The 144,179-nt window shown below is 36.4% G+C and overlaps 7 protein-coding genes, 2 long non-coding RNA genes and 1 pseudogene across 14 annotated transcripts; 7 read left to right on the top strand and 3 right to left on the bottom strand.

The window, feature by feature from the left end:
• Positions 1-3,279: 3,279 nt before the first annotated feature.
• Positions 3,280-4,014, bottom strand: LOC147510369 (uncharacterized). Its single transcript, XM_086598114.1, has one exon. The coding sequence runs from the start codon at positions 4,012-4,014 to the stop codon at positions 3,280-3,282; it is 735 nt and encodes a 244-aa protein (XP_086454240.1).
• A 24,111-nt stretch (positions 4,015-28,125) lies between these two features.
• On the top strand, positions 28,126-29,730 carry LOC147510368 (uncharacterized). The gene is made up of 3 exons (XM_086598112.1): positions 28,126-28,368; positions 28,417-28,746; positions 28,834-29,730. Exons 1-3 carry the CDS (start codon positions 28,126-28,128, stop codon positions 29,728-29,730), a joined length of 1,470 nt encoding a protein of 489 aa, XP_086454238.1.
• A 4,602-nt stretch (positions 29,731-34,332) lies between these two features.
• On the bottom strand, positions 34,333-35,935 carry LOC147510367 (dihydrolipoyl dehydrogenase, mitochondrial pseudogene; annotated as a pseudogene).
• Positions 35,936-40,964: 5,029 nt separating this feature from the next.
• On the top strand, positions 40,965-42,374 carry LOC147510366 (uncharacterized). The gene is made up of 4 exons (XM_086598111.1): positions 40,965-41,838; positions 41,914-41,990; positions 42,104-42,179; positions 42,271-42,374. The coding sequence occupies exons 1-4, from the start codon at positions 40,965-40,967 to the stop codon at positions 42,372-42,374; spliced, it is 1,131 nt and encodes a 376-aa protein (XP_086454237.1).
• Positions 42,375-55,527: 13,153 nt separating this feature from the next.
• Positions 55,528-56,225, top strand: LOC147510365 (uncharacterized). The gene is made up of 2 exons (XM_086598110.1): positions 55,528-55,896; positions 56,166-56,225. Exons 1-2 carry the CDS (start codon positions 55,528-55,530, stop codon positions 56,223-56,225), a joined length of 429 nt encoding a protein of 142 aa, XP_086454236.1.
• Positions 56,226-58,807: 2,582 nt separating this feature from the next.
• Positions 58,808-76,926, top strand: BRCC36A (Mov34/MPN/PAD-1 family protein). Of its 4 annotated transcripts, XM_086602351.1 has the most exons (10): positions 58,823-59,037; positions 60,775-60,901; positions 61,035-61,121; positions 64,013-64,098; positions 64,179-64,397; positions 65,171-65,355; positions 75,957-76,115; positions 76,240-76,320; positions 76,416-76,470; positions 76,571-76,926. In XM_086602351.1, the coding sequence occupies exons 1-10, from the start codon at positions 58,927-58,929 to the stop codon at positions 76,763-76,765; spliced, it is 1,305 nt and encodes a 434-aa protein (XP_086458477.1). In that variant the 5' UTR covers positions 58,823-58,926; the 3' UTR covers positions 76,766-76,926. The 4 variants fall into 4 exon arrangements, 3 of the variants coding, with proteins under 3 accessions (XP_086458476.1, XP_086458477.1, XP_086458478.1); XM_086602350.1 differs by lacking the exons at positions 75,957-76,115; positions 76,240-76,320; positions 76,416-76,470; positions 76,571-76,926 and adding exons at positions 69,549-69,855; positions 69,946-70,207; positions 70,289-74,286 and having other exon boundaries at positions 58,808-59,037; XM_086602352.1 differs by lacking the exons at positions 58,823-59,037; positions 60,775-60,901; positions 75,957-76,115; ... (1 more) ...; positions 76,416-76,470; positions 76,571-76,926 and adding exons at positions 63,559-63,640; positions 69,549-69,855; positions 69,946-70,207; positions 70,289-74,286 and having other exon boundaries at positions 61,106-61,121.
• Positions 76,927-96,528: 19,602 nt separating this feature from the next.
• Positions 96,529-97,558, top strand: LOC147510363 (uncharacterized). The gene is made up of 3 exons (XR_015216768.1): positions 96,529-96,752; positions 96,981-97,174; positions 97,317-97,558. It is a non-coding gene; the product is annotated as an uncharacterized LOC147510363 (long non-coding RNA).
• Positions 97,559-98,005: 447 nt separating this feature from the next.
• LOC147510362 (uncharacterized) lies at positions 98,006-99,264 on the top strand. 2 transcript variants are annotated; one of them, XR_015216767.1, is made up of 6 exons: positions 98,006-98,103; positions 98,234-98,398; positions 98,479-98,559; positions 98,663-98,761; positions 98,857-98,930; positions 99,046-99,264. It is a non-coding gene; the product is annotated as an uncharacterized LOC147510362 (long non-coding RNA). The 2 variants fall into 2 exon arrangements; XR_015216766.1 differs by having other exon boundaries at positions 98,479-98,761.
• A 4,189-nt stretch (positions 99,265-103,453) lies between these two features.
• LOC147510361 (uncharacterized) lies at positions 103,454-104,815 on the top strand. The gene is made up of 2 exons (XM_086598109.1): positions 103,454-103,774; positions 103,898-104,815. The coding sequence occupies exons 1-2, from the start codon at positions 103,454-103,456 to the stop codon at positions 104,813-104,815; spliced, it is 1,239 nt and encodes a 412-aa protein (XP_086454235.1).
• Positions 104,816-132,609: 27,794 nt separating this feature from the next.
• Positions 132,610-139,677, bottom strand: POLA3 (DNA primase POLA3). 2 transcript variants are annotated; one of them, XM_086602349.1, is made up of 17 exons: positions 139,454-139,677; positions 139,332-139,382; positions 139,073-139,248; positions 138,918-138,995; positions 138,727-138,838; positions 138,087-138,171; positions 137,942-137,993; positions 137,792-137,853; positions 137,583-137,698; positions 137,383-137,504; positions 136,629-136,697; positions 136,496-136,553; positions 134,350-134,423; positions 134,064-134,112; positions 133,444-133,523; positions 133,304-133,371; positions 132,610-132,880 (listed from the first exon to the last, which is right to left on the bottom strand). In XM_086602349.1, the coding sequence occupies exons 1-16, from the start codon at positions 139,575-139,577 to the stop codon at positions 133,330-133,332; spliced, it is 1,350 nt and encodes a 449-aa protein (XP_086458475.1). In that variant the 5' UTR covers positions 139,578-139,677; the 3' UTR covers positions 132,610-132,880; positions 133,304-133,329. The 2 variants fall into 2 exon arrangements, with proteins under 2 accessions (XP_086458475.1, XP_086458474.1); XM_086602348.1 differs by lacking the exon at positions 133,304-133,371.
• Between the last annotated feature and the right edge of the window lie 4,502 nt (positions 139,678-144,179).

Genomic DNA, 144,179 nt, shown 5'->3' with positions numbered 1-144,179 from the left:
CTGATACTTAATATATATTTTGAATTTTAAAATCAAGTTTCGATACCACTCCAACTAAAAGTAGTATCGATACTCAATATATATTTTGAATTTTAAAATCGAGTTTCGATATCACTCCAATTAAACGCAGTATCAATACTTAATATATATTTTGAATTTTAAAATCGAGTTTCGATACCACTACAACTAAAAGCAGTATCGATACTTAATATATATTTTGAATTTTAAAATCGAGTTTCGATACCACTCCAACTAAACGCAGTATTGATACTTAATATATATTTTGAATTTTAAAATTGAGTTTCGATACCACTCCAACTAAAAGCAGTATCGATACTTAATATATGTTTAACATCGATATACCTCCATATATACCTTTGCTTTTGAATCATACTTTTCTGACCTGGTATCAAGATTAGAATCTACAGATCACCAACCTTTTTTGCTTACCTTTGCACCTTTTGCCATGCTTTAGATAAAAGAAATAAATATTTACATTTTGACAAACGATAACCCTACCCAACTGGCTCAAAAACCAACATTCGTTGAATTAAACCATGTCATTAAGGCTTATTTAATTATCATTCAAACTTTAACTATTCTGCGCACAAACAGCGAAGAGTTACTTTTTCATTATTGTTCCTCATTTTTATGCTCACTTACCATTAATATTCCTCATTTTCTTGCTAATCACCATTAAATTCTCTCGTTTGTATAAACTTTTTCCACTATAATAGCCTTTTAAATACTTGATTTTGAATCATCTCTTACAAATTTCCTACCGATCAATTCCCATTAGTTTAACTGACAAGAAACCATGTCTCTCATCTCCCTTTTCCTTATTATCTTAGCCATTTTTATGGTTCTGTCCGATTGGCCTCCTCACTGGTCAGACTACCCCACTATAGATTACTCTGATGGCGAGGAAAAAATAGAAGAATAATTAGAATAAGAAAAAACCAATGAAGAAGAAGAAGAAAAAGAAGAAGAAGAATGTGATAATGAATGGTTGAGAGATCCATAGTGCTTTGATTATGTTAAATATGGCAATGGGTTTTCCACCACTTGTGATGATAAAGATGATGATGAAGATGGTGATGATGAAGATGAAGATGAGGACGAGGATGATGATGATAACGATGAAGATGATGATTAGTCTTGTTATCTATATTTTAAGTTTTTATTTCAACTTGTAATAGGCTGTTTAGCCTACGCTTTTCCCCCTTTTAATGAAATATTATTGCACTATCTCGTCCACTGGGATCCTTAATTATTAATACATGTTTTGACCTTTAACATTGTATCCATAATTAAAAATCAACGTCGACATTCGACACTGACATCGACATCATATTAAGACATCACTTATAAATACATACCTTACTAGTTCGCATCGCTGCCTAGAGATGGATTTTTTAGCTGAACTCACCTTGCTGCCAAGAACATGATATTTTGAACCGAACTCGACATTGCTGCTAAGAACTAGATTTTATTGACCTGAACTCGCATTACTGCCAAGAACAGGATTTTATTGACCTGAACTCGACATTGCTGCCAAGAACTGGATTTTATTGACCTGAACTCACATTGCTGCCAAGAACATGATTTTTTTACCCGAACTCGACATTGCTACTGAGAACTGGATTTTATTGACCTGAACTCGCATTACTGCCAAGAATAGGATTTTTTTATCCGAACTCGACATTGCTGTCGAGAACTGGATTTTATTGACCTGAACTCGCATTGCTGCCAAGAACATGATTTTTTTTACCCGAACTCGACATTGCTGCCGAGAACTGGATTTTATTGACCCGAACTCGACATTGCTACCAAGAACTAGATTTTATTGACCTGAACTCGCATTGTTACCAAGAACATGATTTTTATTTGACCTGGTATCGAGATGAGGATCTACAGATCACCAGGATTTTTGTTTGACCTGGCATTGAGATGAGGATCTACAAATCACCAGAATTTTTATTTGACCTGGTATCGAGATGAGGATCTATAAATCACTAGGATTTTGTTTGACTTGGTATCGAGATGAGGATCTACAGATCACTAGGATTTTGTTTGACCTGTCATCAATCATATAATTCTAGAGATACAGAGATCTGCTATATATGTATAAATATTGATTTTGAAAATGACAATATCTTTATTGAATGTATAGCCTTGATTCAGAAAAAATACATCATGAAACTTGAAATATTCTTTATTGATAAAATGCTTTCAAATTGCTTACATTTTGGGGCTTTGGTAATATTACACCTTCAGCCGTTTTTAAGTAGTAAGCTCCATTGATTCCGACCTTGTGAATGATGTAAGGCCCATCCTAGCTTGTTGTTAGTTTTCCAGCCCCTTTTTCTTTAGTAGCTTGAGTTAACACTTTCAAGACCAAATCCCCTTCCTGAAAATGCCTTCCTCTTACTTTCTTGTTGAAAGCTTTTATGAGTTGCCTATGATAGGTGTCGAGCCTTACCCTTGCTTGATCTCTTATTTCCTCGAGATTGAGAACTTTTGAAGCCATTCCTTCATCATTTTGACCATTTAATAAGATTTTTGCTCTGGATGTCAACACCACCATTTTAGATAGACTTACTACTTCTATGCCATAAACCAAAGTAAAAGGTGATTTGCATGTGGCCGTTCGAGGTGTAGTTCTATAAGCCCATAAAACATTGTTTAGCTCATCCACCCAAAGACCTTTCTTGTCTTCTAACTTTTCTTGATATTATCCATAATGGTTTTATTTGTTGCCTCGGCTTGCCCGTTACCCTGAGCATAGTATGGCACAGATGTGAAATGCTTTACCTTGTAAGATTCCAAGAAAGCTTTCACCTTTCCTCCCTCGAACTGCATGCCATTATCTGATATAATGGCATACGACAACCCATATCAACATATGACCCATTCAAAAAGGAAGTTTATGACATCATGCTCTTTGATGTGCTGCAAAGCGATGGCTTCTACCCACTTTGTGAAATAGTCTGTGACAGCCAACATGAACCTTCTTTTGCCTCTCCCTGGTGTTAGTGGACCTACAATATCCATACCCCATAGAGCAAAATGTCATGGTTTTGAGACACAATGTAACTCTTTAGCTGGAACATGTATAGCTTTCCCATGAATTTGGCACTGTACATATTTTTTCGCATATCGAAGACAGTCTCCTCGTATTTGAGGCCAAAAATATCCCTGTCTCGTGATTTTATTAGCTAACGATCTACCTGTTGAATGGTTTCCACATTCACCTTTGTGAAGCTCGGCAATGATTAGCTACGCTTCCTCAGGCGATATGCATTTCAAATGTAGACCTCTAGGATTCTTTTGATATAACTCATTATCAATCAATACATACCTTTGAGCGATAGACTTAATCCTTCTAGCCTCATTTTTGTCCTCTATTACTTTGCCCTTAGATAAGTATGAGATATATGCTTCCATCCATGACGCCCCCAATGTGTCAATCTCCATAATTTCTGAGTCATCGATGTCGATGCTTGGCCTCTGTTGAACTCTGATGTGTAGAGTGCGATCCTCTATGTTTTCAAGCATCGCTGTAACATATTCCAGGGCATTAGCATGCCTGTTCTCATTTCTGTTGAGATGCTGAAGTTTTATCCTATTGAAATTCCTCAGTTTGGATTTTATGAAGTTCAAGTAATCCACCATGTTTTCACATTTTGCCAAATATCCTCCATTGATCTGGCTGACCACGAGCATCGAGTCACTGAAGATTGACAACTCTTTTATATTGAGAGATCTAGCCATTTCGAGACCAGCTATTAAGGCTTCATACTCAGTCTCATTATTAGTTGCATGGAACCCCAATGTTATTGCCATTTTGAGTCTTTGATTTTTAGGAGTAACTAACACCACTCCGATGCCACACCCCTTACCTCCAGATGATCCATTGATAAATAACCTCCAACCATTAGTTCCCGTCCATGGATTGTCTGTATCGATAACATCTTCAGGCTCTTGCAGCATTGAGAATTCCTCTTCTTCCATTCCCCAACTAGCATCCTAAGATGGAAAATCTGCCAGAAAGTTGGCCAACACCTGACTTTTCTCTGAAACTCGGTTTTGATACTCTACTCCGAACTCGTTTATTAATACCGACCACTTAGACATCCTACCTGACTTAGCAGTTTTTGCTAGAGTTTGCTTTAACGGTAGATTCATCATCACTATCATATAATGTGCTTGAAAATATGGCTTTAGTCTCTGGGATGAAAATAAAAGTGCCAACGCATATTTCTCCAAAATGGAGTACTGAGTCTCCACCTCAAACATCGTTTTTCTATGAAAATACACCGGTCTTTCCAACCCATTTTCTACTTTCACAAGGACAGAACTTATAGCAAAATCTGATCCAGCCAAATAAAGGAGCAAACTTTCTCCCTCATCTGGTTTTGTAAGTGCTGGCATTTCTTGCAGATATTTCTCTAATTCAGAAAATGCTTCTTCACATTCCTCATTCCAACAGAATTTAACATTCTTTTTAAGCAATTTAAAAAGCGGCTTACATCGATCCGAAGTTCTGGAGATGAATCTATTGAGCACAGCTATTCTTCTCGTCAATCTTTGTATCTGCTTTTTGGTTGTAGGAGATGGCATTTGCTGAAGTGCTCATATTTGATCAGGATTAGCATCGATACCCCGCTTCGTAATGATGTACCCCAAAAACTTGCCCGAACTGACCCCGAAAGTACATTTTTCAGGATTAAGCTTCATATTAAACTCTCGCAAAATTTTGAATACGGTGTCGAGGTCCTTTACATGATCTACAACTTTCATGGACTTGATGACCATATCATCTATATAGAACTCAACAACTCGTTTGATGAGTTTTTTAAACATCTTCTCTACTAGTTTTTGATAAGTGGCTCCTGCATTCTTCAACCCAGATGACATTCTGATAAAATAGTATATCCCTCCATTTACGACGAACGCCGTTTTTAGCTGGTCCACAATAGCCATTAGAATCTGAAAATAACTCGAATACCCATCACAAAAACTGATCAACTCAAAACCAGCAGTTCGATCAACCAAGTCATTATTCCTAGGCATGGGATAATGATCCTTTAGACATTTTTTATTTACATCGATAAAGTCGACTCAAATTCAAACTCTGCCATCTTTCTTCGGTACTACCATGATGTTTGCTACCCATTGAGAATGTTCTACCTCTCTGATTATATATGCCATTTTTTAACATCTTCTGTATCTCGACTTACACCACTTCTTCATACATCGGTCTCACCTTCCGATAGTTTTGGTGCACATGAATTGCATTTTCTTCCATATTCTGCTTGTGTGAACACACATATGGATTGATACCTGTGAGGTCTGACATCGACCATGCAAAAACATCCTGATTCTCTTTCAAAAATACCATCAACTCATTTCTTATGTTTTCCTCCATCTCTGTACCAATGAACGTATGACACTCACTTTCTCTTTGTACTAATATTAACTTTCTCCACCATTTCTATGGTCTTTCTTTCCCATAGGGATTCTTCATTTTGCTTGAGCTCTTGAGTGAACTTTACCTACTCATGTATCTGCACATTGGTGTCGACAGGCAAAGCTTGCTGTAACTGCTAGTTAGAATTTTCCAAGACGCCCCCAGTGTCTTGGCTTTTCCCTTTCATCATTCCCTTTACTGTGACAAAATTACATTTTTCTAATTCGGACTGATCGCCCCTAATTTCATGAAATCCATATACAGTTGGGAATCGGATGACTTTATAGAATGTGCTAGGCACAGCCCGCATTTTGTGTATCCACTTCCTTCCCAATATGGCATTGTGATCAGAATGGTGCTTGATGACCACGAATGTCGTCATCACTGTTTGAGGCCCAGCTCGAACTGGCAATTTTATATCTCCAGCGGACTTGGTACAAGTTCCATTAATACCATATAAACTGAACTTCAGTGGCTTTAAATGAGACTCATCGAGACCAATTCCTTTGAATGCTCTCCAAAATAAAATATTAACTGAACTACCGCAGTCTACTAATATCTTCTGTACATTATAGCCCGCAATATGCAAAGTGATTAACAAAGTATTGTCATGTGGTAACATTACCTTGGATATATCCTCTGGTACAAACATAATTGCCCCAGGAAGGAATGCTAGCCGACACTAGCTGCTGATTCACCGAACTTGGCTCGACATTGACCTACAACACCTCTTTCACAGTCAATATCTTTCTTATCTTATCTCGAAGGATTTTTTTTTCTGGGGAGTTTCTCCTTTGTTAATCATGTTTATTACCCCCAGTGGCTTCTCCCGTATAGTCGACGTTTCTTTAGGTCTAGCATCAGCCCGAAATTCTCTCAGTTTTCCATCCTTCATGAGCCTGTCAATCTCTTTTACCAGCTGCAGACACCTATTAGTTTCCTGGTTCTCCACCTTATGAAATTGACAGTAAGGTCTACTTTTTATCTCTGTGAGAGTATATTTCGTCCAGATCACGAATTCTTCTTTCGCTATCCTCCTCAATATATCTTCTGGCGTAGAATTGAGAGCTATGAAATTACTAGGATCTAATTCCTCATTCAGTGTTTTCTCAAACTTTCTTCTTTGCTGCGACTGATTATCTCTATTTGCGTACTGCTCCTGAGGTCTTTTATGATCTGACCTCGAAGAATCTCGACTTTCATATCGATCAGTACTATCTTTATCTCTTCTTCCTGCATTAGTGACTTACAACAATGCTTGAGCGATTGCCGTCTTTAATCCTTCCTCGATGCTGATATCTCTATCAGCTTTATCATACAATTCCTGCAGAGTTTTAGCCTCTTTTCTTAACAAATGCTTGTGCATAAAAGATCATGGTATTACACCTGCTTGAAAAGCTATGACAGCTGTCATTTCTTATTCATCCAACCTTTCTACCGACTGGGTTTTGGCCTTGAACCTTGCCAAGAAATCTTTCAATGACTCCTTCTTTGCTTGCTTTAATTGAAATAAGGCCAACACCTGCTTTGGCTTCACCCTTTGGTGACCGTAATTAGTGAGGAACCTTTCTTCAATTTCACGAAAGCATGAAATGGATCCTTCTGGAATCGTGCAAAACCATTTTAGTGTTTTTCCTTTCAAGCTTGATGAAAACGATCGATATAGTACAAAATCCCAATACTCGATACCCTGATATATCGAGAATTGATGTCGATAACTAAAAAGATGGTCCATGGGATCAGTGGCCCCCTCATACTGACTAAATTTTGGATTCTTGAACTTTGGAGGTAAAACAGCCCTTTCTATCTGTTGATCTGCCACATTGTCTGCCAGCTTTCGTATCGATGCTGGGACCTTTTCCAATAACTGATCTCCTAACTGCTTCTGCATCATTTCTTGCACCATTTCCTTCGTGATTGGTACTTTAACTTCTTCTTCTTGCACCACTTTTGGTGTCGTTCTCGCTACAGATTGTACCTCTTCAGGATGGCTTCTTCTCACCTCCTCGAGGTGACTTTTTCGTACCACTGGTGTACCCAAACTTGACTCATCGTCATCCTTCTCATACATAGCATCTTCAGCACGCTTATCCTTTTCTTCCCTTACCGCTTTATTTTCAGCCATTAACATCTGATTTTGTTTTTCTAATTTAGCTATCCTTCTCAATAAATCTTTCAGAGATACTTCTTCCTCTTGTATCTCCTCCACTACTTCCACCAGTCTACTAATTGACCGTCTAGTTCTTTGATCTGCATTCTTAGATGCTACTTGCGATGTGCTTGCTTCATCAACCATTAATGATTTACTTGTTGTTGCTCGTTTGGGAGGCATCTTGACAAGAAACCAAATATTTCTTTAAACCAATTCACTATTCATTGATCCTATCGAAACTCTTTCAACCTTCTTAACAATAGATTCAAAACTCCAAAGAAAACAAGAAAGGAGTGTTCTTTCTTAATCTTTGAACCACAGACGGTGCCAATGTAGTTTGCAAAGAAGTTACACTAAGATCAGCACTCAAGAATCTAAACAAGAAATAATAACAAAGATCAAAATGAAATGTCTTTTTATTGATTGATAACAATGGTTACAAGTTTTCTCTCTTTCTCTGCTCTGGTTTTCTTGGTTTTCTTTTCTAATCAATTCCGAATGAATCTTTCTTCCTCCTTCTAGTCTTTATATAGTGTTGTGATAATAGCTTTATCTAGTCATTAAATGCCACATGTCCATTCTCTTCTCCTTCCTCCTTTTCCCGCCTTAGACCTGCAACATACAAATTATAGAGCGAAATATCGACAGTCACATTGATATTTCTTATTAACAACGATATTTGAGCTAAAATATTGGGGTGACGATACTTGCCCACGACAATAACCTCATGAGAGTTTTCTAGAGGTGGTACTCACAAATTTCATTTATACTACAACGACTAAGAAATAAAAGTAATTGTTCCCTAATTTTATCTCAGAATCTATACATCTCACTAGTATTTAAACAATGATGATCATTCTAAAACTTAAACTAATACATGCATAATAATCAAATCATCTTAAGATAAACAACTATACAATGAACTATGATATGAAATGCAATGGCAGGTCTGTTTCTTAAACTTTTGGGTAGCGTGCCTAAGTAGGTTCTCACAAGGAATGTGTCAAAACATATAACACTTTGATTTTTCCACTCAAGTTTGTTAACTCCAGTGTGCAGTAGGCACACGTTTCCTCACAATCTCAATGACAATCCAAGAAAGTCGAGGTCGATCAAACCCATCTACCACTTACTATCACACCAACCTATTCCTAATTAAGCTAGAGGTCTTTAATTTGTTAGGTGATATGGGGCGTAGGTGTTGGTTAAAGAAGGAAGAAAATGGATATTCAAAAAGACAAGTCTGAGAAAATAGGGTCTTCATATTATGTAACTTAGAGAAAACCTTGTTCTTTTGCTTCTACACTTTTTACTCCATACTTAGCCCTTATTTTGGCTTTTGACTCATTTTGATTATATTTTTGGAGTTCTAACTTTTATTTTTCTTTTCTTTTGGAAGCTTTCTTTTCTTTTCTTTTTCTTTTGAAGCAACTAACTAATTTTTGTTTACACAGGTTTTTCTCTTCTCTTTTCTTCACTCATCCTATTTCTCAGACTTATCCAGATAGGTAGGCTGGTTTTTTATTTTTTATTTTGTTTTATTTGGTAAAAAGATTTGTGGCTTGTGAAAAGGCTAATGAAAGGCTCAGTGGGGCGACTAGCAGATAATAAATTTCATATAGGTGTGAATTTCTAGCTATATCGATCCAAAGAGGGCCTAAATTCTCACTTAGGATATTGTGTGGTGATCAAGCAAGTCGATGTGTGATTTTTCTACTAGGATTTGACTTCTCCCTTGTGTCATCACTCAGATATTAATTCATATGGGCTTTTTGGCTAGATGCTCACAAGATATGTATTAAGTACAATAACCTAGGTCTTAGAAAAATAATGCCAAGTACAATCATAGATGCTCATGCAAGTTGTTCATGAAAAGATGTAATGACTATTACTTACATATTATTCTAAGTTTCAAAAATTAAATCCTAATTCAAGTACTACGTGATATTTCTAAACTAATATCATCATGGAGAAAGGAACAATACCATTATCACTAAGTGTCTAGTATAAACAATATTTATGATTTTTAATATTTATAAAGAAAAGTGCGTAATTTACATCCCAAAAGTGCCTAATTTTTGCAAATATTTATATCCCACCCCCAAACAATCGAACTCTTTGTCTTCAAAGTGTAAAGAGATAAGGAAAGAATTTACCATAAAAATGTGGCAAAAATTGGCAGTACCTGTAGTAGAAATATTGTCAAGATGATATGATAATATGAAGCATAATTAAATTGTTCCATACTAACTAACACAAACTCTATTGGAGTAGACATGACAGGCAAAGGGTGGCAAAAAGTTTTGAAATGAAAGACCAAAATACGCCACCCCCAAACAAAATTGGAAAACTTTTTTTAAGTTTGAAAATTTTTGTTTGGCCTATACTCCAGAAAGGTGGTATTGTACAAAAACTTGGGTATTTTAAAGTCAGATTCCCTAGACTTACTAATACATGTTTATGTTTTTAATTTTTTAAAATTTTATATGTTTGATTTTTTGGAAAAAAACAAAATTATGGAGAAGAAATAAAAATGAAACTCACTCCATAGAGAAACACTACACAAACAAAGAGAAAAAAAATGCAAGAGATGAATGTGTGAGTTACATGAAACGTGGACTAAGGATCCGACACTTACAACCACGCACTCCAAAAGGAGGGTGGGGGTGCGATTACCTTAATGATGTACTCTCATAACATAAGATTGGAATGGATTACACCAAAAAATAAAATGAGTCTTTTATAGTCAGATACTCAAGACTTATTTAATATGTACATGCCGCGTACCATATATCAACAACCAAAAAAGTTGTGGGTCTTTCCATAAATAATTAACATAGAATGCACCACCAAATAGAATCAAGCACCAAGACTTTCTACGATGCAACTTAGTTGAATGAGAGGGTTTCCAAGTGAATGATCGTGAGAAAATGAATGGTTATGGAAAATACTTGGAATGTGGATAAGTGTTGGGAGAAAAGGGTAGGAAGAATGATTGGATTTTATGAGGGATTAGCTCAGGTGGATGGTGGTCAGATGGTGCTCTAGGCAGTTTTTGAGAGGGTGGATCTTCACAAGCTCTTAGAAACTCATAGAATTCTTCATCTAGCTTGGTCGCATCCACATAATTATGGTATTTATCTGCATCTTTAAGAAAGTCATCAATCTCGTCCAAGGAGTCGAAATTGTGATCTTTGTCTTCTTCCATAAGAGGAGTATCTACTAGTGTGGGGATGAAAACGTAGGCCACACTAATGTGAGATACAAAACTCTCAATGGACTTCACTTCTCCTTCTACAGGCAAACCTAGTTGTCCCTGCTTAAGTCTAAACATGTTAACCTCCACAAAAAGATTTCCAAAAGAAAGAGTCATTGAGCCATTCTGACAATTGATTTGGGCATTGGCGGTTGCCAAGAAAGGACGCCCTAAGATGATGGGAATAGAATCATGAGCTGTTTCTGTGTTGAGAATAATGAAGTCAACTGGATAGTAAAAATCCTGAACTTTAACGAGAATATTTTCAATAACACCTTCGGGGTACTTAATAGAACGATCGGCTAACTACAAAGTTATTTTGGTCGGTTGAAGTTTTGTTAGACCTAGTTATTTATATAAATAAAAAAAGTAAGTTAACACTCAACCCCAGGTCTAATAAAGCAGTTGTTATGAAAGTATCACCTAAGGTGCATTATACAATGGGACGACCAGGGTCCTTGTACTTAACGATTCCATTATGATCAGATAAGGAAGGATACTGTTCAGTTAAGAAGGTTTCGTTGGGTATGTTGGTTTTCCTCTTCTTGGTGCACAACTCTTTTAGAATCTTAGCGTGTCTAGGTAGACTTTTTATAGTATCTAGAAAAGGTAGGTTTATAGTCAGATTTTTAAACACTTCCTTAATATCATCAAAATTCTTGTCCTTTTTAGACACAATTAGTCTCTAAGGATACGGTGGTTTATCTCTATATTTAGCATAAGGGTCAAAAGTATTATTAGTCTTAGCTTTATCTAGCCATTTTCCATCTAGGTGTCCAAAGTTAAAACCTCTACAGATGTAGTATCATTAGTTTCTATGGCAGTATTTGGTATGGTTTCATTTTCAGCTTCTGTTTGCGGGTGATCTTCAGGCATAGTTACTTTGTTATCAACTACTCTCCCTGAACGAAGGGTAGTGACTGCCTGTAGGTCCCTTGGGGTTATATTACCATTATACTAAATACTATTTATTTCAAAGGCAGTGTTTGTTGACTTAGGATTAGGCACTGCTTGACCTGGAAACACGCCTGTTTGGTTATTATTTTGGTTAGGAGACATGTCAATAACCTTTTGGCACAAAGACGGCATCATTTGCATCATTTATTACATCCTCTTAGAGTTTTGATCATGCTGATCTTTCATCAAGTTGGAGTTTTGTTGCATAATTTTATTTTGTTTTTCTAACAAGGTAACTACTGCTTCGTCTGTAGATGGTTGAATTGGAATTAAGGCTTGTTGAGCGTTCATGTCTTGATATTGATAGTTCTGGGTTATGGGCACTAAACCTCTATTCTGGTCACCTAAGTTTCCTTGTCCTTGAGGTTGAAGTTTGATGGTTGTGGTGGTGGTTGTGCATAGACAAGAGGACAATAGAAGTCGGAATGCTTAAGACTAAAATAGACATTACAACGAGTAGAGTTAATGTTCATGACTGGAGTGGGTTGTTGTTGAACAGAGAGGGCATCTACCTTTGTAGTGAGGGCATCGATAAGAGTTTTAAGCTCGGGATCAGGTTTAACCTCAAAAGAAGAAGGAGTGGAGTGGGAAGAGTCGTTACCTCCCCAATTGTTATTTCTCTTAGATTGATCTTCTAAGAATTTATAAGCCTCCAAAGCTCCTTTACTAAGAAAACTACCCCCAGTCATGATATCTAGAACCTCCTTATGATGATGTGAAAGCCCCTTGAAAAAGGCACGAACAAGCGTGTCTTTCACAAGGTTATGATGCAGACATTCTATGAGAAGATTAGTGAAATGGTTAAGGCCTCTGAAAAGGATTCATGAGGGTTCTGGTGGAAGAAATAAATCTTTTGAAGCATTTCATCAGTCTTCAGTGGTAGGTAAAACTGTTCCATGAATAATTGAACAAGTTTAGCCCATGAGTCCACAGAGTTTGGCGTTTGGGTAGTTAACCAAGATGCCGCCTTATCGACTAGGGTGAATGGAAACACCCTAAGTTTAACTTGATCCGGACTTATGCTAGGATGATGGAATGTAGTGAGAACTTGTTCTATCCTACGCATATGTTGATAAGGCTTCTCGTGGTCTAAACCATGGAAAACTGGTAACAAGTTAAATATATTTGGGGGAATTTGAAAATCTCCCACTAAGTCTACAAGAATGATGCACGACTTAGGCCCATCGTTTAGGGGTTTATAAAAATTAGAGAGAGGAGTCTCTGGTTCTTTAGCCATTGATGCAGGTGTAGTGTGTGAAATTCTAGATAGGCGTGTGGTATTGCATCTACGAAAAACAAGCCCGATTATACTAGAATTAAACTCCTCTGATAGAATAAACGAGGAGTGAAAGAAGGTGAACCTGAATGCCTCCTTCCTACGCTTATGAATAACGTCTTTAACACGAATCTCAGTGTCATGTAGAAGTTTGGAACACTGAACCAACAAATATTTCAAACTAAAATATGACCTGTAACTAACCTGGAAATCGAGCTTACTTCAGAGGGGCGCAGGTGCGCTCCGAAATAGAGTAAACAGGGGCGCGGGCGCGCTCCAAGTACTGTTTCATTTTTTTATTTTTTATTTTTTTTTGGCTTCCAGGCACGGGCGCGCTCAGAAATAAAGTAATCAGGGGTGCGTGCACCCTCCAAAAAATTTGAAATGTTTACAATAGTTTGCTAAGATGTCTAGTAAGTAGCCAGTAAAATTTCAGAACAATCCGAGTTATAAAGTCCTTCTACTGCCCTGCAAAGTTTGTGAAACAGTGTTCGGACATAATACAAATAACTAAATGGTTAACCAATCAAAACAGAGCCAAAAATCACCAAACGTTTACTGGAGACTTCTGACAAATCATGCGTGTTGCTGTAAAACATTTAGAGCAATTGGAGTTCTAAAAATCCTCCTTATCGGCTGTTGTTTCAGAAATTAAGTGATGCAAAACTGTAGAAACACATTGGAAACAATCCACTAGTTAAGTGGTCAAAGCAAATAAAAAACTCTTCAAATCTTTATGGAAAACTCCTGACTTATGATAGATACTCCTGTACAAATCTTAGAATTTTTGGAATTGCCTAAGTAACCTTAGTCGTCAGTGTTTCCCGAAACTTAAGGTGTGAAAGCTGAAATACAACAGTGCAAATATGGTAATAGTTAACTAGGAAAAATCTAAAACATTCCAGTAAATCAACAACACCTAATAGATTATGCATGAAAAATTTCAGAATTTTTGAAAATTTAAAAATACCTTTACTACAGTATTCGTCACTGTGAGTCCGCAGTCTTAAGGTAGCGCGGGAGCGCTCTTAGTTTAAAACAGTGAATATCAAGCTTGAACAGTAACGAAAATATGAGAAACAAGAATAAAAAATTAAAAGGGTGGGTGGGCAGAGAATGGGGGATTGCCCCTTGGATTCAAGCAATTGAATTCTTGTCTTGAATTAGTTTAAGATTGCAGCGACGCCATTTGATAACCCGTAAAAACTCTACTAGATTTCTCTAACCAATTCTTACGTTATCAATAATTTATTTTCTACTCTCACATATATATTCATGCAATATATAGAGTATGGAATTGTTCCACTCTTAACTCTTTAGACTTAACGAATTCAACTAATCAAACATAATGAAACAATAGTGAGAGCAATAATCATGGATGTGAATTTATACTACGAGATAATACTATCAATTGATCTTATACAAATATTAACTAAAATAATTATTTATAGATGAATCAAATATGGAGAAAACTAGAGAGAGATTGAAATTCACTTTTAATTTCTTAACATGCTAGCATAGATTTGTATAGAAAACCCTAGTCTAGATATTCTCACATAAGGTTAAAATATAAATACTAAACCTTTAATGATCCCTAATTACTTTATACTATCTCTAGTCATAAACTAATTAGCATGAGAGAAAGTTTGGTCCCATTCTCATGGAAAACTCACTATTTTCTAGTTTAGGTTAAACTCTTCTTATCTCTAAGTCAAGAAAAACATAAACTTAAAACCCTAAACAACAAATCTATACTAACAAATCAAGTCCTCTCAAAGCTTCATTCAAACTCCCACTAATGGGAGTTTAGCTTTGATTCATGGGACTATCATGAACAAAAGAATGAAAAGAAGACATAATAAAAAGAGAAGCAATTGAATTGAATAATAATAATAACTTGAAGGTATTTTAATGGAGGTTTTATGGAGGCTACAATTATAAACCCTAATTACTTAAACTATACTAAACTAAAGAAAAGGGAGAGAGAGAGTTAAATTATTCTAACTAATGGGAAGGAGAGAGGAATAGAGTTTTTTCTTAATCCTCTTTATATAAGAGAGGGTTAGGTTTACAATTTCATGAATGGGCTTTGGAGCTGTGTTTTGGGCCACTAAATCAAGCCCAAAACATAAATACTTATGTCTAAAAAGGGTTTTCTAGTTAGAATTTACTGCAAGACCCTTTTTGTCCACTTTTACTACTCTGATTAGATTGATGTCTAGACCATTACAAAGCTCTTTCCGAGCCAGTCGTTTTGACATATAATAGGTCCAATTCCGAGGTCTAAGTCCAAAGATACGGCCTACATAAATTATATTGACTTTTCTTTTCTTTTTCTACCCGCATTGACTTTGACTTTTCAGCTTTAACTAGACTTTAAAAAAGCTTTTTCTCCTTGAAACTTCGGCTTTAATCATATAATTTCTCTAGCATGCAATTTAACTCTTTTTTCTGGCAAAAGTGACGTATTTCTTCACATAATTGATTCCAAGACTTGAAATACACAAAAACATACTAACTCTTATTTATTATAAACATAATTAGCCTAGATGTAATATTATTAAGGGGTTAAAACTACAGCTTTGGGCTCTTATAGCCTAGGTCATACCAAGAGGCTTTGTCATCACTTGCTTGAAAGCAATGGTTAGATGTTATGCAAGATGAGATACGTTCCATGAAAAAGAACCAAGTTTGGGAACTTATTGATCTTCCTCATGGACACAAAATTATTAAGAACAAGTGGGTTTTGAAAGTTAAGCAAACTACAGATGGAACTATTGATAAGTATAGAGCCCGATTGGTAATGAAATGTTTTACCCAAATAGAGGGTATAAACTACGAGGAGACTTCCTCGCCAGTGCTGAGATTTACCTCAATTCACTTTATTTTAGCACTTGTCACACATTTTGACTTGGAACTCTATCAGATGGATGTTAAAATGAAGTGAATTGAGGTAGAAGGACAAGAGTGCAAAGTATGCAAGCTCAAAAAATTTATCCATGGATTAAAGCAGTCATCCAGACAATGGTACCTTAAGTTTCATCAAGTCATTACTTTGTATGGGCTTGAGATGATTGAGGAAGATCATTGTGTGTATGCCAAATGATCTAATAGGAGTTTTCTTGTACTGTCATTATATATTGACAACATTTTGTTGGTTGGAAATGATAAGGATCAGAGTTGATCATTGCCACTCAGAAGTGGTTGTCCTCAAATTTCGATATGAAGGACATAGTATCATTTTCCTCTTATCTAACACAAAGTTTTTCTTTGTTCACCATCAACATTTATTCTTCCATGTCTTTCTTAAATTTCATCTTTTCTTGTTACATATTTTTCTTCAATTGAATTGAAGTTTTCTATTTTTTACGCTCATCTTTAATTTTTTGCGACTTTCAGTAAAAAAAGAAATGAACACATCAAGATTTTTAGCAGTAAAGGCAACATTAGCTTCGATATACTAGAAGTCACTTTTTTATTTTTCTTGATTTCCTTGCTTTGCTTTCTTCCAACTGACCTCTCTATATATGGAGCCTTTGGTACTACTAATGTCGTACTTAGAATAAAGTAAAGGTGTTGATTTAGTAGGTGGAAAACAGGCCGTTGAAGGGCTTTTTAGACTATTAACTAACAAGTCAAGGCTAATGAAGGACTAACCAGCACATTACCTAGTTAAATTACGAATATGCCAATTGACTATGTAATTACCAGTTCTGAATTTCAAACTTCAAACTAACACGTGTTAAGATCCTATCAACTTAATCAACAGCTAGTGTGCTCTACTCTATGGGACATGTGTCATCATCATAGAAGATAAAATCAACGATCATAAAGTAGATTTAATTTCATGTTGGACACATGTCATCATCGTAGGAGATAAAATTGATGGTTGATATTAGTCAAGCAGACAACGTCCTATAAAAAAGATGGAGTATGGCGCCGATCATTTTTAGCTGGAAAAATAGCTCTGCAAGTCTACAACCCTTATTAAGAGAGTTGGTCGATCGATTTTCCAGTTTGGGTTTGTTTAAAAGCTTTAGTTTTTCTTCATTCTCAAGTGTTCGCTACTAATTTATCAAGTGTTTGAAGGTGTGGAGTGTCTGATTGTGATATAGTGCCGAAATCAGATGACTTACAAGCTTGTTCATTCTCAAATCCGAATGTAAGGTAATAAGAGTCCAACATTTTAGTTTTAAACAGTATGTAAACTTGATTGTGAGTTAAAAAGTCATACTCCAGTAAAGAAAATGTTATAAATATGTTTTTTTAAGAAGATAACCTAGGTTTTTAAGGATTCATTTGTGAGTTTTTTAACTTTTTATTACCAATTTTGATATGATTAATGTTTGAGAAGTTATGTATGAAAAAATATCATGAGAAAACATAGACTTATCTATTTTCATGGAAGTCGATGCATGTCTCAATATATGTTTTTGCTGTTGTTAGTTATTTATATATGTTTTAATATTTCTATATCCATTGATAGTATGTTATAATATTTTTGACACATCGAAATAGCCATTGACGAAAAAACCTTATTGGTTCACTATAACCTTCAAGGGTATGTCGTACTCAATATTTAACTACAATGGTGGGAAAGCCATATCGATGAGGAATGTCGGTGGTTATGATGGATTTCATAGAAGATTTAGAGGGGAATTACCTTAGTGATTCAGATAATAAAATGTTCGAGTTGTTTTATCTACATCGTGGTTGGAAGGTATATTGTAAGTTGGATGTTATGATCTTCTAGCGATGTGGGGATTATTAAAGAAAGATACATTTGGGCTTTTCCATGTTTTTTTGGAGTTTGATAGGGAGCTTAATGATGATATAGTGGAGGTCCATAACTTTGTTGCTGATGATATTGTAGTGCCTACACCTGAGTTACAATAAAGGCCACCTAGGAAAGGTAAAGACAAAGTGGAAGTTGCAAAGAAAAATTCATCTAAGAATGATAAAAGAAAGACAAAAGTAGTTTGGATATATGAAAGTGACGATGATGACTTTCATGGTGAGGACTTTCAGGGTGATTTGTATATAGTGGTTATTGTGAACCTCCCGATGATGATTTAGGTTATGACTTGGCTGCACTAGTCTTGCTCAATCAGTTGTTAAACCACCTGCTGCATTAGTATTTGACCCACCTGTTGTACCAGAAATTCACTTACATGATATACAACCATATGATATGATAAACATCCAAAATTGTAGTTTAAACCCTTTAATAACATTTCATTTAGGGCAATTATGTTTATAATAAAGTGAATTTATCACTATTTACTTGTTTTTGGTATTTCAGGCCAAGACCCAAATTTTCCATTTCGACCAATATATCGACCCCCCCCCGGAAAAACCGAAATATATCGGTCTATATCGATATATCGGGATACATCAGTGATTTCAATTTTTTAGTGAAAAAATAAAAATATTGATATATATATCGAAAATATCTTCAATATATATTAGAAATATCAGTCAATAGTAAACAAATCGGTCAAAAAGTCCAGCCAAGTCAAACAATATATATTGGATATATCAGTCTGAAAATATGTCAATAGATCTAATTGATATTTCAGATTATTTCCATATCGGGTACCTTAAAAACCGAAATATATCGGCAAAATATTGATATTTTAACCGATATTTTGGGCCTTGTTTAACGGTTTTGGAGTTGAATAAGTGTTGAAATGATGTCAATTGTGCATAAAAATAAGCTAAATTGATTGCTTGGTGAAAACCATGAAGAAAGGCCAAGATCTATGAAAATAAAGCCAAAGTCAAAGAAGTCGAGCGAAAGTCAACTCAAATGGAAAATTGTTGAAACATCAATAGAACTTCAAACGGGCATTATCTTTGAACTCAGAGCTCTAATTGAGGCCTATTCTATATAAAAATAACCAACTCAAAAATATCTTTTTAACCGTCTAGTCCTTGACCCATTTGGAGTAGTACAAGTCGACGAAAAATATGCAATAGTAAAACACTACAGATTTAGATTTTGATTATTGGGCCTTAGTAAAATATTTTAGCCCATGAGCTCAAACTATAATGGAATTTCGATCAAGCTATGTAAAACCCTACTTGTTCTATATATAAGTAGTGGTTAACTTCATCTCTAAGTATATATTGTATTATCCAACTTTAGTTTAGTTTTTAGGGTTAGAAAATTAGGGTTTTATAGCTATGCATCATTATTCCACCATTAATAAAGCTTCCACCTTTCTTCTTCCATATAGCATAATGCCTTCTTTTAATAATATTTTTGTGGTTATTCCAATGACATTAGGCTAATCCTCCCATAGAGGGAATGACTATGAAGCTTAATGAGGAACAAATTGTTAAAGTAGAATTATTCATTGTGTGTTTTAGTAGGTTTAATTTCTTATGCAGGTTTAGAGATAAACTGTATATTGAATTGAACCAAGGATTATTATGATTAGAATAGAAATGTTTAGATTTAATTATCTTACATGCTAGTAATAATAACTATAGGTATGTAGGCTGTTGATATGAATGATAAAGTTCAAGGCTTTAGGTTGGAACATTGCGGAAAAATCTAAGAGTGATTATGAAGCCTAATGAGGAATAAATTCTTAAAGTAGAATTATTCATTGTGTGTTTTAATAGGTTTAGTTTCTGATGCAAATTTAGAGATAAACTGTATATTGAATTAAACCAAGGATTATTATGATTAGAATAGAAATGTTTAGATTTAATTATCTTAAATGCTAGTAATAATAACTATAAGTATGTAGGTTGTTGATATGAATAATAAAGTTCGAGGCTTTAGGTTGGAACATTGCGAGAAAATCTAAAGAAAATTACTTTTCAATGAATAATTTGATATTTGGCATGAAATAAATCATTCGGTGGATTATCATTCTCTCTACTTTATTTTCTTTTCTTTTTATCCTCATATCATATTTTAATTGCTTAGTTAAATTAGATTAAGAATATAATCGTATCTTTAGTATAATTGTAGAATAGAAATATTTCAAATAATTATTAATCTCACCATTGTTTCTCTTGATTTAATTAGTTGAATTCTATTTAGTCTTGGTAGTTTAAGAGTGAATTCGAACCTTTACTAGATCTATATTACTTTATAGTATAGAGAGAAAGAGATAGAGTAGAGTATTGATTTAAATACGTGTTTGTTAGATTAGCTAAGTATTAGTGTGTATTTATTAATATTTAGTTTATTAAATTTGTGTTTATCATGATACATTGGATGAAATTGAAGGATATGAGAATGAGGAGTATTTAAGTCACCACGCATCTGATGAAGAAAATAATGACATGCCAAATGAGTTTGGAGTGTTTATTAATAAAACTGATGACGTTTATGATTATATCGTGCATCTCTTTTCATTCAATGTTTGTTTCTTATATTTTGTTTTGATTCAATGTCCTATATTACCCATATTTTATGCCTAACTTAACTTTTAGATGAAACAAAATGTAAATGCAAACTGAAATTGAATATATACATGAAATTGATACCAAACTACAACATTGAAACTACAATATTCTAAAAAAAAAACCCTTCAATATTGAAACCACCCTCCGCTTTCACCACAACTTTAGCCTCAAACCCCTTACAAAAGTTATCTATGGTTGACTTCAATGATCATTTTACCCTTCTCCTTCTGTTTGCTCCTTCATTCGATCTTCTTGTCCTTCATCTTCAAACATCAACTTCCTTGCATCCTTCCTTGCTGTCATTGCCACTGCATCCTTAAACCATTCAAAGAAATTACAAGTTCGACACTTTTGAAACATGCTATGGTGACAACACAACTCTCTTTGAACAACACCTTCAGCAAGGTATTTTGATAAGGCATTGATCAATCTAGTGTTCCAACAAACTACAACAAAAACAACCTTTGTTTTTAGTCGATTTTGTTTCACTTAACTTTGCCTGAAACATAGTTAAAATATCATAACTTTAGTAAATAATTAATATATACCCCACAAAACCCAAAAACAAAATAACCTACATTGCCATAACTTCGACTTGAAGAACTCCCAACAAGCCCACCTCCCATTGTTATTGTGACTTCTCACGACAAGATTGTTATTGTGGCTTCTCTCTTCAATTTATAGATGCCTCAATTGTAAACGGCTAGTTTTCGACATAAATTGTTCATGTCATAGATTTTATACATGAATAATATCAACTGCCGATTTTATCTCTTATGATGATGACACATATCCAACAGATATATACTTTATGGTCATTGATTTTATCTCCTACGATGATGACACGTGTCCCATCTAGTTGAGCACGCTAGCCGTTGATTGAGTTGATAGGATCTTGACACATGTCAGTTTGAAGTTTGAAATTCAAAACTAGTCATTGTACAGTCAAGTGGCATATTCATAATTCAATTGGAAGAAAAAAAAAATTAAACAATATCATGTACTATATAGAGAGCATAAAAAGAGAATGAAATTAAAATCGTCAACCAAAATTCTTTGTAAAATCTTACAATTTTCTCTTGTCCCCACCCACTTAGAAGATTTTCTTGAATCTTTCTTAATATGCCATAGTATTAGTTTATTAACAGTAAAAACAAATATCCCAACGTTGTGATACTCATTTCCACTTATGTTAGGTCATTACACCTACATTATGATAAAATTTGACCATAACCCGCTCCCAAAATTATTGCCACGTTTAGTCGCTCTCAACAATAGGATCTTCTCCAATTTCTACTTTGTTGCTCATGCTTTACTAAGAGCAACATCTTCTACATTAGTCCAACTTGCCTTGATGTTTTAGTGCCATTACAAATTGAGTGATTTGTTCTTGAATGTGTTTGTAGTTTGTTTTGAGAGTTGAATGTGTATAATGAAGTAGGAAATATATAAGGGTGGATTTGTGATCTTTTTTACTGTTTTTTTTTTTTTGTTGTAGTACGCACCAGGTAGAGTGGCACGCAGGCTGTTGGAAAAGTAAAAAAAAGTCAAGCACCAAGAGCAGTTGGTTGTTTGTGACAAGGCCCAAAATATCGCCGATATATCTCGTTTTTTTGGTACACCGATATGGAAATATTCGATATATCTCAACCGAATATTGAATCCTTTTTTTCCCGATATATATCGCAATTTTTGATATAAATCTTTATATCGCTGATATATTCGATATTTACGATATATATCGTTTGATTTTTTTACCAATATTTAATATAAATATTTTCGATATATCCGATATATATCGGCGAGATATCCTATATATAGCCGATATTTGAATAATGCAATTGAAATTTAATTAGGTGCAAAGTGTGGTGTGATGTGAGTTTATATTCTCTAAAGAGTGACGTGACATTATTTTCGGTGCAAAAGCACAAAAGCATTTGTTGAGTACTCAGTACTGAAGGTGCATGTGACTTGGAATCTTGGTGAGTGAAAAAGTCTATTGACTTGATGAGTGCATGTGCCTAGCTAGCTATCTAATATGCTACTTATATTCTGACTCACGACTTATAATATCACGACTTATAATATGCTTTTATACTACTTATAGTCTTATACTACCCCATATTTAAGAAATTCTACTCCATTCTTTTCGTTATGGTCTAGACTCCAGTGAGTTTTCCTTCCTTGGTCGAACTCTTAACTCATATTAAGTTATTAACTATACTATTTATCCGAAAGTCGAAACTCAAGTAAAGAAGTCATCACTTCATGCGCTTTCACCCTCGTTCATTCTCTGTCTTTAAGTCTTGGTTTGAGGACAATCGTATCTCCTACATTCCATGTAGCAGCAATCAATGTTTGACGACAATCGGCACAACTCAGCGCATCTTCTTCTTATAGTTTTTTAGACTTTAGTGAGTTTTCCTTCACCAATTTATGTACTTAATTATTTGTTAACAACTTAACATTGATGTTATAATATCTTGTTTTTCTTAGAGTATGTTCACTGTCTATTAGATATGTTGTTTCTTTTTGGAATGTATTCATTTTGTACTTTCACTAATTTTATACTGTCTTTCTTTATTCGTAATATTGTAGTGTTTTATATTTACTCTATTCGTAATATTGTTTTTCCTTTTTTCTAGCTGTCTTATACACTATGCATAAATGTCAGTTGGGAATCCATTAAATGTATATTGTTTCTGCACAAGACCTATTGGAAACATGGGATTTGTTTACCTGCATTTGCATGGGCATGCGTTGGACTTCCAGCTGTTTGGGTTTTATAGGCACTCCTACTTTAGAGTATCAGTTTCTCATGTGGGTAATATAAGGCTTGTGCTTGGTCTTTGGTCTATGAATGAAATTTTACCCAACAAGCTAGTCTATTTCACATTTGTAGTTTATAGTTTATATCGAGGTCTCATCCTCTTGAAAGGTATATGTTGCATACTTACAATTTTGTCGGATAAGGAATTGAGCCGATTCTTGTTTTTTCTAAAAAAAAATATATCCCACTACACCTCCACCTAAGAGATTGAGTGATTCATAAATGTAGTTATGTATATAAATATATATCAGATACCACATGTTAAGTTATTATTAGTCAAGTAATACTTTACTATAAGTTATTATGTACTATCAAAATGCACGTGCTCTGCACATGAACGATACACAAAACTTATTGAAGAGAATATGAACATAATTATCAAGAGGAGAGTTAAGCTGCTCCATATTTAACCATAGTGTCTTCTGTGAAATTTTCATAGCTCGTGTCTTTTTGCATCTCAACGCCCAAAGTTTGTATAGCTAGGGAGTGGATTCATATTCAATCCATATTTTAAGAGATCCTTGCTCCGCACATGAATAACAAATGAAAGAAGCATGTAAACCATATCCTCAGTTTCTGAAATTCTTTTATGAACTTATGTAAGTGTACTTATGTTCATAGCAGCCTCTGAAATTGGCTCTATAAGCAAAATAGAAAATAATAAAAAAAAATATTTTTTGAAAATGCAACAGTGATATTTCTTTCGATAGTATTTAGATCCCATTGTATATCAATATAAATGTGTTCAACTTTCAATGCAAAACCAAAGAAATAGTTACATATGCTATTTCATCCCTGGGACATCCCATATGAGTGATGCAATATATGACATTCGAACACCCACTCAGTTAATCACATATATAAAGCATCCCTTCTACATTTCTTTTTGCATAAAAGTAGCACATCATCAAGTTGAACGCCAATCATGCATAACATAATTATCATAAACTACAGTTCATTATATACACTTATCTTCCTTTATATAAAGCATTGTTAAGTATGTAAAATCTCATTATAAGTTCAACGGTAAAGAATCAGATAAGCTAATTAAATGGTGAGTCATCTTAAACATGCTAACTCACTGGATGTAGCATTGGACATAAAACATAACCGAGTGATCTATATAGGACATATTGATGACATGTGGAGTCATAGGTAGCAAAGGGGTCGTATGCAGAGTAGCGAAAAGGAGACATGATGCAGCGGATCAGGTCCGCGGTAACCTAACTGCCGAGAACTGCCATATAGGGAGTGGGACAGGTGGAGAGCTGAGGAGCGCGAGATGGAGTGGAGATGAACGAACTTGATGAAAAGAGAAGCTATGAAAAAAGAGACAGTATATAAAGATAGAGGGGGAAAAAGAGAAAGAGGAGGAGATAAGGAAATCCATTAGGTTGTAATATTTTGAGTATACATTTTGGCGCCGTCTGTAGGGAGAGCGAAATAAAATGGCCACCATAACAAAAAAGGGAGTAGGAAGACCTAGGAAAGAAACTGTTTGAGAGGTAGTAGAGGAGGTTGTGAGCGAAGAAAGAGAGGTGGGTGGAGAGGAAGAGATATCTGATGTGGCGGCAGACGCCACCAGACTTATGTAAGAAGAAATAGTTAGGTTGAGGAACGAGAACGCCGAGTTGAGAAAGGAAAGAGAAACCGCACAGGAGGACATGGAACGTGGGGATCATCGGGGCAGTGAGATGGAAGGGGAAAATGAGGAATACCAGCCCCGGGGAGTAGATCCAGTAGAGGGCATCACACTGGAGGTAGTACAGGCGATGATTGAGAAAGATAGGGAAGTGAACCGTGCGGCTGAAAAAGTGAACCAAAGTGCCGCTCAAAAAGAAGTTGCTAACCTCAATAAGAATCCACTGGCGGATTTGATCTAGAATTCGGAGGTGCCTAAGAGATTCAGTCAACCAAGATTTGAAAGGTATGATGGAAAGGGCGACCCAACTGATCATTTGCATCACTTTAGACAATAGATGCCATTGTGGCAGGAAAGTAAGTATGATGGACTGCACTGCATGAGTCCATGAGTCGGTGTCCAAAATAGAAATCACCACTCTGCATGCTCTGTACCCAAAGGTAGAAAAATATATTCGGTACGAAGATATAATGCAAAGAAATGCGAGGGAACAAAAGAGATCTGGGAAGGCAGTGCAGGCGGTGGATAAGGATGATCGAAAAGATAAGGGCAAGAGAGAAGAGAGAGAAGGGGGATCCTACAAAGGGGAAATCGTGGACCCAAAAGAACTGGAGATCGGAATAGGAGAGATATTCGCGAAAGAAAGCCATACCGTGAGATAGAACAGACACCTCTTAACAGGCCATTAGAGGAAATCTTGCCACTCATCAAGGGATTGCAGCATTATGAAGGACCGCGGAATACACCTGGAGAGATAGAGGGGAAACCTTTTTGTGCCTATCATCAAATTAGGAACCATGCCACTAACGAGTGTTATGCTTTGAAGTGGCTGGTGGAAAGAATGATTGTGAAGGGGATGCTCAGAGAATTTGTCGTGGAGGTTCATCATGCGGAGAGAGTGCAGGCTCCGGCTAGGATCTTGGGAACAATAAATGTCATTTATAGTGGAGAGACACTCGGAAGAAATGCCCACCGAGACAAGATAAGAAAGACAGCGAGCTTACAGCAGGTAAATGAGGTGGCAAGCACGCTGCGGTTAGTGTTGGGAACCGCGATGGGTGAAGGAAACATAATGTTCACACCGAAAGACTTGGAATTAGTGATTTTGCCGCATGAGAATGCTTTGGTGATTACCATAGCAATGGGTAATTATCTAGTGAAGCGGGTGTTGATAGACTGTGGAAGTTCGGTAGATCTATTATTTAAAGGGGCCATGGAAGAGATGAACATAGATAGAGATCAGTTAAAGACTCCTCAGACTAATTTGTATGGCTTCAATAGTAGCATGACAGAGCCTATGGGGGAGTTAACATTACCAGTAATAGTAGGTCCGACGACGGTATTCACCAGGTTTATGGTGCACCTGGTAGATACTAGGTCCCAATATAATGCCATTCTGAGGAGAAGATGGATTCATGAAATGAAGGCCATTCCGTCGACCTATTATCAGATGAACCGCTTCCCCGGGAAGAGGGGGATGTACAAAATAAGGGGGGATCAAGTAGCCGCGCAGAATATACATCAGGTGACGGTAAAAAATATGGTCCACGGAACAGGAGGGGAAAAGTCAACATGCGAGAAAGGAGAAGCATAGCAATTATAAGAGGCAGACTCGACTGAAGGATACGAGCCTCCTCAGGGACCGAAAACTTTGGATGAGATTAAGATCGTGAACCTGGGGGTGGGAGAGGAAGAGAAGTTTACTTCGGTCAGGTCGGACTTGCTAGAGGAATGGAAAATCAAGCTGGTACAATTATTGACAGAGAATGCTGATATATTTGCATGGGCGGTTGAAGATATCATAAGGATAGATCCAGAGTTTGCTTGTCATCACTTGCATATGAAGGAAGATGTGAAGCCTGTAAGACAAAAGATGAGAAGCGTAAGACCCAAATACGCGGAGGGGATTCGCGAGGAGGTTATAGGGCTTAAGGGCGCGGGGATAATCAGGGATGTGGAATGTACGGAATGGTTGTCCAACGTTGTCGCTATTCCAAAAAAAAATGGCAAGGTCAGAATGTGTGTTGACTTTACAGACGTGAATAAAGAGTGCCCAAAAGACTGTTATCCTATGCCGCGAGTGGATGAGTTAGTGGATAGAACTGCTGGTTTCAAGGTGTTTTCTTTCATGGATGCGTCCATGGGATATAACCAAGTCGCGATGTTCGGCCCAGATCAGGAGAAGACAACCTTCATGGTGGAAGGAGGTACTTACTGTTATACAAGAATGCCTTTTGGTTTAAAGAATGCGGGGGCTACATTTCAGCGGTTAGGGGAAAAAATGTTTGAAGACAAGATTAGGAAGGGCATGGAAATATATATTGATGATATGGTGGAAAAAAGCATGTCAGAGGAGGAACACTTGAGGGGTCTCCAAGAAACTTTTCACATACTCCGGAGGCATAGGCTGAAACTCAACCCCGAGAAATGCACATTCGGGGTAACTTCAGGAAAGTTCTTGGGTTACATAGTCACGTACCATGGAATAGAGGCGAATCATGAGCAGATCAGATCATTGGTTGAGATGTCGTCCCCTCAGAATGTGAAAGAGGTGCAATGGTTGGCAGGAAGAGTCGCGGCATTGAACAGATTTATATCTAAATCATCGGACAAATGCAGACCATTGTATTGGTTGCTGAGGAAAACGCCAGATTTCCGATGGACCACTAAGTGTGAAGAAGCCTTTCAGGAGTTGAAGGTTTAGTTAGGACAAGCACCTTTACTATCGTGACCGGATCAGGGAGAGAAATTGTATCTTTATTTGGGGGTTTCATAGTACGCGATAGGCTCAGTCCTAGTGCGTGTTGTAGAAAAAGTAGAGAAGCCAGTTTACTTTCAGAGACGCGATACAGTAGAATTGAGAAGTATGTCTTGGCGTTGATATTCTCTGCATTGAAGTTGAAGCCCTATTTCGAGACTCACTCAGTGGTGGTGATAACATATCTGCCCCTCAAGCAAGCGTTGAAGGCAGAAAAGTCAGGCAGAATGCTAAAATGGGCAGTGATGCTTAGTTGTTACGAAATCCAATATCAGATTAGAACGGCGGAAAAAGCGCAAGCCATGGCGGAGTTCCTAGCATAATTTCCGGTCGAGGATCCCACTTGGGGAGAGGAAATGGTCATGGACCAGGAGGGAGAATCTAAATGTTATCCCTTGGATCCTTGGGATATGCGCAATGGATGGAGAGTATTTGCGGATGGATCAGCTACAGATACCGGGAATGGAATTGGCGTTGTTTTGGTGACTCCTGAGAACACAAGGCTGGAGTTGTCAATGAAACTGGGATTCGCGACTTCTAATAATGAGTCTAAATATGAAGCAGTGATAGTAGGTTTAGATTTGGCACAAGATCTGGGAGTAAGCGAGTTATCGATGTTCTCTAACTCTAACTTGGTTATTTGTCAGATGAGTAGGGGGTTTGTGGCGCGTTGCCCAAGGATGGCTCGATATCTAGAGGTTCTACAACGAAAAGCCAACAAGTTCAAAAAGATTCAGTTCGCCCATTTGGGCCGCGGTGAAAACAGACATGCTGATGCTTTAGCATATGTGGCTGCTGTGTTTCCAGGAACAGAGGGTCGTTCTATTGAAGTGAGGGTGTTGAGCAGGCCAAGTACATCAGAAAAAGAGAGCGTATGGCTCACCATTAAGAGGGAGGCAGGTTGGATGACGCCCATAAAAACTTTTCTGATGGGAGTAGAGATAGAGAATAAAAAGGAGAGACGAAGGATGGAGCAAGTAAGTCAGAGATACGTTCTGTTAGATGGGGATTTATATAGGAAGAGTTTCAGTGGGCCACTGTTGAGATGCATAGGGCCACAGTAGGTGCAAGAAGTCTTAGCCGAGGTACATGAAGGTGATTGTGGAAGTCACTCAGCTGGACGAACAACAGCCCATAGATTGATATCTCAGGGGTATTTTTGGCCCCATATGAAGAGGGATGCGACAGAGTATGCAACAACTTGTGAGAAATGCCAGAGGTTTGCACAACTCATACATTCCCCAGCTGAGCCGCTGCATAATGTGTTTAGTCCGTGGCCATTCACCATGTGGGCACTGGATATAGTGGGGCCCTTGCCCATGGCAAGTGGCAAAAGAAGATTTATGCTGGCCGCCACTGATTATTTCACCAAGTGGGTGGAGGGAGTGGCACTACAGCAAGTCAAAGAAGAGAATGTGAAGAAGTTCCTTTGGGAGAACATCATATGCATATTCGGATTGCCGTATACAATCATTGCAGATAATGGAACACAATTTATTAGGGGAAAGGTGCGCCAATTCCTTCAAGCCTACAAAGTGAAACAAGGGTTCTCAGCGTCATACAATCCGGAGGGGAATGGTCAAGCGGAAGCATCAAACAAAATCATCATGGACAATTTAAAGAGAAATTTGGAGGACAGAAAGGGAGCGTGGGCTGATGAATTGAATCATGTTTTATGGGCTTATCATACCACACCGCGAACCTCCACGAATGAATCACCATTCGCAATGGCATATAGATTAGAGGCTGTCATACCTATGGAAATGATAGAGAAAACGACAAGAACCAGGGCTGTGGAAATGGGACTAAATGAGAAGATATTAGCCATTGAGTTGAATGTCATTGAGGAAAAAAGAGATATAGCTTGCATGCGACTGGAGGAGTACCATCGAAGGCTACAGAGACAGTATGATAGACGAGTAAAGCCGCGTGCATTCATGATTGGGGATTTGGTGCTGTGAAGGGTTACCCCAGCCACTAAGAAGGAGAATGACGGCAAACTAGGACCCAACTAGGAAGGATTGTATGTCGTGACAGAGAAGGGAACTTCTGGGACCTACAAGATTGAGACGCCAGCAGGGGCAACGATTGAGAAACAATGGAATATCAGAATGTTGAAGAAATTCCATGAAAGAAGCAGTGTTTAGCTTTCCAGTGGGACAAGAAAAGTTTTTATATATATAGAGCGATCAGAAAATGTATTGTGTTTCGAATTCTAAGTTAATGAAATAAAGAATGCATTTCTTTCACACATAGCATGAATACTGGTTGATCAAAGACAGCAGGAGGGATGAGCCCTTCGCGGACGCAATGTCCAAAACAAACTAGGGCCAAAATGAGCTGCCCCCATCAGGCTTAACATCCGTTCCAAGACAGCGGGGGGGATCCCTTCACGGACTGCACGTCCGAATCAAACTGGGGGCAAAATGAGTTGCCCCATCAAGCTTCACAGCCTTCCAAAGACAATGGGGGATTTTCGATCTAAACGTCCGAATCAACACGGGGGCAAAATGAGTTGCCCTTATCAGGCTTCACAGCCGTCCAAAGAGAGCGAGGGGCGGGGGGGACGAGCCCTTCGCGGACGCGCGTCCGAATCAATCTGGGGGCAAAATGAGCTGCCTTACATTAGGCTTCACAGCCGTTCAAAGACAACGGGGGGGATGAGCCCTTCGCGGACTACACGTCCGAATCAAACTAGGGGCAAAATGAGCTGCCCCATCAAGCTTCACAGCCTTCCAAAGACAGCAGGGGGGAGGAGCCCTTCGCGGACGAAATGTCCGAATCAAACTGGGGGCAAAATGAAGCTGCCCCCATCAGGCTTCACAGCCTTTCCAAGACAGCGGGGGGGATGATCCCTTCGCAGACTACACGTCTGAATCAAACTGGGGGTAAAATGAGTTGCCCCATCAGGCTTCACAGCCTTCCAAAGACAGCAGGGGGGGGAGGAACCCTTCGCGGATGAAACATCCGAATCAACACGGGGGCAAAATGAGTTGCCCTTATCAGGCTTCACAGCCATCCAAAGATAGCGGGGGGGACGAGACCTTCGCAGACTACACGTCCGAATCAAACTGGGGTCAAAATAAGCTGACCCCATCAGGCTTCACAGCTGATCAAAGACAGTGGGGGGATGAGCCTTCGCGGACTAAATGTCTAAATCAACTATGAAGCAAAATTAGGTGAGACAGAAACAAACTCCAACGCTAAAGATGGATATCAAAAATACATTCAATGGGAATTAGGTTTGCTAACAAAGAACTCTGGAATGCAAAACAATTGACATTAAAAACCTGCTGGGGATACCCAGAAAACCAGGCAAAAGATATAATACAAAAAGTGCAATAAGTCAAAGTATATGGATTACAAAAACACAAGTTTCACTTAGACAAAGACATAAATTCCAATGAGTTACTGCTGCCCTTCGGTAGCAACCTTCTGAGTGGACGCCAAATCCCCTTCACCAGAGGAAGGAGGATCGTTATCCAAGTCAATGGGAGAGGCAACCACACTGGATGTGGGTAGAGGCATCACTTGAGTAGCAGCATCAGTTGGGGAGGTGATCGGAGAGGGAGCGAACATGGGAGCAGAGGTTGGAATATCCGCTACTGGAGGGGGAACGGGAAGAAGACGACCAGACGCAGCAAGTTCTTCGAGCTGTTGTTTAAGTTCACAGCTAATCTTCTTCTCAGCTAGACTACGAAAACGTTCCGCAGCCTCCTTCACGGCCTTGTCTACAGTGGCTTGAGTGGCTATCTTACCCGCCGCTTTTTGGCCCTCAAGTTTGGATGTCACACCGGCCACATAGTCGCGATGCTTGTCTTCAGCCAGCTGGAGCGCCTTTTGAGCCTTCACGGCTATATTCGAAGATCATCACGATCCTTCTCCAACTTGGCATATTTAGCCTTCCAGCCATCAGGGCCTTCAATCTCTTGCTTCATGGTCTCCAGCAATTCCAGCGTGTTGGTTAAGCCGCGCACCACATAGTCAATGTCCAAACTCAGCTGAAAAGAATGATTGGTTACCAAACTATCCAAATGAAAAGATAGGATACAAGGGGAAAAATTTAAACCTTTTCCCAGCCGTGGTAGATGGATGCTCTATGCGAAGCGAACGTGCCAGAGTCTCTATATGCTTGATCTTTGGGAAGATGTGAGCTGAAGAAAAGAGAGGCCGCAACAGCGGTGTTATCTAAGGCCGAGTCGCGAATTGTTATATCCCGATCCCTGGCCCTGAATTGAGGGCGCCATATGTCAATGGCACCAGAGGGCAAAGGCCCAGATGGGTAAGGGTCTTTACCACGACAGCACGCAGGAGCAATAGGCTGCGACTATACAGACACTGTTTCAGTGAAAGCTGGAGCAGCAGTCCTAGCCTTTTTGGCTGGGGGACTCTTGGCCGCAACTTCGGTGGGCTCCTCCCCATCCGAGTCACTTTCCCAAAGTTTGAGCTTATTAGTGGCCATGGCAGCTTTAGTTACAATGGATGAGGGTTGAGCAAAGTCATCTTCCTAATCCGCCACGGCAGAGTAGGAAGAGGGGGCGGTATTAGGAGTAGCGGTATGAGATTAGGCGGCAGCTCGTTGGGCAACGACTTTGGAGTGGTATATCTTGTTGGTGTACTTGAAGGACTTGTAGGCCTTTCTTTTAGGGCGAGGGGAGGATTTGGGAAGTCTTTCTTTGGGTGGTGTTGGGCGGTAGAGCAGACCTTGATATTTACCAATGCTTTTCAAGAAAGGATCAAGGAGAAGAGGGTTGCCCTTTTCTGGATCTATGCCAAGAACTTCACACTGGGCACTTCCCAAATCACGGAGTCTTTGGAAAGTTGCTGATGAGACGCCGGTGTAAATTTTAGATCGCGAATCAGGGCTCCAACCGTCCGCGTCAAAAAGACAAGTTAAAAGCAAGTTAGGAAAGGGCACTGTGAACCAAAAGATGTTACGTACCACTAGTAAGGAAACTGAGATGCCTTAGAGAAACTTCAGATGAAAGATCCGCGGATAGAAAACTACCGGACACATATAACGGATAATAATGCCACACTTTGTCAGAGGTAGTAATGTGGAGGACAAAAGACTTCTTCTGCGAACGTGTACAGAAAGATTGGTATCGTACACTACCAAATTTGGTGCTTTTCTTTATATAATAATGAGCTATTATATCGCAGAGTTGGATTTTGGGTGAATTGGTTTCGTTGTAGTGATTCGCGGCATATAGGATGCGCCAAAAGTTACCAATGCCTTGGCATGGGGGGATGTTGAAATGGTTACATACCTCGACATCCAGAGGAGTTAAGGGAAACCGCAAGCCTGCGGCTATCTGACCTACGGTAGTGATGAGATAACCGGGCCGCAGTTTGACTAGATGTGGAAAATGGGTGACGCCAGGCACATGCTCAAGGATCACATTGGCTAGGATGTCGTAAGCAGCTTTAACTGCATCTAAGTTGGGTCTAAAGGGTATGAAGGAGGGGAGGAAGAGTGACTTTCCTTCCCCGTGGAAGGTTCTGCGACAGGGCTAGAAGTGTCAGAAGCCGTTGACTCAGATCGTTCCGCGGTATGACCGCTAGATCTAGAGGTGGAGGACGCCGATCCATCGAATCGAGTACCTAAGGTACTCATCGATTCGGATTCCAACATGATAGAATCAAACAAATTGGAGATCCCCAACTGAGTTAACAAGGGGGAAAATAAACCATGAAGGGAAAGGAAGGAACAGTAACGCGAATAAGAATAATCGGGTACAAATGACAGGAACAAAGGGGATGAAGACAAACCTGAGGTAATAAGCAGCAAAGAGCAACGAAAACGAAGAACAGTGAGGAAAACTCGAACCTTGAGCGACCAAAGATCCACCGAAAACAAAGAACAGTGAGAAGGATTGAGCAGAGTGAGAAAAGTGAGAGGGTTTAGATGCAAAAGTGGGGCTTTGAAGAAAGAGAGATGTTTAAGCGGGATACTAAGCGACAGGGGTAAAAACATAATTTCAGAAGAAAAAAGGACCAGGGGAAAAAGGACACGTGGGTCCTCGAAAATCGAAAAGGCAGGTTCGATGTCGTGCGCCGAAAAGACAGGTTCCATGCACGTGCGCCTTGGACACATGGATGTAATGATGGCGCACGTGCAAAGGAGGTATGTGCCACAGATGGAATATTTTGAGGGGGAGGTTTGGGTGGATTCTCGGAACCATAGACTGTCCGCGGACCATAAATGATACCGCGGAATGTCAACGGGACCGAGAAGGGCATCTGTATAGGACATATTGATGACATGTGGAGTCATAGGTAGCAAAGGGGTCGTACGCAGAGTAGCGAAGAGGAGACATAATGCAGCGGATCAGGTCTGCGGTAACCTAACTACTGAGAACTGCCATATAGGGAGTGGGACAGGTGGAGAGCTGAGGAGCACGAGATGAAGTGGAGATGAACGAACCTGATGAAAAGAGAAGTTAGGAAAAAAAGAGATAGTATATAAAGATAGAGGGGGAAAAAGAGAAAGAGGAGGAGATAAGGAAATCCATTAGGTTGTAATATTTTGAGTATACATGATCCTTCTCCAAGAAGGTGATACTCACTGAAACTGCTTGTAGTTGATTGTAGCTCTGCGACAGTGTAAGTTTTAGCAGACACTGTGTTTCTGGCTCTCCTTGTAGAACTTATTCTTTTTTTAATAAAGTTAACAATTGTGCAATGGTGAACAGAGGGTGGACTCCTTGGAGGAAGCATGGGAGGAGACATATTAGGCAAGCTCCGAAATATCGTATGGAATGTGAAAGCATAATCTGTCATAAACCGAAGAAGGTCAAATAGCCCTTGTCGAGAACACAACTATTATTTACAAAAGACAAACATATCATATAAAATTTTCTTTTCAAACAAATTGGGGTTATAACAGAAGGAAGTCCGCTCATAATTCTATTTTAAGTAGAAAAGATGGCATAGAACAATATGAACAGAGTATCAATCGTCAATTGCTTCCCCACTTACAGTAAATCAGGAAAGAAATTATTCTCTTACAATTTCACTCGCGCATTGACAAACGCAAAAATAAATATTAGTATGTAATAACATGAACAATTGATTTCAATGTGCAAAAACAACTAAGTGTCGTGCAAAGAAACTTATCCGAAATCATTCCCAAGAGCTATATAAAATTTAGACAAAACCCAGTATTAGATATGAATGGCCTTGTCGTAAGTGGCCATTGTAGCTTCTTTCAAGGGTTCACTCATTGTTGGATGTGCATGGCATGTCCTAGCAAAGTATCCTAAACTTGAAGCTCCATCTTGCATGGCCAAGACTACCTCTCATGAATGAGCTCCCCAGCATTAGGAGACATGATGTGGACCCCCAATATCTTGTCAGACTCTTTCTCAACAATTATTTTCACCAACCCTTTTGCATCATCAATAGCTTTGGCCCTACTATTTGCCAGGAAAGGGAACTTGCCCACACTGTACTCAACGCCAAGAGTCTTCACCTGTTCCTCAGTCTTTCCAACAGATGCCACCTCAAGGTGAGTGTATACAACCCAGGTACCATGTCATAATCAACATGACCCTCCTTTCCTGCTATAAACTCCACACAAGTAACACCATCTTTTTCTGCCTTGTGAGCTAGCATGGGACCAGAAATGTCATCACCAATAGCATGTACACCGGTTTGTGGCAAAGCGCTCATTCACCGGGATACGACTAACATTATCGGTGTTTACACCAATCTTGTCAAGATCAAGCCCGGCTGTGAATGGAGTCCTTCCAGCTGAGATAAAAACAACATCAACTTCTAGTATAGTCTGCTCACCACCAGCTGATGGTTCTAAAGTCAGCTTGACACTTCACCAGAGGAGTCTACTCCAACTACTTTAGTGTTTAGCATGAAATTCATATTTTGCTTCTCAAGGGTACTCTGAAATTGCTTACAAATTTCGCTGTCCATAGTTAGGACAAGGTCTGGCCCAAACTCAACAATAGTTACCTCTGATCCAAGCCATCCCCACACTAGACCCATCTCCAAGCGAATGTAACATAATTTGTATGAGATCAAGATCTGTTATGAGCCCATATTGCTTCCCCTTTCTCTTTCTCGATTCCGCTGGTTTTGTTGTTGTTGTTGCCGCACATCACAATCACTTACGAAACTCAAACATGGGTGGTCCTCGTGCGCATCCATATCTCAATGGTTGCAAATGGAAAATATGTTGGCTTCAGACACCACTTTTCCAAGATAGCATAAGATATGATATCTAGGGAATTATTCAGAAAAATCCAACAATAAAAAAGATATATGAAACCAGCACAAACAACATAAATTTATAAATTTATAAAACAAAAAAAAATATATAATAGTCTACACTTGAATAGAAGACACAAATAAGTTAAACATACCTTCAAGCACCTTAGGCTTATAAGCAAACAGAATTATATATATAGCTGCTAATGCTCCAGACAATTAAAATAACATCATCATATTTGGTCAGGCACTAAAGTAATATTTAAATTACAGAGAAGTTGCAGAATGTAGTTATAGTATAGGTTGAAGTGCATGCTGACAAATTTGTTATCCAAATTAATCAAATTCGATGCATGAAAAGTTAGTAAATACGAAAGTGTATTTAATTTGACTGAAGAGAGCAACATAATCAAAAGCAGGTCGAAAATATCCCAATAGACAAATTTTATTCGAATAATACCGGTTTCGAGAAAGAGGAGACGTTCAAGAGTGAAACCATCTCACCTAAATTTCAAACTTGACAAAAATAAACTTATCCTTATAGCAATGCACACAACTTGAAAGATCGACAGAGTGCTTCTGAACCGTTTTGAATGCAAACAACAAAGGACAACAGGTTGAAAAACTTGTGGAAACATACAAAAGGCTCCATACCCCTTTTCTAATGGGAAAAGTTGGTTTTCGATGTTGTAGAAACATTTGCTATGACGGCTGCTTCACTTATGTAACAGTAATTTAGTCATTTCATGTGTTAGATAAAAGTACTTTTCTAATGGTATATATAGCATACCAACTTCATTTTAGATCAAAGAGCAGAGAAAATGGGGAGACCACAACTTCTGCCATTGCTCCCAATCAGTATACCATTAAGCACATATAGTTATGTTATTTCATCCCTATCTAATGTAGAGTCTCAAAATATGGTGCTAAATTTAAAAACATGCCTGATTTTGATATGAAATATTCTTCTAGAGATGATCAAACAACCAATTGGGCATTCAGAGTATATGTAGAATCATAAAAAAGTAAATTAAAGTACATATAAACAATAAAACCAAATACCAAGGTGGATTAATGGCCTTAAAAATATGAAGATTATATGCCTTTTACTTACCTACAACGCCTTTGGCACCCTTGCAAATAAATCACACCATCGAACTCCTTGATCACTATATACGGAGTAGTATTTATTCTGGAAGATTCATATGCCGCTGAGGAGCTATTGACCCTGTAAATGGAAGGCATTGAGATTCAATGCATTCTCGTGAAACACTTTTATAAAAAGGCTCACAATATTGAGAACAAAACAGATATGAAAATAAAGATCGGTTAAACAAATATATGAATAATCAAAGCTACAATCTAACCTGCCGACATAGAAATCCAACAAATGTAGATTTCAACATATAAAAAGAAAATGACAAACGGTGAATGGTTCCCAACTAATAAACCGAAATAAAGATAATAGACAACAAAGTCTTCATCAATTACCTAAGCTATGGGATCAAAACGGTTTTAAACCAAGTCGGTGCTTATAAACCCATGAGTAAAACTCATTTGCTCTCCTTCAATCACTGACTAGAGATGGAAAACTCATGCTAATCTAACCCTTATAGGATTTCAAACAGGAACTATTTCTGAGAAACAGTATATGATTGCACATTAATATACGCTTGGAGACAGGGTACTGTCAAACACACATATTCATGAATGAAGTGACTAATTGATTTCACATGTGTGGACGAAGACTTACCAAAAGCGAGAAGAACTCATCTAATTCATGCAACAGTCAATCATTTCTTCCACCCAATAGAGAATCCTTCTAACTCGTAAGCACGAATTTAGTAAATGCTCGCATAGATACCATCAAGAAACTTCCTTATATCCTTGTTCTACATGGCATTTATGTTTCATCAAAGCAATCCAGACCTCAATTTCAGTGTTTAGAAAAAAAAACACTACAAAAAAAAACACATAATCAAGCAACTGTAACTTAAAATGAGCAAGTAACACACACATAACTTCATCCGAAACAAATATGAAATCTATGAGAACATATTAAATGGGATAAGACGTGCTTCAACTTAAATAACGTACAGTAAGACAACAAAGTATATAGTCCTCCAATTCATGCCAATGAAACATTAAAACTTTACCGAGTCCATTGAGAAAAAAGATAAAAATAATCTTAAAGTTAGTGGTTTAGTAACTATGCAAAGGTTTATAATGGACGTTTAGAATTTTTTTCTCCTTGATAATGTGCTTTTTAAGCTAACACTATAAACTCATTCCCAATTCACAAGGTCCTAAAGTCACAAATTAGTTGAATGTCACATTGTATATCCTCTGTTGGGTAGGTTGTGTTAGACCCGATAGTATTTTTGTAAGCATTCTAAGTTGTGTGGTTGTTGACTGTTGTACTACGTACTATATAACAGAGAGATACGTCATTCAAATGCAATGAACACAACTAATGCACTATGCTTAGGGATGATACATAAAGCAAATAATAATATAACACTATCAGAATGCACACTTGATCATGCATTATCTTATCTATCATACGTTGTTCAACAGCGATTAATGCGCACATTAAGAACGAACCAACCTTTGGATATCAAGAAATTCAGTAAAATCTCATTCATACTTAATCAAATTCGAAGGATGACACCCACTGACCAAAACATGCAAAAACCAAATTTCACAAAATTCAAAAGTCATTAACACTAAACTGATGAATATGGAATTGGTACAAACAGGACACTCGAGCAATTCATGAACGCCAGTACGTAGCATGAGGAATAGTTGTTGTTGGTGTTGAAGCAGTTTTAAGATGTTGTGAAAAAAAAAAAAAAAAAAAAAAAAAAAAAAAAAAAAAAAAAAAAAAAAAAACTGATGGTTGCAACGATGAGATAAAGATGGAAAGAAAACTTTGTTGGTTAATTTCGAGACTTTTCAGTTTTCGGCAAAGCAGCACACCTATTAGAAATACTTTTTATTCTAATAGTAAAGAAAGCCTTGGAGAAGAATGATCTTGACCAAGTGAAGAGAGGGTTTAATGATTTAATGGTGTTGCAAACATTGAGAGTGAATGAGGGGAGATTTGAGAGAGAGAGAAAAACGTCTGGTTTTCTAGCAATTAAATTCAGTATAAATGGTAATAAATTTGCAATTAATGTGAAAGCTAAGTCGCGAACAATTGAATAGTGGTGTGTAGTTGATTTCTGACTTGAATTTACACATACATCCTTAAGTTACTATGTAATCTTAAGGGTATAAATGGTAGTAAATTTTGAAATAATGAAATAATCCTTCTTAAAGGCATTGAATAATTTGTTTGAATATTTTATCAAGGGTATTTAGTGGTAGAAAAAAGTCTGGTCCAATTTAAATGTCCATGTTAATTATGGTGTACTCTACTAATTGAGATTATTACAAGATTAGTTAACCTTATATATACTTATATAGAGGTACTTAGTAATATTAACTCTTGTGATACTTCTTAACATTCTCTAATAATAAAGTGCTAATTAGATTTTATATGTATATATATATATATATATATATATATATATATATATATATATTAAGACCTCTGCTATTATCGTTGTGAATAATGTACCAACTTTTATTAAGAGTTAAAGATCAAGTTGTAAACCTGTAATATGAAAATTAAAGAGTGAAAGCCTAAGTCAAACAACTAGATTTCAATCACACACTTCAATTATGGAGAGTTCATTTTACCAAACCTTTACCTTCGCAGAACACCCTGATATTGATGGCAAAAAGTGCATGGAAACCAATGTTGACATTTCCTTGGTACCTAATTTCAAGGAAATATTTAACTTTTAACTATATAACATGTCCTTTTTAATTTCAAGACACTATATCACATGTCCTTTTAACTTTTTAAGAGAAAGCCTGTCAATACTATATGACTTTCAAAACCATATAATTTTAACAATCTAAATGATCCCACTACATTAGGACCCTTTCGATGTTGCAAAAAATTCACTACTTTGGAATTAGTATTAGACGTGTTTTAGTGTTCAAGTTCTACTTTTATGTCGTACATTCTTTTTTAAATGTATGTCTTACATTTTGATTAATTAGTTATATTTGTCTACGTACAATATTTCAACGTGTTCGGAAAAACTGTTTCGTAGTTACATATTTGTCTAAGAGAAAAATGGTTAGGAAACCGGATATTGGTTGGTCTCATGGCGTACCGTTGGATAACAACAAGGCAAAGTTTAAATGTAATTACTGCCAACTAGAATTTCATAGTGGTGGGGTCAGTCGCCTAAAACAGCACTTATCTAGGGTTGGTAACCAAGTGACAGGGTGTAAGGAAGTCCCTGGACATGTAAGAATCGCAATGCGAGATCTACTACAGGATGGCACAAATAAAACACTTAAAAGACGGCAGCGTGAAACTTGAGTCGAGGAGACAATGTGCGTGAATTTGGACGATGATTCCAATAATTCTAATGCAGAAGAAGAAGCAAGAGCATACGAAGGGAGGGGTGAGGAGTTTCAGGGCATGCAACATGCACGAAGAAACTCTGTAGCTGACTAATGGGAAGAAAGACAACTAGAAAGGGAAGGAGAACATGCAATAAATTTTTGGCATCGTACTACTTTTGTGTCAGGAAGTGGCTCTGGATCAAGCAACAAAGGAAAGGGATTCATGGGTTTCCGGAGGTCCAAAACCATGACACAACAAACAATTGATCCATACACTATTAGACAGCTAGGACACGACCAACCTAGTGTCAAAGACGTGGGTAAAATGAAGACATCTAGGCAGAAGTTGGGTAGACAGATCAGTTCATAGTTCAATTTTGTCGGAGTACCTCCACATGCATTAACAACAAACTACTAGATTTCATCTATTGATTTCATCACGGAATGTCCTACTAGAGTGAAAGGACCAATTGATGAAGAGGTACTGGGAAAATATTTAAAGATGGAAAATGATGATATCGACAAACTCGAAATGGAAGTGGCAGAAAAGTATCCAACTTATGGATGCACCATCATGTGTAATGGTTGGTCTAGGACAAGAAAGATATCCCTAGTTAACTTTATGGTCTATTGTGACGGGGAAACAATTTTCAAGAAGTCTTTTGATATCACCATTGAGCCAAAAGATCACAAAACCGTATTTAAGTTAATGAAAGAGGTTGTTGATGAGATAGGTGCACCAAATGTGGTGCATATAGTAAGTGATCAAGGTTCTGCCTACAAAAAGGCTGGAAAATTGCTGATGAAGACACCAAGATATAATTTATTTTGGACACCGTGTGCTTGTCATTGCATAGACTTGATGTTAAAAGATATTGCCAAGTATCATTGGGTGGTGGGGTGTATTAGCAAAGCTCATGCAGTTACAAAGTTCATTTACAATGTATCCAGGGTCTTAGCATTAATGAGGGAGACATGTGGTGGTGAAATAGTTAGATCTGCAGCAACTAGATTCACCACAAACTACTTGTCTCTCAAAGGTTTCCAGCAGAAAAAGATATTGCTTAGGCAGATGTTCATGGATCAAAGATATCTCGACACCCCATCAGCTAATTCTCTAGAGGGTATGATGGCTGTGGAGCAAGTCGCTCAAGAGCATTTCTGGAATGATGTTAACTATGTTGTACAAATTCTTGAACCTTTGTACAGATGCCTAAGATTGTTGGATGGTGACAAGAAGCCAACAATGTCATATGTACAGCAAGCCTTTGAAATAATGAAGCAGAAGATCTCTGAAATCCCTAGATGTGGTTGGGTCTTTGATATTATTGACAAAAGATGGACAAAACAATTACTGCATGTGCTACACACAGCTGGTGAGTTTACTTTATTTAGTTTGAGTTAATTAAATTATTTCTATTTCAAATATTCCTAAAAGTTATGTTTATTAGCAATGTATCTGAACCCAGAGTACCAATACACATTGAAGCTCGGATTCTCCGATCCCTACAAACAAGCAGTTATAAAAGTAGTAAAAGTGTTATTTAGTGTTGCATCAGGTAAAAATAAGAATATTGATATTCTCAAGTTAGAATTTGAATTTTACATTTATGCTGGGTCACTAACACTTTGGTCTATTAGATGATGTTGTTTCAGGATCATGTTGGAGAATTTGGTACACCTGCAGCGCAGGCTAGAATAGCAATTTCACACCCTGGTAAATGAAATATTTTTGGCATACTCTCAATCACTCAAATGCATTGTCTATAGATAATTAATATGTGTTTTTTTTTGTTTAAATAATGCAGCTGAATGGTGGGAGTTGTATGGTGGTGATACAGAAGAGCTAAGGGAGTTGGCGATCAAAATCTTTTCTCAAACAACTTCATCATCTAGGTGTGAGCGCAATTAGAGCACATTCGGCCTAATTCACACGAAACTTAGGAACCATTGGCGCGCCAAAATTGATGATGTTGGTGAAGGTCGTCCACTACAACTTACGTTTGAAGCAAAAATGTGCGCAAAATATAGATAATGATCAAATTATTGACCTCACCCAAGTATTTATGGATAGTGTACAAGTTGATCCATTGGCTGACTGGACTATTGATAAAAATCTTTTAGCGCCTGTGTTGGATACAGAATCAGGTAGGCCTGACCCAGATGTTGAAGATATGGTCGACAGAGTAATAAGAGAAAATGGCGATGTGCCTAGTTTCAGTTTGGGCCCCAAATTTGACACACCTCTCCAAACACAAGATAATTTGTCCGAGAACATCTCTGGTGATGACGAGACACAAGAACCTGATACTAATAATGATGATGATAATGATGATGATAGTGGTGGTGGAGGTAATTTTAACGTTCAATTGCATGACTCAACTAATGAGGAAACTCCATTGGACCCACAAGTATATGAGGTTGCACCCAGAAACAATAGTGATAGAGGAGTTCTTAATGACAATTCCCAAAGAATGTATGAGCCAGGGCGTGGAAGTGTTGGTCAAAGAAGACAACGAGAACACATTATACGAGATGATGTTGATATTGATTCGGTTTCTTCTAATTTTGAAGCAATGAGTATGAGTTTAGGGACACATGACCATGACAATGAGAGGGTATAAGGTAGTGGTTGGGGATACAACCAGTCAAGAGATAATGATTCTTCTAGTAGCATGATCAGTCACCCTGCGAGTAGTGCGTCATATGGTTCTTCATATGGATATTGGATGGGGGTTGATCAACAACCTTATGGCGCACCACAACCTGAACCATCATATAGACAACTTTATCCAAGTTATGAATATGTTGGAACTGCACCTGGATTTGTTGCATTGCGCCTAATGTATACTTACACCAACACTCCTCGAATTGGAATCATGTTAGAATTTCCAACACAAAAATATGAGTGGCATGTTCGACAATTTCTCAACGGTGGGTATAACTCTGTATATACTTGGGTAGGGTATTGTGAAGTAGTTAGGATTCAAGAAAAGGGTATGCAAGTTGAGTAGCCTCGTCACTCGTTTATGTATTGATGTAACTTATTTATCCTATTTTGTAATTTGAGAGTTTGAGTACATTAGATTATGACATTATGGTTAATTATTTGTCAATATTTTTTTATGGTTTTCTTGATAAATAAAGGTTGCTATTATGTCCTCTGATATATCTGATATTTTTGATATATTCGAAATTTTCGATATTTTAGATAGTTTGGACTGGTCACAAAAAAAATGGATATTTCCAATATTTATGATATATATGATATATCTCGATTTTTGGGTACACGAGATATTGACCGAATTCGATATTTTAGGCCTTGGTTTGTCAACAAGTTTGACACCACCTAAAGTTGGTTTTTTCGGTTTTCTTTGACAAATTTGCTACTAAGAGCAGTTGGTTGCCACCAGGAGTCTAATTAATATTTGGGTAATTGCTTGATTTGGCCATGATAAATACATATTGTTCTCCAACCGGCCACGTCTTGTAATTTTGACCAATTCAACACGTTTTTTACCCTTTTACCCTTCTTTACAACACTTTCTTTCCTCCTGCCACACTCTCTCAGTCTCTCTCCTCTGCAACACACTCTCTCCTTGCGTACTTCTGATGTTGACATGCACAATAATATTTATCTATTAGATTCTCTTAGTGATTAATGACCGTTAGATTCAACCCAACAAAAATGAAAACCTAGTAGTCATTTAAACCAGTAGAATTACCTATTGTGGTAATGAGGGAGGAGCAATTTCTTGCTCTACTATCAGCAACTGTTTCGTAGTTTTTGTTGTACGGACATGAAACAATGTTGACCTCGATTTTTGTGCCAAACTATAAAAGTTTTTACAAACCTCCAAAGCTTCCAGTTTTTTTACTTCATCTTCTTGATTATCCTTTCCTTCGTGGTTTTGGTAAGGTTTTTCATGGAGGACAAGAACACAAATCTTGATCATGGATTTTTCTAAGGTTCATCTTCTTGATTATCCTCTCCTTCTACGGTTCTCATTGTTTATTGATATGTCTTAAACTTTGGTTTGTTGTCTTCAGTGTTGGTTTGTTTCTAGGTCGTCTTGGGTTTATTTTTACATAGTAGTGTATAAAGTTTTTTGAGGTTTTCATAGTTATGTTTACTATTTCCATGTTGATTTTGTTCTAGTTGCATGGAGTTTTGGAAGTATGTAATAGGTGAGGTGAAATTGAGAGTGCTTGATGTGTATATTTCCTTAGAAGGATTCATGTGTCTTGTGGAAGGTTTGTCCAAGCGCATAAAATTGAGTTTTTGTGTGATGTACTTGATAAACAAGTCCCTTTCTAGATCGATGAAAAAATTTACTACTTGAATATGATTCAAAAGCATAAGAAGATAATTGTGCAGTCATTATGGTGAGCTTGGATTATCTTTTCAGCCGCGGTTCCGCCAGGTTTTAGCAATGAAGACTGTGTGGATGCCACCATCAACTACACTTACATATATCATCAGCAACTTGGGTTTCTTTGGAAATCCCACTTCCACTTCACAGATCACCTTATGGAGTTTTGGAAGTATGTAACAAGTGAGGTGAAATTAAGAGTGTTTGATGTGTATATTTCCTTAGAAGGATTCATGTGTCTTATGGAAGGTTTGTCTAAGCGCATGAAATTGAGTTTTTGTGTGATGTACTTGATGAACAAGTCCCTTTCTAGATCGATGAAAAAATTGACTACTTGAATATGATTCAAAAGCAGAAGAAGACAACTGTGCAGTCATTATGGTGAGCTTGGATTGCCTTTTCAGTTGCGGTTCCGCCAGCTTTTAAACAAGAACATAATTAAGACTATCAAGTTGACTTTAATCTACACCCATAACTTATGTACAAAATAGTATTATCTAATAACAAGTTAAACAAAAGTTAACTTTGATAAGTTTATCCAATATCAAGTAAAGCAAAAGTGTAGCATTTAATAACGTATACTGAAGTTGAGAAGTAGTAACTAGCATCTCAATGCCATATTTCACCATTGTTCCCACCCAACTCAGTCACAAGCTTGTCCATTGTTCAATATTTAAAAAGTTTTCTTATACAAATAGCCAAAATGTTTCAAAGTCCTACCCTTTGTAAAATGACCAGAATTAGAAGTTGGTGATGGTTAGTACCTAAGAATATGTTTGTATGTAGATAAACTGGTGAGATGAAGAATCTAGTTTGGGTGGGAAAGATCTTTGCCACGTGTTAGGAATGATACAATAGCATTAATTATTCGCCGAACAGTTGAAGAAATGATGGTTTTTTAACCTTTAACTGGCACGTGTTTGTAGTAATATGTGTGTGCTATAAGGACTGTTCAATGTTCATTTTCGGACAAAAAAATTGCCCAAATTGAAACCCTTGAATCCCTAATTTTCCGACCATTTCCAATCTTTCAAAAATGAGAAAGCTAATTTAACTGTTCGTATGTCACTCGATAAAATGCATAAATTGTTCAAGACATTCACTACTGAAGAGAAGGAAGATTTTGAGAAGTCTTGCTTCGGGATGTTTTTAAGCATTAACAAGAGAATGCACACCACTACTATGCTAGTGTATACTGTATTGGGACACCAAGTGGGTAAACTTTGCTACCGAATCGGTAAGAAGGATTTGGTGTTTAAAAAAAGTGATGTTGCTCTTATAATGGGTCTTAGTGTGAAGCCGGTTTCTAATTCATTCTACACGACAGACGTGAAAATCCCATCCCAATTTCGGGCAAGGTTTTTTAAAGGAACCACGGTTTCTGAAACAAAAATATTGGAAGCTAGAAACTTGGCAAAATCAAGTGTTGGTGAAGAAAGTCAGAATGATGTGTTTAGGCTGAATAGGTTGTATATACTGTTGCAGGTTATGCTTCCAGGATCTACTAGGATGGTTGATGGGAGGTATATTGATCTATCCGAGAATTTAAATGCATTTGACAGCTTTCCTTGGGGCACACCTCTGTTTGAAATGTTGGAAGATTCTTTGAAAGACATGTCTAATCTAGTGAGTGTCGGAAAGGATTCTTTCGTAGTTTATGGTTGTTTAATTTGTTTTGTTATTTGGGTATATCTTCACATCCCATCTCTTAGGGCTCGAAGACAAGTTGATGGTAGGTTCCCAAGAATACTAGATTGGGTAGACTTTCCTTCAAGAAACATACATCTAGATACTTATAAGAAAAAGATTCAGCCTCTTAAGGGGGAGGCAGTGGTGTTGGAAAGTCTAGATCTGTCTGAAGGAGAACTGAATAAAGAAGTGATAAAGGATGCTTTGGCACAACAACCCATGCAAAGTGGTGCAACAGTTTCAGGGAAATACAATAATGAGGAACTGTTTCAAAGACAGGCAAAAGTAATTAAAGGCTTTGTAAGTAACTTGTTTTCTTTACTATATTCAATAATGTTGCATGTTGAATCCCAGAATGATAATATATGGGTAGCCAGTTTTTGATATTTGAAGTTCTCATATAATCTTATAATGTTATAGAAGTTGTAATATGATATGGGTACCCTATTATATAGTTTTGAATTGGAATTGCAAATGTTGTTATATGAAACACTGATAATGTGTTGTTATGGAACTGCATGTTTCAGTATTTTTTCATATATGAAGTAGTAATATGTTACGGTACCATGATTGATATATTGTTGACCAATATATGTCAGCAACAATGTATCTGTTGTGGTTTACAAATAGTGAAATGGGATCTTAATTATAATCTTTGTTATGTGCTCTGATTAATCTAAAACAGGTTACTAAGGAGGTTAGGAATGTTGGGGATATACTCCAGAGTGAAATAAGGACTGGCATGGAAACAATAATTTAAGAGATTGTTCATGGTGGGTTGAAAGGTGGTATAGAAAGTTCAGAGGTTGAGGTTGTGAAAGGGGGGCCTAGAACAAGGGGTAGAACAAGGAGTAGAAGTTTAAAGGTTGAGGTTATGAAAGGAGCTAGATCTAGAAGCCCAAAGAAGCCAATCAATGTAGGTGCTGATGTTATACTGAAAACACCAACAAGGTCTTCCCATAAAAAGATTCACTCATAACCTAAGAAAGGGAGTTCATCTGCTTCTAAGAAAGTTACCTTTGAGGTTTCTCCTAATTCCTCATATCAAAGAAAAAGGGCATTGGACAAGGATCAAAGCTTTGAAGTTCTGGGAGATACTTCAATACCTGCTCAGTATGAAATAAAGAAAAGGAAAGTGGTCAAAGTTTGTGGTACCCGAGTTCATCCATCAAAAGCAAGCAAAGTTGAGGCTATAAAGGATAGTGAGAGGCAAAACTTGAAGAAAAAATATCAAATCAGTTAGAGAACAAGGGAACGGGAGATGAAGCTTAAGGAAGCAAAGACACCCAAACAGAGAAGAAAGTTGATCCAAGTTGAGTCAGATGAAGATGAAGATGTTGAACAACAACAAAGAGGGCAAAATGATTTGGAGGCAGTTGCTACAAGTGCTTTGCAACAGATTAGTGCGGTCATACCAAAGGGGACATACCAAGAACATATTGTGGAGCTAGAGGAGGACCTGGTGAGGGTACAGACTGTTATAGTACCTTATGCTGAATCTGCAATGCTTGACCATGTACCCTTTTACTATCCTTTGGCTTATGTTTTAGTCCTTCTTCTTGGTGATCTTGATGAGGAAGCAGTCCTGAATAGAGAAATGGAAAAAATTAGTTTTGCTTCACTATTGGTTGGAAGTGCAGAGCTCCTTGACATAACCGAATTGCCAACCCTATCACTATCAGAAAGAGCAAACACTGAAGATGTTATGGCATCTGTAGATGATGATCAGAACAGTGTGGGTCAGCATGATGCTATTGATTTGGAAGAACTTGATGTGGTACTCATTTGCACTCAAATGGAGATGGAAATGGATAAGAAAACTGAAGAGAGTGGCCGTAGAAGAAGGAGGCCGGAGGGAAAAAAAACCTAGGAAAAGAAAGTACTAGTTTATAGGAAGAGAAAATGGGAAAGAAATGTGACTCATTAATCAAGGTTGCTCTATCATCAACCTTTTACAAGAAAACAACTACCACAGGTGAGGTAAATGTTGTCAATTATTACTGGAAAAAGTTCAGTAGGAAGAAGGATCAACAGAGCTCTCCAGATATGAGAGTTTTTGGGTACGATCAAGTCATTTCAGTGTATAATTTTCATTCGTTATATGGAAGACAGTGGGTGGATGGTGAGATAATGAATATACCATTAGTAATTGGCTCTACAACTATCAGCAGCTTGGTATTAATGTGTAAAGTAAACTACTACAGAAAGTTAATTGTTACTAATTACTATATGATTCTTTTCTAGGTTCTCATCTCATATGTCAAGCTATTGATAAGGTGGTATAAGCAGCACTGTAAGGAACATGCCATTCCAAAAGAGGAAGTGTATACTGTTGTGGAGGATGTTTACTTTGTTATGAGTTCTCTATACTTTAATATCAAGTTTCTGTTGAAGCTTACTCACTATTCTTACTTAAGTTTGATAAGCTTTATCATCACTTTGTGGATGCAGAAATTCATCATAAGAGAGTATGGGATATTCAAGAAAAAACTAGAAGACCCAAGTTTTCGAGCTGCAAGCCCAGAGGAGAGAGTGGGTAATGGTTTGTACCATACAGATGAAATTGTTAAAGAGTATTTGGACCCCTTTGAAGGAAGGATTATAAATCAACCGCACCCAGTACAGGGTAAGAGAGTAATTGTACCTCTTCAAGTTCATGGTAGTTACTGGATTCTTGATGTCTTTAACTTTAAAGAGATGAAAGTGTGCACCTGTGATTCTCTTGGTGGAAACCAAATATCTGATTAACAACTAGCTTTGGAGAGAATGATTCCTTATGTGCTCAGGTGTGTTGATCCAAGCTCCAATGTTGATTTGAACACATCATGGGCTAATGAATTTGTTAGTGTCACACAACAACCAGATTCCAACAGTTGTGGGTTATATTGGCTTGCCTTTATTGATAGTCTTCTTAGAGGTGTTCTTGAGAGGGTAAACCATATTGACATGCAACCATTTAGAATGCGGCTGAAGATTGGAATGGATATTATATCCTGTGGATTTAATCAAGATGAAGTGGCTAAGCAGAGAGGACCAATGACACCCTTCAGTGTGAACAAGAGGAGAATGGTGCTGAGAACCAAGTGGCCAAGGTTGTAGCTGCTACTAAGAAAGAGGCACTAAAGCAAGTTGACATTGGTATTAAGTTACAGAGTGAAGCAAATTCAGCTGGAATTGACCAAGAGCCCAAGGATGCTGAAGCAGCTACTGAGAACCAATGCCAACAGAGTCAAGCAGATGCAACTGGAAGTGACTAAGTGAACAAGGAAGCTGAAGCTGCTACTGAGAACCAATGTCAACAGAGTAAAGCAGATGTAGCTGGAAGTGACCAAGTGAACAAGGATGCTGAAGCTGCTACTGAGAACCAATGCCAATAAAGTTACGCAGATGCAACTGGAAGTGACAAAGTGAACAAAGATGTTGAAGTTGCTACTGAGAACAAACTCCACATTGACCAAGATGAAGAGGGTCATCATGATGCAGTTGGAAGTCAGGTACAGCTGAAGGATGCAGAAAACAATAAAGATAAGGATGGGAACACTACTGAAAATGGTGAAGATGGGTCTGCTGGCTAGCAGGAGAACATAGCTAAAGACAAGAACTAGGGAGACATTTGTTATTATTATGTCCAGAACTAGGGGAACATAGCTAGAAGATGTCTGCTATTATTTTGGAACTTATGTGTCTCATTTTGCAGTGCTTTATTTTGATAAACGTAATATTTTGATGTCAATGGTTTGTTTTGATAACGTCTCTCATTTTCAAATTACAATCCTAAATGTTTCAATTGTGGCGTTAATTTTATAGTATTTGATTTCTTTGCTACCTTACATATTGATAACTTCAATAGACAAAACACCTACCACTTTATAAACAACAAAATACCATTACAATGATTCCCAAATAACTTACATAGTCACTGAAAGACCAATGAAAATCCAAATAATATTACAAGCGTAGTTGCTGACAGTACTTCTATATGTAGCTGATGGTTGACTCAAATGAACTCTTCGTTGGTAAAATCAGCCGAAACCCCAGCTGAAAAGTCAATCCAAGCAGCATCATCTGTCGTAGTAGGGCAGATTGCTATGTTGTGTCCAAGGGAACCACAACGGCTGCACCTTCTCCTTTGCACTGGCACAGCCTCCCCTTTAGAACATTTCCTTTTCTTTTGGGGCCTGCCAGGCATTACCTCATCTGTGGGAGGACGAACCATGATGTTGTAACTTCCCCAATGCCATTGTTCTTTGCCCTTCAACGGTGTCCAGTTCTCTCGATAGGTATCCATCATCGTTTCCTTTGAGTAGCATGGCAGGCAGAAGTCATACACACAGAACCGACCATTGTCAATAGCCTTCATCACATGGGTGCAAGGAATACCAACTTGTTGAAAAAAACTACATGTACAACATTTATTTAGTAGGTCAACTGTACGCCCTAAGCTTGTAACTGAGTATACGTACTCACTAGCCCTTATTGTAGTGAACAGTCGACTAACATAATGAGAGGAAATGATTACATCCTAAGCTGATTTCATTAGCTTTGTCTTCAGCTTCGAAGCCATGACCCGATAGTCATAAAAGTGCCTCATAATGTTCATTCGAATACCATTTAGAAGAGATGTAATTGGCATAGCTCGCTCAGGCATAATCATCTTATTCCAACTCTTGATATGATTTGTATAACAAATTCCATACCTTCTCATTTCAGCATAGGCAAATGACCACTGTTCCTTAGGAATTTTTATTATTTTTGTGTAACCTTTACTATCACTACACCAAATGTGACACATGATTCTCACAAAGTCAGCTATATTATAAGTTTTTGTTGTGGCCTTAACTCTCCCTTTGGTGTCTTCTTTGCTGATATTGTTATAGATATGTTGTGCATAAAAGCAATGGTACGTATTTGGAAGGATTTTTGGCACGGCCTAGAGAATGCTTGTATGTCTATCTGATAATAGAACAAATTTATCTGTAGGACCAACTACAACATCTTTGAGTTTCTGAAGAAACCAATCCCAATGTTCATTGTTCTCTTTTGGGACTACACCAACTGCAATTGGAAAGTAATGACTATCTCCATCAACAGAAAGAGCAGTTAGGATGACAGACTTGTATCTACCCTTCATAAAAGTTCAATCGATCATAATCAATGGACGAAGACACCTTCTGTAGGCAAGAACAATTACGCCATAGCTCAGAAACAAACGCCAAACCTCATTGCTCGCAAACTGTCTGTTATTATATCGATTAATGGCAATCTGGATCAATTTTCTTCAGTTCTTTAAAATAAATTGGCAGCATCTAGTATGATTGACTGAAGCTTCCCTATATATACATCGAAACAAAAATAGACCGGCTGAGGTTACATATGCCTAACAGTTACTTATTTAGTTTATGACAGTTACACGTCATTTAATTTTCCTAGCGCTATGACAGATACAAGTCAGTTACAAGTTAATCGAAAAGATGATACATGTTCTTCATAGTATACTCTAAAGAATAATTTGGTGTACAAATAGATATTCTTCATAGTATACCTTAAAAAAAAATTGTACTAAGATTTTACATATCGCTACTAGTTCTCCTCATAGTTGCTGATAGTTACAATAGTACTCTGACCTTTTCTAACGCAATTTCTATGGACCTCCATGCAACTTTATATGTCACATCAGTTAGTTGTGTCTGTTTCACCTCCAACTGCAGTTTCTTTGCAGTCAGTTCTTCATTGTCCCTAAGCTTGGACATAACAATTTATGAAACCCACTTTGCGTCTGCTTGTGAATTTTTTGAAACAACCTTATCTTGTGCACAAGTGTGTGCATCTCTAAAAGTTATAACAACCCACATATCAGACCCAGTTGCAGGTTTTGCATACAAATGAAATGGACAGTTAGTTGCCTTACACTTCATTACCAACTTTTGGGAGATAGTATTACAACGACGAAAATCAAACATGTGTGCAATTGCATAAGATTTCATGTCTTTCACGAGATCATCTCTAGTGGCGTACTGCTGACCTACTTTAGGGGGTACAAACTTCAACCCCTCATTACAAGGATTTACAACCTCACTTTGGTTCGTAGTGGTTTTTGGACTATGAGAACCACACAAAGGATCATATCTTTGACATAGGTTTTCGGAATTCAGATCTTTAGCACCAAAAACCATAGCATCAACCATTCCCTCCAATTCAAAATCAATCTCACCTTTCCCATCGCCATCATTCACAACTGTCATAGGTGTGTCCCCCGACAAATACTCTTGACTTCGGTTCAGAGTTGACCATATATCTTCATCATCACGATCATATTCTTCAACTTGATCATCATCTTCATCATCATCATGGTCAACTACTACAACTTTACCCGCAACAGCATCTTCATATTCATTTTGAAATTCAACATCCTCATTACTTCGAGAACGGCTGATTATGTTTTCTTGAGGAATGTCAGCTATATCAACTAAATCATTTAGTATTTGAACTTCATCATCATCTTCATTTTGAAATTCAACCTCCTCATTACTTCGAGGACTAACAATTATGTATTCTTCAGGAATGTTAGCTATATCTCCATATGGATTTTGCGAATCAAACTCTTCATAGTCGGGTTGATCAGCATCTTCAACACCAGTGGGATCATCTTCTGAATTGCAATATCTCAACCATTAGTGCTCCGACTATCAGCAACTCAAACTATATTATCACTTGTAATATTTATACTGCTCACCTTCAATGACAATTGCAAGAGGTATCTTTTCGTCTTTTGATTTGCAACTACCAACTGCACTTGAGCTTCCCTTTGGGAACAAATCTAAAACGATTACTAAATGTCAGTAATTTAACAGGGATATATCAATAACTAAAGCATTTACAAGCGTACAACATGTTCGCCATCCCTCACTTGTCATGACCTTTTCGAACGTCTCCAAGCTGCATGGGACCTTTTCAACGACGTTTTCATTTTCCACATCTTGCAATTGACGAGTCGCAGTTGAAGGTTATTCTAGCAGACTGTCTGGGGAACACATCGTTTATAACCGTCAGCAACCATACCATGTACTAGAAATAAGCATAACTAAAATAAAATTAGTAGTTTACCTATTGGTTCGTCCACAAGTTTAAATTGATTGAAAGAATATTTCTATCGAGCTAGCACTTTTTCTTTCAAAAGAGATTGTTTTCTAGGAGAATCAGTCATTGGAATTTCTTCATTGAGTTTCTTCTTCATACAATGTTCTCCACCACTTGATCCAGGACATGCACTCTTTAGTAGAGAAAGTTTAAACATCTCACTACAAATCTTATTTCTTCTTCATACTAGGAACTCCAGAACTTGATCCAGGATATATACTCTTTGGCAGAGAAGGTTTAAACAGCTCACTACAAACTTGTTTCTTCTTCATACTAGGAACTCCATAACTTGATCAATGACTTGCACTTCTAACCATTTCTTGTTTAAATAGCTCACTACCAACCGGTTTATTCTTCACTCTAGGTTGTCCACCACATTTTCCAGGAGTAACACTATCTTCTTTAAATAGCTCAGTACGAAGTTTTTTTTGTTCTTCACACTAAGTTGTCCAGGACTTGATCTTCTAACTTGTCCTGCTCCCAAACCACTGGTGTGATGATGATTGCTTCATTGATAACCCAAACTTTCATTGCTTTCGTTGGAGTCTTCTTCTGCTTCTTAATCATGTTCAAGTAGTCGGTTTCTTCATCAATTCTACAAGGGGACTTGTTCATCAAATACCTAACAGAAAAACCCAATCTCATGCGCGATGACACAACTTCAACAAGACACATGAATCCATCAAAGGGAGTATCCACATCAAACACTCTCAATTTCACCTTACCCCCCCCCCCCCCCCTAGATACTTCATCACACCATACTTGTTAGATTTCATCTCGCCATCATAATAAATAAGCATTTCGAATGAACCTGTAAAAATACAAAGTTAGCACAATAAAAAGTAGGACCTAGCCTTTTAATGAAATGACAATAAAGTTCTTTCATTTATTGTTCTACATTTATGACATTGTATAAATATCATAACTATGACAACAAAATCAACATGGAAATGGGAAACAACCATGAAAACCTTATAAAAAAACACTCACACTTCTACGTAAAACCACAAAGAAGCAAACTGAAACATAAACCTACGTAGAAGCAAACCAACACTAAGAGCATTTTTAGGAGTGATACCAAAAAAACCACCAAAATTTTTAACCAAACCAAACACCAAACCAAAAAAACACCAACCATTTTTAGGAGCAACATCAAATTTTCAACATCAAATGACGCAGTTTTGGATAAACCACACCATATAGCCCACGCGGTTTTCGCAAAACCACGCCAATGAAGCCCATCTGACAGGCCCAAGCCCACGCGGTTTTCCAAAAACCGCACGGTTTTCCAGAAACCGCGTGCTATAACCATTTAACCGTCTTGATCATGCGAGGTTCTCTTCATTTTTCATGTTCCCTCTAATCCTAAACTCATCTCCTTAAGCCAAAAAAAAAAAAAAAAAAACTACCAAAACTCTTGATGATTTTTCAATGGATCATTCGTCTTCTTATGATTCATCTTCTGATTCTTCATCAAGCTCGAGCTCTAGCTCTTCAAATGATAACACTGTAATTAAAACTCATAAATTAGTGACTATTGCTCTACCTTTGGTTCGACATTGTATGAGTTTATTGCGTCAGCAAGAAGCGGAGTCTTCTTATAAACCACATGGTGGTTCGAAGAAAGGAAGAAAATGCAAGAATCGTCAGTACGAGGCAACATTGGCTCGTGTAAATGCTAACTACTTTGGCGCAAATCCTATATTTCGTGACCACGACTTTCGACGCCGATTTCGTATGGGTCAGTCATTATTTACTCGTATTTTCAATCATCTTAACCATAATGTACCTTATTTTCAACAAAAAGTTAATAGTGTGGGTAAGTTTGGGATTAACCCAAAAATCAAAGTAATTGCTGCTATACGAATGCTTGCTTATGGGTTCTCAGCTGATCTAGTAGATGACATGTCACATGTTGCTGAGCCAACTGTTCATGAATGCATGCGCTATTTCTGTGATGAAATTATTAGAATTTTTGGAGGTGAATACTTGCTTAAACCAAATGTTGTAGATATTCAGCATTTTCTTGAAGAATCTGAGGAACGCAGATGGCCTAGAATGCTCGGAAGCATTGATTGCATGCACTGGCAATGGAAGAATTGCCCATCCGCGTGGCAAGAGTCTCACACTGGCCATGTGCATAAACCAACAATGATTTTGGAGGCGGTTACTTCTTGTGACACTTGGACTTGGCATGCTTTTTTTGGAATGGCGGGTTCTCACAATGATCTTAATGTGCTTGACCGCTCACCAATATTTGATGATATAATCAATGATAAAGTTATTCCTTGTAACTACACTGTGAATGACCATCATTATGATATGGGCTATTACTTGGCTGACGGTATTTATTCTAATTATGCCACCTTGATTCAAACGATTGCTAAACCGACTATTGCACAAGACAAATATTTTGCAAAGAAGCAAGAAGCTGCTAGAAAAGACATAGAGTGGGCGTTTGGTATATTGAAGTCGCGTTGGGCTATTTTAACCAATCCGTGCAGGTTATGGTATTTGGAGACCATGGCTACTGTTATGAGAGCTTGCATCATTTTACACAATAAGATTATAAAAGATGAACGCGAAACGGATATCCTGCAGTATATTCCTGAGTATGAAGTGCCATATAGAGAAGGTGCATCTGAAGATCAACGCCACTTTGTTCTATCTCGTTGGGCATCTAGCGTCGAGAGGGTTCGTTCAAAAGTTGTTCATGATAGATTGAAGAATGACTTGGTCGAGCATTTGTGGAGTAGGCGTGGGCAGCGTGGTCAGACTTGATTTCTATTTTTATTTGCACTTTGTGTTTATTTATCGTTTCAATTTCTATGTATTTGTGTTCCAAGTTTATTTCTATGTATTTGTGGTTTTATGAAAGGATTTGTGTGTATGAGAATTTTGAAAATACAAAGTAGACTCTGCTGATTTTTTTTTAGAATGATAAAAAGTATCAAATTAAAAAAAAAAAATTAATTAAAGTACATTCTAATTAAAATCAAAATACAAACTCAAATTAAAGTACGTCATAAATTAAAAGACAAATTAAAAGACATACAAACTCAAATTTAGACGATGCAATACTTTGACTACTGTCAGTGATATTGCCAAGTTTATTCTTCATTTTTTGTAAAAATTTTGCCCTTTTGAGTTGCCAAATTTCGTGCTCATTTTCGGGTAATCCTTCTAATTTCATTCCTAGTATTTTCGCATCATTTTCATCTTCTCGAACTCAGAGCGCATCTTTCTTCAATTGAAGTTTTTCTTTTTGGATTTAATGCTTCCAATTCAACGTACTTTTATTCAATTGAAGTTTTTCGAATTCCATCTCATCTTTCTTCATAGCCTTCTTTGGTGGTTTTAGAAAGTTCCACCAGAAAATCATCAAGTTTCTTAGCAGATTTCTCCACTTTAGAATCACCTTATTCTTTCTCTTTTTGCCTTTTTCTCTTTTTTTCTTTCTTTCCAACAGGCCTATCTTCAAGCCCATCAACTTGGTGTGGATCATAATCCATTGGTTGAGTTGTCGCAGTTGATATTAGAACTGATGAACCTCCTTCCCCACTGTTTGACTTCGACTTTTTGGTGGGTCGCAAATCATTTCTCAACTGTGGCCTCTTCCATTTGGGTAAGTCTTTCACCATATTATAGCATTGCATCCACTTCCAAACCCCATTATGCATCCCATATGCACTTATTGCTTCCTCAACCTACCAATTAAGAAAAAACTAAATTAGAATTGAAAAATGTATTTGTGAATCAAAACAACAAATAAAAAGTAAATACTTACAATCATATTGTCATTATAGCCACTTGGAGGAGATGCTTGAATCTTAGAAAGAATAGCATGAAACTTGTTGATATTAGCTTGAATGAGAGTCCAAAGGTGTTTCATGCCCGTCAAGTCGCGTTCGGTCATTCTTCTTAAATTTGCATGAAATGCATTTAGAATCTTACTCCAAAAATCGTTTGACTTTTGTCAATTTCCTACTACACCATCTTGACTAACTTGTAGCCAACTATTAGTGAGAGCAACATCTTCTTCTTGTATCCATGAAGGCCCTCTAGATTTTGCTTTTGGTTCTTCACTAGCCATTGTTGTTTTAAGAATAGAGAGTAGAGAGTAGAGAAAAAAAGTGACTGTAAAACTATTGTGTAAGTGTTTTAATTTATAGTGTTAGAAATAAGATATAGCCGTTTTTTGGCCGTTTCTTTATTGATAGCACGCGGTATTGGAAAAACCGCGCGGTGTTGTCAAAACCGCGCCATAGAAGCCCAATTAGTAGCCCAAGCCCATGCGGTGTTGGAAAAATCGTGCGGTTTTGCCAAAACCGCGTAAGAGATTTGATACAACACCAAAACTGGAACCAAATTTTGGCCGATTTGATGTTTGGTTTGGTATTTTCATCAACATGTGACTCTCTTGAAGATGAAAAAATACCAAATTGTTAGAATTTTGGTGTTTGATACTAGGAAAGTGTCTCTCCTAAAGATACTCTAAAGACAACTAAACAAACATCAAAATTGACCATTATCGAGGTTTGTGTTGTTTTCATCCATCAAAATTCTTAGAAAAATCGAAAAGGAGAAGACAAAGTAGAGGAACAAAAGAGAAGAATCCGGAGAAAAAAATAGCTTTGGAGCTTTGTAAAAAAAATTTGAGGTTGGCACAAAAAACGAGGTAAATATTGTCTCGTCTTTGAATTATAAAAACAACGAAAAAGTTGTTGATAGTAGATCCAAAAGTTGCTGCTTCCTGATTCCCACAATAGCTAAAGTCCGTTTTCATTTTTGCTTGGTTGAAATCCAACAGTCATTTATCACTAATACGTATCACTAAGAGAATCTAACGGATAAATATTACTGTGCATATCACATCAGAAGTACGCAAAGAGAGAGAGTGTGGCAGGAGGAAAAAGAGTATTGTAAAGAAGGGCAAAAGGGTAAAAAATCCGTTGAATTGGTCAAAAGAACAATATGTATTTATCATGGCCGAATCAAACAATTACCCTTAATATTTTCTGGCTTTGACTATGGTTGAAGTCCTTGTGTTATAACCCTGGTTTGACTGATTTTAGTTAGGTTTGTAGTCAAATCGACGGTCTATAGTAACGCTGCTATTTACATAACATTGCTACCAGTTGTATCAGACAAAGAAATCGATTAACCAAAAGCCTTTTCTTGATTTCTCCTCTGTTAAAAGACGTTAAAAATTGCTCAGTTCTCATAAATTATTATTATTATTATTAAATTAAGCAGAGAAGAAGAATGTCACTAACGAATGTGAAAATGTCTGAAGAAGTGTGGTTCACATGTGTCACTCACGCATTGTCTACTGAAACTGAAGAGATCATGGGTCTTCTTCTTGGTGATATCCAGGTTCCTGCCTTCTTTTTTTTTTTTTTTTTTTTCTATATATATCATCTCAATTTCTAGCATGAATTTTTGCAAAGTTGGGTTTTTTACATGCATGGGCAAGTCAATTTACTGCTGAAATAATAAATATTTGTTCTTTTGTGAATATATAAGAACAATATGGAAATGTTTAATACTTGGGCAAATATGAGTGTGACTAATATTTAGTTCATCATGAAAAAGGAAAATCAGTACTAATGAAACGTCCCTTTTTTAAAATGGACGTTCGAGAACCAAAAAGCTAATAACATTTTCACTGAATTAGGAAACACCCAATAAACATTTGACAAATAAATAAAATTGTTTCAAACCCTCCAAGAAAAGGGACAATATTGTCCCTAGATAAAGTTAATTATTGAAAATGAATTGACTTAATGGTTGAAAAAATGAAATTGACAATATTGACTTCATATTTTGACTGGATTTTATATTGGGTGCTTCTTAAGTTATGCGCTTTGACTCTCCCGTTCCTGAAGATCTGCACTCTAGTTAGGGTTGGTCTTCAAGCTGAGCAACTCGCACTCAGGTCGTTTTGGGCTTAACGCGAACTTGCTCGTGTAATATTTAACATAATTTAAAGCTCATTTCAATTACTGCTTGAGTAGCTCAGGTTTTACATAGCTATGCTAGCATTCAGTTTAATTGTTATACTAGCGTGTTGGATTGTAATAGCTTATTAAATAGTGAATTGTAGTAGTTTTATGTAATTGTTAGATGTTGGTTAATTGTGTTTTTTCCGGGTTGTAAATTGAGGTCCATTGGTCGTCTGGAACCGGATAACACCAACTGCATTCGCATGTCTCACTGATTATATGCAGTGTGGTTTGTGGTGATGTGGTACGCCACTAATATCAGTATCTTTTCTGGCCACTAGTTTCTTTTCCAATTGTTTGACATTGTTTCTTCTCGTTTTATTCTGACTTTAGCTCCAAACATTTTGTAAGTTCAAAATTGTAAGGCACTTAAGTCAGAATCAAATGCGAAATATAGATTGAGTTCAAAATTTCTCTCAAATTGATCGAGTCTCGGTTATAGAATTGTTAATCAAGCAACCTTTGATAAAACACACATCTTTCATTTGTAAGGAAAAACTGTATGTCATGATACATCTATGTTGGATCCATTTCTACAAAAAAATTGGATGCAACTTGTATGTGTCATCCACTTTGTACTTGAAGAACCAGAAAGCAAGACGAAGACAGAAGAATAAATATTTTGTAAAAAACTGGATGATAATATCCATTTTGCGTCCATTTTCTATAGATAAAAATAGATGCAATAAGCGTGTATCACCCAGTTCGTAGAAACAGAACTTGATCCAACATGCATGCATCATCCACTTTGTACTTGTAGAAGAGAAGTGTATAAAGCAAGCAAGAATAAGCGAACCAGAAAGCAATAATAAAAATTGAAAACAAAGATCTATCGACCCGTAGATAAACACATTGTTTTATATATTAATTTTGTTTATTATTCTTTAATAGTGTTAAGTAAAGTAATGATTTCTAAAATATGCGTGTAAGTAAGTTGATCTTTAGTGGCCAACCAGTTCTTGCTCATTCATATGAGCCCTACCGAGTTGATTTCTCCGATGTTTGTTATGTACCTTTGTTTGTACATTTTGATTACTTTGAGTTGATTTCTTCAATATTTGAGGATTTACTAAGGTTTACTTGTTTTGGTTGATGGTATAACCTTCAGCAATCAAATAATGGGACTGCCACTGCCCTAATTTGGGGAGCATCACCTCAGACACGGTCTGATCGTCGCAAGGACCGAGTTGAGACCAATCCCGAGCAGTTGGCCGCAGCAACAGCCCAAGCTGAGATATCCTTACAAAAACTGTTATTATATGCCCAAAAGCATTATTTGTCCATTCACTTTATTATTTCTATGTAACAAAAAAATTTGAATGTCGATGGAGAGTCCTGGTATTTTTTTTTTCTTAATTTATTCTAACAGAATGACACAGACAACTGGAAAAAGAACAAGGGTGATTGGCTGGTATCATTCACATCCACACATAACAGTTCTTCCATCCCATGTTGGTAAGTAATGGCTTATGAGTATTAATTAGTTTTGTCTTTCATCTAATCTCGTTACTTTTAATTCTTTACTTCCTGTTTGAAAAGCTTGTGCTTTTCGGACGCATTGACCTTCGAGAGAAGTGACAAACAAGGTTGAGATGAGTGGAGAGGCCCAATGAATTATTTACTTTATTATGAGGATTTATACATTTATATTATGGTATCTGAGTGGGCTTTTCTATTCTCTAGCCCAAAGGGCTCATGTACTCCACATCACCCATGTAAAAAATTGTCTAAGCGTTTGGCTCAAGATACGCCACATGTGATGCGGCATGTTGGGATTTGTGATCCCCTTGCATGAGAATAAATAATTCCTAGGGCAGCTTCAGTTGCTGTTTTGAGTCAGATGTTTAAATCTAATGTGGTATCAAAGTAGGTTATGTACTTTACACCACACATTAAAAAAAATCTCCATGTGTTTGGCTCAGGATACGCCACACGGAGGGGGGGTGTTGGTGTTGGGAGTATAAATCTGAGCACGCTCGCTCACATGTGGTGTATCTTAAGCCAAACACGTGGACAATTTTTTAAATGGGTAGTGTGGAGTACAAGGGCCCTTTGGGCTAGAGCAATAGTTTGCTATGATACCACAACATTAAATTTGTACATCAGACTCAAAACCAATTGGCAGCAAGTGGAGCTGTCCCAGGATTTATGTATTTTAATGCATGGCTTTAGATACCCAATGTGAGATTATTAATCTCAATAGTTACTACTCGGGACTCACATGATTCTTACCAGACATGATCAATTAAAATCTTATTTTACTGCTTGTTTGGAAAGCTTGTGTTTTTCGGACGCATTGACCTTTGAGAGAAGTGACAAACAAGGTTGAGATGAGTGGTGAGGTCCAATGAAATATTTACTTTATTGCGAGGATTTATACAACATATTATGGTATCTGAGTAGGCAATTCTATTCCCTGGCCCAAAGGGCGCATGTACTCCACATCACCCATTTAAAAAATGGTGTACGCGTTTGGCTCATCATACGCCACATGTGACGTGGCATGTTGGGATTTGTAATCCCATTGCATGAGAATAAATAAACCCTAGGGCACCTCCACTCTCTGTTTTGAGTCAGATGTTTAAATCTAATGTGGTATCAAAGTAGACTTTACACTACCCATTTAAAAAATTGTCCACTTGTTTGGCTTAGGATACACCACACTGAGGGGGCGTGTTGGTGTTGGGAGTATTAATCTGAGCATGCTCCCTCACATGTGGCATATCTTAAGCCAAATACGTGGACACATTTTTTAAATGGGTAGTGTGGAGTACAAGGCCCCTTTGGGCTAGAGAAATAGTTTGCTCTGAACACAACATTGAATTTGGACATTAGACTCAAAACCAATTGGCAGCAAGTGGAGCTGCCCCAGGATTTATGCATTTTAATGCAAGGCTTTAGATACCCAATGTGAAATTATTGATCTCTATAGTTACCACTCGGGACTCACATGATTCATACCAGACATGATCAATTAAAATCTTATTTTACTAATTAATTAAGACACTAATATGTCCTGATTCTTGATGGATGCCACCTAGTACATCTACTAGCAATCATTGTCTGAAGAGCAAATTAATTATCAATACTGTCTACCTAAGCTACAGTGCTTTTAAAATTAACGATGTTTGATCATAATGTGATTCATTTTGATTTTATTTTGTTGAAATTTGGCTTTGAAAATTGTATTAGATCCCGTCAAATGGGAATTTCGAGTATAATTACTGTTAGCTGGGCAAGTCTAGAAAGCCCTTATATTAAAAGCTCATTTGCAATAGAGGTGATCCTTTATTCCTTTAATGCTTTCGTGTCAATGTATAGGCCCTTTATAAGTTGGATTAAAGTGAGCCTTTTTCTTGCATTTAAACTGATATCTAGCTTAGTTTGCTTTTAGGTTCACTATGGCTATGGGATTTTAAGGATGCCTTGGATGCCTTCTCGGTGAAATTGTTTTATGAAGTTTTGGCCAAGGAGTACACGTCGGTAGTGCTTGAGGAGAATGAATTATATCCTATATAACCCGATTTGGAAGAACACTATCCTATTTAGAGTGTTTTTTATTTTGTTGGGGTGCTTATTTGGGTAGGATCCAAACTATTGATAACTTGAATCGAAAAGGCATGAATATTGGTAACGTGTACTCACTTTGCAAGGTTGTGGAGGAAGATGTTGATCACCTCCTCCTTAATTGTCCATTCTCTTTTGTGGTTTGGACAAATTCTCTCATCTTTAAATATTGATTGGTACCACCATCTAATGTTAAAGAGGCTTTGGGAAAGAATATAGTTTTGGGTTCACTATCTAACAAAGCCGCATGGTTAGCGGATCACTTACCAAATGCTATTGTGTGGACACAATGAAAAGAAATAAATGTTAGGGTCTTTGAATACAGGGAAAAGGAGGTGCCTAAGTTGGTTGCAGAAGTGAAGGAGGTTCTCTTCAATTGGGCATGTGGTTCTTCATTGTTTAGGGGTGTAAGTTTTGTTGACTTTATTTGCACTTGGGATGGGCTTGTGAGATGAGCGAGCTATTGTAAATTGGGGTGTAGGGGAGTTTGAGTGAGGTCAAGTAGCTTCTTGCTACTTGGACCTCAAAACATTGATTCTCTATATTTGTTTTTATTTAGACAAAGTGAATTTTAGCGATCAAAAAAAAAAAAAGGTTTGCTTTTAGGTTCCTCCTACTGTTTCGTTTGACTAATCTTGCTTAGGATTTGCGTTTAGGTCAATCGGTCAATCCTATTGTTTTTTCTGACTAATCTTGCTTAGGATGTGCTCTTAGGGTCTTCCTATAGTTGCTTACTCAGTTGCTGCTTTGTCGGCCTGAAATTGATGTCTATTCTGCAGATGTGCGGACGCAGGCCATGTATCAACTTCTTGAGTCTGGTTTCATTGGACTGATATTTTCCTGTTTCAGTGAAGACGCTTTCAAGGTCGCTATTAAACTTAATGTCCTTTGGTAGTCATTATATTATCTAGACATCTTGTTTGCAGTATTTTTGGTACTATTCAGGTTGGAAGAATCCAGGTCACTGCTTTCCAGTCCTCGGATGGAAGACAGAAGCACATGGCAGGAACCGTTTCTGTGTTGCCATTGAGTAGTAGTTCAATAATTGAAGTTGAATCATCAATTAGTTCATCAGAAAATCTATTATCAACATCTGGATCTGGACGGAAAGATAGCCTTGAACAGGATACAGGTGATTCAAGAACTACTTCTGGATCTGTTAAGGTACATTTCAACCTGTGCTGGTGTTTATTGCTAGTTCCGATTTTCGTCTTTGATATTCTGGTATTCGACCATGGTGTTATGTCCCTTGGACCTATGAATCTATGATTGCCAGTGTCATATAAATTGAGTGACTGACGCCATTGCATTTCAATTGCTACATTTTTTTTTTTTTTATCTCTTCCGCTAATGGGCCAATTATTTTTATTTCACTAAGATTTTATTTGGCTGTTTTTTAATTTTTAATTTTATCTCTTTCTTAAAATTTTAGAACTAGGTGATCGCGTGTACCTATGGACTAAGGGACTGCTTTATATCTTTCATTCAGGCATTACATGAATTTAGTTTGTGTATTATATGGTTATAGTATTTTTTTTTTTAATGATTTTATAGACTAACTGATCGAATTTTAATATTCATTGTGAAGAACCCTAGTAAACTTTTGTCACCAATCAAGAAACTGTTGTGCACAATGGTCCTCTTCCTTTTCTCATTCCCTCTCTCCTATTTTTAAAGAACATATATGTGAGGACTGAGGAATAGATGAAACCACTCCTATTTCACCTCTTGCTATGCAGAGACTAGAGAATAAGTGACATCCTCTTTCAATATATTTCTCTCTAGTGGGTTTTGACTTTTTGACTTTCCACTTCTGCTTTATTCTTTCATTTTAGCTTTGGCATTAGCTAAGTGACTTCTGTAATAAGAATACTTTTATTATTGTTATTATTTATCAGACAAGTATTTATTTGTTCTTATTTTTTGCAACTGGCAAGGGCGGCGGAAGATCTTCAGATCTGGAAGGGCTTTTTGCTCATGCTGATGTAAACTATCTAAGCAGAGATGGTGCAGGAGAAAACTTCGAAAGTGGTAGCTTGCAAAGTTCTGTCATTGACATAAATCCTATAGATATGACAGAAAGTATGCAGGAGGCAATGCATCGTTCAAATTTGGAAATAAGGTATCAGTTATCGTGATGTAGCTTATTCCTTCTTCCCTTAAGCTCCTATTATTTCATCTAAATCAGTATAGTTGCACAACTGGGCTATTTATATTGTAACATGAATTACCTCAGAGAAAGTCTTGTTTATATATGTTATATTACTAGATCTGTTTATTTCCTGGCAGAATTGCCATCTAATATTTGCAGCCATATACAGGCTGCAAAATATTGATCGTAGTTCACCTCCAAAGTGGAAAGTTTTTCTAGTTGATCCTTGTACTAAGATATAACAGATCGTCATAATGCGCTTTAATGGCACATGTAACCCAAATTTCCAACCGAGGCTGCTTAATATTTGGTCTGAATCTGTTCTTCCTCTAGTTCAGGGTTACTCGTCTTACATACACATCTAAAGTAGCCAAACTGGTATGTCAACCATATTTTGACATGGTAAATGAGACATGCTTATATAGCTACTTTAGATGGATTGGGGGCTGGAATCTCTGAAAAACTACCATTTTTTTTTGCTTCTGCTAGCCCTATGATGACTTCCCAAACATAGATAACCTATGTCTTCATCAGTCTTTTTTTGCGTTTCAAAGAGGCTTTTGGCAAGATATAAACGTCACTTCTAGATGTTAGGATTACGCAATGCAAGGGCATGCTGCTAATAAAAAGGTAATAGGGAACTCTCCAGGCTGGTATCGACTATCAACTTTGGTGAGGAGGTAGTGGAAGGGAGTTCTAGGAGAGGGGGAAGAAACCAAGTTGTTATCCATGGGGCTCCATGGGGCATAAAATCATTTTGTGGAACGTTAGGGGGCTGGGTAGCAATAAGAAAAGATCTGTTGTTAAAGAAGTCATTAAGAAGGAGAATCCTGTAGTTGTGCTGCTCCAAGGGACTAAGTTAGATTGTTTTGATCTTAAGGTCACCTGAGATATTTGGGGCATTAATGAGATGGAGTGGATAGACATTCCGGCAGTTGAGTCAGTTGGAGGGATCTGTATTATTTGGGAGAGAGAGGGTTGAGGCAGTGGACCATCTCATTGGGCCCTCCTCCGTGTCCATTTCTTTTATCTTTGATGGTAAGGTGGTAAGGAAACCTAGAAGATTGATGACGTTTATGCTTTTAGTAGAGGGGGTTCTTGGTGTGTTTGTTCGGGGAGAATTTCAATGTGGTTGGGTTTTCCCACGAGCGGCTACAATCAGTAGGAGATTTGACGATCTTATTATGAGATGTGAGTTGTTGGATTTGCCTCTTATCGGGGTAAATTCACGTGGTTGGATAGAAAGGTTGACCCGATCTTGTTTCGTTTGAATCGGTTTCTTGTGAGTACGGAGTGGGAGGAGAGCTGGCCTTCTCTTGCCCAATCGGTTGTTATTAGCGCGGCTTCTGATCATCACCCTATCTTGTTAACTAGCCAGGTTGAGAGGAGACGCCTTACTCCTTTTGTTTTGAGAACATGTGTCTAAAGGGCAACCAGTTTCTGGAGAATGTGAAAGAGTGGTGAAATTGTGAAACTGATGAAAAATAAAATTAAGGAGTGGAACAAGAATGTTTTTGGGTGTGGACGAGAAAAAGGAGAAACTTTTACAAGATATTAGGAAAGCCGATCTCAAAGAGGAAGAAGGAAACCTCGAGTTGGATGAGGGGATCCAACGCCAAGATTGGAGGGTGGATTTTGAGAGGGTGGTTTATTTGGAGGAGATGTCGAGGAGGCAAAAGGCTAATGTCAAAGATATCAGGGAGGGTCACTTTAATACTAAAATTTTTCATCAAAGAGCAAGGGCTAGAAATAGAGAGAATATATTAGAGAGTTTAAGGATTGATGGTAATGTTATTTGGGGAGAGGATCGCTTGAGAGAGGAGGCGATTTCCTTTACTCTAGGCTTTATACCGAGCCCGTAGGCAGTGTTATCAAAGTCGTACGATTGTCGACTTGAATCGTATGACTCGAGTCGATTCGTAATAAAAAAGATCAGAATCGTACCAACAAATCGTTAATGACAGGAATCGTTACAAAATCGGGATTCAAATCGCAAAATCGTAGGAATCGGAAATAATAACAATTCCTTCGATTAAAAAAAACAGCAACAGGTACAAATCAAGAACAGAGGAAAAAAGAAAAGAAAAAAGATAAAGAAATCAAAGAACTTACAGGTAAGTTTTCTACTACTTCTTCTTCTACTACTTCTACTTCTACTTCTACTTCTTCTTCTTCTAATTCTACTTCTACAGGTAAGTTTTTTTTTTTTCGATAACTCTCCTCCTCAATCTTTTTTCTTTTGTTTTGACAAAGCCATGAAGGGTTTTATTGGTTATATCACTTATATGGACCTGGTTAGGTCCAACCCAACCTAATAAGACCTGGGTCAGGTCCATATAATTTTAGTCCATATTCTATTCCGAAAATTAGACCAATTTCAACGAAATTTTAGCCTTTTTTCAGAAATTTCAACCATTGTCTCCATAGTTAAGAAATTTCGAAAATTAGAGTATTATTAGTGTGGAATGGAGATTTGGGGATTTCTCTTAGGGTTTTTACTTTCTTATACTCCAAAGCTTTCAACATTTCTCTTAAGGTGAAGTTCAAAGTTTCTTTTCCTACTATATTTCTTTACTACTTTAATTTTCTATTTGAACATGACTAAGAAAAAGAAAGAAACCCAAGATGATGTTACATGGAAACATTGCACTAAGGTGGGTGATGGGAAAAAGGCAAAGCTTAAGTGTACCTATTGTGAGAAAGAGTACTCCGGAGGTGTTTTTAGAATTAAACATCATTTAGCTTGTACTCATGAAAATGTTGTTGCATGTGCTAAAGTTGAAAGTGGTGTAAAAGAGTTTTTCTTTAAGTTGTTAGAGGAAAATAAGATGAAAAAGCAATTGTTAGGTGATGAGTATGATGGTGGAAATGAAGAAGGGGGTGCAGAACTTGTAGGTGAGAAAAGAAAACTTGCTTTAGATGCTTTTGCTCAAAGGTTTCAACCATTAAAAAAGAAATCAAGTGGTACTACAACTACCTTGAATTCTATTTGGAAGAAGCAAGATAGAGATGATCTTTGTGTGGATGTAGCTAGGATGTTGTATGCTAATGTTCTTCCATTCCATTTGGTCAAGAATCACTATTTTATCAAGATGTTGCAAAATGTTGCTAAGTTTGGGAATGGATTTAAGCCACCTAGTTACCATGAGGTGAAGACGACATTCTTAGTGAGAGAAGTGAATAGAATTAAAGTGGACTTGATGGGAAAGTACAAGAAAGAATGGAATCTAAAAGGGTGTACCATTATGTTGGATGGGTGGACCGATGGAAAGAATCGATCAATCACAAACTTTCTTGTCAATAGTCCCAAAGGGACCTTCTTTCTCAAGTCCATTGACACCTCGGATGAGACTCATAGTGGGGATTATCTTTTTGTTATTGAAGAAATTGGAGAAGAGAATGTTGTACAAGTGGTAACTGATGGTGCTTCGGCTTATGTTAGTGTGGGTGCAATGTTGATGGAAAAGAGGAAGACAATATTTTGGAACTCATGTGCCGCCCATTACTTGAACTTAATACTTCAAGATATTGGTGAGTTGACTACACATGTTAATACTATCTCAAAAGCAAGGAAAATAACGGTGTTCATATATAGGCATGGATGGGTTCTAAACAAGATGAGGAAGTGTACAAAAGGAAGAGAGTTGCTTAGACCCGGAGTTACAAGGTTTGCAACTAATTACTTGACTTTGAGAAGCATCCATACTTGCAAGAAGGGATTAAAACAATTGTTTACATGTCAAGAATGGCAAGATAGTCTTCTTTCCAAGAAAGGTTCTCTTGGGTATGATGTCCAACAAATAGTTCTAGTGGATGCTCATTTTTGGGATGCCATCAAGTATTGCCTCAAGTGTGTGCTTCCTTTAGTAAAAATATTGAGACTAGTTGATGGGGATGCCAAGCCGGCCATGGGTTACATTTATGAGGCAATGGACAAAGCAAGAGAAAAGATTTTGAGCAACTTCAAGGGAGATGTCATGATGTTTTGGAAATTGTTCTAAAGAGGTGGAACTATCAATTGCATAGGCCTCTCCATGCGGCGGCATATTATCTTAATCCAACGTAAGTTAACTACATAACTTATATTTGTTTTAATGCACAAGGTAATGTTTTTTCTTATGTTAACACTTATTTGGATTTTGTTGCATACTTTTTTTTTTTAGATTTCATTATTCACCTACCTTTCTAGCCGACCATGAAGTTAAAAAAGGTCTCATCCAATGCATTGAAATTATGTGCCCAACACCTCAAATGAGATTGAAGGTAGATAGGCAACTTGAGAAGTTTCACAATGCGGAAGACTTGTTTGGTAGTGCCATGGCTATTCAATTGAGGGATAAGAAGCAACCGACATTGTGGTGGGACACTTATGGAGGGAGTTGTCCGGAACTTCAAACTTTAGCCATTCGCATTTTGAGTTGTACTTGTAGTGCCACCGGTTGTGAAAGAAATTGGAGTGTCTTTGATCATGTAAGTGAGAGCCAAACTGATTGAGTGTTTCAATAGACATTTAGCTATCTTTTAGTCTCTATGTCTCATAATGGTTTTGTATATTTTTAGGTTCATTCGAAGAAGAGAAATCGATTGGAGCAACAAAGACTTAGTAACTTGGTGTATGTAAAGTACAATCTTCAATTGGAAGCTAGGCAAGAGACAAGAGTTGAGAATGGAGACTCTTATGATCCAATCTCTTTGGAAGATATGGAATCGGATGATGAATGGATCACGAAAAAGGAAACACCGTGTCTTCCCACCGATAATTCATGGATGGATGTGCATGAATGCTTTGAGGTTGGGGAAAGTTCAAAGAAGAAAAAGAGAGGTAAAAAAGTGTAAAATTTCCTATTTAAGTCTTTTTTATAATGTTCTTTTAAGTAATTAAACATTTCCAATTTTTTTATAGGGCCGAGAGATTTAAGGTTGAAAGATAAAGGAAAGGAGAAAGTCCAAGAAGTTGAAAAAGAGAAAGAAGACACAAGTGAAGAAGATGATGATGATGATGATGGAGTCGAAAGCGAGGAGGATGTGTCTAGCATGGATGATGATTGAAGAATATATAAATTGGGAATTGATGATTAGTGTCTTTTAGAATTTTGAGTGTGTTATGAGTTATGACTTATGGTTATTTAAGTCTAACTTAGTAGTATGTTTTTGTAGTTTTAAAAAGAAAATACTCTTATGTCTATGGTAGAGATTGTCTTCTCAAACTCTTGTTTTGTTGTTTTTTGTGAGACTTGGTGATAAAACTTACTATATCATTGAGAAGAAATAATTGAAAAAATCTTTGAAGAATCTAATTTATTACAATGATATATTCATTTAGCTTCAATAGCATTACAACACTAGTTTCAATAACACATAAATTCTCTTTGTTGAAATAAACTATTTTTGTTGTTGATGATTTGATGGAATGGTCTCTATGTGCCTATATCCATTGTGAATGATGGAAGAACTATTCTGACTCTTCAAGTGCTGTGCAAATAAGAAAAAACAAGTGATTAGTAGTTTTCTTATGGTATATTTATATATGTAAAAAATTTACAACCCATATATATAATATGGCTTGAATCTTACGATTTACGACTCGATACGATTTACGATTCGGTAAAAATAGAAAACGATTCCCGTTTCGATTCAGGAGTTGACAACATTGCCCGTAGGCAGACACCCACTTGTAGATGATCTCTCCCTTCCAAGCATTTCTAGAGAGGAGAGTGCGGGGACATCGAAAGAGAGTTTGAAGGAGGTTTGGAGGGCGATTGTCAATGTAGGGAATGATAAGTCTCCGGGCATTGAGTATTTTCAGAAGTTTTGGGATATCGTGAGAGATGACGATATGGAGACCATTTGGGAGTTTTTGGAGACATCTTTCCTTTTGAATAGCACGAATAACACATTTAACAAGTTAATCCCTAAAATGAGAGGAGCCGAGGACATTAGCGATTTGTCTCCTATCAGTTTGGTTAGTAGTGTGTATAAGATCATATCCAAGAATGCTTCAAGATGCTTTCGATGAGATTGAAAGGGGTGATTTCTAACCTCATTGTGAAAGAGCAAGGGTCTTTTGTAAGTGGTTGTCAAATCCTGGATGGCGGTGTTAGTTACCAATGAGGCGATTGAGGATAGGAATGTTAGTGGGATACCAGGTCTAGTTTGCAAAATTGATCTTAGTAAAGCTTATGACCATGTTAGTTAGGAGTTTTTGGACTGTGATGAGACGTATTAGGTTTAGTTGGAAGTGGCAGAAATGGATTAGGAGATGTATCTCGTCGTGTTTTTTCTCGATCATTATTAATGGGTCACTTGCAGGGTCTTTAGGAGCTCTAGAGGAATCAGACAGGGTGACCCCTTATCTCCACCTCTTTTTTTGTTAGTGGTGGAGGTTTTGAGCAAAATGATTAATAGAGCTAATGAGCTCGACTTTATTGAGGGATTTAGGGTGGGACAGGATCGAGTTCTCGTCTCTCATATGCAATATGCAATTGACATTGTGGTATTCGAGGGATTCTTTGAGGTGATATAGGGGTTTAGGGTGAATATGGCAAAGAGTAAAGTGTTTGGGGTGGTTAACACGAGCGATGTTTGATAGGATGGCTGGAGCCATTGGGTGCTTTGTAGGATCTTTTCCCTCGAGGTATCTTGGGCTTCCTTTTGGTGCTCCATACAGGTCTACTACTATGTGGGAACCTATAGGGCAGAACCTCCGTCAGAAACTTGAAGGGTGGTATGGGAGTTACCTTTCGAGAGGGGCGAGAGTGATTCTGATTAAGAGTTATCTTTCGAGCCTTCCGGTTCATGTTATGTCCCTTTTTAGAATGCTACAAAGCGTGGTCAAAAGGGTTGAAAGGATCATTATGAATTTTTTATGGGATGATCAGGAGGAGAATCATAGGTATCATTTTGTTAACTGGAAGATTGTCTGTATGTCGAAAAAGAACGGGGGCCAAGGTTTGCAGAGGATTCATGAGTTTAATTGTGCCCTAATGGGCAAATGACTTTGGAGATTTGGGGAAGAAAGTGAGAGGCTTTGGAGGCGATTTTGTGAGACCAATCTAGGGTGGTAAGAGCAGGCGGAATTTGGGTCCTTACGTGTGTGGGGCTTAGAAAAGTATTCAGAGAGGTCTCGTGAAGTTTCAGAGAGAAATCTTATACGTCTTAGGTGATGGGGGTAGAATTAGATTTTGGGAGGATAGATGGGTAGCAGAGAGACCGTTATTATAGTTTTTCACTTTATGCCGTCTCAGTTTTTAAAATTTGCCCCATTTGTGATTTAATGCGTCTAAATAATGGTAATCTTGGGTGGGATTTGGAGATTCATGTTCAGTTGACAGATCGGGATATTGCAATCCTCACGCTTATGTTGGAGGCGATTCCTTCTATAAGAGTATGAGACCAGATAGGAATTGTCGGCACTGGACTATAGAAAAGAATGGGAAATTCTCAGCCCAGTCTTGCTACTTTTCTTCGTGTTCTCACCTACCGGCTAACTCCCGAAGAGGCATGATTCCAGACTTTCCTAGTACTTTTATCTAGTCAGCAAAGATTCATTGTTTCGTTTTTTTTTTTTTTTCATTTGGTGTGCGACCCATAATAAGATTTTGACCATAGACAAACCTAATTAGGAGAAATAAATTAATCATTAACTTTTGTCCTTTGTGTATGGCGTCAGTGAGTTACTTTGTGGGCCACTCTAGGGTGTATTGGGCTGTTTTTCGGTCAGTGAAAGATCTGTTGAGCTCTTGGGTGCTTAGGGTCCATTCCCCAATGGGATGCAGATTGTGGAGCATCTTACCTTTTGCTATCATGTGGGTTTTGTGGCTGGAAAAGAACACGAGACACTTTGATGGATGTGCGACGACTATGACACATGTGATTGTGCCATAGTTTTGGGAGGAGTGGACAGATACATCGTTCGGGGACTTTGTGTTCAGATGGGGTTCCTTACTTGGTCTTGCATGATTGCATCTCTTTGTTTTAGCTCTCATAGTTGTAGTTTTTTCTAGTATCGATAATGTATTTGCCTTTCTCTTTGTTGTATCTGAGTGGGATATCTCATCCTACGATGTTTGATTTTATTATTATATATATACACACATCACATTTCACCGATAAAAAAGAAAGGGGTTGATGAGACCAATGAGGGTGCTGCTTAAATTCCTGTGCACAAATGGTCAATTGTTTCTCCAGATGTGAAGAAGGAAAATCTGAATTCTGTAACAGATTCCTCGGGAGATACCCAGGAAGACTGCAACACTGACTGAGCATATTCAGATTTTGCGCCCAACTCTTTAATAAGATTTTCAGTACTAATTTAAACAAGTGTCCACACAAGGTGAATGCTGTATGGGTTGCGAGAAGCACTGGTACAACTGGTAATGTTCAAGGAGGATTAGCTACTTCAGCAAGGAGCAATGGAAGGGAGGAAATGGTTACTCTAAATGTAGCAGATGAAGATATATCAGGAACAGCTGACCAGCTGTTATTACAGCACTTGCACCATTGACCAGAAGTCAGAAGCCATCTCAGGTTGCAAGAGCATATACTTCAGAACCTAGAGGACAGGCATATCAGGCTCATACTTGTCAGAGTTCACCAGGAAGGAGTAGAGGGAGATTAAGAAGTACTGGGAAGAATATATAACTTCATATTTAAGGGAATCAACTAAGCCGCAAAAGCTAAGGAAGTGAATAAATTAAGACTAGGAAATAAACCCTGCATACTTGGGTTGCTGGAAACCAAGGTCTGGTTGAATAATTTTGATTTTATAAGGTCTTTGTGCTGTCCTTATTGGGAGCTTTTGAGCAACTATAATGAGGATCCCCCAGGCAGAATTTAGTTATGCTGGGACCCTGGGATTGTGTCAGTGAATGTTATGTTGACTAGCGTTTTTGTAACACCTCATTTCCTTAGCAATCTCACATGTCTCTCTTCAGGAATAGTGCTCATCCTCACTGACCGGCTGAACTCATTTGGGTTGCTTACTTACCCCCTTGTTGGGGGATCAAGCCGCACCGTAGTTCTCTTCACCTGTTTTCCTCCCCTCCTCTTCTCTCACTCCTTCTCTTTCTCTTTTATCTCTCCACCTTTTCATCCTAGCCCTCTATTTCTCTTTAGGTTTACTTTATGGGACATAGTATGGTCTTGGGCCTATTCTCTTGGCCCAATACATACTATGGTCTTGGGTCTGTCTCTTGGCCCAATACATACATGATCCATCTATGAATGACTGCTACAGTTTTAATCTCTACTGAAATGATTGGAAGTAATCAGTGCATTCTAGAAAGCCTGCAGATTTCTCCAATTGTGTGAACACTATTGGATTGGTTGATTTGCAATATTAAGGTAGTTGTTTTACTTGGTTAAATAATTCGTAAGGTAGTTTCAGAAATTGTCCTAAGATGGATGTTTATTGAATTTGCACTGGATTCTACTTTCCCTGCAATTGAGGCAAAATTTTCACTTAATGGGGTGTCTGACAAAACACTAGTGGTTCTATCTTGGTTCAATATGCTAAGAGTGCATATCCTTTTAGGTCCTGCAATGCATGGACCCTGCATTCAAGCTTACAGTTGAGGAAGCTTGGGAAAAACAAGTTATGGGAAACCCTTTTATGGTCTTAACTCTTAAACTGAAGAAGTTAAAATGTATCCTAAATTTTTCTCAAAATAAAATTCCTCGACATAAAGAAGAGGACTGAAACTGCTAGGATAAAGATGTTTGATACTCAGAAGCTTTTACAAGCCAACCAAAGAGATAACAACTTGGTACTGCAGGAAGGACAAGCTTGATCTGAGTATACTGCACTGATGAAGATGTAGTATGAAGATATAAAATATCTTGCGGTGAATGCAATATTCTATGTATTAATGGTATCTTGCGGTGTAACTCTAGGAAGGTTGAAGTTGTACCAGTCTCTCGAGCAACTAAAATTATGTGAGATGAGAAACCACCTTGGTACTATCAGAATATTTGTGGTGCAATACTAGGCTTAGTTCCTAGTTTTGTTAGTGTTAGATTTAACCATGTATATAGAGAGACAAATGAAGCTGTTGACCACCTGGCAGCTCTATCTAGAGAGAATGAGTCTTTGTCTTTTGTGTTTCCTCTGTGCCCTAAGCTAAATGCTATTTTAGAGGATGACAAGAATGGGAAAATCTATGTTAGAAATCAATACAGGTAGGGTTCTGCCTAACCCTAAAAATGGTTAAAAATGAAAAGATTTCCGTTGCTGCTTTCTTTAGCTTAGGGTGCAACATTTAACCTCATCTACCCCAAAACAAACACTGAACTGGAAATTTATCATTATTTTAATTGCTGTAATTTGCAGTCATCCTTGCAATTTTTCAAATATAATCATACAGTTCTTCATAGCTGCAATCCCTTACCCTAATATAATCAATCTTTGATTGTTATGATTATTATTTTCTGCTAAGGTAAATAAAATGATTGCTATAATTGAAGTGTCGCTGAGAATACACTCCCTGTTTCATACTTTCGTTAGATATTTGTGAAACATGGGTTGCTGAGAATCTAAAGCTGACACCTCAATTTTTTCTTCTTATGGTTGACAGTGGCGCAGAGTATGTGCGGAAGGAAATTCCTCTTCAAGTTTTACCGAGCTTGTCACTCCTAAAGCTTGATTTGCCTTTGAGGTCATTTACAGAATTGCAACATGTACTATTTGAGGAGGAACGAGAAGCATATAACCAGGCCATCTTACAGAATATGCGGTACTAAGAACCAATAACACTTGGCATATCTTTAGTATTTTCCGTCTTATTTTGCAATAATAACCATCATTGCTCTGGATTTTCAAATAATAACCGTCGTTGCTATGAATTTTCCTATATCTAGTGATGAGAAAGTACATCCTCTGGCGTTCATCCATCACACATCAACATACCAGGCTTCTATGTGCAAATTAATGGAGTATTGGTTAGATGAATGCCCTCATCATCTTTCATTTTTGAGAATACAAGTTGAAAATGGGAATTCTGACTTCTCATTTTTTCTTTTTACCACATCTGCAGTCTAAGCCCTGCTATAAGTGCACTCCAAGGCCGTTTGAAAGAAAACGAAATCAGGGTATGTTTTTTGTTTTTTACTTTATGTCAAGTATTTACTTTTTTGTTCTCACTTTTGTTGTCTTTTATCAAAATGGACTGATAACATCTGGAAAAAACAGTTAGCTATGTTGACGGATGAAGCCAAGAAATTTGAAGCACTTAGAGGAAATGAGTCAAGTATGGTGTCTCCCCGAAGCTCTCCTACTTATGGGCCCAGAGGCGGTGCAGCTTTAAGTCAAAAGGACTTATATCCTGCAGCAGATTCAAGTGGTGTAAGAAGTCCTGGGACGGGTAGTCGGAGAAGAGCATCTTGAACTGTACAATTCACTAATTGTGTTTCTGAATCATTGTATTGTAGTTGATTGTTTTATACCTACTTTTCCTTCTTTTTTATTCTTTCTTTTTTTCTTCCTTCGGCAGAGTGCAATTTTGAGATTGCATCATATCAAGATATATGATATTAGATCTTTCCTTTTGACTTTGTTGTACTCATTAGTTCATTAAGTCATTGCTAACAATATAGATAGGGCTAAGATAATCTACTTGCGATCTTGTTATTAGTGTCTCTGGATAAGAAAACCACTACGTGTAGATTTAGCAACCAGACAGCCATATCTGATTAGTCCCGATGGATCTTTGTGATCTTTTTTTGGTACTTTAAAATGAGATAAAAGAGAATATTCATCGAAGTCAAGTTTATATAGAGATGGTTGCATTCATGAAAGAACTTTTATAGGAATATACATAGATATAATAAAGTAATAAGAAAATACATACAAACAAATAAACTAAGGGCTGATTTTTGGTAGACATGACCTACCTAATCATGGTTAATTGGATGTGCCAAGCCTTGTCAAATGAGGGTTAAAATTTTAAACCGTCTTAGATAAATTTCAAACTTGAACACAACTTTTAGCAAAGTAAGACATGTTCAAATGAGCTGATTTTTTTTTGGAGATGATTTCCATGCTATGGAGATCATATTCCCAGTAAATCAGCCCTTAGTTCATTGTGTAGGTAGGTATGTCAATATAGTACTAGTTTTCGAACCCGTCCTACGAACGGGTGCCGTTATATTAAATTATTCTAAAAAATATTAACAATTATACATAGCTATGAAATATATATGATAATTATATTAATCATTCATTCAAATTTCTTGCACTACTCTCAATAAAAAAGAAAACGCCAAACCTTGATAAAATCTATTGACTTCTTTTAGCTGTTAGGTTTAACAATTGAAGTTTGATTGAAGTTTTATGAGAATGCTCAATGTGGCGAAAATGATATTGAAACTACTTGAATAGTAAGACACTCTCAATCATAATAAAATAATTATGATAAACATTATTTAAAATGCAAAATTATACTTGTTGAGACATTATATTCCCCCTACAAAATAATACAATTATGTTTCGAGGTTAGTTCAATGCATTTGCATCAAATTTTCGATTTTCTGTTAATTATTCATTGAGGTTAGTTCAATGTAGTTATTGCATCTAGTTTCTGATTTCCCATAAATTATTCTTTGAGGTTAGTTCAATGCAGTTACATCAAGTTTTCGATTTCCCGTTAATTATTCTTTGAGGTTAATTCAGTGCAGTTGCATTAAGTTTATGATTTCTCGTTAGTTATTCATTAAGGTTAATTTAGTGCAGTTGCATCCAGTTTTCGATGTTTATTTAATAAGTTTTTGATATTACTTCATTGCATTTCCATCCAAGTTCCAATTTCTCATTAATTACTCTTTCAGATTAGTTCAATACATCTGCATCCAGTTTCTGATTTCTAGTTAATTATTTTTGGAGATTAGTTCGATGTTCAATGCATTTGTATTTAGTTTCAAATTTTTGGTTATTTATGCTTTGAAGTTAGTTCGACCAGTTACACTCGATTTCTGATTTCTAGTTAACTATTCTTTGAGATTATTTCAACGCATTTGTATCAAGTTTCTGATTTCCCGTTAAATATTCCTCAAGATATTGCATCCAATTTCTGATTTACCATTAGTTAATCTTTGATTTTAGTTTTATGCAATTGCATCCAGTTTCTAATTTTCTGTTAATTATTCTTTGAGGTTAGCTCAATGTAGTTGCATCCAATTTTCGATTTCTAGTTAATTGTTTTTTGAGGTTAGTTCAATGTCAAGTTTTCGATTTCCCGTTAATTATTTTTTGAGGTTAGTTCAATGTAGTTGCATCAAATTTATGCTTTCTTGTTAATTATTCATTGAGATTAGTTCAATGTAGTTGCATCTATTTTTCGATGTTTCGTTAATTAGTCTTTGAGATTAGTTTATTGCATTTGCATAAAGTTTCTGACTTCCCATTAATAACTCTTTGAGGTTAGTTCAATATATATGCATCAACCATAAAAAAAAAAAAAAAAAAAAAAAATAATATATATATATATATATATATATATATATATATATATATTTTTTTTTTTTTTTTTTTTGATTATTTATGCTTTGAGGTTAGTTCGATGCAATTACATCCGATTTCTGATTTTTTGTTAATTATTATTTAAGGTTATTTCAATACATTTGCATCTAGTTTCTGATTTTCCACCAATTATTCTATGAGGTTAGTTCAACGCAGTTGCATTCGGTTTTTTTATTTTCTATTAATTATTTTTTTAGATTAGTTAAATGCATTTGCATCCAGTTTTCGATTTCCCATTAATTGTTATTTGAAGTTTGTTTGATGTATTTACATACTGTTTCCAATTTCCGATTAAATATTTTTCAAGGATTTGCATCCAATTTTTAATTTATCGTTAGTTATTTTCTGACGTTAGTTTAATGCAGTTACATCCAGTTTCTGATTTTTAGTTAATTACTTTTTGAGTATGGTTTATTGTATTTACATAAAGTTTCCGATTTCCTTTTAATTACTCTTTGAGCTCAGTTCAATGTATTTGAATCCAGTTTCTGATTTTCTTTTAATTATCCAATGTAGTGTGTAATATCAACTTCAAACAGGGCATAAAAATAAATTATGTTTGATTTACTATGTGGGATCGTCAAAAATTATCTAGTTCCCGATTTCTAGTTAATTATTCTTTAAATTATATATGACTCACTATGTGGGATCTTCAAAGATTATCTACGAACGTGTGATGTTATATTAATTATTCTGAAAAATATTTGCAACTATATATGCAGAACTATTATATATGAATATTATATTGATCACTCATCCAAATTTCTTATAACGTGAAAACCCCACTATCCATTAAAAAAAAAGAACTCACCCTTGATAAAACCCTTCAACTTCATTTTGTTGTTTAATAATGGAAGTTTGATTAAAGTTTTGTGAGATTGTCTAATAAGGCGAAGTTCATATTGAAGCTACTTGAATAGGAAGGCGTTCCCAATTATACGAAAATAGATAAGATAAACACTATTTTAAATGCAAAACTATACTTATCGAAACATTCCTATAACATATAACACAACTATGTTTTGATGTTAGTTTAATGCTTCCTCCAATTGGTGATCAAATTAAGGTCAACATAGATGGGGCTTCTAGAGGGAACCAGGTCCAGCTAGGTTGGGTGGATCCTTTAGAAATGTTTATGGTGATTTTGTCTTACTCTTGAGCAAGGGTATCGGAATTGCAGACAACTATACAGCCGAGTGCATGGTTATATTGGAGAGTGTGGAGCTTGCCCTTTCAAAATGATGAAGCAATCTCTGGGTGGAATCATATTTGGCAGCAACTGTCACAACTTTTAACTCATAGGGCATCCCTTGGCAACTCCTATGTAGATAGAAAATTTGCACGACGAAGGTGCAAAGTTTGAAAGTGTAGCACAACTGGAGAGAGGCTAACCTAGTCGCAGACCAGGCGACAAAATTTGGATATTTCTTAGCTGAGAATGAGGCCTTTGTATCAAATGGCAGACTCCCATGGTTATATGAATGGGAGGTTCCATATGGTTGCTATTTTAGAATATCTTGAACCTACATCGTATAGCATGTAAGTTCTACCACTCCTGTACAATTCTTTTATTTCGTTTCTTTCCTTAATTCAATTTACACTTACTGAGAAAAAAATATGTTAGTTTAATGCATTTGCATCCAGTTTCTGATTTTTAATTCCATTATTTATTTTTTGATAATAGTTCAATACAATTGCATTTAGTTTTCGATTTTCCGTTATTTATTTTTTGAGGTTAGTTCAATGCATTTGCATCAAATTTCCTATTAATTGTTCTTTGAGGTCAGTTCAATGCATTTGTATCTAATTTTCGATTTCCCGTTAATTATTCTTTGAGATTATTTTAATGCATTTGCATCCAATTTTTGATTTCTCGTTTATTATTCGATAAGGTTGTATTTGCATTTAGTTTCTGATTTCCCATTAATTATTGTTTGAGGTTAGTTCAATAAATTTGCATCTAGTTTTCGATTTTTCGTTAATAATTTCTTGAGGTTAGTTCAATGCATTTGCATATAGTTTATTTTTTGAGATTAGTTCAATGCAGTTGCATCCGGTTTCCGATTTCCCATTAATTATTATTTAAAATTAGTTCTACGCATTTTCATCTTGTTCCCAATTTATAGTTAATTTTTCTTTGATGTTAGTTCAATGCAGTTGTATCAAGTTTCCGATTTCCCTTTAATTTAATCATTGAGGGTTAGTTCAATGCATTTCCAACCAGTTTTCGATTTCTCGACAATTATTTTTTTTATGTTAATTCGATATATTTGCATCAAAGTTTTGATTTTCTGTTAATTATTCTTTGAGGTTAGTTTAATGCAGTTGTATCCATAGTCCGATTTCCCATTAATTACTTTTTAAGATTAGTTTAATGTTTGCATTTGCATCAAGTTTCCGATTTTCCGTTAAATATTATTTGAGGTTAGTTCGATGCATTTGCATTCAGTTTTCTGTTTCACATTAATTGTTCTTTGAGCTTAGTTTCATGTAGTATTATATATATTTTAAAATATTTGTCATTATTGGTTTGCCATTATTTTTATTTTTATTTTTTATACATGTAAGCTTGCATTAAAATGAATGCAAAATTTTCTATTATATGTTTTGTGATGTTATTTTTTATATAATTTAATTTTCCACTGTAATTTGTTTTGTTTTGATATATATATATATATATATATATATATATATATATATATATATATATATATATATATATATATATAAAAAATTAGAAATTATATTATAATGTTGAATTTTTTTTTATAAATTCAGAAATTTGTCGTAATTACTATGGTTTTTGAAATCCTTAACGATGACTAAATGTCTAAATCCCAAAGTGGATGATGCATTAAATCTATCCAACTTTATTTGTTTAGGCCCATATAGACATATAGTGCAAACAATACAATTTTATTTGTTGTCCGCTTAGTTTTGAATGTACACTGTTACTTATTTTATGATTAGTTGACTTTTATTTTTCCTTTTTGTCCCAGTCATATGTGTGGTTAAACTTTGTTATGTTAAACTTCACCTAAGATTAGTGTAGAAACTATTCTTCGTAGCGTAAGGGTTTTAGGAAAATCGTTTTCGGTGGAAATTATTGCTTTTAGCAATTTAGTTTTTTGTCTCATATTTTTTCATAATTAGCTATAGTGTTTAGGAAAAGTTGGAGAATCTATGAAAATCTAGATAGGATTGTTTACTTCTTTATATCATATTTTTTTTACTAATTAGTAATAGAGTTTAGAAAAAATTGTTTCATATTAGTCTCCTACTTTTTAGTAATTAGTCAAAGAGTTTTACAAATATTGAAGACTCTGTCAATGTTCAAAAAATAGAGCCAAGAGGGTACAGCTATAATATATATCTAAATATGTCATTTCTATATGTCGACCTAGCCTGCCTTATATACATGGCATTTCTAATTGTGAAGTCATTACGTATGCTATGTTGGGCTCTATGATAAACTCCATTAAACAATCCAGAAAGTAAATCATCAAAGTATTCAAACCATGGTCTAGTCTCCTTGTTTACTTACTTCATGTCCCTTTTTTTGAGCTCTCGTAAGTGTTAGTGATGTAGATCTAATTGGAGGAAGTAGTGATTAATGAGATAGACACATTAAATAACAAATATCCTAGTTCTTTAAAAGTCTCGTTTTTAATCTATGTTCATCAGCATAAAATCAACTAAAATTGTTTTCTTTATTGCAACAGACTCTTTTATAGACTTGGTTGTTTTTCTATTCAAGACATCACCAAAATTGAAACTCCTAAATAAACCCTAAACTCTAATTAAACTCGGGCCATTGCCACACTTTATTAGGCCCTAAATAAAATAACCAAAAGAGCATCACGTCCATCGATGTGCAACATCATTCTGTTTAGCTAAGAAAAAATAATTAGTCCTCAAGTTTAAGACCGTCAAGGACTGCAACAGTAGACCATGGCACTGACCACACCATTTTCTCGAGGTTGCAAAGAACTTGACCACAAGTTTTATCCTTGTAGGGGATTATAGGAGCTTACAGGAATATCACACAATGTGTTATTAAGACCTGAACTTGAAAGCATACGTGCATCATAGTGCTCAACTAAAACCATCCCATAATGAATCTACATACACATGTAGGATAAATAATCTTTAGAGCACCAAAAGAAGGCTTCAAAGATGGAATTCTAAAACTAAAAATTGATCGAGTATTTTCTTCTTCCCAAGGAACGATTTACTCTCCGATACCATTTTTGATGTAGATTTAATTAGCGAAAGCAGCGATGAATGAGATCTACACATGCAATAACAAGAACCCTAGTTCTTCAAATAAAACCCTAAATGTCCCTCTTCTAAATCTTTATTCATTAACATTATATCAATATTTTTGGACTATGTAATGAGACGTATGGGGTTTGGTTGGAAGTGGTGGAAATGGATTAGGAGATGTATCTCTTTGTGTTCCTTCTCGATCCTTATTAATGGGTCGCCTGCTTGTTTCTTTAGGAGTTCTAGAGGCATTAGACAGGGTGACCCTTTTTTTGTTAGTAGTGGAGGTTTTGGGTAGAATGATTAGTAGAGCTAATGAGCTCGATTTTATTGAGGGTTTTAGGGTGGGACAGGACAAAGTTCTCGTCTCTCATTTGCAATATGCAGATGACATTGTGGTGTTCTTGCGTAGGGACCTCTCACAACTTAGATTCCTTCGTGGGATTCTTTGTTGTTTTGAGGTGATCTTAGGGTTTAGGGTATGGCAAAGAGTAAAGTGTATGGGGTGGTTGACACGAGCGATGTTGATAGGATGGTTGTAGCCATTGGGTGCTCTGCGGGATCTCTGCCCTCGAGGTATCTTGGGCTTTCTCTTGGTGCTCAATACAGGTCTGCTACTATGTGGGAACTTGTGGAGCAGAACCTTCGTTAGAAACTTGAAAGGTGGCATGAGCGGTATCTTTTGAGAGGAGCGAGAGTTATTTTGATTGAGAGTTCTCTTTCGAGCCTTCCAGTTTATGTTATGTCCCTTTTTAGGATGCCAAAAGCGTGGTCAAAAGAGTTGAACGGATCATTAGGAATTTTTTATGGGATGACAATGAGGAGAATCATAGGTATCATCTTGTTAACTGGAAAATTGTTCGTATGTTGAAAAAGAACGGTGGTCTGGGTTTGCAGAGGATTCGTGAGTTTAATTCTGCCCTTATGGGAAGATGGCTTTGGAGATTTGGGGAAGAAAGTGAGGTTTTGGAGGCGTGAGGTAAAATCCATATTTGGTGAGACCAATCTAGGCTGGTGTGGGGCTTGGAAGAGTATTCAGAGAGGTCTCGTAGAGTTTCAGAGAGATATCACTTACGTCTTAGGTGACGAGGGTAGAATTAGATTTTGGGAGGATAGATGGGTAGCAGAGATACCGTTATTCTTGTTTTTCCTGAGACTTTATGCCATCTTAGTTTTTAAAAATCGCCCTGTTTGTGATTTTATGCGTCTAACTAACGGTAATCTTGGGTGGGATTTGGGGATTCATGTTCACTTGACTTATTGGGATATTGCGAGCATTTCCACCCTCGCGCTTATGTTGGAGGCGATTCCTGCTGTGAGACCGGATAGGGATCGTCGACATTGGACTATAGAAAAGAATGGAAAATTCTCAGCCAAGTCTTTCTACTTCTCTTTGTGTTCTCTTCTACCGGCTAACACCCGAGGAGTCATGATTCCAGACTTTCCTAGTTCTTTTATTTGGTGAGCAAAATTCCCTTGTTTTGTTTCTTTCTTCATTTGGTTGCGACCCATAATAAGATTTTGACCATAAAAAATCTCATTAGGAGAAAGAAAATAATCATTAACTTTTGTCCCTTGGGTATGGCGGATGGGGAGTCAGTGAGTCATACTCTCATTCATTGTCATTTTTCTTGGGAAATATGGAGTTACTTTGTGGGCCACTCTGAGGTGTATTGGGTTGTTCCTCAGTCAGTGAAAATTCTATTGAGCTCTTGGGTGCTTAGTGTCCATTCCTCAAAGGGATGCAGAGTGTGGAGCATCTTACCTTTTGCTATCACGTGGGCTTTGTGGCTGAAAAGAATAGGAGATACTTTGATAGATGTGCAATGACTATGGCACAAATGATTGTAGCAATCAAGGGATTCGTCTTTCTCTGGTCCAAGTTTTGGGAGGAGTGGACAGATACATCTTTTGGGGATATCTGTATATATATATTATAGCTCTCCCCTCATCAATTGAGGGAGAGTTTTGAGAGTGTCCACATGGCCAAAGCTAATTACGATAAATCAGGAGAAAAAAACTGTCGCACGAAATTAAAACGAAAACCCCGTAACCTCTCTAAAACCCCAAAACCTCTTACTTTGCTCACTCATTCACTTTTGAAATCAAGAATATTTCTTAACTTTCAAATTATGAAAAACCCAAACATAGATTTAGACAAAATACATATCCAGCTTGAAGCTTCAATCAACATTCTCGCTTCCGCTCACAAACATAATTTTTGGGTAGCCCGATAAGAAAGTTGCTTTGAGAATTGCACAATAGGGGGATGAACAAATTGAGTAAGTCTCTCTTCTGTCTCTTTCCGCGAACCCTACCCTCTTCAATTCACGGAGCCAACTCCAATTACCCACCCCTATTTATTCAAAGTAAAAAAAAAAATGAAGGGTTTGGACGTTTTAGATTTCCTCCCCATCAATTGCTAATTGGAACGATCTGAGTCCATAACGGATTGTTGATCTCCTTCAACAACCGAATTTCTAATAAGAGGTTCTTAGTTCACTTAAGATAAAGAGTTGGTGTGCGCCAAAAGAGAAGTCAAAACAGGATCCTGTTTTGTTGAGAGAATTACTAGATTCTAATATATATAAGGGTCTCTTTCTAAGAGGCAGCTTCCCGCTCTAATCTGTTGTTTGCACTCTCATCGTAATTCCTTATTTCACCTTCCAGTGGGATCTAAGAAACTGTCATTTCACGACAGGCAAGCAAGGAAGAAATCCACTTTGTAAGGGGAACCCGAAAGCTGCTAGGTTAGGCTCACCGCCTCTCAAGCGCCCCAGCATTTAGACCGACATCCCCAGACTGCAGTTAAGGCATTTCTTCGACTTGACTGGGGAAGACTTGAAAGAATGGCTTCCTCATCGACGATCGGGACTGCACACTCTCCCACACACAGAGGGGGAAAGAACGGATTCCAATAACGAAAAAAGAAAGGACAGAATCCACTCACCTAGAGGTCAAAAGGTTAGAATACTCCAATAACAAACAAACACCAATATTGCCTAAGTTATTTACCTTTAAGTAAATAAAACAGAGTAGAGTGGGTTGCTATGATAAGGTTAGAATTTTGCCTTTTTTTTTTTTTAATTATTATTATAATTCTCAAGTATTTACGTTTAAGTGTGTAGTGTGTACCGATGGCTTTTGTGAAATTATCCGCCCGTAGTATGAGTACTTAGTGTTCTTATATTCGAAGATCACAACCTTTTCTTTGTGAAAATTTTGAATGCCATGATTGAAAAGTTTGAAACAAATCATCGGTGGTGTTAATACTTCTATACTTGAAGAAACCTCAATCATGATGTAAACCTGAATCGTGTTTTCAACTTTTAAGTGAGCTATGATTCTTATTACAACAATGAGTATCTCTTATCTATTCTATATCAGCATGTAATTGTATAATTATCATTAATATTTGACTAATTAGAAGTCCTTTACCACACCTAGCTTCCCAAAATTCTCAATGAGATCGATCTTAGACAAGATATTTATGTGAGGGAGTTCAAGCTGTAACATGATTGATAATGAGAGACGCAATGTGCTAACATATTTCCCAGGGTCACTACACAGATGGGAATCAACCAAGAGTATTGCAAACCGCATAAAAGAAAAAAGGAACCCTATGAATCTATTAATAACACCGACAATGCAAAGATATATAATGTCGTTACATAATTCGTCACAGAAACTCAATTGAAAAACAAAAGTAAAAGCTACTTAAAGTGCACAAAAACGTACCCTAAGATTTAATTTCTTTATGAGTTTCATGATAACATTTTTGGCATTTGACTGCAAAAATTAGAATACAATTAGAAACGCAGTCAGGTTGTCAGATAAACATAATTTAGATATTTATCGATAATTAAATTTTGGAGACGAAAACAAAATATATTAGAACAACATCAATGATCATCCATACAATATACAAGACCTAGATGGACACAAAAAAAAACATTACGGCATTTCCTCTTATGCATTACAAAACAGAAGCTCTAAAATTCTAAATCATGGTCTTATAGAAAAGTATCAGCAGATGTATCTCACAAAATATTCTGTTTCTTGGATCACAAGAATCTAGCAACAGCTGAACAAGGTAAGCCAACTTAAAAGCTAGCTCTATTTGTATGTTTATTTATCTGATTTTCAACTTTTAGGATCTTCGTGAACTCTTAAGTTAGATCTTCAATTTATATTTTTCAAGTGTTGGGTTTTCTTTGTAAGCGAGAAACTCCAAGGTGTTCTGAATTGAGTCGAGTTATGCGTCAACACCTCATACTTTGAATATTTTTCAATCTGATTTGACAGAGGTATATTGCTCGAACACACTAGGCCCAGACTTCTTTGCATGCATTCATCTCTATAAATTCTAAAGAGACTCTTAAGTTTCTCAAACCGGTATCCATTCAGCTTCCCAAAATTCTCAATGAGATCGATCTTAGACAAGATATTTATGTGAGGGAGTTCAAGCTGTAACATGATTGATAATGAGAGACGCAATGTGCTAACATATTTCCCAGGGTCACTACACAGATGGGAATCAACCAAGAGTATTGCAGTCAGCTGCATAAAAGAAAAAAGGAACCCTATGAATCTATTAATAACACTGACAATGCAAAGATATAATGTCAGGTTACATAATTCGTCACAAAAACTCAATTGAAAAACAAAAGTAAAAGCTACTTAAAGTGCACAAAAACGTACCCTAAGATTTAATTTCTTTATGAGTTTCATGATAACATTTTTGGCATTTGACTACAAAAATTAGAATACCATTAGAAACGCAGTCAGGTTGTCAGATAAACATAATTTAGATATTTATCGATAATTAAATTTTGGAGATGAAAACAAAATATATTAGAACAACATCAATGATCATCCATACAATATACAAGACCTAGATGGACACAAAAAAAAAACATTGCGGCATTTCCTCTTATGCATTACAAAACAGAAGCTCTAAAATTCTAAATCATGGTCTTATAGAAAAGTATCAGCAGATGTATCTCACAAAATATTCTGTTTCTTGGATCACAAGAATCTAGCAACAGCTGAACAAGGTAAGCCAACTTAAAAGCTAGCTCTATTTGTATGTTTATTTATCTGATTTTCAACTTTTAGGATCTTCGTGAACTCTTAAGTTAGATCTTCAATTTATAGTTTTCAAGTCTTGGGTTTTCTTTGTGTTTGTGAAACTCCAAGGTGTTCTCAATTGAGTCGAAGTTATCGTCAACACCTCATACTTTGAATATTGTTCAATCTGATTTGACAGAGGTATATTGCTCGAACACACTAGGCCCAGACTTCTTTGCATGCATTCATCTCTATAAATTCTAAAGAGACTCTTAAGTTTCTCAAACCGGTATCCATTCAGCTTCCCAAAATTCTCAATGAGATCGATCTTAGACAAGATATTTATGTGAGGGAGTTCAAGCTGTAACATGATTGATAATGAGAGACGCAATGTGCTAACATATTTCCCAGGGTCACTACACGATGGGAATCAACCAAGAGTATTGCAGTCCACCGCATAAAAGAAAAAAGGAACCCTATGAATCTATTAATAACACTGACAATGCAAAGATATAATGTCAGGTTACATAATTCGTCACAGAAACTCAATTGAAAAACAAAAGTAAAAGCTACTTAAAGTGCACAAAAATGTACCCTAAGATTTAATTTCTTTATGAGTTTCATGATAACATTTTTGGCATTTGACTGCAAAAATTAGAATACAATTAGAAACGCTTGTCGGGGTTGTCGATAAACATAATTTAGATATTTATCGATAATTAAATTTTGGAGACGAAAACAAAATATATTAGAACAACATCAATGATCATCCATACAATATACAAGACCTAGATGGACACAAAAAAAACATTACGGCATTTCCTCTTATGCATTACAAAACAGAAGCTCTAAAATTCTAAATCATGGTCTTATAGAAAAGTATCAGCAGATGTATCTCACAAAATATTCTGTTTCTTGGATCACAAGAATCTAGCAACAGCTGAACAAGGTAAGCCAACTTAAAAGCTAGCTCTATTTGTATGTTTATTTATCTGATTTTCAACTTTTAGGATCTTCGTGAACTCTTAAGTTAGATCTTCAATTTATAGTTTTCAAGTCTTTGGGTTTTCTTTGTAGAAACTCCAAGGTGTTCTGAATTGAGTCGAAGTTATCGTCCAACACCTCATACTTTGAATATTTTTCAATCTGATTTGACAGAGGTATATTGCTTGAACACACTAGGCCCGGACTTCTTTGCATGCATTCATCTCTATAAATTCTAAAGAGACTCTTAAGTTTCTCAAACCGGTATCCGCTCGAGAAAGATTAAACTGTTTAAGTGAGCTCAAAATTATAAGCATGAGGGAGTGAGGGACGAAATTGGTTGGAGTTTCTCTTAGCCTGTTCTGTTCTGAGAGTTGAATGGACTCTAAAGCTTAATGGTGTGGAGTATGAGTACATAGAAGAAGATCTAAGCAACAAGATTCCCCGCTTATCGGGCCACAATCCAATCTATAAGAAGGTCCCAATCTTGGTTTAGAACCAATTCGGCTTCCTTATTTCACCATGTGTTTTTCTTTCCACCATACATGTCATCCCCTGTTACCTTTACAGGTTGATTAGTTTCGGTGGTCTAATTACCACAAGCACAGTCTTGGCAGCGCAACCATAATCCATCTATGAAATTCAATGTTCCGAAAAGAGTAAGTTTGTTTGCTTCAGTAACCATTCTCTTCTTTCGCCTTAGTATCCTCTGTTTCTTTTTCTTTTTCCTCAATGTCATAGATATCATACTCCAAGAAGTTTGTTATGGCAGCTATCATTGTAGATTTACCTGTTCCCAGAGGTCCATAGTATCCTCTATTTCTTTTTCTTCTTCCTCAATGTCATAGATATCATACTCCAAGAAGTTTGCTATGGAATCTATCATTGTAGATTTACCTGTTCCCAGAGGTCCACAGAGAAGATACCCCCGCTTCCATGCCTTGCCAATTTCTGCATAGTAGTCTTTCGCCAAACATTGTAAAATCGTCAATAATTAAATTTTTTCTTCTCTGCATCCATCGCCAATGTTTGGAATGTTCTTCCTTCCAATTTTTATTTCTTCTTCTAGCTCTTCCTCCAGCTCTTCTTGAGGCTTGCCAAACCACCTGCCTTGCAAGAGTCGCAGTTATAGCACAATGTCTCTTGGTCATTATTCCACCTTTGGCAATCATATGCATATAAGTAGGGGGACGGGCGAGTGGTGACTACTGATGATTAAATTAGCATGAAATTGGCCTAAAAAACCTTATTCCTCTACTGTTCGTCTGTTCCTCTAGACAATAAAGCCTACATATCTAACAAGTAATAATCAGTAATTCAGAAAATGTATATCTATTTTCTCAGAAAGTTCATTAGTCTTGGGACTCACCGATATATAAGTTTTATCAAACTTAAGTACGAAACTCTGAATACTTTCTTTGATTGCAGCTATACTCATTTGTAGTACTAGATAGATAAAATATCCTGTTTTCCATAAGGTTCTAACGGAAGGTATAACATCACCTAAACATATCATGATATCAACAACTCCCCTCCTCCAGAACAAGATGTATAGAAACCTTAACGTTTTACAGTTCAAAAGTTCATTAGTCTTGAACTTACCAAGGCGCAGTGACCACACTATCAAACTTAAGTAGAAAACTCTGAATACTTTCTTTGATTGCAGCTAAAGTCATTTGTAGTTCAGCTACAACAAAGTGAAACTATGATTGTGGCATGTTCCTCACACATTCTAATAAAAATATAAAACTCGTGTTTTTATTTAAGATTCCATCCAAAGTCTATGTATTTTTCATGTTCAAACAATGAAATGAACGAAAATAAAAAAGCCGTAAAAATAATCATCTATCACTGCTGTGTTGGTACCTGCTGTGTTGGCGTAAGAGAAGAGGGATTTGAATTTAGACTCTCTCAAGTCATTGGAGCAGATTGATATGACGTCCTGTACGATAAATTTACAACCCCAAGATATGAGACCCTTTGTAAATATGATATAAATATTTTGTATCATATGAGATACAACCGGTACAGAACCAGAGCTTCTGTATGTTTCCTTATATTGTTAGGAGTCGCTGTTTGTTAACACCTACATTGAGAGCTCAAGTTCTAAACTCAACATTTTAATGACTGTTTTCTCTTTAAAAGTAGAAGGCTTTTATTGCCAATAAGTAATTCGACCATACAACTGATAAAGAGCACTTCATTTCACAAGCATTTATACACATATATCCAACGGCTTTAGTCTTAACACACGTAAGCCACAAAGGCCCAAGAGCATTCCCTGTGGTTCCAAGAACAGTTGATTCAGAGGAAAGAGAGGTGATAACCTATGTTATTCATTTGTGTCAAGTTTTTAGTGCTGGCATTATGATTGTTTTGGGGTAAACATTTGTGGTTTGAAACATCGGTTCCACTTGGTATGAAAGCAAACTAAGCAAAATGTTTACTTAAGAATAGATAAGTCACAGATGTGGTTAGCGGGCTTTGACCATGTCTTGATAGGTGGTTTCACAACCATAATGATTCACTATCAAAGATGATGCTAACCCAACTGCAAAAATTATGTACTAGCTTTCTACTAGAATGTCACCCAAGAAGGTGTTGAAGATGGTTTAAAGGGTCTTTCATCTGGTGGTGTACCACCAAAGTTTGTGATCATTGATGATGGATGGCAATCAGTTGGTCCAGACGCAGAAGAAAATAAAAAAGCCAATAAATCCGAACCGTTGCTTAGGTTGACCGGGGTCGAAGAAAATGATAAGTTTAAGAAGAAGGAAAATCCTACTATGGGGACTAAGAGTATAGTGGATGTAGCAAAGGTGAAATATGGACTGAAATACGTCTATGTGTGGCATGCAATTATCGGTTACTCGGGTGGGATACAACCAGGTTTGGAGGAATATGAGTCATCAATGAAATTTCCAACGGTGTCAAAGGGACTTACATCAAGTGTGAGCGTCAAATGAGAAACAAGATGATGTATGTTAGGCTCACTTCTAGAACAATAATCATGCTATTAATAGCTGAGTTATTAGCTAGGAGCAATTTTAGAGGATTGTTCGTAAACAAAAAAAAACTGTCTTCCTTTTAAGCGTTGCTAGAGAATTGTCGTCTTGGCTGGAGGACCTTAATGGAACTTTAAACATTACCACTAAGATTAAGGTGCTTTGGCACACTGCGTTCATACATTTTATAGTTCAATTATGGAAGGATAGAATAAGGAGGTTCACTGATCCCACAAGATGAAGGTTGCATTACAATTTTGTTGTGTCAACTCATTGGATTGATCTTTGATTCTTTGTCCATGCTTGAATACATGGATGAAATTATAGCTCTCCCCTCATCAATTGAGGGAGAGTTTTGAGAGTGTCCACGGGGCAAAACTAATTCACGATAAAATAGGGAGAGACTTTTTTTTTTTTTGTTCCCGAATCTAACCCTAAACTCTAAAATACATAATTCTCCTAATTCTAATAATTTAAAGAAACAAAAAGAAAAGCGTGAAAAGCAAGAGAGAGAGACAATATGGGTGGTTGGGCTATAGCGGTGCATGGTGGCGCAGGGGTCGACCCAAATCTCCCAACACACCGCCAAGAAGAAGCCAAAAAAATCATGCCGAAACAGTCTCAAAGTTAATTGGTACATCTTCTCCTCATCTCAAATCCAAGTTGTATTTTTTATATTCCTCCTCTCAATCCAAGTTCCAAAACCCCAAAACTTTCGCCTTTTAATTCTTTGATTGCTGGCTACTCGAGGATGCATGAAGCAAAAAGAAATTGATATTGAGAAGGTCGCCAAGATGCCGTGGCTTCGTGAACAAGGGTTCTTGGTTAGTGCATTTCAACTTATCTTTAGTTCTCTATCTCTGAGATTATAGTCTAGAAATTGGCATTCATTGTAGGCTTATCTGTGATATCAAACAAGTGAGGCGCGCAACTTGACCTTCCGGGATGGAAAAGATATCCTTTTAGGTCGTTTTTTGACTCAAATTTATTGCAATTATGATATCCTAATTCTTTCCACTTAATTTATTGGATTGGGTTTTTTTTATTGAAATTTAACGATTTTAAATCTAATAATATGCATGAATATGCTTACAAGATTATTTTGGAAACGGAGAAACACACAAACGAATTATTTTTTATATGCTTACAGGGAAATCAGACCATACTGATTAGTTACCCATACTGATTTCTCTCTCGGCCTTTTATTCCGATGAAGAGGGGCAGCCTCCAAATCACTAACATGTCATCAATGGGGCTCAAACGATCTTTGCGGTCCTCAAGGTATACTTTTTGTCCCATTTTCTTTTTTGATTCATTAGAAATTTGGTAATTTTCTTATTTGTTTTTCTTTACTAAAATTGTTTTTCTTAATGAAATTATTTGAATTGGTTTTTATGCCCAATAGATGCTATGTGTTCATCTTTCTTCTCCAATGAAACCAACGGATATCCAAGATGGAGGTTTGATTGATTGCTTGCTTAAGTGGAAGAACAAATGGATAACGGTAAGTTCTTCTAATTTATTCACGTTACCTTTGATTGCTTTACCATGCTTATTTCTTGCAATGCCGTTATTGAATTTTTTAAATACATCTCTTAAACTTAATTTTTGATCACGTCTCTAATTGGTCAGACAATTAATGTGGTTGGATAAGTGCTTTTGGATGGTAAAACAGATTTTTCCCTTACAATGGTTGTAAGCTTAGTTTGTTTCATGTTCTATAGAAAGTCGGGCTTAATTTACGAACTAAATCCATATCATTGCCATTACCTGGCCTAGAAAACCATTTAGAAAATTAAATTGCTTGAATTGCAATTAAACTAAGAAGAAAGTAAATAAATAAAATTGCTTTTGGTCAGATGCCTATTCATATAAATGAAAATAATATGTATTTAATGAATGTTGAATTGGCTAAAACGTTCTAGGGCCTAAGGGTTCACACGCACCTTATATTAACACATCATTCACATGTGCGAGCTTTGTAACCTTGCACTTATTAGATTCGGTTAAAGATTATACGAACGCACAAAAATTAAATGTTGGTTGCTTGAATATTACTTTAGAAACACGTCAAAGAATTACGAATGGTACTAGCGTGGCATACTGCAACTATCAATCTACGAAGTCTCATTAACAATAACTATTACTTGGATCCAAGATATGTTATTATGTTTGATACATCCTTTGATCTCAAGCTCTCACATACAAGTATTTGGTTGAGTGGGTGACTAAAGATGCTCAATACAATATTTTTTTTTTAGCTGGGATGATTACAGAGTTGCAAGTACTAATTTCTACACATATTTTGATTTTTACCCAAGACTCTACTAAGGAAAAATATAAACAAAATGTTTCAGGGTACAGTTGAGGCTTCTGACTACTGACACATTGTAATTGGTATGAGTCCAGTAGCTTACGTATATTTCAAAACCTGTCATTGTACTGCATCCTGATTGTGTGTAGTCTTGTGCCTGGTGGTGACATTCATATATGATATGCAGATATACATAAGTGGAAAATGACGAAATTTATGATGAAGCAACCACGCATGACAGTATGATTTGGGAGTGATTCACTCTACAAGAATAAAATTGAAATCCTAACAAGGATGAACCATGCAAGTACAAGCTCCTGTACGGGGCTAATACTCCAGAGAAGGCACAATAAAATTAAAACAGAACTGTATGTTCATTGACCAGTGCCTTTTCATGTGTCGTGATAGTGTACGCAGTCAACAATGAAGCTGCAAACAAACTCTTTTTATCTTTTTTTTCGGTGAACTGCAAACAAACTCGAGTCTTGATGCAGCATAATAGGATTTGTGCATATTACCATTTGTTCAAAGAATCTTGCTCTCCCCTCATCAATTGAGGGAGAGTTTTGAGAGTGTCCACGTGGGCAAAACTAATTACGATAAAATAGGGAGAGCTAAAAAAATTCATCTACCTTTTTTTGTGCCGGAATCTAACCCCAACAAAAACCCCAAACTCTCACAAAGTCAAAAAAAAATAAAAAAACTAAAAAAATTATGATAAATCAGGAGGAAAAAATTCTCTCACGAACTAATCTCTCTCCCCTCTCTCTTCTCTACCACCAACCTAAATCGCAAAAATCCTTGCTCGAAAGTCGAATAAGTCCCTCGAATTGATGATCTCTCTCCTCTCTTCTCACTACATCCTTTCTTTACAACTAAATACCTAAGTCTCTCATTTGATCTCGAGGCGCCAGGGATCGACCGATCTATTCTCTTGATTTTTGTTTGACAGATTTGAGGTTAGTTCTTTCTTCCCCTTTTCATTATCCTCGAAATCTTCAAAGGTCTTCTCTCTGCATTATTCGAAGCTTTGTTGTCGGTGCAACAAGAAGCCTTCTTTGTGTCACCGGGGAAGCTATCCCTTTACCGGGCAGCTTTGGTGGAAATTGTTGCGGGGTTGTTTGACTTTAAAAGGAAATCACGGTCATCGGTTCCAACACCCGATGATCGAAAGCAAAGAAAGACATCCAAATGGTTGGCGCATCAAGACAACTTTGTAATACCTGATGAAGACGAGCCCCCATCTATAGAAGCTAAAACTCCAACCCCAAAAAGACATGTGTTCATGGCGCGGGATCTGAAAAGACCCACCATGTCCGACAAAGTCGTGCTCCTTGCAATGGTTGGGATGGGGATTCTCGAAACAACAACAACAAAACTACAGTAGACTACTAGAGTATCGGCAACATTATTCATCCAAATCCACAAACATTCTGTGTAAAATGCTTTGCGAAGTCGCGCCTTCATGAGAATAAGGTGCACATGAATTCTATCCCAATGCACTTAGGAGAAAGTATCGGTATGTTTCTTTAAGTAGTAACCTGACAGTCATTATTTAAGCATTCATCCATTTTAGCGATGAACAAGTTTACGTCACTGTTACTACTCATGATTATAAGTAATATTGGTCTCTCTCTCTCTCTCTCACACACACACACACACACACACACACACACACATGGTTTCCAAGTTCACTGGTCTTGCATAGGTCATAAGTCATAGGTATTGACTTTTCGCGATGCACTTGGGTAATTAGTTTAACAAGGACCATTGTGTTTTAGCAGGATGAGTTTGATGTTGGGTTTGACAACGTAATTTAGAGGCAAGTTGCTCTTAATGCACACTTCTTTTCTAATATGTATATCTTATTATATGGGGTATTATGTCTGTATAGAATATATGGTATTGATACTTTCAGAATTGTAATTGCAAAATAGTGAGTGGGGAAACCTATTTTAGACTAGGTAGGACTTATAATTGAGATATTCCATGCTCATGCTCAAACTAAATAAGCAAAGTTACAAGTAATTTTAGTAGTTTTTTGAGGAAAATATGCCAGTTTTAATTTTAGTCTCTATTGTTCTTTGTTTCTTATAATTTCTTTTCTATTATGTTAGTCAGAGTTAGCAGCGCTAATGTACAGGAGGAGTAGACTTATCTGGAGAATATGAAGTTGAGTAGACTTATCTGGAGAAGCTGAAGTTGTTAGTGCCCTAGGGTGGGTTCAAAACCATTATAAAGTTTGAGTGCATTAGTGTGATTTATTATTGAAAAAATAAATTGCATTAGTGTGATCATAGAAAGAAATAATTTAATACCTTTTACATGTCAAGCTGATACCCTTTTGTACAATTCATTGATTTGAGTCCGCTTCGCATTTTCTGAACTTATTTCATATTGTTATGATTCTCTGAACAATTTCTTATTTAAATGATTATCATTATAGGAGAGGAAGCAGAGGTCGTGGTTTTATCAGTGGTGCTGGAGAAACTGAACTCCAGCTTCAACAACGAAGGTGTGCAACATGCTTTTATTTGAGCGATTAATCCTATAAGCTCCAGCAGCTTGATGGGCATATGCCTTCCTATGTATGCTGCCAACGTGAATGAACTAAGATATTGATGGTGAAATACTTAAAAGGTGTGCTTTTTTATATATTTATATTTATTTTGTTCTTTCCTTTGGGTTTCTTGATTTCTTCTATAGTTTCCTGTAGGTCTTTCTATTGTTAATCCACTAAGAGTGTTTCAACATATCTTCGATTGTTTTCATGTTTCATCAGCTACTAACACCTTACACAATTCTACGAAAGAGAGGACATTGTACTATTGATAGAGCTATATATGTCCCTTTGACATAAGCATCTTAGTGGACTCGCTGTTGGTGAGATTTTGATTTTGATTTTTAATTTTTTTTTTATAATGAGGATGTTTGTATTGGAATTGGTATTGGTAGAACTATCAATAATTAGTTTTAATAGTGTGGTGGTTTTGGGGATGCCACGACATCTCTGGTGGGGTTGCTTTCAATACAAGTTTGTCTGGGTAAATGAGATTAAGCATGTTCATACTCATTTGCACGTAGTTGTGAGCTGTAACATAGAGTCTTTCCCTTCTATTTAGCTCCAAAGGGGTCTAGCTCTCCGTAAAGGTTCATTCTTCAAACATTCACAATGTCTGAGTTTCACCATTCAAACATAGTGTAGTTGGTAATGTAGTATATTTATCAATACTTGAGAAATTAATTGGTTTTGAAAAGTTCTTTAATAATCTTTGGTAGTTTGATTTATTTAATGTAATATGGGTTACTCTTTAAATCTATCATGAATTTCCACAATGTACAAAGCTTCATGGTTCCATATACGATGGCATGTGTAGTTTGTTTTGTCTTCTTATGTGGCTGTGCTCGGAGTTAGTTGTTTATTATTTAAGTTCTCAAGTTCATGTAATTAGTTTGTTTATTAGGAGTACTAGTTGCAGGAAACGTGGGGATCAAACCAAAGCAATCTCATATTGGCATGGATAAAGAAGCAAGTAAACCTAATACCAGTACTCCTCAAGCCCTTCTTAGTAAGTACTCATACTCTCTTCTATTATTTTTTTTGTCGAAAAGATTGTGTTAGAATTATATTTTGAGTTTAGGAAATCTTCAAATCAGTTTTCTTGCTAACTGCTAGATATATGCTAATTTATTCTACAGAGTGGTTACTGAATTTTGAGCAGCGGGGAGCAGAGATATTCAATAACAATGCCTTAAGACTTCGTGCTAATTAAGTCAGTATTTGATGAGTCTAAAGGGGACTTTGAGCAAGTGGTTACTGAATTTTGAGCAGCGGGGAGCAGATAATATATAAATACAGACAAGGTAAAACTTCTACCTGCATTGCAGGGGATAATCATTTTGTTGACTTTAGTTGACTTAACAACTTTCTGTGCTTCTTGAAGGTCCTTCGTTCATTTCTCCTCCGAAGATTAAAGTCTGATGTTGAGAAAGGGTTACCCCCTAAAAAGGAAACAATACTTAAGGTAGGGATGTCCCAATTGCAGAAGTAGTTTTACCGAGCTTTGTTGCAGAAGGATCTTGAGGTTGTTAATAATGGTGGAGAGCGTAAACATTTTATGAATATAGCTATGCAGATTCGTAAATGTTGTAACCATCCATATCTATTCCAAGGCGCTGAGCCTGGCCCTCCTTATACTACTGGAGACCATCTTATTACCAGTGCAGGTATATCTTATTTCTGTAATGCTTCTGGATTTATTGGGATTTAATGATCAATCAACTTACTTCCAATTTATTCCCCCTCCCTCCCTCCACCAAAGGGAAAATGGTTCTTTTGGATAAGCTACTTCCAAAGCTGAAAGAACGAGATTCGAGGGTCCTAATATTTTCCCAGGTCAGTATTTGTCCCATGCTCTGTGGTGTTTTACTTTTCTCAAAATAGTTCTCATTCATGGTGTAGTGATTTCCTTTTAAAATTTGGCCTTTTGGCACATTTACTTTGTAATTAGATAACTAGACTGCTGAACATTTTGGAAGACTATTCAGTGTTACGTGGGTACAAGTACTATCGAATTGATGGGAATACTGGTGGAGAAGACCGTGATGCTTCCATTGAATCCTTCAACAGTTGCACATATGATGAAGTTCACAGCTAATGATGATAGAAGAAAACGCAAAGAAAACAGAAAGAGTGGAGACATAGAGATGCGAAATCAGATTTGTTGTTCGAGAGACAACGGACAGTTAAGAATAAGGCCGCTGAGTACACCGACTCTGCTGCCCAAAAGGCGAAAGAAGCAAAGGACACAACTGCACAAAAGGCAGGGGATGAGTACACCGGGGTCATTGGCGTTTACAACTGCCAAGGCACAGCATGGAGCAATGTAGAGAAGAAGAATATGTTCCATGAAACCCAAACTGAGGCCTTTACAGTCTTTGAGGGGCGTAGACGCTCACCTCATTTCTGGTTTGCAATCGAAACCGATTGGAAAGGGGGCCGAAACGATTGGATTTTGTAATGTTAAGGTTTTGGTGTTTAATGGGACCAGGGGTTCTCTAGATTGTTACATTGCATCGGAATTTTAGTGGAGGAAATTGTTGGGTGGGAGTTTGGAAGGAATTGGTGGCTTCGCAATAAATTGTCACAATTGCTCCAAATTGTTTTTGTAGAAGGATTTAGTGCAAGGGTGGATTTCACCGCTTTTTTTAATGTTAAATTACTATTTGATTGCTGCGGCTTTGTTGTTGCCTTGATTATGAAACGTTTTGTTCGCTCGAATCATTCACAAAATCACACTCTAAACTGTCTGGATAATTGGTTAACCATCTTTGATCCCAAACCATGTTAAACAAACAAATTGCATTGGATATATATGTACGTTATTTTGATAATCATAATCAAGTAACTAAACTAAGTAAACCTGCCGTTCTTTTTACAAAACAAATGAAACAAGATGCACAAACATAATCGGAATATACGTGTAATACAATACAATCATCTATAGTTGACAATGGAGGATATTAATATGGATATGGATATGGATTAGTTAATAGATATGGATATGAATTAGTTAATAGATATGGATACGAATTAGTTAATCGATCAACAACAAATTCTTATGCTATACAACCTGCTGTCATATTAAAATCTATATAAAGACATCAATATTCATGAAGCATTCAACAAAACCTATTGAAACCATACCCAATATAGAGAAAGAAATCCTAAGAAAACACATCAATATTCACGAAGCACACACCATCATCCTTCTAATGCAAGTGTGTTTTTTTTCCCCGAAGGTTTTTTTCTCGATACACTATCTTTCAAAGGACTCCAAATTCTTTCCAATCGGGTTAGTATTTTTTTACTGTTAGTACATATTTTTTGTACATAAAAAATACAAACACACTTAATCAAAGTTACTTTTGCAATCATGCAAATTTCCCCATAGATTTCCGCTTTCTTACGTTTTTCCTCTCTTTCTCTTTCTTCTTCTTCTAAAATAAAAAACTCTTTCTCTCTTGACGGTTTCAAAACTCCTTTATTTTTTTTTCACAATCGTTACAATATATATATCTAAATAAGGTATGTTCTGATGATTTAGATACTTTAATATCTTCTTCTAAACCAATTAGACACCAACTTTCACCCATTTGCCACCACGAAGCGTTATTTCCCGTTGGGTGGATCCCTCTTCCCTAAAGTAACTTGATAAAAAAAACTGGATACCTCCATTAGTTCCCATGATGCTTTGCTACTTGATGATGAATCAAGAACTACCTTATATGAAGGACTTGATATAGCGGTTGCTGCTAAAGCGCCAACAGGCTCACCAGGAGGATAAAATATACTGCCATCATCCCTGAGTCTACTTCGTATTTAAACTGGATTATGGAAACACTACACACATTAGTCACAGTCCCAAGTCCTAACATAGCACAGAACATCTCAAAGAACAGTCATTAAGATTTGAATAAGGTTCACGGTTCAGCTAATCCTATAGACGAATGAACAAGAACTTCTTTGAGTAAATAGAATGTACCAAATCTTCATAAAGGGGTTTAGACTTCAGACTATGGAAAGGAATGCCTTTTGATCAATCTTAATAACTCAGAAAGGTATTCAACTCCATTAGCAGCAAACTTGCCAAGGAAGAGTGAGGTAATATAATGTCCTCAATGAAATTCTTCCGAGTAAACTTCCCTCAATCAGCAAGTGGAATAGATGCTCTATAGCTGTAAAACTACAGTTTGAGCCCAGAAAGCTTAGCTATGAAAGGGTAACTTGCTAGCACCGGTATAGTCAAAATAAGTAAGTAACACTACCACGTGCACAAGAAATATCACTAAATTCACATATTTGTTTGATTCTCTACTTTAACTGACTCATTTTTCTTTCCAGGGCTTCCAAAGATATTCTCGTTCTACATGATTTCAGTTGAGGAGAATTTATCCAAAGAGAAAGCGATGGACACCAACAACAATCCAACTTGAAAAACTACATCAAGTATTTGATCAATTCAATGGAAGTCCAAATAAAGAGATAATTAACAATTTGAAAGTGAACTAAATCAACACGGTAATGTTTGAGAAAAAACATAGTTACTTGGTTTCAACATGCGTGCTAAGTTGAAAAGAAAAGCACCCATTAATGCAGAGAAAGATTCGGATGAAATTCAAGTAGAGATTCAAATTTCTCCAAAGAAGACCAAGCCTAATAATATGGAAGAAACTTCTGGTGACATTGTTTCCTTCACAAGAAAGTATGTCTTAACTTACAACGATTCTGACAAGTACTTTATATATTCATGATACTAATGTTACTCTTAAATTGCAGGTCAACATCAAGTATCAGTTAGAAAAACAACAACTACAAAGTCTACCCCAGTCAAAAGAAAACAAAAGAGGAAAACACAGAAGAGAAGTTATAAATCTAATCGTCTTAGTAGAATGAAACATTTTGGTAAATATTTTCTTCTTATGTATTCAATTTATTGTTCTTATAGCACCAAATACTTTATTAAATGACATATTATTATTTTTTAAATAAGTATCTATGCCCGAACAAGTCAAGAAGAAGCTAAAATAAATAGAGCTAAAGCGAAAAGAGATCTTTGAATTTGAAGAGCATTGGAAACGATAATTATATTGACGATGAAAGTGATGATGATTACCTATCACAAATGAGTGGATCATATTCCGACATTGAAGTGGACAATGAAACTGAAGTTTCCATTTCATGTGGAATAGATGTCTCACATAAAAGTAATTTTCTTATAGCAATGTTTTATATTCTTATTATAATTAAATTCTTTAATTTTTATTAACTTTTTGCCTTGCAGGAAGTTGTTTTGAGCCTTTGGATTTTGGATGTCCAACATCCATATGTTCTCATCTAGGAGCTATTGTGCGGTAATACGAAGAAAGGAATGATAGGAGCAAAAAACCTATTAATCCTAAATTCTCCATATGTTGTCAGAATGGAAAGGTTCAATTGCCTCTTCTAAAAGATACTCCAGAATTTTTGAAGAATCTTTTGGATTGCAATGGAGGGTCAAAATCGTTAAATTACATGGAAAACATCAGCATTTACAACTCAATGTTCGCGTTCACATCTACTGGTGGACAAGTTCAGAGCTCAGTTAATGATGGAAAGGCACCCTTTGTTTATAAAATAAAAGGGCAAAATCACCACAAAATTGGAACATTGCTTCCAGCTGAAGGAGTACGTCCAAGGTTTGCACAGTTGTACATACATGATACTGAAAATGAAGTCACCCACAGGTTGAACTCTCTTAGTAAGAAAATTGTTAAGAGAAATCCAAAATATGCTTTAGATTCTAGCATTGTTCAAGGATTGATAAATATGTTGAATGTTACCAACGAACTCACCAAGACTTATAGAATGGCAAGGGATAGATTTAAAGAATGTCATGTGGCCGACGTCAGCATACAATTGATTAATAGAAGACAAAAAGATGGAAGACTTTATAATTTGCCATCATCAAAAGAGATAGCTGGTCTAATCGTTGGCAATGGTGATGAATTTAACGAGCACATAGATGTTATTGTGGACAAAAAAGGATTTGGCTTGAAGAGAATCAACGAATTGCTTCCAAGTTTCATGGCAATGCAGTATCCACTTTTGTTCCCCCATGCTGAAGATGGATACAGACTTGACATTCCATATAGAAACAATGCAGTAGTTGGAAAAAGAAAAAATATTAGCATGAGAGAATACTATGCTTTTAGATTACAACTCGAGGCCTTGATAATGAAGGCCGACTATAGTTAGGTGGGAAAAAATTGAGACAACAACTTTGTGTAGATTCTTATACAAACCGTGAACAAAATAGAATGGATTGGGTTCAAATAATCAACAAACGATTCGGGCAGAATTGTATCAAGGATTAGTAGATGCAGTTGTTGTTGGTGACACGAGGCCCCGCATCAGTAAGCAAACGGTTAGTTCTTCCTTCATCTTTCACAGGTGGTCCACGGTACATGGTACAAAACTATCAAGATGCCATTGCAATATGCAGGCACACAGGTTCCCCAGATCTCTTCATTACTTTTACATGCAACCCTAAATGGCCAGAAATCCAGAGATGTATTGACATGATAGCTCCTGGTTATAAACCAGAAGACTTTCCCGATATTGTTGCAAGAGTTTTTGAGATGAAATTGCACGAACTGATGACTGATTTACAAAAGCGCAAGAAATTTGGGAAGGCTTGGGCAGGTAACCTATATACTATACTTTTTTAATTAATTTAAAAATTCATAATATTTTATGAAAATATTAATAAATACGGGTTTTGTTAATGTTTTGCAACATTATACACTATTGAATTCCAAAAGAGAGGTTTACCGCACACTCACATTTTACTTTTTCTGGACAACGCCTCGAAGCCTACTACTCCTTCACTAATCAACAAGCTCATATCAGCAGAGTTACCTGACCCAATTGGTGACAAAATTGCTTATGATTCAGTGCTAGAATTCATGATACATGGGCCATGTGGAATAGAAAACTTAGATTCCCCTTGCATGAATGAGAAAAAGTGTACTAAGTTCTATCCAAGACCGTTTAGTGAAGAAACAACTATTGACGACAATGACTTCACAGTTTACAGGAGGCGAAATAACAATCGAAAGGGAATGAAGAAGAATATAGAAGTTGATAATAGATGGGTTGTTCCACACAATGTTGATTTGATAGTTAAGTACCAAGCTCATATTAATGTGGAACACTGCAATAAGGGAAGATCAATCAAATACCTTTTCAAATACATTAACAAGGGAAGGGACAGGGCTACTGCAATTATTGTTGAAAACATGGTTACAGACAAAGATAGTACTCATCAAATAGTAAAGGACGTTGATGAAGTTGCAAATTTCTTAGACTGCCGATTCTTATCTGCTTCTGAAGCGGTTTGGAGACTATTGAAATTTGATATTCAGTACAGAAGACCAGGCGTTGAAAGGTTACCATTCCATCTTGAAGGTGAGCATTTGGTTTATTATAGTGAGAGAGATGATGCAAGAGATGTATTAAATAGGAAATCTTCATCAAAAACCAAGTTCACAGAGTGGTTTAAAGCAAATATTGAGTATCCAGAATTAGCTATGGGTCTTACGTATGTCGATTTTCCTACTCAATTCGTATGGGATAAGAAGGAAAGGAAGTGGAAACCAAGAAAAAATGGGAAGAAAATTGGACGTGTCTACTATGCACATCCTACTTCGGAGAGATTTTATCTGCGGTACATTCTTTGAATATCGTCAAAGGTCCTTTGTCTTATGAAGATATTAAAATCTGTTAATGGAAAAGTTTATCCAACTTTCGAGCAAAGATGTCGTATATTTTATTACATATTCCATATTAACTTTTTTTTTATATTGTTTTCTTGCCTAAAATCTGTCGCATATACTTTTAGAAGTTCAAACTGATTCATATGTACTGATTCAAAACCTCTCCAGTCTATGTTCATGTTTTAAAAAACAGCACACAACTCGCACACAACATTTTGTTACTGGCTTTTAGTAACCTATTTGCCTGCACATTTTTGGAATTTCAAATATAAGTAAAGTCATAACAGAAAACGGGTTTCGTGTATATTTGAAATCTGCAAATATACACAAAACTTTGGCGTACACTTTGACAAAGTCTGCAATCTTCTTTCAGTCTCCTTTCTATTAGTTGAATTGTTAAAGGATACAACGGTGGACAACAAGCATAATAAAAAAGAAATTCGAGTTCATTTGATTAGGTGTATGTGCATTCATATTTGCATATTCCTCGATAAAGATTAGAGAACAACTAACAAAACTGGATTAAATAACTCAATGTATATTGATAAGATATATGAAATAAGTCAAAAATACAATGTCGGTTCTTGGATAGCAAACAATATGACAATTATTGTAGTTGGCGAAGGTTCCCAAAATTTGCCATTATGAAATATCTTGGCACCCTCGATGCATTCGATTAGTCTCTCCTTGGCTATAGACTTAGCATATTCCCTCGATAAAGATTAGAGAACAACTAACAAAACTGGATTAAATAACTCAATGTATATTGATAAGATATATGAAATAAGTCAAAAATACAATGTCGGTTCTTGGATAGCAAACAATATGACAATTATTGTAGTTGGCGAAGGTTCCCGACCTTGCCATTATGAAATCTTGGCACCCTCGATGAAGCGATTCGATTAGTCTCTCCTTCGCTATAAACTTACATGCCAAAACCTCACCAAACTTATCGGAGATAATACCAAACTGCCCCCATCAATTGATCTCCCAATTAAGATCCAAAATTGTCTCAACAAGATTTGCGAGCTAATAAAAGAGAGAGAACTCCCAGTTGAGTCACCACTTGAAAGTACAATGAGAAATCCAAATAAATGTTCTATGTCCAAGTCTGACATATTTTGCATGATAAAAGCTCCTAATGCCCAGTCTAATGGGATGTCTCCCACCTAATTCGTGAAACCAATCCTGCAAAACAGTTATTCCAATTAAAAGACCATTAAATGCAATGAATATTTGAATACATTAGAAGAAAAATAATAATAAGAAGACAATAGAAACTCATCAACTCCATCATCTTTCTTTTCAATGAAGAATCAGAAACATCTCCGAGCAACAAATTCACGCCAAGCCTCAAGAATGAAGTGAACATACCTTAAATGATTGACAAACTCACTAACAATGAGCAACAAATTCACTAACAGGTTCATCCATATGATCCAGATCTTCGTCATCATAGATATCTCGATTATATCGTGCATTCTAATATAACCTATTTGCTGCAAGCATTTTTGAATTTCAAATATAAGTAAAGTCATAACTTTTTTTGTTTTAAACCTTTGGTGAATGTATTTTTATTTCTTTAACAATTTGCTGCACTTTTTGAATTTCAATGTTTATATGCAACCGGATGACGAAGTATTTTTATTTCTTTACAAGACATTTTGCTTTATCCGTGACATTTGCTAGTGGTGTTTTGTATAATAGAAGCGTGAATTTAAGGTTCAGATGATGCTTCACCTCTGCAGTTCTTAACTATCTCACTTCCGAATGTACTACTGCTGAAACTAACATTCTAATATATGTTGAAAATCAAGGACTCTGCTGAATGTATTACTAAAATTAAGATAAGAGGAGAGTTTACACGTTATCGAGAATTCATTTATATGTAAAAACATTTCATCAGAAAAAGATATTGAAACAAAAAAAAATAGTATGTATTAATCATAAAACCTTAGCTCATTTATGATGGTTTACTATTAAAATGCAATTCATATTGTTACATTATTATTCTAATTTTTCATTTTTATATCAAGGCACATGGATTACTTGAGGACGACAGTGAATGGGATGACGCTATGGAGGAAGCAAGTCATTGGCAAGTTCCAAAATCTTTGAGACAATTGTTCGTCACATTGATTTTGTTTTGTGGGGTGACATATCCTGAAAAACTTTGGGAGAAACATCAAAAGCACCTCGGAGAAGATATTTTGTTTCGATATAGAAAGAAGAACAATAATGAGAATCTCCAACTCATCAAGAACAGTTATTAAAATGAGACTCTCTCGTGAGATTGAACAAATTATGGCTGAAAAGGATTATCTCTCACAAACATTCCTGATTTCCCGAAATTTAATATGTCTTCAAGGATCTCCACAGATAATGATTGATTCTTTGAAGAATTAGACTACAACCGCAATGAGTTGTGAAAAGAATATGAGATTCTTAACAACGGAATGAATGCTAATCAACGTGAGGTATTCAACTCTGTTAATGATGCAGTTCAATCTCAATCAGGAGGTGTTTTATTAGGTAATGGGATCGCGGAGGAACTGGCAAAACATATCTTTACAAAACAATTATATCTAAACTTGATTCGAAGGAAAGATTGTTCTTGCGATTGCGTCTTCGATAGTCTAGCTCTCCTACTTCCGTGGAAGGATTTGCTCACTCTAGGTTTAAAATTGTTATTCCGACCGATGAAAACACCAATTGTGACATCTCTCAAGGGACATTATTACACAACCTTATCAGACGGGCTGATCTAATAGTGTGGGACGAAGCACCAATGACTCATAGACATGGATTTGAAGCGAAGAAACCGTACCTTTGGAGGATCTTTTTAAATCACAAGGCAAAGAATTTGGTGGTAAAACATTCCTAATGGGAGGAGATTTCAACGAGATATTACCGGTCATTCCAAGAGGCACAAGAACTAATGTTGTTGATGCTTCTATCAACAAGTCAAAATTATGGAAAAACTACAAAGTCTTTCACTTAATTGAGAACATCTTGTTGAAGAATGGAAATATAGAATCAACTACAACAAAGTCTATTGAAGAGTTTACCAAATGGGTTTTAGACCTTGGAGAATGAAATCTTCCTACTTCTAGAATGAGTGACGAGGTGGAATCAACTTGGATCAAAATTCCAGAAGACCTGCTTATTCGGATAGTGATAATCCAGTAGAAGATATTGTGTCATGCATATATCCGGATTTGGTCAACAAATATACAGATATTCAATATCTTAAAGAAAGAAGCATTCTAGCCCCGAGGAACGAAATAGTTGATGAAATTAACTCCACAATAATTTCAGAACTCCCAACAGAACTAAAGAGATACTTAAGTGCAGACTCACTAAGTCCAATTCAAGGTAAAAGTGCTGAACAAGATGTTTTATACCCGACAGAATTCTTAAACACTCTAGAATTTTCCGGCATACCGAACCACAAACTGGATTTAAAAGTTGGTGTTCCGATCATGTTAATGAGAAACCTTAATCGAGTCGAGGATCGTGCAATGGGACTAGGATGATCGTCACAAAAATTGGCTTCCAAAGTGATATATCATGGATATTATTACGAGGAACAGTAGGAGATCCAGTCTTTATTCCAAGAATAGTTTTGTCCCCAAGCGATACGAAAATGGCCATTTGAATTCAAAGGAAGCAATTCCCTATTAAAGTTTGTTTCGCTATGACCATAAACAAAAGCCAGGGACAAACATTCGAAAAAGTTGGAATATATTTGCCAACGCCAGTTTTCACTCATGGCCAGTTATATGTTGCAGTTTCAAGAACAAGCTCACGAGAGGGACTGAAGTTTTTAATCAGAAGGAATGGGGACGAGCCTGAAGGACATACACAAAACATTGTCTATAAAGAAGTTTTCAATTCAATCTGAATATTATTACACTCAAAGGTATTTTCTTAAAACAAATGATTATTATATTTTTTATATTTTAGACACTGATTTTATTTTTTTTACATTGTTTAATAGGAAAATCTCCTTTCAACGGAATATATCCAGATATCCTAATGCAGCCTATCCTTTACTGTCAGGCTCTGAACACTGACACATGAGACAAATTGGTAAACCACCGTCCTTATACGTACTGCCTGATAAGCTGCTACACTTTCATCATCATCATCAGATTAACTTCGTTAATATGTAGTCTGTAGCTCAACTTCCTTAATGCTCATATCATCAGATTAGATGGGAGCTAATATAAAATCTCCAAACTTGATTTTCTATAACACTGCTAACATGTTTAGTGCTTTCTATGACACGAAACAATGTCCCTGCTACTGAAATCAGCAGTAACTTTTAATTAGAGCAATAAAAAAAATGCTTAAAAGTTCTGAAACCTCAAATGCATACAATTGAACTTGAAATATAATAAAGGGGGCATGATTAAGATCAATGATAAATGGTTATCTTTATAGGCACTAGGGCATAGATACAAAAGAATGGCATTTTAATTCCTACAAAATAATGGATATGAAAAGTTAGTTCAACAGCTTATAGCTCCTCAGGGATGCTCTGGAGCATAGGCTTCCAAGAACTGCGACACCCCTTATTTGCATACCTTCGTTATGTCATTGACAATCAAATAGTGTAAAATGCATGAGAATCAAAGAGCATGGTATCAAAAAGAAGTTGATACCTTCTTGGTAAGTTCTTTCCTCACCAATCTCAACCAGATGAGCAGTTAGTTCCATCGTACTACCACTCTTGACATCTTCGGATGATTTCATGTACTTTATTTCGAGAATAGTCCCATCATCGCTTAACAAAGTAACCTGATTGATTAAGATGTTAGTGAGAAGATGGGAAAAGGTGTCTTCGTTTGCTTCACTTATCTACTTAGTCGTAACTAAGCAACCGTAGTCGATGAGAGCATGTCAACAAAGGATCTCAAACAACTAATTTCATGGTCTCCCCCAATACATCTGGTACTATGGATTGACATAGTTTTCAAAAATATGGTGCTTTGGTGTCAAAACATCCTAAAAGTTAGGAAAAGAGAAGAAGTTGCATAATACAATGTGGTATTTCAAATATATTGATGGTCGAAGGAAGGCGGGGAAAGATCTTAAGTTAAACATAGTCATAAGAACCAAGCTGTCATCACATTGCTATACATATTAGTTTTTTATTTTTGAAAATTGAAACTGAGATTTTTGTTAAGAAAGAGAAGTCCACTATGGATCTATCTAATTTCTTGCAGTGGCCTTATCACGGTGTCACTAATTAAGTAAGTCGCATGATAAAACTGATACCAGAGTATCTTGAGCAGCGAGTATTTTGACCACAGAGTGTTGATGACCTAAACTCATGTTGTATTTTTGTAGTGTCTAGAGTATAGATTATCACACTTTACATACAAGCGAAAGGGGGATGCTAGGACTGATACATTCAAGAAAATTAAAGTGTTGGAAACCAATGCTACGAGCATATCCGACAAACAAGAAAAGAAAGAACATTGGTTGCAAAGGGTATCGAGGCGCAGGGGTGGCCACAAAGAAGGATTCGCTCCAATGCCTTTCCACCCAAAGAGCAGCTTTAGAGAGGCAACCTGGAGCAAAGTTGGAGAGGTTACTACCATGCAGAAAGGATGATACCAATACTCCGGTATTGGAAACTTACCTCTTCAAGTTCATACTTGTTTTGAGCCCCGAAGTTTTTCATTGGTGGAAATCCTGAAAAGGGACCCTTGAAAGGTGACCAATCTACTTTCATGGATAACACCCACATAGCAAGATGCTTATCGGGGGTGAGGCTTTCTGTTTTCCTATTTACTATTGTTATGCATGTATTTAGTTCTATCTTTCTTTGTCCTTCTGATTTTTTCGTTTCTCATCGCGGGTTATTGGAGCGATCGCAGAGCTTAACAACGCGTTGTTGTAAGGTCCCCCCTGCATGCTCGGATGGAAAAACTGCACTCTTCCCCTCGAAAGTAAGCTTGAAAATGATCTAACTTCGCACTCATTTGGAGCTCCAGGCAACTAGTATGAGCACTCACAAACAGGTGGAGAAGATTCCTAATCGGACTCACTACCTTAACGCATCACATTCGTTAGAGAGACGATATAAAAAGAATTTGAAGGCATAGGCTCCTATCTCTAGTTTTTTTTTTTTTTTTTTTTTTTTGATGTACAAGCTTCATTAATGGTAGGAGGAGTAAACATATTAGATTCGAGCATCGAGAAAAACCCCATTTTTCGAGACGTGGTTGTGGATATTTTCTATATTCATGCTCATGAACTTCGAAATTACAATCAAATGATATTTTTCTGTTTTGACTTTAATTATGATTGTTTAAAGTGACTTTAAACCAAGGTTCTACTCTTTGGAAGCTCGCCGCCAACATCCATATAACAATCTTAAACTTCTAGCGGTTCCAACTTTGCTCCAAATTATTTGTCTATTTAAGGAGTTGGAACATATCGCTTATTTGTATCAAGTTGAACTTCAGAAAATCAAGAATTGGAACTCTTAAAAACATAGAAATATGTCCTGAAAAGGGACCCTTGAAAGCTGACCAATCTACTTTCATGGATAACACCCACATAGCGAGATGCTTATCAGGGGTGAGGCTTTCTGTTTTCCTATTTACTATTGTTATGCATGTATTTAGTTCTATCTTTCTTTGTCCTTCTGATTTTTTTTCGTTTCTCATCGCAGGTTATTGGAGCGACTGCAGAGCTTAACAACCGTGTTGTAAGGTCCGGTCCTCGTGATGCTCGAGATGGAAAAACTGCACTTTCCCCTCGAGTAAGCTTGAAAACGATCTAACTTCGCACTCATTTGGAGCTCCGGGCAACCAAGATGAGCACTCACAAACAAAAGGAGAAGATTCCTAATCGGACTCACTACCTTAACGCATTACAGTTAAGTCGCCGAGAGAGATAAAATTTTGGAAGGCATAGGCTCCTATCTCTAGCTGAGTTTTTTTCTGATGTACAAGCTTCATTAATGGTAGGAGGAGTAAACATATTAGATTCGAGCATCGAGAAAAACCCCATTCTCAGAGACGTGGTTGTGGATATTTTCTGTATTCATGCTCATGAACTCGGGCAATTACAGTCAGCAATATTTTCTGTTTTGACTTTAATTATGATTGTTTAAAGTGACTTTAAACCAAGGTTCTACTCTTTGGAAGCTCGCTCGCCAACATCCATATAACAATCTTAAACTTCTAGCAGTTCCAACTTTGCTCCAGCTATTTGTCTATTTAAGGAGTTGGAACATATCACTTATTTGTATCAAGTTGAACTTCAGAAAATCAAGAATTGGAACTCTTAAAAACATAGAAATATACTTGCATTAGGAACAAAGATACTTGCATTAGGTCAAAATGAGTTTTCAGCTCCCTTACCTCAGAATCTTAGCGACTGAAATAACTCGAGCACCTCGATCTCCATAACAACAATATAATCGGAGAATAGCAGAGTTCCTCTACCAAATGTCTAACCTTCAAGTTCTTAATCTTAAAAATAATTCTCTTGAAGGCCGAATCCTAAAGACGCCAAGGTGGAACCATATACAAGGGTCGAGCATCAATAGATGCAGGAGGACAATGCATCAAGCCGGAATGGTAATGGCCTGCCAACAAGAGGAGGCCAAGTGTCCTAAGTTTAAAAACACTGAAGAGCACCTAGAGTTTGAGCTGTTCTAGCGAATCTCTGTACAAGTTTAAATTGTTGTTAACTCACTTAGATTTGCACTAAATACGGGCCAAACTTGGATTGGTCCGCCATTTACCATACTAAAATTAATTCTATTTTTTATACTTATCCGATTCTAATTTAGAGAAGTATTCCTTAATTCAACTTCTACCTACGTTCAGTTTCAAATTTTGATAAGTATTGCCTAATTAAACTTATACATACGGTACAACTCCAAAACAGGTACACTTCTAAAACTAGAACAACACCTTCGGAACTTATAAATACAACACAACCGATTAATATAATTTACAGAAAACTATAGAGCTACTACAGAGAAAAGGTACACATGACAATAATTTCTTTTTCAATCTTATTAGATTTTTTAATAGTATTAGTAAACCTGTTGTTATTTTAATCCATGAACTCAAAGATAAATAATACATCTATCCATGCATACATAGCAAAATGGTTGTATATTCATCATAATTGTGATAACAATTGTAATTCTAATAGCTAGATATACTGTAACAGAACATTATGACTGGAAAATTCAATTTTTTCGATTCTTTTTCAATCTTATTAGATTTTTTAATAGTATTAGTAAAAACTTGTTGTTATTTTAATCCATGAACTCAAAGATAAATAATACATCTGTCCATGCATACATAGCAAAAAACGGTTGTATATTCATTATAATTGTGATAACAATTGTAATTCTAATAGCCGATATATCGTAAATGTAAACATTATGACCGAAAATTCAATTTTTTTTGATGAGGTAAACGACAAAAACGGGCAGTTGGAAGGTTCGAAAGCACGATAAAGCGAGAATGTGGGAAGCTGTTAATCTACAGGACAAGACACAATCATATGGTCTACACATGCTGCTACTTGACGAAAAGGTAGAACAGACTCAAAAATTACTTCTTTTATATCAAAATAATTTTTGAATTTTAATCCACTTATATTACATTGTGCAGTCAAATCAAATTCATGCAAAGATTTCACCAGGAATCCAACACATGTTTGAAAAGAAACTGATAGAAGGAGACATATTTGTAATTGATAAATTTGAAGTCAAAGAAACAACCGGAAGATATCGTCCAGTAAGATCTAAGTACATTATTTCTTTCACAAAAGATACTATAGTATCTCCTTCGAAAAAATTGGGACGACATTCAACGATATAATTTTTCGTTAGAGAATTTGAAGATCTTATGAAAGCAAAGGATATCTCAGTTTTTTATACCAAAGGTGAGTTCTTTATACATACTATATTGTTTATTATAACTAATTTCTAACAATGTCTACAAATCAGATTTCATAGGAAAACTTATCAGAGTCGGGCCAAAGAAACCTCAAGGATTTAGGGAAATCACAATACAAAACGAAAGGTAAACAAAATCTACATAAATTATTTTTTAACTTAATTTCTTACACAAACTAACTATGTAAATACGTGTCGGGGAAGTGAGCTTACTATAGCTTTATGGGGTGACAACTCCGATAGACTGGCAAATATCAGCAATCAAGAAGAAGATATGATGCTCATCATCACATCATTATACCTGAAAATGATTGGAAGTAAGTACAATTCTTAATCATCGGGTTATATAGAACTAAAAACATATATAATGGAAGTAAGTACAAATCTAATGTTTTGAATTTTCATATTTTACAGAGGAATACAAACTTTGTTTAACATCTGCAACAAAGTTGTACTTGAATTTGGAACATTTTGGCCACGTCGACCAGATGAGAAACAGGTGATATCGTTAACAAAAGCATTACTATTCCTCACAAAAGCATTAACAAATATGACTTATCCCTAATTTGTTTTTCGTAGATATCAAATTAGAAATACAAAAGTTCAAATTGAACAAGCAGTGACAGACGAGCCTACTTCAATGAAGGAACTAATGAATCAAGACAGAGTCTCAATTTTGGAGCTAATTTCACTAGGAAAAGAAACACACAATCAGGTATACCAAGTAAATGCCTAAATAATACCGTGATGAAATTAATAAAAACTGGACTAATAAACATATTTTTTGCAGGGTAAGCAATTCACTTGCAGGGCAAAGTTTGTCAAGATATTTGGAAACCAGTGGAGCTACAAATCATGCGAGAATTGCACTTATAAGCATGTTGACAAAGGATCGGAAACTTTTTGCACTAATTGTGAAACAACATACAAGACTCCACAAGACAGGTAAAGGAATCACTAATAAATACTACATCTTCGGTTTTATAATTCATTACTAATTCCAACTTTAAAACATCAACAGGTACCTACTTAAACTATGCGTACAAGATGAGAGGGGAGATCAAACAGCTTTTGTCGTCTTTGGTAAAAAGGCGCAGAAAATAGTCGAGTTTCCTATCCAAAAAATAATGGAGCTGACTTCTGAGGCAAGTACATGACTAAATACGAAAAATTATTTTATAGAATGATACAAAGTTCGTAATTGAACCGTACCTACATTTATTTTGTCAAAAAGCAGGGAAAAACTACTGAAGAAATTAAAGAAAAGCTTGAAAAGAATGCGGGGAAGGAGTATATTTTCAAAGTTAAAATTTGAATGAGTATAGTATAAAAGAAAAGTTCCCTTCATTCAAATAAGTTCGGATATATTAGAAGACGATGAAGACTACTGTTGAAGAAAATCGTCCCATCAAAAAACCCCGTAAAGATTCAGAAACAGAGGAAAATGAATACAACAAAGAGATCAAAGGATGAAAAATATCTCCTTAGGATGGAAGATTACTAGGAATTCTATTAGGATTTATTCATATTTCATCAACAACATCTGTACTTTGAGATACATTAATGATGTTTAGGTTTTAAACTATTTTAGGTATTTAGTAGTGTCTTTGGATTAATTTACTTTAATTCATTAATTCAATCTGAAATTTCTGAGTTCAATTTGAAATCTTTATGATAATTTATTTGTCCAAGTTTGTGTACACAAGTCCTACATCTTGCAATTGCTGCATGCTATGAAGTTGTGTCATGGGAAATTCTTAACATGATTTTCTGGAAAAGGTTCCAATAAAGTTTCTGTTGTTACTTTGTGTTGCATTAAGGATTCATTAACAGCTAACCATTTTGGTACCTCAAAAGGGAGGTGCTCCTTATGATGCTACGGACGGTATCCCGGTGCAATGACGGGTAAACTCAGATAGGATAGGATTGTGCGTGTCGGGCCCTTCGGGTGTCATATTTTTTTTTGGGCGAGTTCCCTGTACCATATCCCCCTAAGCTACGCGGTCGTAATATTGTGTTACGTTCCACAGCTGTTACGCCCGAAAAAAAAGGTTCCACACACGAACTCCCCGCTTCAAGGCGTGGTGGCGGGACCGCTAGGGGATTGGCTCGAGGGTGTAGATAGGGTCAAATCTGCGGGGTCATGCAAATACATAGGCCCCCTTCCTTCTCGCCGAAAGTGGTTTAGAAGGCGCTTTCCGATCTACGGTCCCTCGGAGGCGAAGGGTTAGGCAGGTAGTACGGCTCCTCGACTTCCAGCTATGTGTCGCGGCGGAGGCTTATGTAACTAATGTGCCAAAGACTTGACGCTTACTCAAGCCCGTGTTTTAGGAAAAACCTATTATATATAAATGTTTCCCCAAGATTCCTGGCTTTCAAGGTATAGAAATACCTTCGTAAGAATGATCTCATAGAGTACCTCTTTTGAGCTCTCTATTGCCCATTTCTCCTTAGAGAAATCTGTTGTTTTAGGACTCTGACGATAGATGTAGCATTTCAGGATGGGGCCAGCCCAAGCACTACCTAGCTTATTCAAGTGGCAACCCTCATTTGAGCGCCAGTAAGCTATTTTCTGAATTCAGTCATTCAACTGTCCCACATCCCGAGAGAGTAAGGGCGATCCCTACTGCTCCCATTTCAGGCGTTTCATTGACTATACTCATTACTTGCTTTATCCCCAGCTTCACCGACTATAGCCAATTAGAGTTCTGTTCCCTTTCACGCTTCTTGAGGATGCTCAAAATCTAGCTTCCAATGCTTGAAGTAGGAGTGGCATGTTTAAATGCATACTGTGCTTCAAACAAGAATACTAGGAAAAGCATAAATTCTCCCCTGCGATGTTTCCTCCCTAAAGGCTTTATCCGTTCCCACCAAATTCTTGCGGCTTTCTTCCGAAGCGACCAAGGAGCGTAGCTAACGGTTACCGACCCCATCAAGGCCGCAAAGCCTTTATTAGTATGGGGCAACCATCTGGTCGAAGGTTTCTTGCTCATCAAGATAGCATTCCAGTTGTTCGAGAACAGATTATGGTAGACCTCACGGTTACCTACTCTAGGAGTCCCGTTCGTGATCGTTCAATCCGAATCGTTCCACTGTAGGAATCCCGAATTCCGATAAACAAGTTCTTTGTTGATTCTGAAATTGGGACTAGATCTGTTAATAGGATTAGTAGAATCGTCTTCTCAAACAAGTTAAAACCTGAAGATACTCGGGTAGAGGCTATCTGAGGAACAAAGGATGCAAGCAGAGCAAAAAGATTAGTGAACTTAGAAGGCAAGAAGCCATGTGGAAAGATGAAGAAGACCATCGAAAAGCCGAAGAAGAAAAAAAAAGACAAAAAGACCGAGATGGTGGGCGAGTATTTTGATGCCAAGCCAAGTAGAACTGATCGTAGGGTTGCCGTGAAGGAACGAACCAAAAAATAGGTGGTCCGTGGTTGAGCTTGGAAACTATGGCGCAGAATACGCCCCACAAAGTAAACGCCGTAGGGGAGAAGCATGGGAGGTACTATTTTTTAATTTTTACCCTACATTTATTGATAGGCCTATATAGTTTCTCTTAGTATGTAAACATTTGTATATATATATTATTTACAGCCCAACTACTCACATTTGAACATGAGTGCATACATTCCTTGCCTTTCTTATACTAAGGAATCCAGTTTTAACTATAGAATGATAGTAGACTTTTTGTTATTATTTATTAATTTTTCTAAAATGTTTTGATTGGTTTTTATTAGTGATGTTGTATTTGATCAAGTGCTATTAACTAATGGGTTTATTCTCTATTTTTTAGTTTGAATCATCAGTATGAGTCGGACTCTACTAATGAATGTCTCCAACCAATAATTCATTTATTCTTCTAACGATCCATTGTATTTTTTGTTTGTTTTGGTAAAAAATAATTTTACGCGTTTTGATGCTAGCAATTTTTTTTTCCCTATTGAAACAACAATATAAAGTTAGTTCATGGGCAAGGTTGTAGGATCAAATTCACGACTGCAAGGATCCTTCTATTTGTTTATTTTGTTCAGTACCATCTATCTGCAATCTCTTTTTTTCTGCTTTAGGGTCTAAAGTCGACTGGTTTGATTTGTTGTTAGTGACTGCTTTTACAATGGTCCATGTTTGGTGTATGATAGGAAGATAGTTATATGATAGCCAAGATATAGTATTTTGTATTCCATTATTTGTAGCACATAGGTTGTGTGACTCATCTAATTCCATTTCCAGTTCACGTTTGGTATAACTTAAATTATTACTTCATTTTGTTTCAATTATGTAGCCTTAGTAACATGTTAGCCTTTTATTTGTGGAGAACCCATCGTTTTATATGTGGAGAATACACCCCGTGTATTCAATTAGTGTCATTGACAATGAGGTAAACTGATTGATGAATCCAATTATATATATTGTGAAGTTGTGATTAATATGAAATAGAAGCCATGTACCCTATTAGTTTTTAAACATTATGAGTCTCCCTTATATAATTTATCAAAGGGCTAGATTGTCAGGCCATGTCAAAGGTTCCAGCTATTATGCTGCTTAATGATTTCAAAAGTATTTCTTACAGATAGAACTACGTGAACCATAGAAGGAATGATGGGGATTTGTCTTAGCAAGTAGCAGTCTCCTTTCGAGCTCTCTCAGGGTGTCCACGTCAGTTTTTTACTCACGACAATTTAGGATATATATATAAGTTAAACCCCAAGTCCCAATAAAAACCCACGGTTAAAAAAAGATGTTCCTTCTGCTTTCTCTAAACCCCCAACAAAAAAACCAAGGATGAAAAACTGAATAATTGATTTCTATCTCTCGCTAACACTATGCGTAGCTAGCACATCTTCTGCTATCTTCTTCCTTGATCTCCAACGTGAGTTTGGCAATTAAAATTGGTTTTTCTCTCATCGTCAATCTTTTTAAAGATTTTTTGGTTAAATCATATTTCAATATTAAATTGTTAGGTTTTGTTGTGATAAACTTGAGACATATCATACCAGTTTCAATGGGTCATATCCATTGCCTAATGAATGGGTCATATCATCACCATCAGAATTTATTCAGAGCCTTCAATGCCTTCAATATTCCCAATCTAACACGTACGAATTCTACTTATATGGGAATTAACATATTCAACCCACCATTTCAATCCTGTATGGCCAACATATACCTCAACTATTCAACCAAGTGATCACCAGGCCAACATCAGTTTCCTCTTTATATTCATGGAAATCTCTGGCAATTGAACACTACTAAGTTTCATTAATAATGATGAAAAGAGCTCCCAAAAATCACCTCGGCATGAAATATATGAACCTGATCCTCAAAATAGTAGACGTCCTGCAAAATATTATACAGCTTCACTGACGAACCCATATTTCCCTCCGAGTCAAGAGTTGCCATGGGCATGCACCCCTATTAATCCCTCGCCTTCTTCAACTCTTCTCTACCAATGTATTGCATCACTACACCGTCATGAAGGAAATATTTTCTCCATTGCAAAATGGCAGCTAAATCTAACTGGTTGCACATTTTTACAGAGACAACATTAAAACTTCTTAGGGAAATAACCTATTAAACTATTAGAAGACCTGGAAAAGTTAGGTGATACATGATTGTTACAATGAGAATAAAAGACCTATGTCAGATATATCATGTCAAGAATGATTGTGGTATGGAATAACTTTCCATTCAATTTTCCACATAAACATGTTAACAAACCAAGGCAAAAAGTTTGGAATAGATGATAAATTTTAATTTATTTTCTAGACAGAAGGATGATTACCACTTTTCATTATACATTTTCTGCATATCCAACATTGCCTATGTTGCATCCTCTAGCTTTCTAAGCTAAGGCAATAAAGATAACAAGTATGACTGCATTTTCTATGCCTAAAACTAAACGCAAAATACTGGGATGGATGGAGAACACTCATGTTAGAGCTCGGTGTATGATTTTTTTATTTTATCTTTTTTCCGTAGAAATCGAGAGAATGAGTATGATTGCTAAACAAGAAAAGAATGGAAAGGGGTATAAAGTATAAATCAGTGAATCACGAATAAGTCTGCAAGGGATTTTACTCTATCTCACTTTTATTTGATAAACTAGGCTTAAACGAAAACTCCCGGTTACCTTTGTTTTGTGCAATATGAACGTAGGTATCTTCGGACACATTGGATAAGTGTGAGTAACTCAACAAATTCAACCAACTCTAAGCAGTGTCCCGACATTCTTCTCACGCTAAAACATTGTGGAATCCTTAGATTTCTCATATGAAAAGGACAAAGGCACTCCAGGGACTAAGACTATACAAAGGTGGGGTTAGCTGAAAAAAAATACCAAATGAGTTTTCGACTATCTGGCTGTTAAACTTTTATTTGTTATTCACTGAAAAAATGTCAAACAAAGTCATGGATAATGGATTTCTCTTCACCGGACAAAACTATACTATGTTGAACACGCCCACAATATTGAAGAAGAACAGTTTTTAGACTACAGAACGCAAAGGAACATAAGAGTCGATCATCATACTTCGTCTTTTAGATGCCAAAAGCTTACTCTCAGATGAATCCCTGAGGTGTCACCGATGGCTTAACTGAAATTTCAAGTTAAAGTCATCCCCACCTTTATTTGATACTCTTGGTATCAACTTATATCGCACAAATGCTAGCAGAAAAAAGGGACAGAGGCTAGCAAAACGTTCTGGAAGGTTGAAAAGCATAACCAGGAAAGAAATAAATATAAAAAAAAAAAAGGGGGGACGCGTTTTAACTATATCCGTCTTCCATACTTTACTTTCAGAATTAAAATATACAACCAAAAAAAGACAAGGAACCTCAATGGCAATAAGTCAATAACTCTAAAACATTTAATTATCCTCCGTTGATCATATACTTTCACAGCTACAATCTACAATAGTGGTTTTTTCTCAAGTCCAAGTCGCAGGAATTGAATCTCGACTACTTATGCGAATCAAATACTACTTAAATGAAATCATGAACAATGTATATTCTCCCCGATGACCAATTTCAAAGGTCGATGAATCCGGGCGAGGAGCTTGGGGCGGCATTGGTGTATGTCACTATAGAGGATTTTCTCAAGTCCAAGTCGCAGAATTGAATCTTCGACCGCTTATGCGAATCAAATACTACTTAAATGAAATCATGACCAATGTATATTCTCCCCGACAGACCAATTTCGGTGCGCCGATGAATCCGGGCGAGGAGCTTGGGGCCGGCGATTGGTGTATGTCACTATAGAGGATTTTCTCAAGTCCAAGTCACGAGAATTCGAATCTTGTTGCTTATCTTGAATCCAATACTACTTAAATGAATCATGACCAATGTATATTCTCTCTCGACAGACCAATTTCAAATTTGCGTCGATGAATCCGCGAGAAGATATCGAAATCAATAATTTTCATCTCCCGGTTTCTCGAAGATGGAAGTAAGTTCTCTTCAAATTCCCATTAGCTCTCTTTACTCACTGAGATATTTGTTTCATATACTTTCCCATGTTCTCTGCAGTCTGGCAAGGGTTTACTAGGCTCTGAACTCAACTCACAAAGAACATCGTACCTATTTGTGGGCCCAATTTGTGGAGCTGGATCCTACTTCAAGAAGCATCTTGAGTTTGGATTCATTATTGTACTCGAACTTCACTGCCTGAGTAAGATATCCTGAACTAGCAAGGAAGTATACGGTCTAAAAGAATCCTATTTATACTTAACTTCCTAAACAAACATATCTAATAAGAATCTTATTAATACTAAACTTCTAATAACATAATAAAACCTAAACAAACCTAAACAAACCTATATATAAAAAAAAACCCACGATCCTCCTAACACAAAACAAAAAACAAAGGTAAACTTTCAGTTTTTTCTTTTAGTCTGATTTACATTAGTTTTACATATATAACTGAGTTTTTTTTCTTTTTTTCATTGCACGCAATAGAAGATATTCAATCAAGGCTTCAGAAAGAGTTAACAAAATCGATAAGGTAAACAATTTCTTTTCCAGTATTTCTCTTTTATGATTCAACTGATGATAATATTAAAGTTTAAACACATGAGATATTAGCGTTTTTTAATTCAAAATTATATTGAACTATATTGAACTTAAGACCTGTATTAGTGTAACAACCACTCACTATTAACTGTTCGGCAAGGGGGACGGATCTCCTGAGATTGATCCTTCACTCATGGACGGATTCGATACTCAAAGAAAGATGTTCCGGTATGTCACATGAGCCCCCCTCTTAAGGAAGTAAAGTTCCCAACGCCTATGAATATAAGCCAGGGAGGACCGCATTTGATGGGCTTAGTGCTCTTAGCTAGACTAGACTTCTGTAGTTCTTTCTAGGCCCATCGATGCAAACTTCTTAGTCATCTCTGGATTTCATGTTACCATGGGCGGGACCGATCACTACGCTTAGAGTATAGAAGCCACAGGGCTGAAAAGAGTAATCACTTTCTTTTTCAGCTATCCTTACCTAAAGGCACCGCCCGATAGGGTAAAATCGGACTTTATATTAGGAGTCTCGTAACCAAAGAAATTTAGAGGCATAATCAAGGGGCCTCCGATTCTATTATCCGGATTCAATCCGGAAGAAGGAGATACTATGAAGCTCATTAATTAGAGTTTTGATTCAAAAGTAAGCTTCTCAATATTGTGAAATCAGTGGGGACTGGGATAGACAAGTCTCGAGTTGAAGCTATTGAGTTAATCAATCCAACACGCGACAATTTTGATGAAATTATATGAAATATAAAAGCAGACCAAAGGAGAACATATCAACTTTCAAATCATCCATATGCTTAAAAATTAATTTCAAAGGGGAAAGGTGTGTGTGTGTATAAGGTACGGTATAGTATATATGTGTAAATAGAGTATAACAAAATGCATGTTTTTATATCAAAATTATGTAATGCTGGAACCAAGTTTAGTGGTATATATATACTTGCACTTATTCACTATAGCCCAATTTGACACACATTTGGTATCCTCCCACAAAGCCTACAGAACAGTAAAAGATCCATCAATAAAACAAAACCTAAAATTTACATGTTCTAAAAATACCAAATTACAATATGCCCTGACAATGGTGAGATCAGATATTTCGGATAATATAAACTAATGTAATTTTTAAAATGCAGCTCATGGAGTATGAAACCAAACACAAAATTTCACTCAAGACGGTTTGAGAGAAATTCTAATCAAGGAAAAAATTCAGGGAGAACCAGTTTACATATCAAAGATTGAAAACAACCGACACGCTTTCGGATGTCATAATAGATTTGCCGATAATGAGAGAAATCTTCAAAAATCCGAATTATCCTATAAGCCAATTATTTCCGAGGACGATCAAACTAAGAAAGTGGACTCGAGAAAATGCGGCTGCAGAAACGCTTATACGCTTTCTACAACAGATATACAAATTTGAGATTTTAGACGCCAACCACAAAGAAGTCATTACTAAACGCGTGAAGAGTCGCATGAAGCAAATACTAGAGAAAAAAACAACTTCATCAAGATATTGAAAACTTGAGAAAAGAAAATGCCTATTTGAAGTCAATAAATGAAGCATTGCTTATAGGAGGACCAAATTGGGATATGGACTACCTAAGCATCCCAAATAATTCATCGATTTGGATGAGGATTAACGTAGTGTTTTTCAAAGCTGAATTCTATATTGGATGAGGATTACCACGATGTTAGATCCATCAAATTTATGTTTTTTTTTTTTCAATTTGAATTATCTATAGTTCATCATAACTTAATGAAATATTTATTTTAGGACATATACTGAGAATCGCTCGTTGATTTTCTTTTGATAACATTAAGAACCTGTTTTTGGCTTGAATCCACCTAAGGTCGTCGTCTAAAACAAACCTTTTGCTCATCCCGTGTTAGCCTACCCCATATGTATAACCCCCTAAGTCGGTCTTTGCAATCATAGATACATAATTTCTTCATAAACCTAAGTCTTCCCTCGGTCTCCTTAGAAGCGGTCCCCTTATCCGCATTGCCTTAAACCTTCCGACCCTCACGACCACGGGTCTTGGGGGTATCTACAAACCGAATCAACCTCTTTCCCCTCTCTTCCACTTTCCTTTTCGAATTGCCTCGCCCATAGATGGGTGTAATATCAGCTTCAGTTACCTCCCCTTTACACACAGGGCACTCCCTATGATCACAGTGAATATGCAACCACCGATATAAACACGCCAGAACAAATGACCACATGAAGTAACAACCGGTTCCTTAGCCACATCCAAACACACATTGCAATCAAAATTCGCCATTCCATTCCCTTGCTCCTTTCCATCCTGTCCTAAATCCTCAACCACAACGCTTCTTCAAGGCTATCTTTTGGGGACACACCATCCATTTCATTCAACCCCTCGAAAACTATAGTACCACCACCACTACTGAACACTGGATCAAGCTGCAGATGAAAATGCCGCACTTTCGAGTCATACTCAACCCCATAAGGAACCCTAGACTTATACCTCCTAACCCTCGATCCTACGATTCGCCTCAATCAATCTCCTAAAACGAAACTCGGGTATTGAAGAAGGTCTCACTGCAAAGAGACATCATCAACCCCTCGATACGAACAAGTGACGGGACCACCAACCAACCCACCACCAATATTATCAATATTATTGACTTGATTAGTAGTAGTAGGTGAAACCGAAAAATACTGAACATGAGTATGATAACCCAAAACCAACGCTTTTTCAATCCAACCCAAAGATGAACAAGATCGAGAAATGTTAACCTCCCCCACCAAAAAAATCTCATTCATTCCTCACATTCAGCAGCAGCGAAGACTCGCACCACTAAACCCCAAACATCTCTCCAACCAAAAATCTCATTCACAGCAAAGACACTCAACCCACTAGACCCCAAACCACTCTTCCACCAAAAATCTCATTAACGGATAAAGTCAGCAGCAGAAAGACTCGCCGCCCTTCGACCCCAAACCACTCTCCCACCAAAAAATCTCATTGATCAAGCATAAAATGCAACGGCAAAGACTCGCCACACTCAAACCCAAACCATTCCCTAATGGCAACCCTTTCTCAAAGTGTTTCTAACAACAATAATGCAACTCTCTTTTCCAATCATTTGCATTTTGTTGACATAACATAATATACAAGTATATTACACAACCGCGACAATTCAACAAAAACATTCTAACAAGTGTACCACCAAATAACTCGAGGCCAAAAAAGAATGCTCAACATTACTCAATTATATACTTTTCTAGAACATACAATGCAAATTAAACACTAATTAAGAAATTATAATCAATAAAGCAAATTAATAATGCGAAAAAAGATACTAGCCTTGCAATCATTCTCAGGTGAAACCTTTCTTAAGTAGACTACATCGGAATCTCCCTTTCCTCGTGGAAGACATTATCGCCTATAAAATGTAGGGCGGGCTGTCCTGTTTCCCAAGAACACAAAATCTAACTCATCATGCTTTGAGTTTTGAGGTGATAGTTTGAACATCATTTCTCACATTTTGCAGAAATATAAGAAATTTGGAATACTTCCCAAGTGATTAAGTGAACAAGAACTTTTGGTGAACAGGAACCACTTACATAGTGTATTTGTCAATGAGGAGCTGAATCTCATTACCACCATTGAAGTACTTAATGTGATCAAAAGCCCATGTGGGCACATAGTTCCTGTTAAATGTAACATGAACAGCTTTCTTTAAAGCTGCACTCATTACTCCTGATGCTAAGAATAAAAACACCAGACACAAAATCCCCAGTGAAGAAGCAGCCATCTTTACTTCTTTTGGAAAAATAAAATGAGAGCTAATGTAACAAGAGGAATGGGGGGTCTATTGTGGCTGCGTTTGAGTGTCTAATAACAACTATAATCAATTTAGTTTGGAAGGAAGCTGCGTGGGAAAAAGAGGTACCAATTCAAATTTGAATTGATACAGTACCCGCTTAAAACATAAGTTATAATTTGTTGGGCCCAAGCCCAACAGTAATAGTAAAACAAAACTTAAAACACGAATCGCCATTCTTTGTCACCAACTGAAAACGAGAAAGGGGAAATATTAATATAGGCCTTTTAATAACTTTTTTTTTTAAAGCTGTAATTATGTGTTAAAATAAGGTTATTTAGTTTTAGGTCGTCCCAAATCCCAATAATATGGGTATTTGCATTGGACCCAAAGTTTTACGTTTCTTAGCTTTAGGTAACTCTATCGTTAGTTAACGATTCATTTACCAAGTTTGACCATCTATTGTGGTGTGTATGGTGTTATGCCCTTTCAAAATGCAACAACGACCCTCACACGTTTTGCACGTGCCCACACTATAAAATTCAAAATCCAAATTTTAAAATACCCGACACGTGTCATAATCCATGCTCCTGATAAAGTGGAGGTTGCAAAAAAGGAGAAGCCCACTGTTCCAAAATATCAAAATTTAAGACAAATACAAAACTAAAACCTACTTAAAATTGAACTTCCAATCACTTAGTAAAACATAATCTATTAACCTAAAAAAAAAAATTAACTACACATATCGAAAAACCAGGTAGCCTATTTTCTTCCTCTTCTCTATTATTTACAATTGTTTATTGACTTCATTTTATTATGTATATTGCAGATAATGGCGTATGAAAATTACGACTTATGTAAAAAAAAAAAAATGCTAAAGGAAATTCTAGAAGCGGACTTAACATTCAACAAGATCCAAATCTACAACACGTAATTAGAGAGCGGACGATTCAAAAGCACTGGACATTAAAGTTACCAAAAGACTTATTCTTTAACAGTGAAGACGCGTCATAGTTATAGAAATTGATGGAAGCCCAACATATTCTCAAGCAAAAGCAGAGGATTCAAAGCAGCTTTTTCAATGCAATACGCTTTATAAAGGATGAACGTGATATGGAAATTGAAGACTTCAATTTCAAAGAACTTATGAAGAAAAGAATAGAAGTTGAAGAGAAACAGAATCAACTCGACATCCTCAAAAATATTATGCTAGATTGTTTGGTTGATGATAAACACAACAAAGATAAAATATATTATCTCGAAGAAAAAATTAAAGGAATGAAAGGCATGAAGAGTTCCATAATAAAGAAAAGAAAACCATGAGGATTAGTACTTTAATACCAAAACTTTATTATGTTGGTCACATAGTATTTTTTTAATGGCCAAGGTTTAACGCTTCTTATTTATGAAAGTTTGTCACTATAGAGTCAGTTAATTTTTAGTTTAAATTTATAATATAAGCACGCTCACTTTTACAATTCTACTACTTCAAGTATATTGTGTTCGATATCAAAAAAAATATAAGTCATTTGTCACCTTTGGAGTAGGTATTCATATCATAGCATTGTTTCGTTTGCTGACCTTCTAAAAGAAGTGAGTAATTGTAAATAAGTGGATGCCCTGAACATTCAACAATATAAATACTAGAAAGTGTCTTCCAAATATTAATGAGATAGTGGCACAATCGATTATGAAAATGGTGAAACCTAATGTTATCCCTCAACAATCTCTCTCCTCATAATCATAAACGCACCACACATCACAGTGTGGAAATCTTCACACACTCTGAGGTTCGTACTAAATAGTCCAAATGATGTCTGTAAAAGATCATCCAATGCTTCCTTCATCTCTTTTGACTTTGGGTGCGTAATGTCACCAGCAAATAACTCATGTATAATCCCATCCTTTACTTCCATCAAGCTGCAACCAGGGTTCTTTTCTCTTTTTTCTCTAATCAGATTTCAAATGATCCGATTAGCAACAAAGAGTGCTCCCCACACTTCAATAGGTATCATCGCTACAAGGTTTAAGGCTTCTTCCAAGTGTCCAAAGACAACCAAGAAGATCTACCAAGAATACGTCAACAAAAACACCAATAAAATTAATATCTAGATTTTGGGCGATTCAGATTTTGGGCCTTTGCCTAGCCACATGACTCATTCGGACAAATCAAGACCCGTGGCCAAGATTCCCGCAATTGTTGTATACATTATCATTTGTGCAAGAAACACCTATATGGCCAGTCTTATAGCAGTTGTTGCAAACCTTGAGGTCAAAGAACGGAATCTCAAAATGTGACCAAATTTTACCGAAAGTATGGCATATCACCTCATTTTGTAAGTCAACGCCCATGTGGTCGCTCACAACAATTCCAAAGACAATGACTTGGTAGAACACTCACCGCAATGTGCCCGATAACAATGCCAAGCAAAGATAACATATCCATATTAAATTTTTTGGATGTAGATGGAGGAGGAAAACACAGGTACCTAAATCAAAATTATATTTTTGGATTAAGGTTTGTTTTGATATTTTACATTAGTACAAAACAACATGTAAAGTCGGGCTTAGGGGCTAAAAGTTTACAAGCAGAAAAAAATTAAACACAAATACAAATCAAAGGAATTAACAAATCAACATGTTTAATCGGTCTTAACTATCGTATGTCCGAAGAACCTATATATCGCCTTTCGTGGTTCTTCCGATTTCATCTAACCAAAGTGGGTAAGTATATTACAAAGAGGAGGTGAGTTAAAGAAATTCAGTCCCGCAACTAATGTTTCGAAGTTTAAAATCCTTCTTGAGTGTGTGTGTGTATAAAAAAATGTATAACTTGATAGTTCACTAAATTACTTTTAGATTACTTTTGCTTCGATAGCAAATATGACATGATAATTGTACTAGCAACTTTTTATGCATTGCATAGGTAGGTTCGATTCAAGACATAGAAATGCTCAAGTTTTGAAAAGTGTATGCCAAAGTTTCGTGTAGATTTGCTTTTGAAATTTGAAGTAATCAACAACTTAACAAAGGCATCAAATAGAATCTCGAGTCATTAATTATATATATGTACTATGTATATCACAAGAATGTATTATCTTACACGGACATTTCATAAAGTGTCTATCAACTTTGTAATCTATATATAAAAAAAATAGGCTAAACAATATTATAGTAGACAAAATGACATAAACCAATTTTAATCCAAAACATTAATATGTAGAAACCAACTTCTAATCAAAAACATTTTTTAATTTAGAGCAACACAAAGCAAACAATATATTATTGAAAGAGGTTAGATGCATTATTTATTCGACATAAGCTTCCAACCAACTCAATTTTTTAATTAACTTACTTGGACAAGCAAAATGCGTCGCTTATTCAGTCGAGTCTTCAATTTAGTTCGGATTTTATCCAATCATATCATATCGTTAATCAATTTCACCAATTCTAATAAATTTCACCATAACAAACAATTGTATGCAAATGCATTAAAGTAACTTCAAAGAATAATTCACGGAGAATCGGAAATTGGATACAAATGCATTGAAAATAAACCTCGAAGAATAATTAACGAGAAATCGGAAACTAAATAAACTTTGATGATCCCATAAAGTGAATCATGTATAATTTTTTTAATGTCATGTTTGTAAAGATACTACATAAGGATCAATAGAAGTTGGTGTGTAGGTATTACACACCATCTTAGATAATTAACGGAAAATAAAAAAACGGATGCAAATGCATTAAACTACCCTCAAATACTAACAGGGAAACGGAAACTTGATGCAAATGCATTGAGCTAATATCAAATAATAATTAACCGAAAATTGGAAACTAGATGCAACTGCATTGAACCAACCTCAAAGAATAAATAACGAAAAATCACGGGAAAGTAGATACGGAAACAAATTTATCGAACTAACCTCAAAGAATTATTAAAGAGAAATCGAGAAACTTGATGCAAATGTAACGAACTGACCTCAAAGAATAATTAATGGGAAATTAGAACATGAATGCAAATGCATTGACCTAAACACAATGAATAATTAACGCAAAATCAGAAACTGGATGCAAATACATGGAACTAACTTCAAAGAATAATAGCCTCAGAGAATAATTAATGGTAAATCAGAAACTGGATGCCAATACATCGAACTGATCTAAAAGAATAATTAACAAAAAATCGGAAACTGGATAAAAATACATCGAACTAACCTTAAAGAACAATTAATGGAAAATTAGAACCGGATGCAAATGCATCAAACTAACCTCAACAAATTATTAACGGAAATCAAACCGATGCAAATACATCGAACTAACCTCAAATAATAATTAACGAAAAATCAGAAATTGGATGTAACGACATCGAGCTAACCTCAAAAAACCATTAACTAACATGAAATCAGAAACTAGATACAAATGCATCGAACTAATCGCAAATACAACGAACTAACGAAAAATCGAAAATGGGATACAAATGCATTGAACTGACCTCATATAATAATTAATAGGAATCGAAAGCTCAAACAATATATTATTGAAAGAGGTTAGATGCATTATTTATTCGACAGAAGCTTCTAACCAACTCAATTTTTAAATTTAGTTACTTGGTCAAGCAAAATACGTTGCTTATTCAGCCAAGTCTTCAATTTAGTTCGGATTTTATCCAATCATATCGTTAATAAATTTCACCACAACAAACAACTGTATGCAAATGCATTGAACTAACTTCAAAGAATAATTCACGGAGAATCGGAAATTGGATACAAATGCATTAAGCTAATATCAAATAATAATTAACATAAAATCAGAAACTAGATGCAACTGCATTGAACCAACCTAAATCGGATATTGAAACAAATTTATCAAACTAACCTCAAAAAATTATTAAAGAGAAATCGAGAAATTTGATGCAAATGTAACGAACTAACCTAAAAAAATAATTAATGGGAAATTAGAACATGAATGCAAATGCATTGACCTAAACACAATGAATAATTAACGGGAAATCAGAAACTGGATGCAAATGCATGGAACTGACCTCAAAGAATAATTAACGAGAAATAGAAAAATGGATAAAAACATATTGAACTAGCCTCAAAGAATAATTAATGGTAAATCAGAAACTGGATGCTAATACATCGAACTAACCTCAAAGAATAATTAACGAAAAATCGGAAACTGGATAAAAATACATTGAACTAATCTCAAAGAACAATTAATGGAAAATTGGAAACTTGATACAAATGCATAGAACTAACCTCAACAAATTATTAACGGGAAATCGAAAACTGTATGCAAATACATCGAACTAACTTCAAATAATAATTAACGAAAAAAAATCAGAAATTGGATGTAATGACATCGAGCTAACCTCAAAGAATCATTAACTAACATAAAATCAGAAACTAGATGCATAATCGCAAATACAATGAACTAACGAAAAATTGAAAACGGGATACAAATGCATTAAACTGACCTCATAGAATAATTAATAGGAATCGAAAGCTGGATGCAACTACATCGAATTAAGCTCAAACAATAATTAAAATGAAATTAAAAATATGATGCATATGCATCAAATTAACGAGAAATTGGAAACTGGATACAAATGTAAGGAATTAATCTAAAAAATAATTAACAATAAATCAAAAATTGGTTGCAACTACATGGAACTAACCTCAAAGAATAATTACTAGAAAATTGGAAACTTGATGAAATTGCATTTAACTGACCTCAAAGAATAATTAACAATAAATCATAAAACTGGATGAAAATTTGTTGAACTAACCTCAAAGAATAAGTAACAGAAAATTAGATATAAATATATTAAATTAATCTCAAAGAATAATTAACTGGAAATTGGATGCAAATGCATTGAATTAACTTCAAAGAATAATTAATGGAAAATCGAAAATTGTATGCAAATGCATTGAATTAAGCTAAAAAAAAAAAAATTCGAAAACTGTATGTATAGACAAGTGTTTGAGCTGATAGACAACTACGAGTATATAGTTTGTCTTTTCGCTATCATAAGTAAAAGTTAATAGATAAATATAATATTAATATCTTTTTTTTACTCATACATTAAAGAAAAAATAAAAATATATGTTTTTTTTTCAAATCATAAGAAAAAAAAATATTTTCATATAACGGCACCCGTTCGTAGGATGGGTTCGAAAACTAGTATCAATGTAACTCACTCCATACTATACAAAGTAGTAAATAAGGAGGCCTCTTTAGTTCATTAACCTTTTTTTACATAACAATTTTATCTTTCCAAAGCAACTATGTATCTGTTAAAAGAAAAAAAGTTTCAATTTATTGATCTTTTGATAATTAGATTGACACTTCACATAAGTGACTTTGATAATTAAATCATTGCTTATAATATATTAATAAAATTGACACTTCACATAAGTTTGAACATACAGAGAAATTGACAATTTAACACCTAATTGTTTTACTCTTTCAGAAGAAGTCCCAAACCAAGCTGGTATCACCAGTAAAAATGAATATTAGCTACCCCCAAGGTTGGTTATAATTGTGTTCCTTCAATTTTGCTGCATTTTGTTAGTTAAATTAGTTAAGAGAAAAAGTATAGAGAAAATTGTTTTGAATAAATTCATTGTACAAGGATATTTATCCAACTGTGCGTATTGTTTGGAAGAAAACAATTTCTCTGTAGTTTTTATGAAAATTATAATGCTTTGGTTTGATAAGTGTAGAGAAACATTAACTTACGGTTGCTCCTGCTACAGTCATGTTATCGGAATTTGCTTGTTCACTGGTGGTGCAACTGGAAGGTAGAAGAGTGGTAGACGGAACATAAAATGAAAAAGTTCAGTAAAAGGCTCGAATGTTGCTCTTGTTATGTCGGGGCTAAAAAAAACGATAAAAAATAGCCAGATTGTTGGAGGTGTCCAAGCGATGGGCGTTTTTAAATGTAAGTTCCTGGTGAAGGGTAAATGCACTTCTGTGACCCTTCCTTCTGCCGGTTTTTAGCAACTAGGCCTGAAGGCATCAATGCCCTGGATAACCGAATAGAGAAGTTTTGCAACTGAATTTACAAGTGTAGAATCCCGTACTAATTACTATGTTTACCTTTCTTAGTTTCTTACAGAAAGATTTGATGCTACAAGCAAACAAAAAATTAAGTAAACCACAAAGGCACTGAAAAGGAGCTCCGGCATACACTTGTAACCATTACCAACTCAAGGAATTCTTTGACTGCTGTACTTTCGCACTATATGAGCTTTCTATCTCCTCCTGCAACATACCCGACTGTGGATTAGAAGGAAGGTACCAACCTCATTGTTACTATAATGAACTTTAAACCACACAGCCACCATTAACTTCTAAAAGTCCTCCATGTACTACAGAAAACGTAAATTTTGATCATTGAAAAGTTCAAGAGATAGCTCTTTGGATAAAGATGGATGAAGGAAAATGATACGAATTTTGTCCTTCAAAATTGGTACAAGGCATTGCAAATAGTTATCCTTTGATGTGGATAGGTTAACATTTTAATATCTAATCCCCGAATTTAGACCATTTTGGAGAATGGAAATCAAGAAGAAAAACAACAGTCAGTTGTCAGAACTTCATCTGGGTTCGAATCCTAGTGAAGCTTATTATGAAAAGCGAATCGATGGGGAAAATAACAGTCCCCATCTCACAAATAAAACACACCTGTGCGCATGAACGCACGCTTTTGGCTAATTTGATTCCCGTGTTTCTTTCAGTAATTGGAGAAACAGCTACAGAATAATATAGCAAAATTAACAAACACACACACATATATGTATGTAAAAAAAGGGAATGAGAAAGACCTTGCAAGATTTCAATAGAGGCTCCAAGAATGAGGATCTGAAAAACCTTATTGACTTGCCTAGAGAAGTTCTGTCCCATTCTGCAATCATTGAGATGTGTAAGAAGAATTCCATTACAGTTTATATAGCAAACCTCAACAATCATATGTTCACAAAGAGAAATCCATACTGTCTACAGTACACTGAGGAGTTTCAAGTATTATTTCAGGATTTGGGGGGGGGGGGGAAGGGATCGGATCTGTTGGGAAAGTGTTGAAGTAAACTAAAACATCATAATAGTTTCCCAACGACATTCACCCGACCCTGTCCACATGCAAGTAATGGTATATCTCCAAGTATTGAGTTGTGTCAATACAACTGTAAGTATTCTAATTGTCATTATCGCATGGTCTTTTCTTTTTTACCATATACTAAAGAACAGCATCCTGATTGAATGCTTGAGGCCTGATCTGGCAAGGGGGCACATTGTTAGTAAATTGCCTAATAGTCTTCCTAAGATTTTTTCAACACTACATTACAGGTTTGGAAGTTTTAGATCAACCAGAGATTTGGCAAAAACTATCAAAGTTTGTCAACGAATAGGTAAACAATAGTATAAAATAATGTTAGCACGAATGTACCATTTTCAATATCTTCGCTCAAACCTCCCATGTTAAGTTCTTCAAGCAGCTGCATAGTAACACCATGTCACAATCAGCAATTTCAAGAAATAGAACTTTATCACAAAAACATCACGGTTATTAACTAATACTAGCTGAACAATCGTAAAATTTTGAAGATAGTGAAGTCAAAAACTAAGAAGATACCAGAAGTCTTTACATTTCATAAAAAGAATACGATAGACTCTTTGTGAAAATGTTCGGGAGAGCTACAGAAAGAATAAAAAACATATCAATGAGTGCTTACCGTGGAAAGGGTTGGGACAGTCGTAGGATCAAACTCCTCACATTTGTTAGGATCAATGGGGACACAAACACGGCCTACAAAAAGAAAATGATTAGAAACGTACATATAAAAGTTACAAAAGAGCATAATATACTTGCATATGAAGAAAAAAGGCGATTAATAGTCATACAAGAAGAGTAAATGTTTCACCCAGTATTCTCAAATACCTTTATGGATCAACCTCTAGGAAGGTCCTTAGCCACCTCCTTTCTTTCCCCACAAAAAAGCTTTACTTTTGGAGTGTACATAGCTCTCCGAATCCAAACCACCCCGCCCCCCCCCCCACCCCCCCATTTTTTTTTTTAATAATTATTAATAAGATAGGGAGATCCCTTTTGTTAGTAAAGTTTCCAATTCCCCCTCTTCGTGTTCATCACCACCAACGTCATCATAGACCGGATCCCCTTGAGGATTTGAGGAAAAGCCTATTTCCCCATTCGTTACATAGAAGGAGATGCATAGACTACCTTTTTTACTTTGATGGGCAAGCCTGTTTTCAGTGAGATCAGTAACCTGGTAGTGCTGGTGGGGTACAAACCTGACCAGCATCTCAAAGATTAATGTAATATTTTGACCTAATTCTCTATAACTTCTAGTAACTTGCAATTCCAATATTGGATGCTGTGGAGGTTTTTACCTCAAAGTTTCTTCCCATACAAGTTTTCATCATATCAATTTTCACACCGACAATGCATCAAAACAGCACTAAATGACATTAAGGAACAAAACCTGCCTAATCTCACCTCACCCCTGAGTATCAACTTTCTTTTTTTGGTCATTTTACATCACTTTATGCATTTTCAAATCAAATGCTGCCATGTGGCAGCGTTCTTCCCGCAGAATGAGCATGTCCAAAAATTGCCAATAAAGACTTCATAGAAGTTTTTTTTATGTACAGTACACCACACATAAACAACTTTGTGCAGACTAGACGTCATAATTTATACATTTTTTTGGCAAAGTAGACTACTTTAGAAATTGTGGTCCAAATCCGTGGTTTTAAAAAAAAAGGAGACTGTGTATACACTTCAAAAATCATTGTCTAATTCAATGTAAACGTCTTAAATATCATCGAAAAGATGTCCTTATGGCAATATTGGTTTCGTACGTGTCCTTAACAATATTTGATAGCTCAAAATAAGGTCGATCCGGAAAAGGTACAGCCTAAACCTTGATAATTGATGTCTACACTGAGCCAAATCTCTCTTGAATTTTGCCTCAAGTCAATGAAAGCCGGATCTCAATAAAATGGAGACTATATGTAACCACTTGTCTCCGAGCCCACTCTCTATGCTTCAGTAGTTAAGTTTATTCGATTGTCCACCACTTTCTTGATTTCTTACTCACTAATATACCTTATCCGCTTAGAAGAACGTCACGCCGTGATGTTGTCCTTGTGGAAAAAATTCATAAACAGGGACCATTATGAAAGTTGCTAAATATAAGAGAAGCTCAAAGCTCAAAGTTGCTAGGGGGAGCGGCAGCAGTAGTGGTAGTAGTGGTAGTAGTGGTAGTGGTAGTAGTAGTAGTAGTAGTAGTAGTAGTAGTAGTAGTAGTAGTAGTAGTAGTAGTAGTAGTGGTAGTGGTAGTGGTAGTGGTAGTGGTAGTAGCAGTAGCAGTAGCAGTAGCAGTAGCAGTAGCAATAGTAGCAGTAGTTGCTGTTGTTGCTGCTGTTGCTGCTGCTGTTGCTGTAGTAGTAGTTGTTGTTGTTGTTGTTGTTGTCTTGGTAGATTTAGATTCCTTATGTGGCTCAAGAAGAGAACTGACCATCTTATTTCCGTGTTCACCTAGGTAATGTGTGTCCCTACAGTAGTACAATTATTATTCGTGATAAGTGATCAACACTATAAAGCAAATATGTTATTTCCCAATTTGCACCCTGTCAAGTTGAAAGCCAAAGTCTTTACCATTACCATATACCGATCTGAATTTTCCATTAAGTTGCCAAAGTGAAAACGATTAACATGTTGCTTTTCCACAAAATTCAAATAGAATCCATGACTGGCCAACTCACGTGTTTGTGCTTACAGTTGAATAGCTCATTTCAAGGTCACACATACACAGGAAAGTTTGGAACTCATATTAATAAAATACAATGTGGTCTGACCTGTTTTAGGGTGTACGCAGAATGGTGCTTTAAGAAGATGATTCATGTGTTTTGAAACCTAAAGGAAACCAAACCAAGTTTAGGAGAAGAATATAGTAGATACATAAGTACTGTGAAACATAAAGCGCCACACCTCCAGGTCAAGCCTTGGGTAGGTATACGAGAAAACAATCTCTTCGACACATCTACGAAGCCCATGCCCCTAGAATCAAATGGGAAATAGAAAATAGATTTTAGAAAAGTCAGTTCAAAACTCGAAAGAAATAAAAACACATTGACACCAAGATTATGTTTTATTTTGTAATATGTCAAATGTAGTAGTAGTAACACATCATGAAGGAACACGGAGATATCAGCAGATACAGGAATGAGATTCGACCTCGATAAATCATGTTTCAGCATATATGTAGATCGGTTAGTGTGGCAAATGCAATCTAGAAAAAAAAAAGTAAAAACAAAATTTTTAAAGGACAATTGCGTTTTAGAAAAAAGATGGAGTTTAATCCTAATTTTAATGGTCATTTTCACAGCATTCAAATTCCTCATAAAGGCATATAGATGGTCCAGAGGAAAAAGCACCACAACAGAGTGATCTTGAGCACCTAATAGTATATAGACTACTAAACTCTTAAGGGAAAACGGTAGCATACCAATCAAACAACAGAGTGAATGAGGACAACTATCCAACTATCAGGTACTTGTTTCAGAGACCTTTCTATGAATAGCCAAATGACAAGTTCGATACCCTAATATGGTAAGAAATGAGTGCATTGGGTCCTCTTTAAATTAGCTTTGTAGAACTGAGGCAACACGTATTCAGCAATATTCAGTCAACGAGTAATGATTTTTCTTTGATGGAAAGTCCCTGTGACAGTGTAGGTTCATACCTTCGTTTTTCCAGACTGCAATGAATGTTTCAGTTGCTGCCACCGAGAAACATTAATGTCTTCTCTGGAGATAGAGGACCGCCGGTTTTCCAACCATTTACCCCGAAGCTCAGCAGTAACAGCTGCCAAAATGTCAGTTTTTATCTAATGGAGGAGGAAAACACACTCCTTTGTCCTAACACAATCGTTGAGTTGCATACCATCATCAGGAATCAATTGTAGGATCTTTTCAAATCTCTCCTCAGTTGCAAGTAGCTTTTGGCCAGGAAGCAGTTTTTCTTCAAAGAAGCTATTTAAGACCTCCGTGTATGATCTTCTGCATAGCATAGATACGACTTGGTAAAAGTAGAGAACGAAATAAATAATAGTGACCAACTTAAGAAAAAAATAAAAATAGAGTAATACATACACTAGAAAAGGATGAAGTGCAGGACCGGTAAGAGAAACCTTTTTATGGCTATTTTCATTGCCCTGAAAAAACAAATCATCAAAAGAGTTAATAAATTGGGATACTTGGAAAGGACAATGACTATACAACAACGATGCGGCATTGTAGAACCTTATATACACGAAAGTACTCGGTAATTGCCGCTCTTTGTTCATTTGACAACCTGAATAAGACAGTAGCACAGGTTAAGCTAAAATTTGAAAATGTACATATACTTAAGTATGGAAAAATCTATCCCAGATAATTCTCAGATTACCTTCTTGCTCTACCGTCACAAACCCAGCAATGAACACCACGCCGACCGCTATACACCCAGAGTATATGATTAAAACCAAAGTCATCTGCATTGCAGGTTTAGAATAAGGATTTGTTATTGTTTTGTCCATTATCATTGCGAATCATAATGGACAGACAACCAAAAATAAAGTTTCTATATATATTTCTAATTAAATGGCACAAACTTTATATATATATATATAAAAAAAACATGTAGAGAATTTCATATAGAAGGCCAGGCACCACAACCTTAAAACTCTAAAATTGTAACCTCTGAGGACCCAAAAGTCAGATGTACAATCAATGCGGCAGGACATGTAAAAAGATCCTCTCTTTCTTCTGTTTTCTAGGAATATAAGAGTGTCATGGTTATACGGTCAAAAAAGAGAGGAGAGACAGTAGATATTGACTTCTCCAAAGGCCTCTTTGACACGGTTATGTCATTAGAAACCATAATCAGGTTGGACATTTACGCTGATCAAATTAGGCCAAATATTACGCCAGGAAAACGAATCCAATTTCAGACTTCCAGAAGCACATGTTTGCATGTTAAATGATTTTATTATAAAATGCTATCTACAATCAACACATTCATCAAGTTTAAGTAAACAACTTCACACCTCTAAGAGTTGTATCAATCACTTTAATAGCAATGGTCATCAGTGGCCAGCATTCTAAGCAAACATCAGCTCCAGAACAGCAATATCTTACATCATCATAATCTGACATATCCTGTATAGGCCATTTAAAATAAATTAAATGTATTTTACATGGAGATTCTGTTCACTTGTGCAAGAAACTGATAACTTACAATATCAAAAACCAACTCCCTCTCCACGGGAGTAAAAACATTATCACTGCCTTGTGCATAGGCGTGTCGTTTAGCAGGCTGCAAAAACACAACAGTCATATTAAAATATGAATAATAAAAAAAAAAAAAAAAGAGAAGAGTTAGAGAAAGCATACATCAACACTGTAAACAGGGCCAATATCAATTTTAAAAGGGCATTTGTTTTTAATAGAGCTCTCCAATTGCGCTGCACTATTAAACGACTGGAAACGGATATAAATATCGTTTTCTAGAGTATACGAAAACTCCCTCCGTCCAAAATAAGACTGATCACACGCTGGATGCTTCCCATCTACAATAATAATAATAAGAAAAACAAAAAAAAAAAAATTAAAACAAAATACATAATAAATAAATAAAAAAAAGTAAAAATACCATTTCCATATGACATCCATTTGAAGATTTCAGCATGTGGAAACAGCTTTCCTGGAAAGAAACAGTTGAGTTAGTTAGAGTTGATTAGAAATAGAGGTGTGTTGAGGATAGAAAAATATTACCATAGTAAAGTTTAAGATAACTGGGGTTAAATCCTTCGGGAAGAAGAACTCTTTGATTGACGTCCATATTATCTCCTCCTTTGTTACTAATTTCTTGGTGAGACTTTGACCAAGGGGCTGTCATGAGAAAGGAAATGGGCGGGAAAATGAAGAAAAGTAACGCGTTTGGCGGGAAGGATAGAACAATTATAGGGTCTTTTAGGTTTTGGTCCTCCTAACTAATCGGTATTTGGGGTTTGGTCTTTATTAGGCTTTGGTCCTCATAAGTCATCTTGACTAAACAGTGGTCCTCATAAGTCATCTTGACTAAACAGTCAACCAAATTATTAGACTTTTAGTCAAGATGATTTAGGAGGCCCAAAGCCTAATAAGTCGATTAGTGTGGATCCCTCCAAAACCTAAAAAATGATGAATTCTGCTTGAAAGTTGTTTCTTTCTTCACTTATTTTCGGCTAGATTACAAGAGAATGGGTGCATATAAGAAAACGTCCCTTACTCAGTGCAGCAGTGAGTTCTTGCATTGCTTACCTTAGTGATCACGGTGAATGCTGAACACCTATCACTTTTAAAATGGCATCTTAAAGTCTCATCCTGATTAACTTCATATGTGTTAGTTCCATAACTTATCGATCTGTTATATTTATGTCTCTCAATTGATCTATTCAGTTGTAGCAGTTATATATGTCTAAAGTTATATTAGGGAGAGTTCATTGATATGATTGGCTAGTCTACCTACTTAAATATTTATCGAAGGCATTACATGTCTACTTACATTAGGATGATTGTTTGGAAGTTAATGATTCAATCTAAATAGATTAATGATAAAATGATTTTTTTCAAAATTGAAACAATTTTACTAATAAGATCAAGGGTTTGTACTAGCTACAATAGATAGCACACATTAAGTTCTTATAAATGTGATAGGGAATAAAGGGGCGCACGCCCTTGGTAGTTTTGGGCCCTTGTTTCGGTCCATATTTTCGGGTATGTTTTAGCTAGGTCGTCTATATAAGGCTAAGTGTAGGGTTTTGAGAGTCACTTTTTTTTATTTAATTTATTTGATATACTCTTGGTTAAAGGTTGACTTTTATTGATTCCCGGTTAGAGATCGATTCTTTTAGATTGTTTGAGAGCTAATGCTTCGCCCATCCTACATCAGTTGGTATCAGAATCAGCTATGGACTGGATATGTATGATAAATAACGCATGGCCGAACTTTCTAGGCAGGTAGCATTGCTATCCCGCCAGGTTGTCGCCTTTACTCGGCAGCTTGACCAATCTTATGAGCGTCGGACACCAGCAATGGAAGCCACATTGAAGGTAAAAAGTTTTAAAACTTTGAACTTTGTTGATGTGGTTGAAAAAAATTCAATTTTTAATTTTGAAGTTGAGGAAAAATTGCATATTGTTGATTGGGATTTAATCCCTGTGTTTGATGAGGAGTCTGTTGACGAGAGGCTGTATTATCAAGTTGGTGATAAAAAGGAGTTTATCGATTGAGATTTACCACCAGTTTATGATGTTTATCCTGACGATGAAGAATTGTCTGTGTTTGTGTTTTGTGGATCCGAGTTTGTCTAATTTGGAGGAAAGATTTGGTTATGTTGGATTTGTTCGTTTGTTTGAAGGTTTCACAGATTTGTTCCTCGAAGACTTTGAAGAATTATTAATGGAGAAGAATCATTGTTTTCTTTTCAGAAGATATTTGTCTGTGTGTGTTGTTGTGACCACGAGTTATTTTCGTCAAGCTATGCAAGTTAGTCAATGTCGTGGCAAAGTTCGAGGACGACTTCCGTCTGCTATGTTGTTCATCTTCTATCTTTGCGTTAGTAACATTCGAGGACAAATGTCCTCCAAGACGGGGAGAATGATAGGGAATAAAGGGGCGCACACCCTTAGTAGTTGTGGGCCCTTGTTTCGGTCCATATTTTCGGGTATGTTTTAGGTCGCCCATATAAGGCTAAGTGTAGGGTTTTGAGAGTAACTTTTTGTTTATTCAATTTATTTGATCGACTCTTGGTTAAATGTTAACTTTTATTGATTCTCGGTTAGAGATCGATTCTCTTAGATTGTTTGAGAGCTAACGCTTAGCCCATCCTACATCAAAATGATAAACAGCTTCACTGTGAATCGTAGTTATTAACTTATTCATAGTACCAACTATCAAAACAAGTCTTTCCTACTACATGACACGCATTAGCACTAAGGTGGAGAGTAACAGAAGCAACTCATAGGATATGGGATTCAAAAGGATGCTAATAGCATCTCCCTTGGTGCACATATAGAAATTATAAAGGAAGTATCATGCAGATGTCATTTGATCGATGATTTTCTCCCTTCTCCATTTGAAGAAAGTGTGTAGCATTTTATCATGATCAGGTAGGTTTTCTTGAATGATTGGAACTTCCTTGAATTTTTTTATCCATGCATGCAAATGTTGAAACTGTTGGGGTAGGTTCCATAATCTTTGCTACTACTGCTTCCTCTACCACTCCAAACCAATGAGCTAAAAATCCCATGACCAAGTCTGCTAGGCCAATCTCATCACCTCTGAAAATTTTCTCCTCTCTAAGATTGTGTTCTTCTATGGTTCCCAGCACCTCCGAACATTATTTTGCTATTTTTTCTTGGGTAAAGGTATTTAAGTAGGCCTACGAGGTGAAAACTATTGCCTACGGTCAATAATCATGGGCGAATCAACAAGGGTTCATAACCGTGGCAAACAATACCGGGAACCCATGGCAAAAAGTCCATTTTCTTGTAGTGTCAGGACGATTCTGATTCCGGCTAGTAATATTGTGAGTAACCTAATTTATTGGGTTTTTTAGGTTTTGGTCCTCCTAAGTCATTTTGACTAACATGCTACAAACAAACAATCATTGATTGTTTGGTCAAGATGATTTAGGAGGATCAAAACCTAATAAGTCGATTAGTGAGGACCAAACCCCAAATACCTATTATTTAGGAGGACCAAAACCTAGAATACCCAAAATTATAAAAGAGTCCCATAAAAAAATAACTATAAAAAGAAAATAACAATAAAACTAATAAATATTAATACTTTTGGTGATTTATATTTTTTATTCGAAAAATATAGGTATCTTGAACTTCGCTTGTGTGAAAGTGCAAGTGTGATGTTCCCAACAATTGGGAGATCAGTGATGACACCAATTATCATAGTCAATATCCCAATCTGCACCAATGTCCCTTGCCAAGCTTAACAATACATTATAAGACACTTTTATAGGCACATCAACTTCAGTCATGCCAGTCCGAAGTGATCTTGGATCACGTATCGTCCCAGATGCTATCACTTTGTTAACACTCTTGAGGATGAAAGAGATATCATCGATTGGGATTGAAAAATCATATGGATTGGTAACAGGTAGTTTAACTTTCAAAGTGACTAAATGTCGATTTATGGATCATATGGATCTTACCAATTTTTTTGAAATGATTAGCTAGGTTATGTTAATGGTGGCCTTTAGTGGGCAATTTTTCAACTAAGGGTATTTTCGTCTTTTGGCAAAAAAAGAGATGGAAAAAGAAAAAACAAGAGAGAATGAGAGCGAGAATCCTAGAACACCTAACAGGGATTCAACACTAATGAGGAAGAAGAGAAACTAGACAACTAGTGCTTCATAATCAAAGTGGAGTAACTGGAAGAACAACTCACAGAAGCATGACCCTAAAACACATAACCGAGAATTTAGGATTTGAACCCGTGAAGTTAGGATTTGGAAAAGAGCATGCGGTGAAGAATGACACTATGAGGAGTGTTGTAAAGGTATACGATATAGAGTCCTCACAACAGATTGAACTTGTTTCAGAAAAAACGTAAGGATCAAGAAGAAGGAAAGGAACAACAAGGTAAGAAGAGTGTATTCTAATGCACTAAATAAGGGTCGAGTGTATTCTAATGGGGACCTTGAGTGGGTGATTGGGGGTCACTTAAGCGTATTCTAATTCCTAGTCCCAGTGCACCAATGCTTCCCGCAAATAGTAAAATTAAGTAGGTGAGAATTCTTATCTTTATCTTCCCTTTAGTTTTTTCCGAAACAGGTAAAGAAACTCATCCTCTTATTTTATCAACTGAGTAATCAATCAAGTTTAATCTCTCTGGTAAAATCCTCAAGTCTGAGTTCAGAGAGATAGAATTTACCTTTCCTTTCTGGTAAATCCTACGTTGAGGAAAGCAATCCTCCTCTGGTTATCTTCAAGTGTTGTACCCTTTTCGGTCAAATCCTCCACTGATAATAGTGTTAAGTTCGGAAAGTAACTAATGCTTAGTACCTCCTTCATCTTCTTGGTTACACTACTGGTAAAATCCTTCACTGTCTACAGTGGTTCGCTAGTGTAATCAAATCCTTCTTGTATTTGTTCGCATCCTGTCTTTTCCGCTCGTTTGTTCTTCCATTGGTTTCGGTTCCTATGGCTATGGTACCCTTTGGTTTTAGTAGAGACAGACACCAAGCTACTTTCCCAAGTGGGAATGGTGTTGAATCATCATGACAAGGTGAAAGTCAGAATAGAGTGGAAGCTGATACCACCAGAGAATCTTATGCTAACATGACAAAAGGCAGGATGAAGCAAATTGTTGATGTCTCAACTTTGCCTTTGCCATCCATGAAAGATGATAAGCCAGCTATTACGATCCCTCTAAGCTCGTTAGAAAGAGGTATAGAAGCATGTAAGTTCACTCTTATTGCTCGAGTGGATTCAAAAG

The sequence above is a fragment of the Coptis chinensis genome, chromosome 3 (assembly GCF_015680905.1).
Source record: "Coptis chinensis isolate HL-2020 chromosome 3, ASM1568090v1, whole genome shotgun sequence".
In the NCBI taxonomy this organism is placed as follows: domain Eukaryota; kingdom Viridiplantae; phylum Streptophyta; class Magnoliopsida; order Ranunculales; family Ranunculaceae; genus Coptis; species Coptis chinensis.
Note: the sequence above shows the minus strand (reverse complement) of the source record. Positions and strands in the feature narration are given on the sequence as shown.

Bases quoted from the DNA above. Each gene is read 5' to 3' on its own strand.
- LOC147510361 (XM_086598109.1), top strand. From the start codon at position 103,454: ATGCAGTTGTTGTTGGTGACACGAGGCCCCGCATCAGTAAGCAAACGG. The intron at 103,775-103,897 runs GCAGGTAACCTA...GAATTCCAAAAG, and splicing joins AGAAATTTGGGAAGGCTTGG to AGAGGTTTACCGCACACTCA.
- LOC147510369 (XM_086598114.1), bottom strand. From the start codon at position 4,014: ATGGAAGAAGAGGAATTCTCAATGCTGCAAGAGCCTGAAGATGTTATC.
- LOC147510365 (XM_086598110.1), top strand. From the start codon at position 55,528: ATGCTTGCTTATGGGTTCTCAGCTGATCTAGTAGATGACATGTCACAT. The intron at 55,897-56,165 runs GTGCTTGACCGC...CAATCCGTGCAG, and splicing joins GTTCTCACAATGATCTTAAT to GTTATGGTATTTGGAGACCA.
- LOC147510366 (XM_086598111.1), top strand. From the start codon at position 40,965: ATGGAAAATGATGATATCGACAAACTCGAAATGGAAGTGGCAGAAAAG. The intron at 41,991-42,103 runs GTAGTAAAAGTG...TTGGTCTATTAG, and splicing joins ACAAACAAGCAGTTATAAAA to ATGATGTTGTTTCAGGATCA. The intron at 42,180-42,270 runs GTAAATGAAATA...TAAATAATGCAG, and splicing joins AATAGCAATTTCACACCCTG to CTGAATGGTGGGAGTTGTAT.
- LOC147510368 (XM_086598112.1), top strand. From the start codon at position 28,126: ATGGTCATGGACCAGGAGGGAGAATCTAAATGTTATCCCTTGGATCCT. The intron at 28,369-28,416 runs GTAAGCGAGTTA...GTTATTTGTCAG, and splicing joins ATTTGGCACAAGATCTGGGA to ATGAGTAGGGGGTTTGTGGC. The intron at 28,747-28,833 runs GTAAGTCAGAGA...GGGCCACAGTAG, and splicing joins AGAGACGAAGGATGGAGCAA to GTGCAAGAAGTCTTAGCCGA.
- BRCC36A (XM_086602350.1), top strand. From the start codon at position 58,927: ATGTCACTAACGAATGTGAAAATGTCTGAAGAAGTGTGGTTCACATGT. The intron at 60,902-61,034 runs TATCCTTACAAA...TTTATTCTAACA, and splicing joins AGCAACAGCCCAAGCTGAGA to GAATGACACAGACAACTGGA. The intron at 61,122-64,012 runs GTAAGTAATGGC...TCTATTCTGCAG, and splicing joins AGTTCTTCCATCCCATGTTG to ATGTGCGGACGCAGGCCATG.
- POLA3 (XM_086602348.1), bottom strand. From the start codon at position 139,577: ATGACAGCCCCTTGGTCAAAGTCTCACCAAGAAATTAGTAACAAAGGA. The intron at 134,113-134,349 runs GTAAGCACTCAT...GTTACTATGCAG, and splicing joins CTGTCCCAACCCTTTCCACG to CTGCTTGAAGAACTTAACAT. The intron at 132,881-133,443 runs GTCTTTCTCATT...GGTATGTTGCAG, and splicing joins CTCTATTGAAATCTTGCAAG to GAGGAGATAGAAAGCTCATA.